This window comes from Babylonia areolata, chromosome 8, assembly GCF_041734735.1.
Source record: "Babylonia areolata isolate BAREFJ2019XMU chromosome 8, ASM4173473v1, whole genome shotgun sequence".
Lineage (NCBI taxonomy): Eukaryota > Metazoa > Mollusca > Gastropoda > Neogastropoda > Buccinidae > Babylonia > Babylonia areolata.
This window is the reverse complement of record NC_134883.1, coordinates 13,160,054-13,304,232: the sequence shown is the minus strand read 5'-3', so window position 1 is coordinate 13,304,232 and position 144,179 is coordinate 13,160,054. Positions and strand designations below refer to the sequence as shown.

General features: G+C 40.1%; 3 protein-coding genes across 15 annotated transcripts in view; all 3 read right to left on the bottom strand.

The window, feature by feature from the left end:
• Positions 1-4,431, bottom strand: part of LOC143285041 (uncharacterized) — a 16,759-nt gene extending 12,328 nt beyond the window's left edge. For all 3 annotated transcript variants that reach the window (XM_076592225.1, XM_076592227.1, XM_076592226.1), the window contains exon 1: positions 4,294-4,431. In XM_076592225.1, the coding sequence (XP_076448340.1) occupies positions 4,294-4,324 (31 nt within the window). In that variant the 5' untranslated portion in view covers positions 4,325-4,431. The remainder of the gene's footprint in view (positions 1-4,293) is intronic.
• Positions 4,432-12,643: 8,212 nt separating this feature from the next.
• LOC143284547 (carnitine O-palmitoyltransferase 2, mitochondrial-like) lies at positions 12,644-38,587 on the bottom strand. 2 transcript variants are annotated; one of them, XM_076591314.1, is made up of 15 exons: positions 38,373-38,587; positions 36,968-37,014; positions 36,277-36,488; positions 34,803-34,862; positions 33,996-34,099; positions 30,853-30,986; positions 30,102-30,206; positions 29,156-29,253; positions 28,271-28,417; positions 25,531-25,657; positions 24,570-24,766; positions 22,512-22,681; positions 21,599-21,827; positions 19,884-20,072; positions 12,644-18,176 (listed from the first exon to the last, which is right to left on the bottom strand). In XM_076591314.1, exons 1-15 carry the CDS (start codon positions 38,427-38,429, stop codon positions 18,028-18,030), a joined length of 2,025 nt encoding a protein of 674 aa, XP_076447429.1. In that variant the 5' UTR covers positions 38,430-38,587; the 3' UTR covers positions 12,644-18,027. The 2 variants fall into 2 exon arrangements, with proteins under 2 accessions (XP_076447429.1, XP_076447430.1); XM_076591315.1 differs by lacking the exons at positions 12,644-18,176; positions 19,884-20,072 and adding an exon at positions 20,318-20,364.
• Positions 38,588-41,598: 3,011 nt separating this feature from the next.
• LOC143284546 (6-phosphofructo-2-kinase/fructose-2,6-bisphosphatase-like) lies at positions 41,599-139,987 on the bottom strand. 10 transcript variants are annotated; one of them, XR_013055563.1, is made up of 17 exons: positions 122,740-123,334; positions 111,884-112,459; positions 109,459-109,584; positions 104,222-104,318; positions 103,747-103,810; positions 101,575-101,709; positions 98,403-98,586; positions 97,734-97,807; positions 96,648-96,719; positions 95,998-96,144; positions 94,772-94,876; positions 93,854-93,895; positions 91,949-92,036; positions 83,145-83,238; positions 70,473-70,521; positions 65,100-65,227; positions 41,599-46,981 (listed from the first exon to the last, which is right to left on the bottom strand). XR_013055563.1 is itself a non-coding variant. In XM_076591307.1 (15 exons), the coding sequence occupies exons 2-15, from the start codon at positions 111,936-111,938 to the stop codon at positions 46,922-46,924; spliced, it is 1,377 nt and encodes a 458-aa protein (XP_076447422.1). In that variant the 5' UTR covers positions 111,939-112,459; positions 122,740-123,334; the 3' UTR covers positions 41,599-46,921. The 10 variants fall into 10 exon arrangements, 6 of the variants coding, with proteins under 6 accessions (XP_076447422.1, XP_076447423.1, XP_076447426.1 ...); XR_013055564.1 differs by lacking the exon at positions 41,599-46,981 and adding an exon at positions 53,808-58,286; XR_013055561.1 differs by lacking the exon at positions 70,473-70,521.
• Between the last annotated feature and the right edge of the window lie 4,192 nt (positions 139,988-144,179).

Below are 144,179 nucleotides of genomic sequence, written 5' to 3'. Positions count from 1 at the left end.
TAGGTAAGTAAGTAAGAAAGTGAGTCAATGTCAAAGTGGATTTTTTTTTTTTTTTCACGATGGTAATTGAATGAACAACAACTGCTTTTTTGCTTTTTGTTTTAAACATCAAGCCATATGAAAGAAACAAAGAAAGGAGTGAAATATATACAGAAATCTACATAAATATATACTCAGTAAGTAAGTAAGTATGCATGCATGTATGTATGTATGTATCAGTGATAGTCGTGTCGGACCATGGCCATCAGGACAGCAGGGGGGACAACTGATGTCCCGACTACCTGAGCTAGCCCAAGTTATACTGATTCCAGCACTCTGGGCCAAGAGGACTTTAGAACAGTCGGCGTTAACTTTGATGATGGTAATTGGGGTGAAACGCTGTTAACGTCGTCTCTTTCGCCGTTCGTATGGAAAGAGTTAAAATCGTTCCCAAAGGTCAACTACCACCAAATGCTGGAGTAAGCAGTTAATGAAATGTCTGTGTAGCCCTGATTCCTGTGCAAATCAAAGCGCTTGCACACCAGTCATTTGTATCCATGCATGCAACGCTCTGATTCTGACGGATGAAAGGTAAATCTTTTGAAAAGTACATACAAGGATCAATAGGCCAGCAACAGGGTAGAGAGAGAGGCGGTGGCTGTACTGAATGGAAGATAAAACATATGAATACATGTAAATAGAAAGCTACAGAAACTGTACGCTGGAGAGAGAGGGGGGGGGGTTTGTGGGGGGCAGGGAGAGAGAGACAGAGACACAGAGAGAGACAGAGAGAGGCTATTTTGTCAGATGAAATTTACGAATTCATGTAGATAGAAAAGTAGAGAAACTTCAGACCGGGAATTGATTGAATACAGCATCTTTGACAAAAGGAAAGTTGAAACAGCGCTCCGTCTACCAGTCATTTCTTTACATACAGAAGACGGAACATCTCGTACCGTGGACAACAGATGTTGATATCGTTATGTGGGAACAATGGGTAGGCAAGGACATACAAATTGTCGACAAATCCATTCATTCAATCATGCATTCATTCATTCGTTCATCCAGAAGAAACACTGCATGTTGCCGAGACGTAAGAGCAGTTAATGACCAAATAAATAAATCAGGAAGCAAGCAGATTAATCAGCTAATTAATCAAAGCTGGACAAAACGGCTAACACAGTTCTGGAGAACAAAAACCTGAACCTCTTATTCTAACGTAAATGACTGAATAGGGGTGTAAGGGAATAATTGAACGAGGATGGAAGGGAATGATTGAACAGGGATTGAAGGGAATGATTGAAAGAGGATGGAAGGGAATGATTGAACAGGGATAGAAGGGAATGATTGAAAGAGGATGGAAGGGAATGATTGAACAGGGATTGAAGGGAATAATTGAACGAGGATGGAAGGGAATGATTGAACAGGGATTGAAGGGAATGATTGAAAGAGGATGGAAGGGAATGATTGAAAGAGGATGGAAGGGAATGATTGAAAGAGGATGGAAGGGAATGATTGAACAGGGATAGAAGAGAATGATTGAAAGAGGATGGAAGGGAATGATTGAACAGGGATTGAAGGGAATGATTGAAAGAGGATGGAAGGGAATGATTGAACAGGGATTGAAGGGAATGATTGAAAGAGGATTGAAGGGAATGATTGAACAGGGATAGAAGGGAATGATTGAACAGGGATAGAAGAGAATGATTGAAAGAGGATGGAAGGGAATGATTGAACAGGGATTGAAGGGAATGATTGAAAGAGGATGGAAGGGAATGATTGAAAGAGGATGGAAGGGAATGATTGAACAGGGATAGAAGGGAATGATTGAAAGAGGATGGAAGGGAATGATTGAAAGAGGATGGAAGGGAATGATTGAAAGAGGATGGAAGGGAATGATTGAACAGGGATTGAAAGGAATGATTGGGATAGAAGGGAATGATTGAACAGAGATTGAAGGGAATGATTGAACAGGGATTGAAGGGAATGACTGGGATGGAAGGGAAAGACTGAACGGAGATGGAAGGCAGTTATTGAACAGGTGAATGGGGGTGGAAGGGAATGATTGAACGAGTAGTGAAGTGAATGAGTGAACGAATAGTGACGGCAATGATTGAACGAGTAGTGAAGGGAATTATTGAATGAGTAGTGAAGGGAATTATTGAGTGGGGGATGGAAGTGAATAACTGAATGGGGATAGAAGGAAATGGTTAACGGGGGCTGGGTGGAATTGATTGAATGGGGATGGTGGAAGGGGATGACTGAATGGGAATGGAAGGGAATGATTGAGTGATGAGTGAAGGGAATGACTGCATTGTTCATCGGGGATGGAAGGGAATGCTCGAATGAGGATGGAAAGGAATAGCTGAGGGGGGGTGGAAGGCAATAATTGAACGGGGATGGAAGGGGGGTGAGAACGACGAGAAGAGGGAGGGGTGAGGGAACATGGTGGGGGAGTAGGGGAGTGAGGGGTGGATGGGGGGTGGACGCCAGGGGGTAAGTGGAGTGAGGGGGGAGGGAAGAAGGAAAACCCCAGTCCCACAAGGATAAGAACGTCAGCCCGGAACTTGACGTCCAAACACATCCGCGGCAAAAGTTTGTCCTCACTTTGTTTGGCCAACGTGCCCTCGCGCGCCTTGCAATCACGTGACATGTATGACGGCCCGCGGCAGCGGCGAGTTAAGACAAACACCCCCAAAGGGAGAAAACGCAAACAAAGGGAGGGAATGCTTGACCTGTGACTCGGCAACCCCCCCTTGATTGGGAAAGAAAAAAAAATTATCATAGACAGACTCTCTGTCCTCAAACCCTGGACTCACTGCCTCAAACAACGAAACCTTCACAAAACCAAAACCCAAGCCCTAAACAATTTAGCGCAGACCAAAAGATAGTGAACTTCGCCTCCAGCATGGGTTCAAACCTCAATCGTTCAAAATCATTTTAATGAGCTATTATTGATATCATGAACAATTAAAGCATTCGGCTTACGGTTCAGGTTACCTCTATCGAGTTTTGAATATACTCTGTCGTTCAAGAGACACAAACATGTTAGGTGTTTAGTCTGGTGCCTTTTTATTTTTTTATTTTTTTTAACTGGGCTGAAGGTCCTACAGCTTTAACTCACTCAGTACAGCCAGTCCTCTCTTCTCCTCTACACAGACCCCTCGGATGTCCAGAGGGTGTCTGAATGACCCAACCTTTAGCTTCCGTCGTCAGAATTATTGTGGTATTCTCTGTCAACATTCACCTCTTCAGTATAAGAGCCTTCCGCTTGCAATATTTTGATGATGGTAATTGGGGTGAAACGCTGTTAACGTCGTCCCTTTCGCCGTTCGTATGGAGAGAGTTAAAGGTCCATATCCACTGTGTCCAGGGGTCGACATAGGAAGGCAGGAGCCAGTTTTCTTCCATCGCTCCAACCTTCCCTGACCGAAGCTGTATGCCTACCCATTCACACCTGTGTGGAGTGAGGAAAATCGGAGTACAGTGCCTGTCCCAAGGACGTAGCATCATGCCGAAAGATAGATAGATAGATAGATAGACACATGACTCGTTGGTCAGATGCAAGCTGCGCGAAAAACAAACAAACAAATAAATAAATAAACAGGCAGTAAGGTATTTCATGGACTATTTTGGTGGGTCAATGTAGACGCACATTTTATGCTGGCTGTTTCTGCTTCAACAAGACAATACTTCACACACAATTAACTCAGTACGGATGTCCAGTGGGTGTCTCAATGACCCAACCTTTAGCTTCCGTCGTCAGAATTGTGGTATTCTTTGTCAACATTCACCTCTTCAGTACAAGAGCCTTCCGCTTGCAATATTTTGATGGTGGTAATTGGGGTGAAACGCTGTTAACGTCGTCTCTTTCGCCGTTCGTATGGAGAGAGTTAAACAACAGGGTATATTGCATCTGATATAGTTTGGTTCCGCAGCATACCATGCGTAAAAATGTGGGGGTTGTTTTTGAAACGCTATTCTTTGTTCAATTTTTTTAAGGATTCGAATGCATAGAGAATATGAAACAACTTCTCTTGGTGAGAAATCGAATGCATTCTCAAGGTTCCCCTCTTTATGTATGTGGTGTCTAAGGGAATAGATGAAATACAATATGATAGAATAGAATACAGTACAATACGATACGATACGATAGACTATAATAGTGTTCCATACAATAATAAAGTATGAAATTATGATAATGCACAAAACATAACAACAACACATCATAATGCACACACACACACACACACACACACACACACACACACACACACACACACACACACACACACACACGTACGTTTCACTCACCAGGTCCTGCCGCAACCGTGCTCAGACCCATTCTCTTCTAGGCCTGGGGAGCACCCTCATGAGCCGTGCCCAGTTGAACCCCAGCACTGAATTAAAACGCAGCCATCAGCTTCCCACTGAGGAATGCCCACTAAGATCTTGCCACCACCACCACCACCACCACTAACCGCCCGTCTCGCGTCCGTCCTGTCCGTCACACCACCATAATTTTGGTTCGACAGACGGATGGAATGAAATGGGGGGGGGGGGGGGGGGGTGGGGGGGGGAGAAAAAAAAAGAAAAAGAAAAAAAAAAAAAAAAAAAAAAAAAAAAAAAACCGCGAGAGACAGAGGGAAAAGAAAGAGAGAGTTTTCACCTGCCCTGTCACGAGAAGGAAGTGTGTTTGGGGAGGAGAGGAGGGGGGTTGGGTGGGGAAGGTAGGGGTAGTGTTTATGGGAAAGGTAGGTGGAGGGAATAGTGGAACAGGGATAGGAAGGGGTGGTGGGGGGGTCGGAACGTTAGGGGTGCTGGGGGGGTTTGTGGGTGGGCGGGGAGGGTCGAGAAATTTTATCGCGGGTCATGTTTCAATGATCGCCGGCTCGACAGTACTTAATTGATTAAGTGCCCTGGTGATCGCTGATGACAATATTATGTAAGTGGTAATGATAATGATTTCTTTTATTTCTATATAGTGCTATAATCCAAGCATAAGCAAAGCTCTAAGCGCTTTACAAATCCAGTAGCTAAAGTGAAACAAGAAAGCACATGAAAAGCAGTTTTAACATATAAAACAGAATCATTATTTGTTTTTAATTTAAAAACACAATTCACAAAACCCATAAAGTAACATACTCTCAATACTACAACTGTTACACTCCAACACACACACACACATGATTAAACGGCTGAGATAGTAGCAATTTTCACTTAAAATACACACCTGTAAAAAGGAGCATAGTTGTAATTTGCATGCCATAGATTTGTAAAAATTGTGAAAAAAATATATATAATAACTAATAAATCTATTAAAAAAAAAATAATAATAATAGAAAAGGGTTTTGGATAGAAAAGATAAACTGGGTAAAAATCGGCAGTCATTCTAGCTCCCTTTTGAACCACACCACCACCACCCATATACCCACTCCCATTCTCTCTAATCACCCATCACACACACCCACATTGCCATGATCCTGGGACAACAGCACTATTTGAGCAAGTGCATTGATGGTCGGCACATATATATTGTCACAGGCGACAAAATAGAAGTACTCTGATGGTTGGCACACATTGTCACCGGTGACAATACTTAAGTGACTGGTGGTCGGCACATGATTATTGTCACCAGCAATATTATGTGCCGAAACCGATGACACAATCTATCGCGGCCATCCATCCTTCAGAGCAATCAATTCAGGTAAGAGATGATGATTGTGATTATCGCATGTGTGTGTGTGTGTGTGTGTGTGTGTGTGTGCGTGTGTGTGTGTGCGCGCGCGCGTGTGTGTGTGTGTGTGTGTGTGTGTGTGAATCAGACACAGAATCAGAATCTCTTTTTATTTGTTGTGAGAATGAACAATAAAGGACTGGGGGGGTGGGGGGGGGCGTGTGTGTGTGTGTGGGCGCGCGCGCGCGTGTGTATGTGTGTGTGTGTGTGTGTGTGTGTGTGTGTGTGAATCAGACACAGAATCAGAATCTCTTTTTATTTGTTGTGAGAATGAACAATAAAGGACTGTAGACAACACCAAAAAAAGTGTAAATCAATGCAGAAATATGACATACTCGAACGTCTGACCTGTTTCTTTGTTCCTCAAAGTGAAGAAGAATATTTATCAGAGGTCAGAACAGTCACATGCGGTCAGGTCAATTGTACGAACGGAGAGAGACAGGTAGACAGACAGACAGACAGGCAGACAGACAGACAGACAGGCAGTCAGAAACAGATAGGACTCACAGCCATAGTGACTTGAGAAATTAAAGAAATTGGGAAGTGTATGTTGTTCTAATCCGCTCTTGTTATTCCTGTGTGTGTAGGACATACACACACGCGCGCGCGCGCGCGTGCATGTACACACAAACACACACACGCTCAAGCACACACACAAACACACACACACACACACACACACACACACACACACACACACACACACACACACACACGCGCGCGCGCGCGCGCACGCACGCACGCACGCACACACACACACACACACACACACACACACACACACACATCAGCCTGACACACCGGTAAAGCTGGGTTTTAGCGACCCATGACAAAGCGCTGTTCGATGCTGGGGTCTTGACGTTGTCCACTGGTGGAGGTTTCTGCTGACACACCGAAAACTAATTGTGTATAATTATGGACTGAAGATGTTGGTGTGGATTTTCAATTTGCACGGAATCTTCGTCCACTGAAGTCAGGTAAGGTGTTTTGCCCCCACGCCCAACCTCCCCGTTAATTTGTTTCGGTCAGTTTTACATGCAACCTTTCGTAAACTGCTTCTCTCTTATTTCTCGTGCCATAGTTTTACAAATGCAACTTTTCGTAGACTGCGTCTCTCTCGTTTCTCTTGTAGACTGCGTCTCTTATTTCTCGTAAACTGCGTCTCTTTTTCTCGTAGACTGTGTCTCTCTCGTAGACTGCGTCTCTCTATTCAGTTCTCGTAGACAGCGTCTCTTGTAGACTTTGTAGACTGCGTCTCTCTCGTAGACTGTCTCTCTCATATTTCTCAGACTGCGTCTCTCTTGTAGGCTGCGTCTCTCCTATTTCTCGTAGACTGCGTCTCTCCTGTAGACTGCTTCTCTCTCTTATTTCTCGTAGACTGCGTCTCTCCTGTAGACTGCTTCTCTCTCTTATTTCTCGTAGACTGCATCTCTCTTGTAGACTGCGTCTCTCCTGTAGACTGCTTCTCTCTCTTATTTCTCGTAGACTGCATCTCTCTTGTAGACTGCGTCTCTCTTATTTTTCGTTTAATGTGCATTATGTTCATTCTTGTTTATTTTCAGTGTTTTGTTATGCATCTATTTGAAATCATATTTCGGTGTTATCATCTATTTACTTTATAAAAATGTATTTTATTCTGTATATTCAATTGGTTTATTTAAATATCACTTAATAATAATAATAATAATGGATACTTATATAGCACACTATCCAGAAATCTGCTCTAGGTGCTTTACAAAAACGCTTTTGATAACATAAAACATTATATCTATGTTACATACACACACCAAAATGTGACCACACACACACACACACACACACACGCGCGCGCGCGCGCGCACGCACACACACACACACACACACACACACACACTGCATACATACATTTTAACATACATGTGTATCTAACAGCTACCCTAACACATACGCACACATAGGCAGGCACAAACTTACATAGACACACGCACACACAATACACATTCATATACATGCATGTAGTTGTGGACCTGCCACAATTGAACTTATTGCTGAGGGAAAAGGTGAGTTTTGAGACGAGATTTAAAAGATGCGAGGGAATCAGAATGACGGAGGTTATCAGGGAGCTTGTTCCACGTCTTTGGCGATTGAAAAGAAAACGATCTGTGTCCATAGGTCTTACTTCTGACGTGAGGTATCCTGAGAAGTCGAGTATCAGAAGAAGAACGGAGCTGGCGAGACGGGGTATAGATATGGATGAGTTCAGAAAGATATTTGGGGCCAGATCCGTTGACTGCACTTATGGTGAAAAAAAACCCACTAAAGAACACATATATACACGCGCGCGCACACACAATACATACACACACAGAGGTTTTGGGAATCTATTTCTAATCTCCATTATGTTCATTCCAGTTTATCTTCAGTTTTTTTGTTATGCATATATTTTAATCATATTTAGGTGTTATCATTTATTTACTTTATATTAAAAAAAATGCATTTTATTTCAAATATTCAGTTGGTTTAATACCTATTTGCTGTGCAGTTTTGAAGCAGGCAAAGGAGAGCCCCAAGCGGAGACGCACTAGAATGGAATGGACGCCCCCCCACCCCTCCCCCTCACACACACACACAAGTGGAGTGATGGCCAAGAGGTAACGCGTCCGCCTGGGAAGCGAGAGAATCTGAGCGCACTGGTTCGAATCACGGCTCGGCCGCCGATAATTTCTCCCCCTCCACTAGACCTTGAGTGGTGGTCTGGACGCTAGTCATTCGGATGAGACGATAAACCGAGGTCCTGTGTGCAGCATGCACTTAGCGCACATAAAAGAACCCACGCAACAAAAGGATTGTTCCTGGCAAAATTCTGTAGAAAAATCCACTTCGATAGGAAACACTACCGCCTACCGCCCTTCCCACAGCACTGAAACAGCTCTACTCAAAGTTATGAACGACCTTCTGCTGTCTGTAGATACTGGTAAACTCTCTGTCCTCACCCTCTTAGATCTCTCAGCGGCATTCGATACAATCGATCACAACATCCTCGTTAATCGTCTTTCTCATTCATTTGGAGTTTCTGACACAACACTGAAATGGTTTTCATCTTATCTGTCCAATAGAACCCAGACTGTCGTTACTAACAAACACCTTTCTCAACCTTCTCTTCTGGAATTCGGAGTCCCCCAGGGATCAGTTTTGGGACCCGTGCTCTTCATTTTGTACACAAATCCACTTGGTACCATCACAGCTCAGCACAACGTCCAAAGTCAATCTTTTGCCGATGACACACAATTATATGACTCATGTACACCTGACCAGATCAATAACACCATCAACAACATTCAAGAATGCATTACTGACATCAAGCATTGGATGACCGTAAATAAACTAAAACAAAATGATGACAAGACTGAAGTCCTCCTGATTCACTCACAGAACAAACCATTACCTGACTCCGCTCCCTCCTCTATGTCTGTTGGTAACACAAACATTCAGTTCTCATCTGCTACAAGAAATCTAGGGGTAACTTTTTCTGACACTCTGTCCATGGAAAAACACGTGTCCAACATCTGTCGCTCTGCTTACCATGAACTCAGGAAAATTAGTAGCATTCGCCATCTTCTCACTTCTGATGCAACCAAAACTCTCGTCTGTTCTCTCGTTCTGTCTAAATTTGATTACTGTAACTCCTTACTCTCTGCCATTCCCCAGTACCTCCTAGACAAACTTCAAAAGGTTCAAAATTCAGCAGCACGACTGATCTTCAGAGTCAGAAAACACGAACACGTACAGCCACTCCTCCAACAGCTTCACTGGCTCCCAATCTCTGCAAGAATACAACATAAAACATCCACTCTTTGCTTCAACTCTCTCACTGATCCCTACTTTCCTGTCTATCTTTCTGATCTCCTTCATGTCTATACCCCTGCCAGACAACTCCGCTCTTCTTCAGACAATAGAACCTTTACTGTCCCTCGAATCAAAACAAAGACTTATGGCAAGCGATCTTTTTCTCACTTTGCGACAACTGTTTGGAACCAGCTTCCACTCACAACTCGTTACTCTGAAACCCCCTCACAGTTTAAAACTGCCCTGAAGACACATCTGTTCAGACAGTCATACAATGTTGTATGAAATTGAAATGAAATAGAGGTGTGTGGTTGTGTTGTGTTGTGTGTGGGGGGGGAGGGTTGGGGGGGGGGGGGGGCGGAGGGGGAGCGGGGGGGGGGGGGCGAGGGGGGAGAGGTGGTGGCGGGTGTTTGCACGTCCACACGCGCGAGCTTGTGTCTGTGTGTTGCGGGTGTGCGGGTGGGTGAGTTGGTACATGTGTGTGTGTGTGTGTGTGTTTGTGTGTGTGTGTGTGTGTGTGTGCGCGCGCGCGCGCGTGCGCACGCGTGTGTGTGTTGTTGTGTTGTTGTTTTTTTAATGTATAAATATGTATGTGAGAGATTTTAACACGAACTGTTTTATGAAGTAATGTTGTAGTTTGTTTACTCAGTTGTCCATCTGTTGTGCTTTTGTTGTTGTTGATGAGTTGTGTGTGTGTGTGTGTGTGTGTGTGTGTGTGTGTGTATGTGTGTGTGTGTGTGTGTGTGTGTGTGTGTTTGTGCTAGTGTATGTGGACGTGGTGGAGGTGTGAGGTTTTTTTTTTTTTTTTTTTTTTAACAATACGTACATTTTTTACATTTTCAGGTTTAATTTCTTAAATGTAATGATGTACATACGTTTTTACTTGAAATGTTCGATGAATATTGCTTTATCATGTGATGATGTAGCCTGTGTGTTTCAATTGTTTGTCATTCGTGTGTGTGTGTGTGTGTGTGTGTGTGTGAACATTTGTTTCATCTTTCTAGTTTTGATATGTGTGTGTAATGCGGGGTGGGTTTTTTTTTTTTTTTTTTTTTTTTTTTTTTTTTTTTTTTTAAATACCTGTTGCATTTCTTGATTTAATCAACTGACATGACCTATTTTAATTTTTCTCTCTCGCCTATATTTCAAATTATATGCATATGTGTGGGGATGTTTGAGTGAATGTTTTTTTTTTTTTTTAGTGCTATTGTAAAGCGCATAGAGCTTCAAGAATATGCGCTATAGCAAGAAGTCTGAATAAATAAATAAAATAAAAACAAATAAAAAAAACTGCACGCAGGAAAAAATACAACAACAAAAATTGGTGGCGCTGTAGTGTAGCGACGCGCTCTCCCTGGAGAGAGCAGCCCGAAATTCACACAGAGAAATCTGTTGTGATAAAAAGAAATACAAATACAAATACCCAGGGTACCGGGGAAGCGGCCAGACCTCCGTCATGTGAACACAGCGGTATGGAGCATGTTCTGTATTCCGGTCACTGTTGCCAAGTGAACCACGAGTGGTTGCACACAGAGTGGCCAGTTTCAAACTCAACTGTCGACAGGCACATGTTTCGGCTCGCACGTGCTTCCTGAACACTGAGACACTCTTTTGTTAAAGGTAAAGACAATTTTTTTTACAGCAGAGAGGGAACTGCGCAACGACCACATTTTGGAAGGGAAGAAAAGACACACACACACACACACACACACACACAGAAACAAATACATCAAAGCACACGCGCGCGCGCTAACGCACACATACACACACACAAAAAAAAACACAGAAACACACACACACACACACACACAGCATAGAAGCAAATTCACACACACACACACACACACACACACACACACACCTCCTATTGCCCAACTGTCTGAATTTAAGATGATTTGCTTGCCTGTTGTGAATCGACAACTCTACAGACATAATCATAATAAAAAATTGATCTTTTACATATTTTTTCACATACACTTCTAATCATTCATTAATGTATGTGTCATGTATGTATCGATTTATGTTTCATTGATTGATTGATATGGATACTTATATAGCGCCTATCCTCGGTCGGAGACCAAGCTCTAAGATGTGTCCATAAAGCGATTTACAAACACGGGGTAATTTGCACAACAGGCTGCCAATCTGGGTAGAGCCGACGCTCATCATTCGTTTCCTGTGTCATTCAATCAGATTTCAGGCACGCACACATACACAGACAGACAAGTAACATTTTACATGTATGACCGTTCTGTTTATTTAGCCCGCCATGTAGGTAGTCATACTCCGTGTTCGGGGGTGTGCATGCTGGGTATGTTCTTGTTTCTATAACCCACCTAATGCTGATATGGATTACAGGATCTTTAACGTGCATTTTTTATCTTCTGCGTGCGTTTTTTCACGAAGGGGGTTCAGGCACTAGCAGGTCTGCACATAATATATATTGACCTGAAAGATCGGAAAAATGTTCACCTTTACCCACCATGCAGGCGCCGTCACCGAGATTCGAACCCCGGACCCTCAGATTGAAACTCCAACGCTTTAACCATTCGGCTATTGCGCCCGTATCTAAATATGTATCTAAATACTTTCTTTTTTTCTGTTCCAATTATATAGTTCTTTCTTTTGTGCTTTCTTTCTTTTTTTTTTTAAACTCACTTTCACACATTGTCCATTGGTATATTCATGGTTTTTTTTATGGATTTGATCGTGTGGGTTTATTTTTTCCGAGTCGTTCCTTTTTTTTTTCCTGAGCAATACCCATAATTTTTTCATCACCAGTCCCCCCCCCCCCCCTTTTTTTTTTTTTTTTTTTATTGTTGTTGAGCAGTCCCTGTATCATGATCCTGAGCAGTCCCCACATTTTTTTTCCGAGCAGACTCCATATTCCTATCCTGAGCTGTCCCCATGTTTTTTTTCCTGCGCAATCTCTTTTTCCCTGAGCAGTGAGTCGTCCCCACTATTTTTCCTGAGCAGTCCCTATATTTTTTCCTGAGCAGTGAGCATATTTTTTTTCCCTTGAGCAGTCCCCCCTCTCCCCCCCCCCCCCCCTTTTTTTTTCCCCCCGGAGCAGTCCCCATAATTCTTTTTTTTTCCTGAGCAATCCCCATATTGTTTTTCCTGAACAGTCCCCACATTTTTTCCTGAGCAGTCCCCATATTTTTTCCTGAGTCATCCCCATATTGTTTTTATGAGCAGTCCCCACATTGTTTTCATGGGCAATCCATATAGTTCTTTTCATGAGAAGTCCCTTTTTTTCTTTTTTTTTGCTGCGCAATCACTGTATCCCCAAATATTTTTTTTTATTTTTCCTTAACAGTCCTTTCTTTCTGAGCATTCCCCCATATTTTTCTTTCCTGAACAGTCACCATACTTTTTTTTTTTTTTTTCCCTGAGCAGTCCCTATATTCTTTTCAGAGCGGTCCACATCCTATCTTCCTATCTGTACCCATATTTTTTCCGAGGCATCCTTTTAATCTTTTTTTAATTTCATTGTTTTTTCCCCCACAAGCCGTGGCAATGACTTTTCCACATGATGTGGGAGGCTAGGCACTGCAGCAGTGCTAGTGTTGGTTCCAAGTTCAGTAACAGATACACATGTTCTGAATATCTGCTATGTCTTGGTGACCAACAACTGCAGTAATCGAGATACAACGGCAAACCGTGAAAGAGCTTGACATTCCAAAGGTAATTAAGTTTTTGTCAGTGTTCAAAATGTGCGTGTGTGTGTGTGCATGTGTGTAGTAGTAGTCTTCAGTTTAACATCTTCCACTTTAAGTGATATTAGACGTGTGTGTGTGTGTGCATTTGTGTGTGTCTTATTCTGTGTGTTTGTGTGTGTGTGTGTGTCTGTGTCTGTGTTATTGCATGTGTGTATGTGTGTGTGTGTTATTCTTTGTGTGTATGAATGTGTTATTGTGTGTGTGGGGAGGGGGGGTGGATGGTTGTGCGTGTGTGTTTGAAGGGATGGGCAGGGTAGTCATGACTATGGCTGCATCAGTGCATGTTCAGGAAAAGAATACAAAGTCCATAAAATCACCTCCAAAAACAGTACTCTGGAAAATATTCAATTTCATACATCTATGATTGGTAACACTAACACGAACATCAGAGCAAACATATTGACGTACTGGTCCATTTTAAATTTTGTCATTTCACATTATCTTCATCTTTTTTTTTTTTAAGGCAGATGAGAAATTATATTAAAAAAATCACACACAACTCTGCATACTTCTAAACCAGCCACCATAGGAAATACTTCAATACACACACACACATGCACTGCACACACATCCCTCTTCATGAACAATCAAATAACCCCAAGTTAAAAAAGAAAAGAAAAAAACAAGAAAAAAAACATATCACATCCATTGCATCGAAACATGCACAATCCACGTAAGTGGTTGAAACAGACCTATCCAATCTAATAATAAATATTTGTGTATGAAAGTAACATTTAAAGTTAGGACATAACAGATAAGACTGAAATTTTGTGTTTGTGTCTTTTTGCACACACACACACGGTACTATAAAAACACATGGTTCAATGAAGCTCACACAGACTTCTGTGTCTCCGAGGACATGGCTGCTGCCTGACTCACAACACGCACAGTCATCCACAGTGAGGGCAAGCCACACTCATTACACATCCACACACTGACGGGCGCAACAGCCAAGTGGTTAAAGCGTTGGACTTTCAATCTGAGGGTCCCGGGTTCGAATCATGGTGACGGCGCCTGGTGGGTTAAGGGTGGAGATTTTTACGATTTCCCAGGTCAACATATGTGCACACCTGCTAGTGCCTGAACCCCCTTCATGTGTGTATATGCAAGCAGAAGATCAAATACGCACGTTAAAGATCCTGTAATCCATGTCAGCGTTCGGTGGGTTATGGAAACAGGAACATACCCAGCATGCACACCCCCAAAAGCGGAGTGTGGCTGCCTACATGGCGGGGTAAAAACGGTCATACACGTAAAATCCCACTCGTTTGCATACGAGTGAACATGGGAGTTGCAGCCCATGGACGCAAAAGAAGAAGAAGACACATCCACACACATTCTCTTACTACAAGTACACTCGCGTGAAGGAGGGATATTTACCACATGCAAAGATTTTAACTCATTGAGCCCCACGCCCAAGCATTGTTCTGGTATCAAAGTTTGTCTCATCAAACTGTTTTCATGTTCCTACAGATGCATAAACCACAAATGCAGAAAGTAACTCCCACAGTATTTCCAGATGTGTCAACACGTATGGAGGGGAAAACAGTCTATTTTCTGCATTTTATTCTGCATCAATACGGTACAGAAGCCTGCAGAGACTGTAAATTCCCCAAGGGTTGAACGGGTTAACCCAAAGTGGGAGGTAGGCGTTAATTAGATACTGGGCGTTGACAAGGTAGTTTACAGTACTGATATCCTGACAATTAAAGAAATTAAACCATTGACTCAGTATGTGTATTTTTTGTATTATTTGTTATTTCTTTTTATCACAACAGATTTCTCTGTGTAAAATTCGGGCTGCTTTCCCCAGAGAGAGCATGTCGCTACACTACAGCGCCACCCCTTTTTTTTTTTTTCCTGCATACAGTTTTCTTTTTGTTTTTCCTATCGAAGTGGATTTTTCTACAGAATTTTGCCAGGAACAACCCTTTTGTTGCTGTGGGTTCTTTTACATGCACTAAGTGCATGTTGCACACGGGACCTTGGTTTATCGTCTCATCCGAATGACTAGCGTCCAGACCAACTCTCAAAGTGTAGTGGAGGGGAAGAAAATATCAGTGGCTGAGCCGTGATTCGAACCAGTGCGCTCAGATTCTCTCGCTTCCTAGGCGGACGCATTACCTCTAGGCCATCACTCCACTGAGTCCTCTAGCTCCCAAGTGTTCACTGCTGGTACCATTTAACGTACACTGCTGGTACAATCAAAACGCATCTAACAATTCAAACGTAAAAATGTTGCTGCGGCCTGCATGTAACAAAAAAAGAGAAAATATCCACCATGAACGAGGAAGCAAGAGGAGGAGATTATACTAAACTGAAAAGTTTCATGCGTATGAATCTTACATCAAATCAATGCTGCTTTTGTAACATTCAAATCCAGCATCAAAATACGAAGCATTACAAACATTATAATAGAGAGAAAAACCACATACCAACAGCTTGGAACAAAAAAACACCACCACCACCCAAAATAAAACGACAATCCAAGGGCAAACAAACAAAATATCCCCTTCCCCCAACCCCACAAGCATTTGTCTAGCTGAGAATGTTGTCTTTTCGTGAGCAGATGACACCTCTCCTTCACTTAAAGACTTACAATGTAAGCACTGACTGTCACAATAGTCGCACCCTGTGCCTGAGATGCCCAAGTTCACCATGAGGCAAACATACTTTGGATTATACAGGATTCACAAAAAGTTAAGAACCACTTGGGAACTTGCACAGTTTTCTTCTTGGGTGAATGGTGAAATGATGCTGACTGAATTTCCAGCAAACAGCCGTGTGTGTATCCAGTGTATGACTGAATTTCCAGCGAACAGCCGTGTGTGCATCCAGTGTATGACTGAATTTCCAGCAAACAGCCGTGTGTGCATCCAGTGTATGACTGAATTTCCAGCAAACAGCCGTGTGTGTATCCAGTGTATGACTGAATTTCCAGCAAACAGCCGTGTGTGCATCCAGTGTATGACTGAATTTCCAGCAAACAGCTGTGTGTGTATACAGTGTATGACTGAATTTCCAGCAAACAGCCGTGTGTGCATCCAGTGTATGACTGAATTTCCAGCAAACAACCGTGTGTGCATCCAGTGTATGACTGAATTTCCAGCAAACAGTGGTGTGTGCATCCAGTTTATGACTGAATTTCCAGCAAACAGCCGTGTGTGTATACAGTGTATGACTGAATTTCCAGCAAACAACCGTGTGTGCATCCAGTGTATGACTGAATTTCCAGCAAACAGCTGTGTGTGCATCCAGTGTATGACTGAATTTCCAGCAAACAGCCGTGTGTGCATCCAGTGTATGACTGAATTTCCAGCAAACAGCCGTGTGTGCATCCAGTGTATGACTGAATTTCCAGCAAACAGCCGTGTGTGTATCCAGTGTAGTGAGCACCACTGAGATGACTTCTTGCGCTTGCTCTGCCATTTTCTTTACAATGAAAATTCACAGCTATCACTCATGAACCACTGAATGAATATCAAATTCGGCTGAAACAGTGAATTTTCAAACACATTTTTCAAGCTGTTTCTGATACATGTGTGCCTGAAGCAGTAGACCATATCATGCATCTTGCATGATTTGTATCATCCCTCTTTTTTCTTTAACTTTTTATCAAAACATACCTGCTTTTAGCAACTGGTCAATAACATTGTGAGGTCTGCATTAAACATGCGTGGATACCAAACAGTGAAATTTACATAAGTCCGGACGTCTGTGCTCTCTTTTTCAGTGGAAAACATGTTGTGGAAAGATAAAAGACAATTTGAGCAACATTCTGGTGTGGAATCCTTTGTGCACACAGCTTGCTTCTATTTTCCTGACATCGTTTTGCTTCTAAACTCTGGCAAACTGAAATCATAGATTTCGACAGCCCCAGTTTTCAAAAAGTACCATAGCCTTTCACCACTATCAGGGCAATGACTTCAAATCCACTGTGTCTGGGGCTGGGCTTGGGAAAGCAGGGACAAATCCTCTCCTTCCACTGAAACTTCCCCTACTGAAGTCGGGTAAAACGTTCACAAAAATCGGAGCCCCAGTTACATTCCTTCCAACTATGAATCTGACTCCTGAAAATGTTTGCTGTCAGCACTGTCTAATGTAACAGTATGGAATAATAGACATGTTTCACAGACAGATACACAACTACTTCATTAACACAGTCAATCTAGGGAGTGTTGTTATCGCTGAGGAAATACCCATACACATCATAAAATTCTAATTGATTTTACAGGTCCATGATTCACAGGCATGTTGTTATCAGGCAGAAAACAAATTTTGATAATACAGTCAGTGGTTTTTATGCGCACTGTTATAATGTAAATAACACTCATACACATCAAGAAATTTAAATAACAGTCTCAGTGGGTCTAATGTGTACTGTTACAATGTACGCAACACTCATACACGTCATGAAATTTCAGTAACACAGTCTCAGTGGGTCTAATTAATGTGCACTGTTGTAACACAAATAACAACCACACACGTCATGACATTTCAACAACACGGTCACACTGGGTCTAATTAATGTGCACTGTTGTAACACAAATAACAACCATACACATGGCATTTCAACAACACGGTCACACTGGGTCTAATTAATGTGCACTGTTGTAACACAAATAACAACCACACACGTCATGACATTTCAACAACACGGTTGCACTGGGTCTAATTAATGTGCACTGTTATAACACAAATAACAACCATACACATCATGACATTTCAACAATACGGTCACACTGGGTCTAAGGCATGCTGCCATCACGAAGATTTGCTGGGCATTTTCCCGTCCAGAACGGAGTGGACGTCCTGCAGGCAGGCTTCCAGACTCTGCACAAAGGGTGTGGCCTCACGGTGGGGCTTGTATGTGGTCACCACAAAACCCACTCCACGCTCCTGGATGGCGTAACCTGGACACACACACAATGCAGTGAAATTCTTTGTTTTCTCCTTTTTTTTTTTTTTATTTAAGTATGGTTGGAAGAGATAGTCTTTTTTTCAGGTTACTCTGCTCCTGGATGGCGTAACCTGGACACACATAATGCAGTGAAATTCTTTGTTTTCTCCTTTTTTAAAAATTTTTTATTTAAGTATGGTTGGAAGAGATAGTCTTTTCAGGTTACTCTGCTCCTGGATGGCGTAACCTGGACACACACAATGCAGTGAAATTCTTTGTTTTCTCCTTTTTTTTCTTTTTTTTATTTATTTAAGTATGGTTGGAAGAGATAGCCTTTTCAGGTTACTCTGCTCCTGGATGGCATAACCTATAAACAAAGAATAGTAATGCAAAGAAATTGTTTGGGTTTTGTTTGTTTCCTTTTTTTTTTTTCTTCTTCAGGAAGTACAATATTCAAAATTCTATTACACTGTCACTTGTGTCTGTTTCTCATCTCTTCACTGGACATTTTTCTATGCAGGACTTAGTGTTCGGAGTATGTGATGATATATCAGGGTTTTTAACTGTCCTAGTGTGTTTTTGCAAATGTATGCACTACTGTCATTCGTAAAGGTGAATTTAGTTCAACAGAAAGTGTGTAGGTGATGAATACAACTTAAATTGCTGGATGTGATAATCTTTTGAAGTTACTCCACTCCTGGATGGCATAGCCTGTAAACAGACAATAGTAATGCAGTGTAAGGTTTTTCCTTTTTTTTTTTTTTTTAAGGAAGCATAATTTTCAATCTTCTATTTCATTGTCACTTGTGTCCGTTTACTGTCTATTCAATGGACATTTTCTTACTGGACTTAGTATTTGGAGAGTGTGATGATATGTCAGAGTTTTTAATTGGTGTGGTGTGTTTTTGCAAATGCATGTAGTTCTGTCATTCGTAAAGGTGCATTTAGTTCAACACACAGTGTGTAGGTGATGAATACTTAAACTGCTGGACTTGATAGTCTTTTGAGGTTACTCCCTCATTCCCACCAATACAATCATCAACAATAATGCAGCAAAACTGATGTTTTTCTGTGAGCTATTGCTCTCTGAGTAGAATGGATTTGCGAGTTATAGCGCTGTTCTAACTGAAAAGTTTTCAGTTTTTGTGTCACTGAAAAAAAAAATTCAATAAAAATACAATAGAATGGAATACAATAAAACAAAATAAAAGATAATGATGACAACAACAATTATAGTAATAGATTTTTTTTTTTTTTCATTTCATTTTTTAATGGTTGAAATTATTAAACTGAAAACGACGGAAATTTCTTTCTTTTTTTTTTCTTTTTTTTTTTTAAAGAAAATCTCCTATACTGTTCATTTTTCCCTGCTGAGAAGGAACATCATCGGTACATATAAAAAGAGAATAAAGAATAAATCAAAGCCCAGATGTCTTCGTTTTCCATAAAGAAGTAGAAGAAGCATCAATATATATATATAGATATAATAGTAATATCCGTAATAATAACAGTACACAACTATAATGTACAAACAACCATAAAGTAAAGACAAAAACAAAAAAATAAAAAATAAAAAAACAATCAAAAAAGCAATCAACAAATGCAGTCCAGCAACATCAACAATCAACAACAACAACAAAAAAAGAAACCAGTAAACTGTAAAAATGATAACAAGAAAACAAAAAAAAGCACAAAAAAAACCTCGCATTTTGACACTCACCCACACCATAGCCATCGGGCACCACGGGGCAAAAGCCACCAAACAGGACGGAGGGTTCGGGGAGGGTGGAGGTGGACAGGATGTCGTAGATCATGGTGCGGTAACCCTCGTCGCTGAAAAGCTCCGGCGACTGACCCTTGGCCTCCGCCAGTTTGCGCATGGTGAAGAGATGACGATCAAAGCCCTGACCTGCCCAGTGCCAACAAGCACACACAGAGAAGTAGTGAATATCAGGTGAAGAGGTGACGATCAAAGCCCTGACCTGCCCAGTGCCAACAAGCACACACAGAGAAGTAGTGAATATCAGGTGAAGAGGTGACGATCAAAGCCCTGACCTGCCCAGTGCCAACAAGCACACACAGAGAAGTAGTGAATATCAGGTGAAGAGGTGACGATCAAAGCCCTGACCTGCCCAGTGCCAACAAGCACACACAGAGAAGTAGTGAATATCAGGTGAAGAGGTGACGATCAAAGCCCTGACCTGCCCAGTGCCAACAAGCACACACAGAGAAGTAGTGAATATCAGGTGAGAGTGGTCGCTCAAGAAGTTGTAAGCGGCAGAAAGGAAAGAAGGAAGGTGGCAGAACGGTTAAGACGCTTGCCGTAAAAGAACGTAAAAGAACCCACGGCAACGAAAGGGTTGTTCCTGGCAAAAATTCTGTAGAAAAAATCCACTTCGATAGGGAAAACAAATTTTAAAAAAACTGCATGCAGGAAAAAATACAAAAAAATGGGTGGCGCTGTAGTGTAGCAACGCGCTCTCCCTGGGGAGAGCAGCCCGAATTTCACACAGAGAAATATGTTGTGATAAAAAGAAATACCAATACAAATACAGTGTCCCTGCGGGTCTGGGTTCGAAATACCTCTCTGGTCACCTTTTTCTTACAAGTTTGACTGGAAAATCAAACTGGGTGTCTGGTCTAGTCGGGATGAAACGATAAACAGAGATGAAATCCCATGTGCGGCATGCAACTTGGCACACGAGAAAAAGAACCCATGGGAACAAAAGCATTGTCCTCTGGCAAAATTCTGTGGAAGAAATCAACTCTGATTGGTACACAAATCTCTCTCTCTATAAATATATATATATATATATATATATATATATATATTTATGTAATATATATACACGCATGAACTCAAGGCCTGACTAAGCACTTTGGGCTATGCTGCTGGTCAGGCATCTGTCTAGCAGACGTGGTGAAGCGTATATGGATTTGTCCGAACGCAGTGGCGCCTCCTTGAGAAACTGAAACTGAAAACTGAAATGTGAAATTAAAATCAATATGCAGGCCTACTGACAACACAAAAATATGCATCCCTGACGCTCGGCTACATGAAAGGACACAATGCATGTATATCCAGCGGCTTCTATGACGTTTAAAAAAAAAAAACATTCTGGAATGAAAACACACACAAAGAGTGCAAAACTCCTGAACTGAAGCTTCAAACACAAGGATCGTCTGCTCCAAACAGGAGTTATTTCCTTTTGCCACTTCCTTGGCACAAGAACAATGACTAACCTTCTCCCCCCACCACCCCCAAGACCAGGTCTGAATTGAACAGATCCGCTGTGTTATTTTGACACAAACCGAAGCGTGTCCCTGAGAGGGCAGAGCTAAAATACTAGGCGCTGGGGAGTCTTGGTGGTGAAAGAGTTTGAAAAATAAATAAATAGTTGGGGTTTTTTTTAAAGCAGCAGCAACCCTTCTCACCCATGGCGGCGTTTTTGGTGAGTTCGTTGTGGACGCGGGAGCATTCCTGAATGGCGCCCTGAATGTCCTGCACAGTGGCGTTGGAACCTTTCTCAAACAGCTGCTTGCACACAGCGTGCGTGGCCGTCGTGCACGGGCGAACCGTCTCCGTGCGACCGTGCTTGAACGCCGCTGTGCTGCACGACTCATAGGTGCCGACGCACTTCCCTGTCAGCCTGTACTGGGCCAGCTGAAACAGAGGGAAGGAAAGGAAGGAAGGAAGGAAGGGATAAAATATTTGTATTTGTATCTGTATTTCTTTTTATCATAACAGATTTTTCTGTGTGAAAATCAGGCTGCTCTCCCCAGGAGTAGCGCATCGCTACACTACAGCACCACCCATTTTTTTGTATTTGTTCCTGCATGCAGTTTTATTTGTTTTTCCTATCGAAGTGGATTTTCTACAGAATTTTGCCAGAAACAACCCTTTTGTTGCCGTGGGCTCTTTTACGTGCCCTAAGTGCATGCTGCACACGGGACCTCGGTTTATTGTCTCATCCAAATGACTAGCGTCCAGACCACCACTCAAGGTCTAGCGGAGGGGGAGAAAATATCGGCAGCTGAGCCGTGATTCGAACAAACGCGCTCAAAATAATCATTACAGTTCTTCTCATGGACTTCTTCATTTTCTTATTATCAATTGATAGCATGTGAGCATGCATGTGTGGGAACATGTGTGCATTCAAGTGTGCGTGTCTGGGTGTGTTCCTGTGTGTGCATGCATGCATGTGCATGTTCTCGTGTGCTTTGTCTGACACGTTACTGCAAAGCGCTGTGAGAGGTTTGAAAGTGCTACAGCAATGTGCCATGTTGTTACGATCAACACACTGCACCACAAAACGGCACATCGTCACGTCAATCGTTCACCACTGACCTGAACGACCAGCTGCATGAGAGAGTCAGGACCGATCTTGTACTGCTTGGCGATGGACTTGTTCAGCTCCGTGCTCTCACAGTAGTTCATGTCCAGACTGGCCGTACGCTCATCGAACGCCTTGCTGGCCTTGCTGATGGTCTCCTCGAGGTAGGGGTCCAGCTTGAAGTCTGCACAGCACAAAGGGACCAACAAATATGTTTCACTGAACTTTGGACATGGACCACAATTCTTCTTCTCCCACGTTCACTCGCATACATGTACATGAGTGGGCTTTTACGTGTATGACCGTGTTTTACCCTGCCATGTATGCAGCCATTTCGGGGGTGACCACAATTCAAAACCTGGGGACTGGGAGGTGGGGGAAGGGGGCATCATTATACTTGTATAGCATCACACAATAACCTTACCTGTTACGTCTAAGCAGATGGATTCTCCTTTTGACTGCACGGGGAAACATTGTTTGATCAGATAAGTGTGCTCACAGTAAGTCTCCCCCCGAAAACGGGGTATGACTGCCTGCATGGCAGGGGTGAAAACACTCATACAAGTAAAAACCCACTCGTGTGTATGTGTGAATGTTGGAGTGGAAGCATACGAAGAAGAAAAAAAGTGTACGCCTGCACAGCACAGCAGTCATAGTGACCCTCTACCACCGAATCAGTCACAAGTCATGTTTCATCATTTTATCCACGAGCTTGAAAAAAAAGCTCAATGGGTGTGAAATACCAATTTTTGTAGATTCTGATTGTTTTGTTGTTTTCCTTTGTGATATAACTTGTGCCTGGCCACTGGCTGTCCACAAAGGGGCTCTGGCGTTTGAGGACAAGCGTCTTCAGGACCTCGACCAGAGGCATCTTCTTCTTCTTCTTCTTCTTTGTTCGTGGGCTGCAACTCCCACGTTCACTCGCATGTACACGAGTGGGCTTTTACGTGCATGATCGTTTTTACCCCGCCATGTAGGCAGCCATACTCCGCTTTCGGGGGTGTGCATGCTGGGTATGTTCTTGTTTCCATAACCCACCGAACGCTGATATGGATTACAGGATCTTTAATGTGCGTATTTGATGTTCTGCATGCATTTACACACGAAGGGGGTTCAGGCACTAGCAGGTCTGCACATATGTTGACCTGGGAGATCGTAAAAATCTCCACCCTTTACCTACCAGGCGCAGTCACCGTGATTCGAACCCGGGACCCTCAGATTGAAAGTCCAACGCTTTGACCACTCGGCTATTGCGCCCGTCGACCAGAGGCATCAATCCCGCAAGAAGAAGAGACGATACCTATCGTCTGCTAACACCCACCTACTGTGCGACGGCATATATGTGTCTGCCTTTGGGCTGAGTTGTCATATCTGGAGTCACTGACATCTTCACTGTTTGTGATGAACTTCCGTCATAATGATAATTATGGCAAATACAATTGTGTCACACTGAAAATCTAAAGACATCAGTTTACAAATGCCTACAAAATGCTTCAAGTTCAAAAGTCTCTCTGAAAATGTGTGAAATCTTTACGCATATTTTTTTTTCTTTCAAAACAGTTTGTGGAAGGCACACAGTGTTCAAAGGCAGCAGCTGAGTCATGTCTGATTTTCAAGTGGTTTTCACTCATGGAAAAAGTAACTAAAACCACACGAAGGAAATGTAGTCAATGGAAAATGATCTCTTGCAAAACATACATCTTCCCCCTCCTCCTCCCCACCCCTCAACCTCCTCCTCCTCACACACACACACACACACACACACACACACACATGTACACACACGCACACACACACAGACATGTACACACACGCACACACACAGTGACACACACACATGTACACGCACACACACACACACACATGTACACACACACACACACACACATGTACACACACACACATGTACACACACACACACATGTACACACACACACACACACACACACACACACACATGTACACACACACACACACAGACATGTACACACACACACACATGTACACACACACACACATGTACACACACACAACACACACACACACACACACACACACACACGCCTCCCTACCTAATTTCTGCACCACTTTGGCGGAGTCCACCTTGGCGGGCACCGACTGCGGGTGGAGGAAGGAGTTGGTGGTGGAGTCCTTGTACAGCTCTTTGAAGTACCTCATCACAGCCACCCCGTCTCCCCACGAGTGCTCAAAGTTCACCGCCGCTGTGCCACGCTTGCTGAGGATCAGCTGGAAACTCTTGTCAAACCATCTGGAAAAATAAATAAATAAATAAATAAATACATACATACATACATACATACATACATACATACATATATATCGTCAGTTGTGTCAAACCATCTGGAAAAATACACACACACACACATATATATCAAATTATATCTATATATATATATCTATATATCTATATATACATATACATACATAGATATATATATAGATATATATATATACATATGTATATATATATATGTATATGCATGCATGTATGTATGTATGTATGTATGTATGATTGTCAGGCATGTCCGACTATGACCATCAGAACAGCAGAGGAGGCAATTGCTGTCCCAAATCTCTGGGCAAGAATTTGATCATAGTGTAGAGTGTCTTGCCCAACTTTCACCCCCACTCTCTCAGCCAAGAGTTTTTGAGGACAGTTGGCGTTGAGGTAGTTCCCAAAGGCCAACGGGCCCCCAAGGCTGCAGCACTAACAGCCAGTGCAATGTTGCCTCTTATATATAATGTGTCTGTGCCTGTGTCTCTGTGTGTACATGCGTGTGTCTTTTGAATTTCAATTTCCCACAATCATATACGTATATATATAGAAGTGTGGAGTGTTGGCCTTGGGGTAATGCATCTACCCATGAAGCGGAAGAATCTGAGTGCACTGGTTCAAATCCCACACTCGCCAGTACCTTCTCCCCCCCCCCTCCACTAGACCCTCACAGGTGATATGGACGCTAGTCTTTCAAGACAATTAACTGAGGTCCCCACCCCACCCCCCCTCCCCACCTGTTGACCCCATCGCTGAAGAGGAAGGAGCGAGCCAAGGGGATGGGATCCGTGAGGTCTTCGTCGTCCAGCACCAGGCAGAAAGCAGCGCTGTCCAACAGCTTCAGCTGGGTCTCGTTGCTAGGCGCTGGAAACAAAACAACACCGTTTAGAGATTCATTTCTTCGCTGATTTGTTTATCTATTCCCTTACTTAGGCCCTTCGCTCCCTGTGGAGCATAGGCCACCAACGACGTTCCTCCACCAAACTCCACTCTGGGCTGTCCTTTCGGCATCCCTCCAGCTGGATCCCAGCCTCTTCAGCTCTGCTTCAGTGTCCTACCAGGCCTCCAGCTGTTCTTGGGCCATCCTCTCTTCCTTCTCCCCTGGGGGTTCCAGGTCAGGGCCTGGCGTGTAGTGCTGGGTGGTGATTTCCTCAAGATACTTTATTGTCATGCATTTATTCATTCATTTGCTTATTTATCTGTTTATTCATTTATTCATTCATTTCTTTTTCTATTTATGTATATATTCATTTATCTATTTATTTATTCATTTATTCATTTGTTTGTTTATCTATCTATTTGTTTATTTATTTATTTATTTATTCATCTATTTATTCATTCATTTGTTTATTCATTTATCTATTTACTTATCTATTTATTTGATTATTCATTCATTCATATTCATAAATCTATGTATTTACTTTTTTATCTATTTATTCATCTATTTGTTTATCATTGCTGCTTGCTGCAGACCACACAGGGTCAAATGAGGCCTACACCTGTCTCTCACTGGAGGGCGCTGCAAACAAGGATTTATTCGTTTACTCATTTATTCATCTGTTTATTCATTTATCTGTTTATTCATTCATTTGTTTATTCATTCATTTGTTTATTCATTTTCATTTGTCTATTCATTCATCTGTTTATTCATGCATTCGTTTATTCATTTATTCATCACTGTTGCTGATATAGCCCAGCCGGTCGTTGTTATTAATTTATATACACACACACACACACACACACACACACACACACACACACACACACACACACACACATTTCTGTCTGTCTGTTTATTAATTCATCAAATAGTAAAGAGTGGTAACTCTCTCCATTTACAAGGTACAAACTTCAAGTCAGTGCTGCTTACGCTACCGATTCATCTAGCACACAGGTAAATAAAAGGTACATTGGAACAAACCCAGACACTTCCTTCTTATTAATTCATCAATTAAGAATAAAGAAAAAAAAGAAAAAATGAATGAGTTGTGTTGCTCACAGCCCAACAAACCACAGAGGGCCAAATGAGGTTTTCACATGGATATCACTGGTGGGCACTGCAAGCAACATAATTCATTCATTTTTGTCTTTTTGGTTTGTTTTTTTTCTTAATTCATTAATTCATCTATTTATCACTGCTGCTTACTGGTCAGTTGACCACACTGGGCCACATCAGGCCTACAGCTGGATCTCACTGGAGGGTGCTGCAGCAAACAACACAATTCATTCATTTAATGCTTTATCCATGGATTCGTTTATTCATTTATATTTATTCATTTATCCGTTTATTTATTTATCGTTATAGCTTACAACACAGCTGACCACACAGAGCCAAAATGAGGCCTACACCTGGATCTCATTGGAGGGCACTGAAAACAACACAATTTACTCATTTATTTCTTTGTTTATTTGTTTATTTATTTATTTATCATTGTGGCTAACAGCCCAGTGGACCACACAGAGCCAAAATGAGGCCTACATATGGATTTCATTGGAGAGCAATGCAAATAACACAGTTTATTCATTTATCTATTCATTAACTCACTCTGGACGATGGAACGCTATAGCTGTTTCGACATTTAAAAAATTTTCCACGTTTTCCTCATGGGGTAGCATAACAATCGTAGCTACACTGGGCATTGCGAACGTGTCTAGGGTCGAATGGAAAGTTTCTTCATTAGATTCCGTAACAACACACTCCACAGCGAGCCAGCGAGTTCAGGACCCCACATGACAAGCTAATCTGCATACGTATCGAAAATGGCATCGCAGGCGATACAAGTGGAAATTTTTGGAGCAAACTAGATCACGACAGCAGCTTTTACCACTGCTGAAATGATTGAAATGTTCAAACTGAAGGTTTTGATATTGACGAGGATGATGAAGACGTTGAATAAAGCATCTGCAGTGAAGAAAGCTACCAGCAAGAAGGTACTGATAGTGACTCCGCTTCTGAGAACAACAGCATTATGTTGTCAAGAACAGCACCAAAGTTCTACAACACAATGTCACAGAGAACAAAAATTGTTTGCATGGAAAGTGTGTTGTCAAGGGCAACACCAAAGTTCTACATCACAACGCCACAGAGCACAAAAATGTATCGACAGTGCGTTGTCAAGGGCAACACAAAAAAGTTCTTCAACACAACTCCACAGAACACAAAAATGATTGCATGGAAAGTGTGTTGTAAAGGGCAACACCTAAGTTCTACAACACAACCCCACAGAACACAAAAAAGTTTGCATGGGCAGTGTGTTGTCAAGGGCAAGTTCAGTCCAGTTCAGTTACTCAAGGAGGCGTTACTGTGTTCGGACAAATCCATACACGCTACACCACATCTGCTAAGCAGATGCCTGACCAACTGCGTAACACAACGCACTCTGTCAGGTGTGGAGGGAGAAAAAAAAAGCATAAACAAGAATATGATACCTCATTAAATTCATGAATAACAGATATGCCACAGTGCACAAAACTGACCAGCGTTCAGCAGCTGCATGCGCGCCTTGGCCCAGGTGTCGCGGTCAGCTGTGGTCAGTACCCCCAGGGGGTGGGAGGGCCGGGGATCATCAACAGAAAGGATGTACTGCAAGTGAGCCAAGATCTCCCTTTCGTCGACCATGTTTCCTGCACACACAGCAACCAAGCCAGTAATGACTGTTTCTGCTCAGCACGACAAAGCGGCAAAAGTCATCAAGAACAAACAGAATCGGGCGCAACAGCCGAATGGTTAAAGTGTTGGGCTTTCAATCTGAGGGTCCTGGGTTTTCAAATCATGGTGACGGCGCCTGGTGGGTAAAGGGTGGAGATTTTTACGATCTCCCGGGTCAAGATATGTGCAGACCTGCTAGTGCCTGAACCCCCTTCATGCGTATACGCAAGCGGAAGATCAAATACGCACGTTAAAGATCCTGTAGTCCATGTCAGCGTTTGGTGGGTTATGGAAACAAGAACATACCCAACATGCACACCCCCGAAAGCGGAGTATGGCTGCCAAGATGGCGAGTTAAAAACGGTCATACACGTAAAAGCCCACTCGCATATATACGTGAACGTGGGAGTTGCAGCCCACGAACACAAAAGAAGAAGAACAGAATCAAAACAAAATCATGCTTCACACTGCAAAAAAAAAGCTCATACAAAATCGGTTTCAGTTTCAAGGTGGGGTCAAAGTGTGTGGAACGATCCATACACAAAACACCAAATTTGCTGTTTAAAAAAAAAAAAGATGGGGGGGAAGGGTTGGAGGGAGGGGTGGAGGATTGGACTGGGGGGTGGAGGGCTGGAGGGGGGCGGGGGGGGACAGTTCCCTGACATTCATGTACGTAAGCGCACACACACACCCAGGACCAGTCACACACTCACCATCCCTGTCGAAGATGTTGAAGATGTAGAAGTTTCCGTTTCGCATGACCAGAAGATGCTGAGCTGTCGGGTCACAGTACAGTTCATCCCTCTCTGGCCTGGAAGAAAAACACATGTAGGCTGGTAGTGTTGGGTTGAGGTGTTTTTTTTTCTGATATCAAAGTTGAAAGGTTAAAGGTCCCATAGCCTTTCTGGCCATCAGGGGGTTGAACTCATATCCACTGCGTCTAGGGTTCAGCACAGGAAGGCAAGGCCCAATCCTCTCCTTCCGTTGTTTTAACCTCCCACGACCTATGGGGACAGGGGAGGTTTTTTAGCTGTTGTTTTTTAATCGTGCAATTTCGTCATATGATCAACATGTACTGAAATAAAAGATTCATTCACTTGCTTGTCCAACTCCGTCTTGAGCACGCAGTATCACCCAGTATCGATCATCTGTACACACTGCAGTACCACACAGTATCGATCATCTGTACACCACACAGTATCACACAGTATCGATCACCTATACACACTGCAGTATCACACAGTATCGACCATCTGTACACACTGCAGTATCACACAGTATCAATCATCTGTACACCACACAGTATCACACAGTATTGATCACCTGTACACCACACAGTATCACACAGTATTGATCATCTGTACACACTGCAGTATCATACAGTATCGATCATCTGTACACCACACAGTATCACACAGTATCGATCACCTGTACACCACACAGTATCACACAGTATCGATCATCTGTACACCATGCAGTATCACACAATACTGATCACCTGTACACCACACAGTATCACACAGTATCGATCATGTGTACACCATACAGTATCACCCAGTATCAATCATCTGTACACACTGCAGTATCACCCAGTATCGATCATCTGTACACCACGCAGTATCACGCAGTATCGATAATCTGTACACACCCATAACACACCTGGGAATGCGTGTGGAGTTGAAGAGGTGACGGTACTGACTCATATCCAGAGGAAAGGCCTTGTACCAGTAAGCTCCGTACCATGACAAGGACTGAGGTAAACGTCTGCAAGGAAGACATTGGTAGACAAACGTGAGTCCATGTCTCATGAGCATGTAGATGCGCGAGAATCTACACCCTACAATCACCCACCTACCCTCCAGCTCTACCCGTAAAAACACACCCACAGACAAATCATACCATAATAACAATGAATAATTTTTTATACAACACAAAATCTTGCATAATGCTATCTCAGTTCATGCACTAACACTCATAAACTAACATACGCACACACTTGAGCACAGGATGAACACTTTTTTTTTTTTTTTGATGCCTTTTGATGACAACTATTAATTCATGATATTTTTTAAAAATTCATCTTTAACTCTCTCCATACGAACGGTGAAAGAGACAACTTTAACAGCGTTTCACCCCAATTACCATCATCCAAATATTGCAAGCGGAAGGCTCTTATACTGAAGAGGTGAATGTTGACAAAGAATACCACAATTCTGACGACGGAAGCTAAAGGTTGGGTCATTCAGACACCCACTGGACATCTGAGGAGTCTGTGTAGAGGAGAAGAGAGGTCTGGCCGTACTGAGTGAGTTAATATGTACAGTTGTAAGACAGACAGAGCAACAAAAAAAACAGAGACAATGAAACAGTGCAAAGGGTGAAAAACCTGACACACAAAAGCAACACACACCTGACAAAGCGTCGGAATGAGTCCGTGTCGCTGGCCTTTGGGTTGAGATGGAAAACCTCAGGATCCAGCAACTCTTCTCGCAGACTTTTCATAAATCGGGCCGAGGACACAACCAGGTTGGCTGCTCGCAGTAACTGCAAAAAAAAAAAATGTATATATATATATATATATATACACAGAAGATAGAAGTGTTTGAGAACAGACAGTTGCATGAATCATTAACTTCCATGCCATAAAAATAGAGTGAAAACAAGTATGCAGAAGGTTCCTTCTCCCCTTTCTGAACTGGACTGGACTGAACTGGACTGAATTGAGACTAGACTGTGTTGTGTTGTGCTGTGTTGTGTTGAATAACAATGTGCTGAATTGCATTGTATTGAATTACTCTTACTTTTTGTCATAAATCATTTTTCTGTGTAAAATTCGGGGTGGTCTCCCAAGGGAAAGCACAGCCCATTGCTACCCTTTTGTTGTTGGTGTTGTTGTTAATCTGTCTGCAAGTTTATTTGGTTGACTATTAACCCTTTCACCGCCAGTCAATTCAGAGTGCAAAATTCCCTTGTGCTATAAACAGTAAATATGGTGTCTAAGTACACCTGGGGATTCCCCCTGTGATGGGTAATTTATTTGGTTGACTATTAACCCTTTCACCGCCAGTCAATTCAGGGTGCAAAATTCCCTTGTGCTATAAACAGTAAATATGGTGTCTAAGTACACCTGGGGATTCCCCCTGTGATGGGTAATTTATTTGGCGGACTATTAACCCTTTCACCGCCAGTCAATTCAGGGTGCAAAATTCCCTTGTGCTATAAACAGTAAATATGGTGTCTAAGTACACCTGGGGATTCCCCCTGTGATGGGTAATTTATTTGGCGGACTATTAACCCTTTCACCGCCAGTCAATTCAGGGTGCAAAATTCCCTTGTGCTATAAACAGTAAATATGGTGTCTAAGTACACCTGGGGATTCCCCCTGTGATGGGTAATTTATTTGGCGGACTATTAACCCTTTCACCGCCAGTCAATTCAGGGTGCAAAATTCCCTTGTGCTATAAACAGTAAATATGGTGTCTAAGTACACCTGGGGATTCCCCCTGTGATGGGTAATTTATTTGGTTGACTATTAACCCTTTCACCGCCAGTCAATTCAGAGTGCAAAATTCCCTTGTGCTATAAACAGTAAATATGGTGTCTAAGTACACCTGGGGATTCCCCCTGTGATGGGCAGAAAATATGACATCCTACCACTGAACATTAAGAGCAATAGTTTCATGGATAACAGACCCATGATCTGGTCACCCTTCAGTGACATGGGTCCTATACCAAGCTGCTGCATAAATGCGAGTTTGGCAGTGAAAGGGTTAAAGAGGGTTTTTCTACAGAATTATGCCAGAGACAACCCTTTTGTCGCCACAGGTTCTTTCATGAGTGCTAGGTACATGCTGCACATACACCTTGATTTATCATCTGATCCAAAAACTATCACTCAGACCACCACTCAAGGTCTAGTGAAAGGGGAGAGTAAAAATCCCTGTCCATATACTGGACAGTAATCTGTGGACACTCGCTTCCTAGTCAGGCACATTACTACTGTGATGTGATGGAGTCTCCCACCGGACCGATGGATGAGTAGGCAGGCAGGCTCATCTGTCGGTGTGTGTCCTCACATGGGAGAAGAGGCGGATTCTGGATGTGCAGCACTTCCCACAGGTGAAGGTCTAGCTCACTGTTCCGACATTAGCCTGGTTGCCTGACCAGCACAGGTGACTTTTTTTTAGTGAAGAGAAGTTGTGCAGTCCCTTCCCCACTCTCTCGCCTACCGACACTCAAGAGTCCCACAGGTACAGATACTGCCATGTTTAGAACGGCCTCGGCAGGTGCAGGCTTTTTCTTCGGAGTTCCATCTCCTAGAGGACTTCCAGCCAAGGATAAGAGCTCCCCCTGCCCTTTGGTCATCCTCTTCCGCCTTCACAGCCGTTGGAAAAGGTTTCCTCCTCTGCCTGTTTCCTCCTCCACCTGTTCCGTCGTTGAGAGACTTCACATGCAGCAGGTAGTACTGGGATACATGGTACCAGTAGCAAGGGCTATGCCCCTGACCTGACATTACTACTAATCAAATAGAATCATGTTGCTTACACAGTCATAGCACAGCCACTGCAAAGGGTCCATTACAGGACTGAGCATCACCATTATGCCACTGCCCCACTTATACTATAGCATTAAAAAAAAAATTTTTAAACGAAAAAGCATTGAGGGGTCATGTTAAACAGACTATTTTTCACATTATAACAAAGCTTGACAGTTGCTGCCAACTTCCCCGTGCAACAACATATTGACTAACATCCCCTAAATGAACTGTTTTTCACATTATAACAAAGCTTAACAGTTGCTGCCAACTTCCCCGTGCAACATCATATTGACTAACATCCCTTAAATGGACTGTTTTTCACATTATAACAAAGCTTAACAGTTGCTGCCAACTTCCCCATGCAACAACATATTGACTAACATCCCCCCCCCCACCCACCCCCATTACCTCCCTCCCCTTAACCAAGTTTGAGGTGAACGAGTCCACTGTGCTGTTTTGACACGAACTGAATCATGCGACTGAGCGCCTTAAGTCTGAAATAGTAGGGGCAACGGAGAGCTTTTCACCACAGAAACTTGGTGGCGGAAGAGTTAAACAATTCGTTCAGACAGACCAAAGAATGACAAGTACACTGAAACATACACATTGGCTCTCACAGTGACCTCAGTTTCGATACCCCTCCACTTCCGCACTTGGGTTGAGTTTTGCCAAGGTCTTCAGTGCCGGCGGATTCATAGGGGACTGCCGTTGGAGGGACGTCGTGTCCCTGGTGTCCTAAGTACATTAAATCAAAACAGGCACTACTGAACACCACTGAAGTGACTCAGCAGCAGTGCAGGGTCTCCTCTGGTGTGTGGCCTCCTGGCGACTGCCAACACTGGGACTGTGACAGACTAGCCCGGGTGTGGCTGTGTATGGGGGACTCGGAATGAGCGGTGTAGGTGTAATGCCACTGAAATGGTGCAGATGATGAGGCAGCAAAAAAAAAAAAAGAAAGAAAAAAGAAACATACAAACTGACAAAAGGCCAAAGAAAGCGGTGACAATGACTCCCACCTGGTTGTTGTATTCAGGGCGCGGGTCATCCTGGAAGGCGATGAAGGGACTGTGGGTCATGACCACAGGGCGACGATCCTTCAGATACATGTCAAACCAAGGCCCTGCCGTCCATCCGCACACAAAATTGATGAGGTTAAGGTTAAAGTTCCCATAAGGTTTAAAGTTCCTATTAAGAGGTTAAGGTTTAAGTTCACATAAAGACTAAAGACGTTAAGGTTAAAGTTTCCATAACTTTTTACAATCATTGGGGCAGTGAATTTATATTCATTTTCTTTTCTTTTTTTTCATTTACAATATACAGCAACATTGTAATATACATCATTAAACATCATTAATGTGATAACTTATCTTTTCTCCCCCAAAAAAACATCACAAAGAAATACAAAATATTTTTTCTCAACCATTTTCTTTAACTGATGCAAGTTTTTCAAAATGGTACTGATCAGTAAAATAAAAAGTAAAAACCAACACCAAATGAATGTACTTTGTGACATGTTCCAGTGGGAACTTCTATGACAATTAGCTATATAACAAAAAAAACATATTCTGTGCCTTTAACCTTCCCAAACAGTGAAAAATAACTCTAGAACTTATGTCTACGTCCAATATGGTTATGTTCTAAGCATGTTATCAGGATGTATCTGTCACAAATATGCTGACTGACAGCACTGGTTTGATTTACTTGAGCAAGGGAAAGTAGGACAAGTGAAATCTGTAAATTAACTGGAAGGAATGGGCTTAAACAAGCAAGCAAATAAACAGGTACACTTTTACCACTTAGAAGACAAAAAAGCTTGTGCTGACCTGTGATGTAGCTGGTGTGTTTATCACGCTTGTTCTGAGCCACCAGTTCCTCATGAAGCTCTGAAAACAAAAGGGCACAGGCCAAATAAAGCATGCACCAATAGATAAAGGTTATTTCTTTTTAAAAAAAAAAGTCCAAAAGCATTTCATGGCCACTGAGGTAGTGAATTCATATCTACTGTGTCTTGGGCTCGGAAAGGGAAGGCGGGGGCCAATCATCTCCTTCCACCGTTTTAACCTTTCCCAACTGAAGTCAGGTACCCATGCACACCTGAGTGGAGTGAGGAAAATCGGACTCTTCTTCTTCTTCTTCTTCTTCTGCATTTGCGGGCTTCAACTCCCACATTCACTCGTATATGCGCAAGTGGGCTTTTTACGTTATGACCGTTTTTACCCCGCCATGTAGGCAGCCATACTCCGCTTTCGGGGGTGTGCATGCTGGGTATGTTCTTGTTTCCATAACCCACCGAACGCTGACATGGATTACAGGATCTTTAACGTGCGTATTTGATCTTATGCTTGCATATACACACGAAGGGGGTTCAGGCACTGGCAGGTCTGCACATATGTTGACCTGGGAGATCGTAAAAATCTCCACCCTTTACCCACCAGGTGCCGTCACCATGATTCGAACCCGGGACCCTCAGATCGAAAGTCCAACGCTTTAACCATTCGGCTATGTCGCCCGTCAGGAAAATCGGACAAAAGCGCCTATCCCAAGGACACAACACCATGCTGAAATGGGGCCTCAAACCCTGATCACCGGTGAACGGCGGATCAGAACTCCAAACCCTAACTGATTCAGCAATGGCGCCTCCTCGACTAAAATCAAACTTACAGATCTATACTCATTAACAAAAATGTTCTGCAAATATAAAAATGCAATGGCAACAATATGAGATCTGTTTGGTGAATCAGGGAAAGATCCCTGTAAATTTCTAGCATCATTTTTTTCCAATTTGTGGCGTAAACAAATGCGCACAGAGACACTGCAGGTATGCCCTGTGTTCAGAGTACAAGCAGATGATCACGCACCCACATCCCTCCGCATGTGCAGCACACACACACACATGCACGCACGCATGTGCACACACACACATGTGCGCACACACACACACACACACACACACACACACACACACACATGCATGACTGAAACCTAACTGAATGGCACAGGAATCAAATGATGAGCATCAAAAGGTAGCTCTCAGTCAGCTCTACCCAGGTAGGCGTCCTGTCATGCAAATGACTGTGTGTGTAAAGCCATAAGAGTTAGGTCTCTGATTAAAGCCCCCCCCCCCCCCACCTCCCACCTACCCCCACACCCACCCACCCCCCTTCCAATTAGAACTTCTAGTATTAACCATTAGTCTCATCCATCCCCACTTTTCCTTCATTCTTATTTCTATTTTCTCAAGGTTTAAGGGAAGCAACAGCTATTCATGTCCAGAAAGTCTATGAATCAGTTATCTACCTTTTCCTTCATTCTGCTGAAACCTGGCCACCACTTCGGCAGTTTTGGCATGCTGCTCAGCACTCACAAGTGGCGTCAGAGACTGGAGGAAGCGCTCACAAGTCTTTTCCAATTTTGGCACCGGCAGACGGGGCAGGCTTTTCTGGAAGTGGTAAGACGGTACGCTGCTTCTCTGCAGATAGTTGCGTTCTTCATCACTGAGTGCAGTGGCTCTGCAATCACAGCAACAAAGACGAAGTGCAGATCAGTGTCAGGAACTCAATTAAATGATTTAAATCAAAGTCACACAAATTATGCTGAGGGGAAAGAAAGCTTCTCTTTTATGCATATCAACAATTATGGTCTTTTTTCTTTTTCATCCTAACAGAATAAAGTCCATTTAAAACAAGTATAGATTACAAAACAAACTGCTTTTTATGGATAACAAAACAACCTGGTTTACACAAGAAATTGTGCTTTAATAACTATATGTACATCATGCTCAGAAATTCCATTTGTTAAATTTTCTAAACCCTAACATCACAGATTTCTATGAAAGTCATGTTTATTTCAGCACACTAAACAGGAAGAGTTGTGTTGTCTAAAACTCATCTCCCACCCTACCCCCCTCCCCACTTTCTTTCTACCTCTGGAAAAGGTACCACTGTGTTAAAGAAGTAGGGGAAAATTAGAAATAATCTTTAGCACATACCGTTTAGCTGCTGTCCAGTGAAACTCTCCCTTATTACCAGCATAAACCTGTGCAGAAAACACAATGCTTTCAATGAAAACGCAACATCAATATTTTTCTTCATTCCACTGAATGTACACCTTGTAATCTAAACTGATTTAGTATCAACCACATACAATGCCATCCCTCCATCAATCCAAACCTTTCTCTTTCTGTATATAGATGCGCTGGAAGAATCAGTGGAATCATTAACAATCTTGAAAGCATCAATGACATGCAGGGCTGCACAAGTGCAGATGTCAGAGCAAGGGCTGACAATGTCAGAGCAGCCTTAAAAACATCTTGAGCTTAATAATAACAATCATCATAATTATGATAGAAATGATGATAATCTCAATAACAATAATAATAATATTAATAGTATCATTTATTTTCAGTCTAATATCATCATCTTACATGAACAGACTATAAACTTGTAAATAAACAAACGAGCTCAAGGGTTGTGTCAAAACAAAACCAGAATATGGATTTTAATTCCAACATGAAGTCGGTGCTGCTGTGTAGAGCTGACATGGAGAATGACAAGAACAACCCTCAACATGGTACAGACATTCATCAACAGTTGTCTGAGAAGATTCCTCCAGATCCACTAGTCAGGTAAGATCTGTAATGTCAACCTGAGGAAGAAGACACAACACATGCCAGCTGAAAACTAAACTGGCAGAACTTCAAGAGGGTGGGGGGTGGATCAGGAACACACCTGAAAACCAGCATCTAGCATAACCAGACAGCCCCTGACATGGAACCGCCTGGGGAAGAGAAAATGAGTCTGACTGGCAAAGAGACCTCCAGGCAGACACCAAGAAAACGGGACTTAACTGGAGCCAGACTGAGGCATAAGCATAGGGCGGGGAAATATGAAGGTCTCTTGTTGCCAGCCTATACCTTAGGTGAAAGGCTCAAGTAAGAAATGAAGATGTAACAATACAACTTACTGCAAGACTTTTCAGTTTCTGACTTTCACCACACACATTGAATGCTCTCTTTAGGGGGGGGTGAGGGTGGTGCATGTGTGTGTAAGTGGGAGCAGGAATAAATGAGTGAATGTGTCGTCTAAAAAATCAGATTTTTTTTCAAAGAAACACAACGTGAGATAAAAATCAAATAATAATAATAATAATAATAATAATAATAATAATAAATCTTGCTGCAACACCGTGGACAAGCCCAAACATTCGTCACTATCATTATGTTTGGAAGTCATACACTGAGATATAGTTATAAAACTTCATTATTCATAGATCGGATCAAAGTAAAAAAAAAAAAACAACATTATCCTGAACAATAGCTGACTCAAGCAAAATTGTCTCATAGTTTTACTCGTGTATGTCATGTTTCACAAACACTTCAATCACACCAAACCAACCCGCAGAGACGCTTTCAGAGTAGGTGCAGCTCCTTCGAACTTCAGAACACGATGCATGTTTGTGCTGTATAGAACTAAAATTATTTCTTCTGTTGCGCTGATCTCGCTGGCCACAAACAAACAGAAAACACTATGTTTCTGTGGTGGACTTTGACCGGCTCCAAAACCTGTAAACTAGCAGACATCAATATCAGCGCACCGGAAGAGATTCTAGTTGCAAGATTCAGACTTATCCCCCTTTGAAAATGACCACGAAACATCAACTTTCTTCTTCGTGTTGACAAGTAGTCAGATAGTGCTTACAGGGTAGGGTAAATATAGCGAAATCCAATGTTAACGAATCAGCTGCATTGTGGAGAAAGTCAATGACCGGTATGGTGCCCTTTTTTTTTTTTTTTTCATTAAAATTGGATTGTGGGGTAATCAGGCGCAGTTATCTCCCCTACAGCACTCGTGCGTGTGTATCACAGTGTCTGTGTGTGTGTGTGTGTGTGTGCATGTATGCGTGCTAGCGTACGAAAGTGTACGTGCGTAAAAAGCATCCAACGCAGGATCAATTAGATATAACTGAAACTGGAGCATTTGTGGTTGAACTGAAACATGTACTGCTCGCAAAACAATACCATTGCCATGACAACAAGAAGGGAAGACACAAAGAAAGAAAGTACTTTCTTTGATCTGGAGTGATGGAACATTCACAGTTTAATGATAAAACTTTCGTTTCAAAAATAGAAGGAATAGAGTACCATCTTCTTAAAATCCAATGACTACCTTAAGAAATAAAGAGAAACGTTAATAGATCACACTTGATAGACACTGCTGCTGCTATTAGTTCTGCTGCCAGTTAAATGTCAAAAGCACATTTGTTCTGGGTAGGGGGGGGGGGGGGGCTATGGGGTTGTTGCAATTTTTGTTGTTGTTGTTTTAACAATAAATCTAAAGGTGATTGAACAGCCAGTGGATTAACTTCTACTTTCATGCAGCTTAACACTGACCAAAATTTACTCTATAGTATCCTTTATATTTCATGTGACTGTAATTCAAATTAAATTTATGCTTGGAACGAGAATGTGTTTATTTTTGGCCAACAGTTTTGTTTTGTTTTTCATTTATGGATGCATGGTTAGTTTTTAACATAATTTCAACCTGATATATAACCTCTGTGATAAGTCTCGCTATAACTATTGTAAAAAAAAAAAAGTATATAATTCAGTGATTCATCTGAGATTTTGGTTTCTGAGGTCAAGCTATACATCTTGAATCAGTTGAAATGAATGGAACAGTAAATATAATTTGTTCGTTTGGGAAGTAAATAAATTTAATGAGGTAAAAAAATAAAATTAAAAAAAGTCAGCATTCCAGAGTTGATTTATTTCCCCTTTTTTATAAGCTCTTTTAAGTAGTCAACCATCAGTGTAGCAGCTTATTCTGTTGGGCATCATGAGCATTATTTTCCATTTTCAAAATAGAATATTACATTATATGTTACCATCAGAACATATTTCAAGACTGTAGCCTGACTTTATAAGAAAAAAAGGTAATTTAAGATCAGTCTTGAAAGTGGGTTGAAAATTTCCTGTGAGAAGAATGACTCACTGATCTAAAAATAGAATGGATAGATACATATCAGTGAGAATGACTACACAGTGTTGTTAACCCATTCAGCCCTCAGGAGTTTACAGCCGCAGCAGACTTCAATGCTGTGCAAATGCAGAAAAAAAAGAAAATATTCTGTTGTTGTTTTTGTTTTTTTTTCTGCAAGTTACTTGTGGACACATTCAAAAATACTGTAGAGGTTAGTTGGCTTTGTTTGCAGTTTATGCATATGTAGGATTGTGAAAACCGTTTTGATGATATCAGTTGTGATACTAGAACATTTTTTGGGTGCATGGCTTAATGAGTTAATGGTGGGATGATGTGAATGTGATGGGATGAAGCTGTTGAAAGCATCAAGAAAACAAAGAGAAGTATAGGATAAAGCTGGCATAATTTCATTGTCATTTCTCTTACATTGTTGTGAATTTCTGCTTCAGTCGAGGGGTAGGTTAGGTAGAGAGAGGCATGCCACTAAACTAAATGTGCATTAGAAAGAGTGGGCTGGCCAGGTGTTCGGTATAATTCAGCGCATATATTGTGGAATTTATGAAGCAGATTGAGAGAAGGCGATGGGAAGTCAGATTGAGAGTTGCTGGGAAGTTCAGGACAAGTAAAAAGATGGGGCCTTTCTTTTTTTTTTTTTTTTTTTCTTCTTTTTTTTTTCAAGCAGAATCAAGAAGATATGATGTAATAGGATAAGAGATACAGTGAATGTATCACTGAGAACTTTGACTTATACAAGATGTTTGTAGATTGCATTATTTCTTAAATGTGCTTTTTTTTTCTTTCTTTTTTTCAGCGAGTGTGAAAACCTGTGTTTCAACTTTCAAGTATATAGCAAAATGCTTTTATGTTTTACCTGAGTGTGTGCAGCCATGTCAGCATGTGCTTTATGACTGCATGTCAGTGAGACATACTAAAATGTCTTGATACATATTTCCCATTTGTGGCGCAGCTCATAACAAAAGGGGCACTTCTTGTTTAATTTTTAGAAGTTTCTGTGAAAGTGTGGTATCATATTCGATTAAACTACTATGTCGAAAGAAAGTCGATCAAGTGTGCACACCTATCAAAGAACACCAATACAGTTTTCTTTATTTGCTTTGCACATTTTTATAGTAATTTACTTTGTTGTGTACATCAGCAGATAAACTTTTGGCAGCTTGGACAATGAGTTTACCGTCAAAGAAATATATTTTGAGGCTTTTGATTGGCTAAGAGCGGGCAAGACTGGTCGTCTTTTCACTGTTAGCCATGTGAAATTTGGCCAAGCAGAGCAAACCGATAGGCCTAGTTTGCATCAGTTTGACATGGTAAGTATATGTATCACCAAACATGGAGTATAATACAAACTCCTCCTTTTGCAGAGAATCATAATGTGGAGAGTCAAATGAATTCACCTGTATAATCAGCTGATTGACAGACTCAAGCCTGTCTTAATGTGGCATATCTTGAGATACATCAACACTGCTTTCAAATCAGAATTGCATTGGCAATGATTTGCTAACAAGGTCCGGTAACTATTCAAATATACTGTGTAATCTTTCTTTTGGGGGATGCAAGCACAAGTTTTGGCATGTACACACACACACACACACACACACACACACACACACAATCACAGAAAAGAAACCATTTCACTGCAGATTTTATTTTTACATTGTTCAAAACAGTGTCTGAGTGTAAAGCATGCTATAAAATAATTTTAAAATCAATTCAAATCAGATTACCAGGAAATCAGAATACAACCATCTAAAACATGTGTAATTTACTTCTTGAATCACACACACACAGACAAAAATCATTCACAAAAACAAGAGGTGACAGTATGAGCAGGTTCACTTTCCTTAATACATGAGCAATGATTATTCAGAGAATCACAGGAATTTCAACAACCGATGATAGCAGATCCACTCATCAATACAACATACTTCACAAGAAGTTAAGGACCACTTCATAAAACCAGGCATGTTTTCATAACATGTTTAGAGATGATATCAACCATGCAAGGTGTGTATAGTATACCACTGGCTGTTTCGGGCACACCTGAAAAATGAACACCTTGAAAAATGCCTTTGAAAAACTGAGGTTTCTGCCAAAAATTGACAGTTATTCAGTTATTTACAAATGACAGCTATGAAGTTTCATTATAAGAAAAAGTGGAAATGACTGAGCACTTTTGGTTAAGGGTGGTGCTCATTACATTGGCAGCATACACCACTGTCTGCAGAAAAGTTATCATTTCACCATGTTCCCAAGGAGTCCTTAACTTTTTGTGAACCCTGTATGTCATAGCATGAATCGCCTCAAGGAGGAGGCTTATTTAAAAGCCGTTCACATGTTTTCAGTTTAACATGTATCATTTATGATGATTCTCGCTACCTGCTACAAATTACCAAAACATTCAATTCTAGAAAGTGTCTTAAAATAAAGCACAGGTACAGGAGTCATGATGGCTGCCGGAAAAAGAGGGCGATAACCAGCGGGACAAAGGGGAGGTTACCTACTTCCGGGGGGTTATCGGCCGTAGTTTCGTCTGCTCCGCATAGGCGGATAGTAGTTTGCACAGGACAGGAATGTCAGACCCCTGCCGGAGTCTGCACTAGTTGGGTCACGGTTAAGTATGTGTAATTAAATATGTATTTGGAATTCAAAGACCAAAGGCTTCAACAACCAACTCCTTTGCATCAATGGAAGACACTACATTTCTGATTGGAAGAACAGACATTCGACAGCTTCTTTGTAAATATGGAGGTGTGCATGTTAAGCCAATGCTTATTTTAGCCATTGTAATAAATACAAATTAATCAGAGTACAGGTAATCCAGGTTAAACTAAGCTACACAGTTATTGTGGGTGATTATTCAAGCACTGAAAACAAGTTAAATGTGACCGGGATTAACAACTGCAGAACAACTTTGGAGAAGGAGGGAAAATTCAACAACTAATATTCCAAACTTTTTTTTTTTTTTTTTTTTTTTTTTTTTTTTTTGCAAATCAGGGAAGTAGCATCTGTGTGTGTATGTGACATAAAGATTAAAACAACTTTATGACACTGCTCATAAATTCTCTTCATAGACAAACCTGAGCTGTGTAAATAAAAGGATATTATTCCTCAAGAAAAAAAAGTTTCTGTACAAGATGCAGCCATTCTCAAGTAACCTTTGTTCATCAAGGAGAGACTGAAATAATATATGCCATACTTAAAATCTTCATCCTTGAATAAAAACATTTTGAGTTCTGAGTTTTGTAGCCTTGCCATCGAAGAGAAGGGAGTAAACATAGCTTTTATTAATTCATAATGCTTTCGTTGAAAATAATGTGGACATTTAACATATTTTGTTTTATCTTTTTCAAACAACTAACTGGGTCCAATACAAGCCAGAGCTCCACCTTTATGTCAAAATAACCTTTTAAGTCAGTAATTCATTGTTATTCAATGACAGGTCAATAAGAACAAAGATGACAATCCTTCCCCACCCCAATTCTCTCTAAATACATAAACTACATTCTCTGCATTTATCCTTCAAAAAAGTTTTGATCACAGTGTATTTCACTTATAAAAATGTGCATACCCCCATCCAGTACCATCACTCACGCATACAAATTAAAACTCTTATAAAAATATGCATGAAGGCATTCTTTGTTCACATGCTTCCAATACTTGTTTGTTTGCTTGTGGCCTAATACTGTATGTACTGTTTCCCCCCTCCTTTTAGGTACTGCAAGGAAGCCTATTTAAAAAGTCCCAACTTTTGCTGCATTTGTTAGACTCATACATGTTCACTTCAACATCTTGGCTCTGATAAACCTTTTTCTGGAGTCCAAGTGGCACAAAACTATCAGTTCTTAATGGTAATAATACTGGTATCCCTTTACGACAAATTAAAAAGTACCATTGTAATTTATCACAGCTAAATGTTCCACTTACAACCCTAACACATTTGCACATGTTTTCTCACACAAATTCCATAACCATGTTTCACTTTTACAGAGTTCACTGAGGTAAAAAATAACAATAAATATAAATGTCAAATCATATATATTAACAGAAAAGAGCTGATGAAAATACATGCATGCCATAAACACACGAATATACACACACATGCAGCAAGCGCTCATTCATACATTATTTTGCTCATTTGAAAAGATTGTATGAAAAATTGGACAACCAATATCATTTGACATTCACCACACAACCGTAGCAAATGAAAAAGATATGTAACTGACTGATCTGAAATCATCATTAAGCATTTCAATCATGATGTACATGGCAAGACAGCAGGAAACAAAAATCACTGCGAGTTCGTGCATACAGTCATAGGCACTCACAAATCTATGATTATAAATTCAGCATCATAAATAGAGTTCATGATTTCAAAAGCATGTTCAAAACTAAATAGCAGCAGTATCTACATTACAACAGACACACAAGTAACATAGTGTGTTGTTGTGGCAAATACAAATGAATTTCCTCAACATTTCTTGAGGTGTGCGTAGGCTGTGTGACTCACTGACCGTATCCATGTCTTTTTTCTTTCTGTGGACATATTTTCACATGTATGTTTTTACAGAGAGAAAGAGAGAGAGAGTGTGCGCATGTGTAGTGTATTCGCCTGCTTGCTTCTTGAGAACTTTCAGCTTCATCTTTTCTGTCCTGATGTACACAAACTACCAATCCCCAATGTTTGAGGCTATGTGCATGTGTGAACACTTCAGCAGTTGCTACTGGTGATGGAATTTGGAGGAGGCGGCAGGGGTGTGGGTGAAGGGGTAACTGTTACAGTTATCTACTTTCAGTATCTCTTCTAACCATCTATAAGGTAATGACCATCTTAATGCTAAGTATGATGCTGTGCAACAACAAAACAGAGGAAAGTGATCTTGTATACACATGTGATATTCAATGGAAACCTCTTTATTCTTATGCTGATCTAAAAAAGACCAAAACGTATCCACACGTCTCTGACAAAATTAAAAAAACGACTTGGAAGTAAATTATCAAGACATAAAATATAAATAAACTATATTCTGAAGTTTCATAACAAATCAAAACATAAATGAAGTTTCACAACGACTGGTACTTTACTATCGATCACTTCAATCAACTCTTAGGTTTCACAACAACTGGTACTTTACTATCAAACACTTAAATCAACTCTGAAGTTTCACAACTGGTACTTTACTATCAAACAAACAAAAAGGTAAAAATAGAACAAAACAAAAAACAATTTAAAAACAAAACCACAAAAATTTAACTTCAACTTGAGATCAGGTAATAACACATCTAACTGTCACAAATATGACAGCAGAAGCACATACTGAGAGCTGCTTTGTTTCGCTGTTTCTTATTTAATGCTTACTTTAGGACGATTTCAAGCCCTCACCGCTTACTGTCAAAACAGTACTTCTGGGTAGTCTTTGTCAACAAAATATGAGAAGAACAGATTAAATTATTGGCAAAACAAGATGAAATTAGATTAAAAATAAATAAATAAATAAATAAATAAAAATGACTAGCTAATCATAGGCAGAATGGATCAATTGCAAACAATGAGAATAAATGATTGAATCAGGAACAGCGAAATGTAGAAATGAAAGATTCAATCATAAGCAACAAAACGTAAAGAAAAATGAAGAATGGTCAAATTCACCAGCAAACTTTAAGAAAAATAAAAAACAGTAAAACACACCAAAGAACTAAAATCACTAACAGCAACATGATTTAAATCAGATACTGGTAACATTCCCCTATCACAAACAAAAGAGCATGGGCAGATATATTCTAATTAAGAATGAAGCTACGTGTAAAATTCAAAAACCTGGTTTCCCAGTTTGTTGACAAAAGTCAAAGTGTGGCCCTAGCAGTGTTTTCAAGTCAAAGGCATATTGTGACAGTTACAGTGTGTGCCTGCAGGTGTGTGAGCATGTGTGTGAGCAAGTGTGTGTGTGTGTGTGTGTGTGTGTGTGTGTGTGTGTGTGTGTGTGTGTGCAGGGTGGATTAGAAGGGTTTTCAAAACTGGATCGTGATAGCTTTGGTAACCACTGTGCTGGTGAAATTTGCTGCAATGTTTTGTGTTGTATGGTAGACAAGTTTTGTATGGATGATTCTTTCATTTAACTGGGTGGAGTGAGGAATTCAGTGTAAAGTGCCTTTCACAAAGGACACAACGCTGAAACAGGGCTTCAAACCGTGGTCACTGGATCTGTAGTCCAACAGATTTGGCCACGGCACCTACACTTACAACTATCCTGTTACTACTACTATTATTATTATTATATTGATCATCTTTATCGAAATACAGTTTCTTTTTTCTAGCCCATGAAAACAATTCTGACAGCCTGACAAACAAGTATTTTAAGGACAAAAAATTACAAAAACTACAGCGCTTTATCCTCCATCCATACACAGTGTAGATAAGTTTCAATTACATGTCTTGTTAGGAAATGGATCTCTGCTTTGGCCCTCTTGGCAAATGATTCCAAAAGTCTAACAATAAAACAAGGATAGCAAAATGCTAGACAATAACTACAAACTTCACAGTTCCACTCACCTAAGAATTATATTTAAAAAATCTTAAAATGATTTTTTTTTTTTCCTAAATCATCATCGCCATGCTAAAGACAGTTTATGAATACCACGCAAAAGACAGTTTATGCCATTCATTGATGTTTGGCAACAAGAGAGATCAGAGTTTCTCATCACCATCCCATCCTTGTGATACAAACATGAGGAGGCTGCATATGCACGACAATCAGGAGGGGGTCTGGAATGATTTGTCAACATGCCTGGACATACAGGGAAGCCAGCAGCAACAGCTCAGCAGCAAAGACCCCACCCCATCCTGAGGCCAGCAAGTGATGGAAAAAGGCAGCAGTGGCTGAATATAGCAGCCTCTCCCTCAAGCACGTGCACACATCACTCCCGGATTCTGTCTGCCGTTCCAGGAGACGTCAGTCGTGGTCTGGCACTGTGTCCAGAGCTTCGCTGCTTTGGCGAGTGGTGCACACGTTCTGCAAAACCAGAGACCAAACACAGGCATGTAGTTGAGCACAAGGCTTGCAGTCTTTGAACAGTACAGTTATGAAACTTTTTAAACAGATTAAAAAAAAAAAATTTAAACACAATTTTTCAGTTCAATAGATTTCAGGCAGATTTAAAATCATTTCAAAAGTTTATAAATATATTCATGAAGAAAAATAAAGAAAACAGAAAAAAATCAAAACTAAGGACTTTTTGACACAGGCATACAAAACTGCTTAAGGACAGTATGGTTAACTACTTGCTTAAAACTGTAAACTTAACAGTACTGATAAGCCTCAGGCATAATTCTCAACAGCCAGGTGACCGGAACATCAGACGTCTGGGGCAGATTGTTCAAGGCCACTGATTTCAAGCCCCGCTCTGTGGCTGGTAAGTGGAACTCTGTGGAGACCTGCAAGCCCTTTTGTGCAAATACGCATGCAAGAAAAAAAAAGAATTAAAGATCTTGTACAATTAAAGATTCCGAAATGTATGACACAGTGTTTGGTGCAGTATGGAAACATGAAATCAAGGAGTATGGCTGGGTAAAAATGGTCAAACATGTATTAAAAAAAAAAAATGTATATATATAAAAAAAATCACTGGCAGAAATATGAAAATGTGGGATGTGCAGTGCGTGATCACAAAAGCAGAACTAGTGAGCCATTACTTTCTTTCAACATGGAAGGTCAATCTGGAAACATCAATAAAGCATATCCCATTCTTTTGTTAAAAAGTGCACATGTACAAACGTGTGTGTCTGTGTGTCCATGTGTATCTGTGAGAGAGAAAGAAAGAGAGAGAGCATGTTTCCATTTTTTATATATGACCTTTCACACATTATGATATGCACCTTTTTTTTCATTTATGGATCAGTATGGGCAGCAATCACATATGTGTATAATCATTACTGTGTGCATGGTGTGTTTTATCTTCAGTTTAACGTCTATTCACTATAAGTGTTTTTAGACGGTGCATGGTGTGTGATTGTGTGTGTGTGTGTGTGTGTGTGTGTATGTGTGTGTCATCTGTGTGGTGAAACAGACAGAGGCAGACAGAGAACTTGTACAGCAAGTTTCTACAAATACATTGATGAAAAATGAATTTTACTCTTGTCTGCAGATACTTAAAAAAAATTTTAAAAAAAATAAAAGCAAGGTATAAGAGAGAAAGATAAGAACAGCAAGAACAAGAACACACCGAAGGAAAACAAGTGAGACAATAACATTTTTAATAGAACATTTTTGAAACACCAGATTTCAAACAAGTAAAAGAGTTCCTCATTTTGTTTATTTTAGCTGAGATTTTATATACCACATACTTTAAAATGGCAATATTCATTGTTATATAGACATAATTTTGGAGAAAAAATCTGGATGTTGAACATTTTCAACAAATATAATCTGATTGTTAATCATTATTCACCTATCAATCAGTTATTGTCATTGAAGATTTAAACAGTAGTATTCATCCAGCTACAGCAAATTAAAAATCCTATCAGACAGCTCAAAGAAAGTTTAATAAAAGAATTTTTTTTTAAAACATGTAATGCAGCAGCACCACCAAAACACAATATATATGCCTGTACGCAAACACACACACACACACACACACACCCCTCCCCCATCCTAAAACAAACAAAAATAATGTACAAAGGGGGGGAAAAAACCCATCAAATTTTATTTCTGCCACACCATATTTCTTTGTCTAGAATTCAAGGTGATCTCCCTGGCTGCATGTTTATCTGTTTTAACTCTCAAAGTGGATTTCTTCCACTCAAGTTTTCTCAGGGACCTCTCTCCTGTTGCCTGTTATTTCACATGCACATGCGCACACTGGACCTCTTTGTTTATCATCTCATCGTAGAAAAAAGTGAGTGGAGAATGGAGAATACCCTGTCCCGTATCAATGGGTTTGACAGCTGAGTGGATGGACTTCTGTCCAACAGGTCTGGGATTCAGGGTTCAAATCCTGGCGCCATCTGGTGGAGGTTGGTTTTCCAGTCGAGAAGGAATTTCACAACTCAGAATCAAAAGTTGAAATAATTTGAACATTTCAAGTTTCACACCATCTACCTCAGCACAAATGGTACATACAGGAAAGGCTGGGGCTGGTCAGACTGTAGGCAAAATGAATTCACAGCTGCATCAATGCTGCCTGGCCACAAGCGACCAACTGTGGTATTGCAACAGACTGTCATGAACTGGAGGGAGTTCCAGGCCAGTGTCACAGTTAAGGCTTGGCCATGTCCGACATCTTGATCTGATTGGCTCCTTTAACCTTCCAGAAAACAGCCTCTGTGCATACCACTAAAGTCCTGACCAGATCAATGCTGTGGTTCTGTGACACAAAATGCTCATGCAATGCACAGTTCCTTCTGATTTGATGTTCCTCATAATATTTGTCCATTGGTCTCTCTGATGGTGTGAAACCTATCTTATGAAGACACAACTTTTGATTCAGAGTTGTGATTTTTTTCCCTGTATGCATCCATAATTAGAGAACCAAGTCCAACAAAGTTTTCCCAGACTCTTAGGTCAATGTATGCACACATCTGCCAGATCTGCTAACCTAAAATGTACAAAAAGCCACTGGTTGAATATGAGTGACCATACTAGTTGTAGCTCATTAAGGCCCTTTGTCAACACAGAGTGGCCTTTACTACATAAATGTTCAAAAGAGGGATGGGGACCCTTGATGTATTGCAGATTTTTTTTTGTTTTTTTTCCAAAATATTTTTGAAAGTTCTCTGCAACATAAACACAACCAAATTTTAATCTTCACAACACTGTTATGATGACTGATAATCATAATAATCACAACAATAATCATAACAATAGCTATGAAAATCTGCAAAGTATCTTGTTAATTTCTTGCGATAGCAAAATCTGTCCAAATCAAACTTCTCAAAAACTAAGATATCTCTTATGCTTTGGTAACAGCAACAGCAACACATATCAATAACAATAATACTCAACATCATAATGAGAGAAAGAAGAGAAACTACTATGAATGTTTGTAAACTTCTTGTCAACAGAATGATGTTTAAAAAAATCAAACTGCTCAGTATTCTATAATATCATGGACATGTACACATCTTTAAAAAATTTTAATTGCGTCACAATATCCTTTCAACTTGACTGGGCAACATGAACAAAACAAAAAACAAGCAAACAAAAAAACACCTTAAACTACTGAGTGTGGATTTTCCTACAAACCAAAAAATTCATATACTTGATTTTTTTCCCTTCTTTTAACACACACACACACACACACACACACATACATATATATATATATATATATATATATATATATATATATAATTATCTTGTGAAGTGGACAAAGCAGCTCAAGCACTTAAATGTGCTGACGATATTTAGCACAGAACTTTTTTTTTGCTTGTGTTACTTGGTTTATGTTTGGCACATCAGAGCAATCCATCCTTGCTTACTATTCTTTGATCAACACATACTGACAGTGAGAACCAATGAAATCTGTCAACTTTATTAGAAAGTTAAAACTCCATATCATTTGCTACAAGGACCAGTCAAATTCGTTAACTCTGAAAGCATAAAGTTTAAACTCCATGATCATTCACTGCAAAGGCCAGTGAAATCTATTTAGTGTGTTATCTTAGTCTGGAAATATGTTTAACTACAAATACAAGTAAGATAATATATCAGGGAAAAGCTGAGATTCAAATGTATCAAGCAAGCCACACACCACCACATTTTTGTATCTTCAGGCAAAAATGTAATAAATACCCTTTGGCAAATAAGTCTGTTGGAAGCAGAATGCTTAGAGTGAAATTAATTCTGTACATCTATAGACAAAATACAACTATTATCAATGGCTATAACAGAGATTTGCACAACACACACAAACACACAAGGAACATTAATCTTATCTGAACTCACAATCACCAATAAACAAATAATATAAGTTATCGTTGAGATATAATATATGCATATAAATTTCATACACATATTTGGTGGCAGCAACCATATGAATACATTTTACTGAGCTATTTTCTTCTTTGTTTTAAATAGTGAGGAATACACAACTGTATCCAAACAAACAATGCCAAATAAACTACACTTTGTTATGTACACTTTGTTTACAGAGATCCACCCCCTCATGCATGATATACATACATATATATATTTACATACAGATAGAAAGATAGATAGATAGATATGTCATTACTTAAACTAAAAGAGGTGTTGTATGATACCATCGGAGGTGTGAGGAGTGGGGCGAAAAATATCACAGCTGGCTCTGGTTTACTTTGGTATTGGTCAGATCAAAACAATGCAAACATGGTGACACAATGCTATACACTGTTATGTTATCATCAGTTACTTCCATATCATCACAGGATATTACAACATTTTACACACAATGCCAGTCATAAATATCTCGTTTGTTTCAAATTATGGACACTCCATGCAATGAGTAACATGTCAGTAAATACCATCATCACTACCATATGCTTGACAATACAAAACAACATGATTTGGGGGTGGGGCGGTGGTGGTGCATGTGTGTGTGTGTGTGATCATGTGTGTGTTCATGTGTGCGTGTGCGTGTGCGTGTGTGAGCATGCAGGCATGTGTGCATGTGTTTAACCCATGCAACAATCTACATGTGTGTGTGTGTTGTGTGTGTGTGTGTGTGTGTGTGTGTGATTCTATTTTTTCCTTTTAGTAAAACATTTGCATCTCCATTCAGAGTGCAGATGCAATATAAATTCAAATCATTATCTTCTGATACATGGATAACAAAACCACACACAGATACACGCTGAGAAGCCAACAACAAACTTATATCAGTGACTGGACCCTCATCCAAATGAGATTCTATTTTTTCCCTTTCCGTAAAGAATTTGCATCTCTATTTTGAGTGCAGGTGCAATATAAATTCACATCATTATCATTTGATATATGGATAACAAAACCACACACAGATACATGCTGAGAAGCCAACAACAAACTTATATCAGTGACTGGACCCTGATCAATACCTTTAATTTTCAAGATACTATTCCATTAGTGAGCATTTGGATTACTGGGCAAGTGTTACGTAAGTAGTCAACGTTAATAATAAATTTCAAAGGTAACTTTACCTTCACTCACTGAGAACAATTTAAACGGACTGCTAACCACAGAAGCAGGAAAGAAAAAGGTATGCCTCCCACTGCACATGTGGAGCATCGGACAATGGTCTTCCTTCCATGACAAGCTATGACAATCCAGTCACAGCTTTTCAGTTGTTAAAGCATTAGATGTTATAGGTAAAACACTGGAAACTGACCCAGTATATAAAAGTTACCTCTATTCTTTTCACTGCCCGCCTTATTTTGATTCCCTTGCAGAGTACTCACTCTGACCATCTTTTACCAACAAAAATGTATGGCAACCGAGCAGTCACCAATGTCCTCCATAGCATTTAAATTGCATTGGGGGAAAAAAAAGTGGAGAAAAAAGTCTTCAATCCAATGCCCAACACCAATACATTCACATATTCACCTAACCAAAAAAAAAAAAAAAGAAAAGAAGAAAAACACAAAGTCATGACTTTTTTGTTCTCCGTCTCTCTAAACATAAACCACACATATTCAGGAAGAGGATGGTTTGTGGCTCACTTTGGTTTAATCCTTGTGAATTAAAAAAACAAACAAAAAAACAAAACAAACCAAAATCAAACAAAGCAGCAGACAGATCACAACAGTCAGCCTGGTGTGTGTGACCATATGCACTAAAACGGTAGCCATGAATGATACAATGCAAAACCAAATTCAATGCACTGCACATTGCAGTACAATCAAAGCTGCCAACACACGAATAAGCATGCACACAACCTGCCCTCACCTCACCCCACCCACCCACCCCTTAACCTCTATTCACAATCACACATACCTGTCAAGACTGTTGAAGCTGGTAAGACAACAGTTTAATCACATTAGTTTAAAAAAAAATAATAGATCAATATATGTATAATTTTTTTTTAAACCACCGAAGCTGAACATCTCTTAACAAAAATCACCCTGACAACCCAAACAACAAGTCTTTGCCAAAAAATAAAGAGAGAGTGTGTGTGTTTGTGTGAGAAAGAGAGTGGGAGACAGAGAAAGAGAGTGCAAGTAAGAGAGAGAGGGAAAGAAAGAGAAAGGGGAAAAAAGGCATGTAAAAATATAAGTTCTGTGATTATACAAACGCTCACTTCACTTAACACTATAAAAAAAAAAGTTCTTTAAAAAAACAAAAAAAACAAGCATTTATCCACACACACACACACACACACACACACACACACACACACACATACAGCAATCACCTATCAAGAGACATTTTATCAACAAACTGCTGCAACTGGGGCAAAAGTAAAGCTTGTGGTCACACTAATGCATACCAAAAGTGGAAACTGATAAAACGCACATCACTGGCGACACCTACATTCACCCAACAAACACACACCAGCAGCAATACATACATTCTACTGACAAACGTGTACCTCTAATAGTTCCATACATTCACATGACAAATACGCATCACTGATCTTCTTCATCACTGGGGCAGTGCACACAACAACCGTTCACCAGGAGCCAGTTGCACTGCTCGGACGGAAGAGCCCAGTATGATCGTAACCCGTTACTAACTGTGTGTAGTATGGAACTGACCACAGATTCCTCCAGTTCTCTCAACTGTGTGTCAAAATCTGGACTTCTTTCAACAGTTTTCCTGTCCATTCTGCAATGTTGTCAGGCTGTCGTTTTTTTCTGTCCCCCCCCCAACCCCCACCCCCACACACACCCTCACCCCCTTCCATCTCCCTCCCTCTACCTTGGAGGACAGTTTAGGCAAGGCAATTGGATCTTGTTACATGGTCATACCAGCTTAGCTTTCTTTTCTTAACTGATCATATCAGTGGATCTTTATAAGGTCCAATGTGCTGCTTGATGGATTGGCCTACTTGTTTGTTAGTGATGTGATCAGTGTACCTGATGTTTAATATCTTGCGATAACACCTCATTTCCATGGCTTGAATTCTTCTTTCCAAATCCACCGCGAGGGTGCATGTCTTGTACACAAACAGGAAGATGCATGCAGGAATGTGATCTTCATCTTGTGTTTCACTGAGATTTTGCTGTCCTTCCATGTGTGGACAGTGCTGATGTTGCTTTTGTTTGCCTTTGTAGGAAATCTTGTTTGGATCATTAAAAGCAGTAAGTAAATACTGACCTGACAAATACACATCATTCTTTACTTCTAAACTTTTAATCAAATATGCCTCACTTTCAGACATGTTCATCTGACAAATGTACATCACATACCACCTGATGAAAGTGCATCACTGATAGCTGAGAACATTTCTCTGACAAATGCATTCTGTCTTGAAAACATCTGCCGGTTAAATGATCATTTCTCTTGCCAACATTCGCATCACAAATGCACAACTTTTTCAGGGAAACCATTCACACATAAAACATTTTATAGACTTTCGCTGCCAGTTCTAACAAATGCAAAATTACTACCTTTTGTAAAATAGCTCCATACTTTAATTAGTTTAAATGTAAACCATGGAATGGTTAACATTGGATTCTGTTCACCAATCAAACCACATTCATAAAAATACCATTTTCCTATTTACACATAAACTGAGAAAATTCTATGCAAAAAAACTACCACCTAAACCATCCAAGTGAATCATAAAATGCACAAAGTCACACAAAGAATATTAAATCCAGATCTCTTTAATTACAAATTAATTACAAACTGTACATGTCTTAAGTATTATGGCCTCAATTACTGCATTCTGAGCATCTTAAACTGAAAATTGGAAAACCAGTTTTTGCTTAAATCTCTACTGTTGCGCCCTTATTTTGAATAAAACATCCCATATATATATATCTCTCTCTCCAATGTCAGGGTGGGGGTAGTGGGGGAACAGGTGGGAAAAGAAAGGGGATGGAGGGGATGTGGAAGTTGTTCCTGCTGATTGGAGATCATGGCTAACTGTAATTATTCCACAATGGGAAACTACAAGAAAAGTAAATTCCCCATTGCAGCCGTAAGTTACCTGGCATCAATCAGTAAAGCAATATTTTACTGACTGTGGCTCAGTACACATCCAGCAGAAAATGCATCAATATTGCCTGAACACTTAAAAAAAAGATCACAGATCCCATTCCATTTGTCTTCATAAGGCTTGTTATATGTCTTCCACTTATACTATAGTTGTTTCTACATGGCAGTACAAAAACTATTAATAACTTTGTACAGAAACCTGCCTTTAAATCTCTATAACCTAAGTGAGAGTGACTTGGTTTTTGATATGGAAAAGTTCACACCTGGGGTCCAGGGACCGCTTAACCTATGTACATCCTACAACCAAAACAAGATTAAAAAGAGGGAAAAATCTGCCAATAAAGGAATCATTAAAATCAAGAAGCACTCCCACCCATGCTAGAAGAATCCACGCTGAAAGGTCCATGATTAAGAGAAAAGCATACATGCATCCAATAACTTCTGAAGCAGCCATCCACCACCCTTAGGATCTACTCTCATTTTCCCAATGATGAGATCTAGTTACCACACTTAGACTACAAGGCATTTCAGATTACAAGGCCTCTATTTTTCTTCTTCTTCTTTAATTGGTTTTAATTATACAAAAGTGCAACATGCTATGTGGCTCAGCACATCAAAATTATAAACTAAAGTGAAAAAGATTTTTTTTTTTTTAAGAGCACTGACTGGTTGATCACTGTTGCTGCTATGGCCATGTTTACACCTTCAACTGCTGTCAGTGGTGAGGCACTGATATCATTGGAACTCAATTCACATGCTGCATCATCTGCTTGCTTGTGTGCTCCAGAAGTCTATTGATCTCTGCCTACTTGAATCCATCTGTAGTCACTGTTATAGAAACTTAAATGTTTTTATAAAACAAGATTCTCCTTCACCCATCAGCTGCTCCCACGATAATCGCAGAAGCAATTTGAAGTAGCAATTTAAGGGAATGTCCTTTGTTTTTTGTGGTGCCGTTGCAGAATCAGTTAGACACTGGACATCTGATCCAGTGTTCACTAGTAATCAGGGTTCAGGTCCCTGTTTCAGCATGGTGCTGTGTCCTTGAGAAAGGCACTTTACTCAATTTTTCCTCACTCCACCCAGGTGTGAATGGGTACTTCCCTTGGTAAGATTAAAACAGCTGAAGGAAAGGACTGGGCCCAACCTTCCTATGCCAAACCCTTGGCACAGTGGATATGCATTCACTGCCCTGATGGCCATGAAAGGCTAAGGGACCTTGAACCTTGTTTTTTAACCTTTGTTTTTAACACCACAAACATCACACTTCCTGGTTAAAAAGTCGATGTTGATATGATTCTGATACAAAACAGCATTTCGAGAGATTTCAATCATACATTAGGTGCGTTTATTGTAAGGCACCTGGGTTGATGTTGAGGGAAAAAGTATTGCCTTTCAGTCTATAAAGTACAGTATTCATTTAAATCCAAGAAATCTTTGGCAACTGGAAACCCTGAATGCATACACAAGCACACACTGGTCTGCAAATGTATCCATCCATCCATCTATCCACCCTGTTCCAAACGCATGCCATCTATATCCAGTTACAGACACCATCTCCCCACACTGCCTCCTTGCTTCATCTATTCTGCTATGTTTTATTCATTCATTTCCTAGCAATACCAGCTGAATAAATGGCTTCTGATAATAAGACTCAAAGCACCAAAGGGAAAAAAGCCACGCACTGGCAAAAAAAAACAACAACAACACACACACACAAAGCGTAGAATGTGCTCAAAAGATGCACCTCTGTTTGATCCATCCTATAAACCCACATTACTAATGACAATAAAAATGGAAAGAATTATCATAAAAAAAACAAGAGGCAAAGCCTTCAAGACTCACTAGTGCTTCACGCTTTATCCAGTAAAGGAATCATGAGGAGAAAATAAAAAGAGATTTAATAAATCATTGAAAAGTGCTCTGCATTAAATATGATATATGAGATAAGCTTCGGAGAAAAAAAAATTATTTAAAAAAAAAAAAAAAAAAAAAAAAGACATGCAAGCGGGATTTAACTACGCGTGTTCAGTTCTGATGCAAGCAGACAAATCCCCAAGGCTGCTGCACATCTGACGTCTAAAACTTAAAGCAATGTTGACTTTTTCTTCTTCGTGCAATAAACAGATGTGATTGTAGTGGATGTAATATCACCGTTTAAATCATGTTTTGTTTTGGTTTGTTGTTTTTTTTGTTTTATTGTATCTTGATTACTCTTTTATTTCGGCAGTAAAGGAGACATTGCCATCTTCTTCAAGTACATCGCAACACATGGTATGCTAGATCTCTAGATCTGCACAAACCAGTCTACAACGGGCTGAAAGAAATGATCAAATCAGTTTTTCTTTTATGTTCATTCCAGTTAATTCAGTGTCCACTTATTTCAGAACACATCTCAACAAATTAAACTGTTAATGATTTGGAAATACAGCTTACTATTGGAGACTTAGAACCTGTTATTGGCATGACTGTGAAGATTTTTTTTTTTTCATATTATGTTTAAGCCAGTTTTGGTATTGGCAGACAAATTAATTTCCAGAGAAAATGGCAACTGGCAGACAAAGTATTTCCAGAGAACATGGCAATGTTAAAGTTTACCATGGACACACACACACACACACACACACACACTAACAACCGAACACCAGGTTAAAACATAGACTCACTTTGTTTAAACAAGTGAGTCAAAAAATGCTTGTGTTTTCTTTAACAATCACACTGTTTTAAGTCCAGTCCTTATCTATGCCTTTTCTATTACTAGTATTAGAGGAGGAAAAAACAGTTCTAGCCACACACACACACACACACACCCCAGAGAACCCTTTTCCACACCACCTCCTTCCCTGTCCAATCAGCAGCTCTGCAGACCACTCAGCCACCAGCCACACCTAACTGCAGCATCACACAACAGCAGCAGACCACACAATAATGCTATCACACACCACTACACAGTTCACAGCCACAGTCCACGATGTCTGGTCACCCTCCCGGGGTGTGTGTGTGGGCTTCCAATTCCATGTGCGACTTTTCTCAAAGTGAAGTAACGTCATGTGAGGGGGACAAAATTCCCATTGAGGAGAAGGGGTGGGTGGGCAGGGGGGAGGGGTCATGGTTGCACAGCAATTCATTGCTTGCCGTCCCTGGCTCATCAAAAGTCAAAGCAGGTGCAGGGTTGTGAGGTTAGGGGGCGCTGCTTCATCACATGCTGCAAGACAAACAAGACAGACAGAGCAACCTGGTGTGAGGCACTGCACCTTTCTCTCCTCCACCTCCTCCTCCTCTTCACCGCACCTTTGTCTTTAATGCACACACACTCCAACCTGAACCAAAACAACTCACTCACACACACTAACCAATTAATATTACAAAATTACATCCTGGCATGAGGCATTGTACCCCACTTCTCTTCATCACCTAAATTCAGTTTTTAACACACACCCATTCCAACCTGAACCAAAACAACTCACTCTCATACAAACCAGTCCATGTTCAAAATCATTTCACATGTTTTATAGTCTGACCAAAAACAGTTATGTTCACAACAAATCTGATGTGAGCATTGTCAAAAATGTTAATGAAAATGGCTTATCATAATCAAGTGCATCTCTCAATCAGTCAGTGTCAGTTTAGAGCACCATTCTTCTTGCCAGAGGCATTTTATGCATTAATGAACCTGGACATCTGTATGTGGAATTATGGTGTCTTAATCTATTCTTAATCTATGACAATCAGGTGCTCGAAATAACATTGTAAACCAGCTGTTGCTAACATCATCAACAGCTACATATACGTTGTTTTTGGGGTTTTTTTTTTTAATTCTACCAGCATAAAGCCATTTATTTTTCAGCAAGTATGGGTCTGAAGACCTTACAGTTAATACCCAAATAGAAAATGTTTTCTCTCAAAGAACAGAAAATGTCTGAGCTGACATTTTAAAAGCTAAAACCAATGTTTCACAGATGTTTTGCAGCCGATGGACAGAATGCAGCTGAAGAAACCCCATCTTCTGATGGAGAACCAGTAGAACATATCTGGTAGTAAGTATGTTAAGCAGTGTTTCAACAGATTCACTGTTGTACTATTTACTTGCATAGAGATCACAGTGAACCGCAAGTGTTTGAAATATCTGCGGACATATTTTCTACCAGAAATGTTCAAACAGTCAAAAATAATGCCAAAGAACAACTTCACAGGTCCAAGTTACGACTCATGTTGAAGCTAAAAGCTATAGTGACCTACACTGTGCTGTGGTGAAATACACTGAAGCCCTAAGATCAAGGTGAACTGAAATGGGTCACAGTTGTCTGTGACAGATCATGTGACCCAAATAAAGGGTCAAGGGTCAATGCTGGCCATCTGGAGGAAGTTGGTGGATGTGTCTGTACATACGTGAATATATACGCATATACATTCTTGCACATGTGCATCCACAAGAGCTGATGTGCATATGCAAATGCAGGGGTGTACAAATATAATTTTGTTGTTGTGTTTTTGTGTGCAATCAATATTTGTGCTGGCGTATTGAGAGAAAAAAACAAAAACATGGCACACTTTTGGTCAAGTCAGTATAAACAATCACTACATCCGCTTTAAGTACTTCTGTTAATCTATGACCAGTTCATTTTGAGCCTAAACTGGAAAGACAAGACAATTAGCCTGCTTTAAGCAGAATATGTACATTTAAAAAAAATATATAAAAAAAATTTTTTTTTAAATCAACACAAAACCAATCTGAATGAAAAGTTTGCAACAGAGATACTTAAGTGCAAAGCCAATCTCAAGGCACAACATGCTGAGCAGACCAACATTCCAATGGTCTTCAAAACCACAAGCCAAAACATTTGTCGCAGGACAGGAAGAACAGGAGAAAAGGTACCAACAGGATGTCTAACACGATGATACAAATTGTTACACTGGTGTTAGTCTTGATATAACGCACACCAAGTACTGACAATATACAATGATCAAAGTTCTGGACAACATACAATATATGCTCACAAAGTTCTGAAACTCTGAAAGGTTGCATATTCATATAAAAAAAATAAATATAATTCTTCAAAAGTGGTGAGAGGTGGGAAGCAAATCACCTGTATCTATTTTACATATTAAACACTTTCAAGAACACTTTGAAGTATATATGCACATGCATTTCTGGTAATTGTGTGTATGTGTACACACAAACACACACATATACACATATATTTTATATATATATATATATAGCGGGAGAGAGAGAGAGACATATATATCTATCTATATATATATAGTGAGAAAGAGAGAAAGAGAGAGAGATAGAGAGAGAGAGAAAATCTAACACTCATATGAAACAAAAACAAAAAAAAAGTAAGGAAGACACACTTTGAATGTGTTTGTGTGTGCATGTATGAGCACACATGCAGGTCCATGCATGTGTATGTGCAAGCATGTCTGCGCAATAAAAGCAACAAATTTGGCTATTTTGAGTCATGAAGTCACACTAAAGCATAACATACCAAAACAATGCCTTTCTGAATACGCGAAAGCTGCAATATTTTTCACAAATATTTCAATATATGATGAAAAATCCTCTATACTGTCCAGAACCTCCTGTCAAAAAACAAACACACACAATGTACAAAGTGCTTAAAGCATGTTGTTTTTCTTCTTTTAAAATATCCACAGTATAAGTATCTTCCATCTAAGCTGTTGTTTCAGGCTTTGTAAATTCTACCCAGATGGCTATAGCTAGCCTAAGAAGAGGGGGGAATTATGGCTGTAGCTAAGCTAAGAAAAGGGGGAAATTACCTATAAAATAACCTATATTTTACATAAGATTTTCATCAGATCAGCTGAAAGAAAAGGTGGCAGAAAACAGCTCTTGCCTGTTTTCTTCAATGGAAATAAATACTGAATCATTGCAAAAATCACACAGGGATGTCCTAAACTTTTTTTTTTATTTACAAAGTCCATAAAGCCCTCTTCTCACTCGCTGCCAGAACTGCTCAAGCTCAAAACATTATAGTAGAACCTGCTCTTTGTTTTTGTGAGAAAATCTGCCAGGGAATGAAGCTGTTTCACTGAAAATTTCAAGGTCTCCTATTATGTTCTTAGAATAACAGCTACACCTGAATTTCCTTATGGTCAGTTTTTTGTTGTTTTTTTTTTTTTTTTTTTTTGGTTTCAGCTCCCCCCCTCCCCCATGCTTTGTCTTGTTCAACTGAGATCTGACATACATATCCAAGATCAGGAATCATAATTTGGACAAGCAAATAAACTTTATCAGCAAGTCGTAAGAGCCTGCTCCAAACACATGCTGGCAACATTAACTTACAATGACCAGGCTTTCAAAGGTACGAAAGGAACACAACAGCAGCAAATGTAGCTTGAAAAAGAACAGTATACACATACAATACAATAGTGACAGGAACTTCCAAAGAACTGCTGTGCACACTCGTATCAAAACATTTTCACAACTATCAAGAGAAAGCACCCGAGCAAACAAAAGCAAAAACATCCAACAATCAACATGACCAAAGTTCTGCTGGCATACACCTGGCAAAAGTCTACTACAGGACAAAGATGTCCAAGCAAAAAGGTCAAACAACAAGTATACAACATTACAAAGCATGGTAGCCAAATAATAACAATAATAATAGTAATAATAATAACAACAGATTAATGATAATAACAACAACAACAGGACACAGGAATAGAATCCAATGTACCGGTACCTCTGTACCAGTGCACAGGATCAAACACCTTTGAAAAATTACTGGCAATTAGCAAAAGCTATTCCCGAAAATAAGTGAAAATGTCATTTAATGACTCAACCAATCATCTTCAATAACCACTCTCTCTCACACACACACACACACACACACACACACACACACACACTAAAAGGAAACAGAACACAAAACACAGCGAATAAGACATACTGACAGTCCTCTTTGCATGTTACTATAAAGCGTAAAAACTAAAAGAAGGTTGCTTTCAAATTTAATACTCAACTTGTTATTCCCATTGAACCAGAAATATGCCTTTAAATGTAGTTAGGGGTTGCTGTTATTTTTCTGCTTGGCTGCCATTTCATATTGCATGGATATTATTATTACTAAATATGACATAGCACAAATCACTTAAAAATAGAAAATGGTCACAACTCCTCTGGCTGAGAGGGGATGGGGAAGGGCAGGCCATGGCAAGAGAAGGCAATGCTCCAAAGAAATATAAGATATATACAGAACAATCTGTTCTTATTCACTGTACATCATTGACAAAAAAAAAATAAATGGAACGGTAAAACTTTAATGCATGCTCTTAAAACACTCCCCCACGCCCATTCTCTTCCCACAACCTGTGTGTGCATGCATGTGTGTGTGCTTGCGTGCTCGCACATGCATGTGTGTGTGCATGCATGCATGTGTATGTGTGTGTGTGTGTGTGTGTGTGTGTGTGTGTGAGAGAGAGAGAGAGGTGGGGAGAGAGAGGGGGGAGGGGAGAGAGTGTGTGTGTAAGTGTACATGCATGCATGTGTATTTTCAGAAGTGGGCATAGTGTCTTACATACAGAATGTGCAAACATAATTGTGCTTGCATACACACACATGCATACTCTCTCTCTCTCTCTCTCTCTCTGAAGTTCAATTACTGCATGCAATGTGAGCAATAATGGCTTTTGGGGAGTAGCTCTTCAGGTTCAGGTGCAGGTTAGGGGCGATGCCAACCATCGTAGCCTTGTGGCTTTATACACCTTATCGGTTTTCATTTTTTTGTCGTTTTGGGTTTGTCTGGTGTTTTTTTTGGTCAGGTACTCCCAAGCCCAGGCTCACCTTTGACCATCAAAGTCAAACATTGTTTTCTTTATGATATCGTGGTCATCAATAAGTTTTTTTAAAGGCATTCATGTTAGGTGTACGTTTGATTTCTGGGGTTTGTCTATTCCAATTGTTAGTTACTCTGTAACTAAAATCATATCAAATTTTTCTAATATTGCTACTATAATGCTGCTTCTGACTTTTTTTTTCTTTTTTCTTTTTTTTGTACATTATTATATATTTTATACGCTTGTATCAAGTCACCTTGTACCCTTCTTGCTTAGGCAAGGAAGCTTAAGATATTTCAGCCTTTCTTCAAAAGAAAAATCCTTTATTTCATGGACTTATTTTGTTGCTCGTCTTTGTACACCTTCGACTGCTGCAGACTGACGCTTTAATTTTGGAAACCAAACCATGTTTGCATATTCAAATACAGGTCTTACTAATGCTTTATATAGTCTTCAAAATGTACTGCTGTCCAGAAATGTGAAGGTACACTTGATTATACCAATTCTCTGATTTGCCTTATTTATTATGCATGCAATATGCTTCTTCACATTTTTCAACATTAAACTCTTTATCACCAATTTTCATTAAGTAGTCATGTTCAGGGTTTTTGCTACCAATATGGAGCCCTTTGCAGCATTAAAAGAGATGTTCCATGTGTCTGTCCATTCCACTAGTGAATCTTTGTCTCTTTGCGATATTGGTACAATAGAGTGTCATCAGCAAATAGTTTACAAGTGCTATTTACTGACTGTGAAAGATCATTTCCAAATACAGTAAAAAGAATAGGTCCCAGTATACTGCCTTGGGGAATTCCACTCAGGACATCCACACCACTTTTTTATGTGGCAATATTAATTCAGAATCAATAACAAAGTATTCATAATTTTAACAACCCTGTGTCATGAATATTATACATAAAACATTACTTATGTTATTGAAGCAAGCAAACAAGCAAAAGAGATATTCAGCTTTGAGAAAGCCCCTGAAAAAAATGTGCTGGAAATGACCCACTCAGATCACACAAGAAAAAATTTTAAAATATTCAAATAATATAATAATAACAATAACTGCATACTTAAATGTTTTAAGAGATTCAACTATAAGTTTTCACAAAATACTACAAAATACTGAGTCCCAACCAGCTGCCATACTTTTCCCTTTGCTTATCAAACTGTCTTGATCACCTTAATTTATCATGTTAATGACCAGTTCCTCTTCCCCAATCCCTCTGGTGCCTTCCATGACATTAAAACAGTCCAACTGTTGCCATCTTTGCTGCTTTTCAGACCTGAGTCATGTTTATAATTGTTTTCTTATTCCCACAAATCATGGTTTTTGTTTCAAATGATTTTTTTTTTTTTTTTTTTACCATATAGTTTCATATTAAACACATTAACAGCACTTTACATATTCTTAACAAACCTGGCACACCACAACAGTCCTTTGTCAAAAAAGGCTGTTCACAGGAGGAGTGATACAGCATTCACTGGTCCAAGAGTGTAATTACATACAGTGGAGCAGTTGTCTGGTGGCAACGTGCCAGTCTATGATGCAAGAGAATCTGAGTGTGCGGAATCGAATCCAACACTCACCAGAATTTTCTCACCATCAACTAGTACCTTGCACGGTGGTCTGGACAGTAGTCATTCAGATGAGACAATAAAGTGAGGTCCCAGGTGTAGCATGCACTTCAAGCACACTAAAGAATCCACAGCAACAAGAAAGTTGTCCCTGACAGTATTCTGTAGAAAAATCCACCTTGACAGGAAAACAAATACACTTGCACACAGAAAAGGGGATAAAAGGGTGGTGCTGCACTGTGTCAGCTGCTGTCCCCACTATGGATTACAATTTGATAAAAGTGGAGAGTGTCTTGCCCAAGTTAATCCCCACTCTCCACGCCAAGAGAGTTTCTGGACAGTCAGGATGGCTCCCAGAGGCTAACTAGTCCCGAATGCTGCAGCACCAGAGAGCCAGTGCAATCTTACCTCCTAGTTTGAAAGTCATGGTCCTTCACAAAAGACCAAGCTGTGAACAAATTCATGGTACAGTGGAGAAACCACTGATCAAACAGCTCTCACTTTGCCGCTGGCCCAGTTGTAAGCTTATGTCAATCTCCGATGTAAACCAGCCATTAAGTCTTGAGTGGAGAAACTAAAACAGGCAGAAACAGATAGTGATGAACTAACAAGGAGACAAAGAATGTGCACTCACCACTGGTTTTTCACGGTGCGTGTTGACAGCCGGTACATCCAAGGCCAAGAACTCCACCCTACAACCATAGGCTACCGGTGTCAACTTTATCACTGTATGCAGAGGTACCTTCAGATACGGTAGGTCGTCTGAAACAAGAAAAGTTCATATTTTGATAGGCAACACCATGCAAACAAAGTAATGTAAACAGTAATCACATCAATTAATGCCAACATCATTATATACAGTAACATCATTAAATGCAGTTGCACCAAGATCATTACATACAGCTGCACATATCTGAGTCGATCTCGAATTTAATAACAAATAACAAGGACTTGACTTGTTCTAGTAATGTTCTAGGAAATGGCACTGTCCATTTAAAAAGCTTTCTCAAAGACAGAAATCAATTACCCTACAGGTATAATCAAAAAGATCTGTAACTCTCAAAAACTAACAATTCTAGGCATACGCTACAAAACACCTAATGTCTTGAACAACATTCATTTACAGATTCTGTGACCAACACACAACAATCTGATACTCTTTTTTTTCCTAGGTAAAAAAAAAAACTGGCTAATTATTATATATACTATCTTTTCAACAGAAACAAACACAATGATATCTATAGGGAAATCATTACAAAAGAATGTGCTAAAATGAATACATACAAACCTAGCAAAATTAAACATATCACTCTTTAGACTTTATTTCTGATCACCTCCACTCCCACCCCCAAATCCCATATTCCGACACTTCTGAAGCTGTATGTACAAAAAGATAAACCATTATTTACCACATTCACAAGTGCAGTTTGATTGAATTACCTCAATTACCAATCAGAAAATGTGCACATTATAACAACTAAACACAAAGGAAGAAATCAATCTTCATTATCGTAACTGGCAAGAGTATATTCTAGATTGAGAAGGGGTGGTGTGGATACTTCTAGCAAACACGCTGCATAGAATACATACTTGTATATATTCAACACGCAACTGACGGCAGATACATAGATATTGGAGTTATCAACACCTTGATCAACCCTCAATAATACATCCATTATGCAGAACAATAAGGTTGGGAAGAACTAGAAAAAATAAAATAAAATATAAACAAACCACAACAAAAACATGCTACATACGCCTAACTAGATGGAAGGCTATACAACAGAAAGCTTGGTCTCTGAGGCAGTGAGACAGAAACAACCAGGCCTTTGTGAAGAAATCTTTCAAGCACTGAGGAGGTTAGTTTGAAAAGTAGAAACAGAAGCCTTTAATGTTTAACTAGGCTGAATTTAACATGTAACAGTTATTCTGTCGTAACAAATGAAATTTATTTCAACTATGTAAGCAGGTTATTCTTTGCATACACATTATTAGGGGTGCAAGTGTACAAGGTAAAAAAAAAATTTTTTTTAAATGTGACAAAGTAAAACTCCACAAAAACTCTGGAGGATTAGTTTGTAACATCACCAAAATTAGCATCAAATATTACTCACTGTCAGTAGTGCCATGTATAAGGACTACCGCCCAGGAAAAACAATGTCTTTTATAAAATTTAAAAAAAAAAAAAAAAAACAAGTGAAGAAACGTCAAAACCAACAGTGATCTTATTAAGCTGAATACCAATGCCTGCAAAGTATTCTTGCTCCAACTCTTTCTCATCCTCCTGTCCTCTTTGTGACTGAACTTGATAATTTACCATCGCTGCAAATGATTGGTTAGACATCTTTCACAAAAAGTTGTTGTTTTTTTAATCCTGAACCTGATGGAATCAACCTTTAAGTCCAAAAGAAACAAATCACAATGGAAAACAACTGGATGCTCACTACAAAAAGCAAACCACAGTAAAAATGAGGTCTGCTGAAGATACCAACCCACAGCAGAATAACTAGATTTCTGTTTGGTGAGCCGCCACACATCCAGGTTTTACTACTTGTGCTTTCAGGTGCTCCACAGGATGTGTACGCTTCTTAATATTCTACCTCCAGTAAATCTAGTGAATGCCACAAAACCAGCTCAGGTGTAGCTGTGTAGGGGGAATCTGAGATGAATCTACCCTCTGACTACTGTTGGTGACTTCGCTCACCAGTGGTAGGGCGGTCACCTCACTAAGACATGACAGAGCTTACAGGTCATGATGTCAGTCACGCTTCTGTTTTGAACTTCTTCCTCTTGAGACTTAAGCATTGCTTTTGTTCAGCAAAATCAATTGACACCATTGATAAGAACAGAAAAAAGCAGCAGCAGCTGCACTTCAACTTCATGTCACACTATCTCATTTCACCAAGGTTGGGCAGTCAAGAGGTTGTGGATGAACGGCAACTGGGCAATGCCACAGACTGGGCCAGCACAGAAAATGACCAAGCAAGAGGAGGGGCCAAAAAAAGCCAGCCTGTGCGGATGCCAAGTAACAACCCAGATCTAAAGGATACAGAACACGGAATTTTATATCAAGAATGACACAGAAGACAATGAAGCGAGAGACAGACACAAAAAAAACAAAAGCCAGACCATGCGAAACTGAGTCAAAGCCCATATCTACAGAAGGAAGCAGAATATGGAGTTTTGCATCAAGACTGACTGTGAGTCAGCCTGTATGATGCTCAGCCACACGTCAGCTCTAGAAAAGAGGAAAGGAAACCATAGAATTCTGATACAGAGATCACACCCTCAAACAATTAACTATCATGGAACCAAGACCAGTACAACTTGACTTCAGCGTCTTTGGCCAATAGATTGTTAAACTTCATTCATCGGTGGAATTCTGACAAAATGAACAACACAGTGCTCTGCCCAAAGGTCATGTCTGGTGAAGGGAACAGGGAATGTTGTCTCTTGGGAATTAACTATCCAGATGGATCATCAATCTTTTGCTTCAGGAAGGCTCATTCTCAAAGAGCGGTGAAAACATTTCTGCCAACCCCTGTCAATTGTTTGCAGAACAATCAGGAAATTCGGTAGGAACACTCGTACTCTGAGCCACATCAGCTTGTTCCTTCCTTGTACTCCATAGCTTAATCCACCAGGCACAGACACTGTCTGACCGAGACACAACAAACAATTAGGCTGATTGGTCCACTCAATGCAATTTCAATGTAAACACGCACATGATTAGCTAAGCATCATGTGAGACCAAGGTTAGTAGTGACTGCCCTGGCCTCATGATCGATAGGTCCAGAGCATCTGGGTAATGTTACAAGAGGAAAGCATGTGGCCATGCTCTATTGTCCAAAATGAACTCTTCTGAACAATTATGACATTGGCGTTGTTGGAAACAAACTGTGATCGAGCATAACAAAATATGGCAAAATCGTAACAACTGGCATCTCTCTGCTCTTATGTGTGGAAAAGCACCAACCACTCTGTCAACTGTGCAAGTCTGGGATGATCTCATACTATTATGACACTATGCGAATGTGTTACCAAGTTAAGGTATTATTCAGAGACTGGCATAGAAGGTAATATGTGATATGGCTTAAGGACCACATCAGTTGTCAGAAAATAGGAAACATTTTGAGAGAGAGTGTGCGTAGTTTGCACATGTACACAGTTATTTTACAGAAAGTATGAAAGATTTTGAGAGAGTGTGTACTTAGTGCCTGTAAAGTTATTTTACAGAACAGGTGATAATGAAAACACATAAACACACACCTTGAGTTATTTAGAAAGCACAAAAGACACACACACACACACACACACACACACACACACACCATTTAACCCAGCACCTGAGACTAGCTGAATCGCCTAACCACAGATCAATGACAGCAAAAATATATATATATATAAATAATCAAAGTCAAGTGGACAAACGGACTCAAAAAGCTTGTCATTTCTTCCATGACTGACCGGCATCCCACCTTAAAACACAACCCACAATCAGTGCCTTGAGAAGACAAACCATCAGTGATATCCACTGCACAGAACCCTCTTTTTCTTTTTTAAAGAATATTTGTTTTGGGCTTGGGGGGCGGGGGGTAGTCATTCCTCACAGCTGCACCGTACATATTTTCTTGCAGTAGATAATCTGCATCAAGACAATAATTATGTCCTATACCTGTACCATGAAGTTTGCCATGTGAAAGGATCACATCTAAGACAGAAATAAGAAAAGAAATGGGGGAGAGGGGAAAGAAAATGAAAGAAATGAAGAAACATGTTAAAAAAAATTAATTAAAAAAAAAACAAAAAAAAACCAGCAAGTCCTCATTTCTGACAACCTCCACTTTCAAGTTTCACATTGTCACAGGAAATGAAGGAGAAAGAAAGGTGAGTTACACATACATGTAATGATCAGAAAAGTCCCAGCTCATTTTGACTGAGCTCCTGTGTGGACTTGGTTTACCACCAAAAAAAATAATAAATTAAAAAAAAAGTGGGGGTAGTTTGAAAACAAAGAAAACCCCAGCAACCCAAGAACTTCCCAGAGGTACCAGCACATAAAAAGCTGTGAATTCAGGTGAGAGGCACACAACACTGCGTTTCCACAAAGTTCCCTTAAGTGTTGGGTCTTTCAAAGAACAGTTTATGAGCACAATGTAATAAGAATTTGTTCCCCTTTGTTTCAGTTTTGCAACAAACACGGAGCAGACTTTTGCTCAACAAAAACTCCAAACTGATGATTTCACTGCTATATTTTTGAGACCAACAATTACTGCTGGATGGAAATGAAAATAACTGACGGAACCTTCTGCCACTTAATTTGGAGGCCACTGCCACTGCCACTTCGCTTACATCCCTCCACACTATTTTCAACAGAATCATATTTTTTAACAAATTTGGTGTGATATCTATACGAAAGCCATTTCTGAAGCAAGCATGCCTGATGAAAAGGCACTCATGATAATAACAATAAATACAATAATAAAATCTTTAAAACACACAAACACACACCACACACACACACACACACACACACACACACACACACAATCAAACCTCAGAAAAGTGTGACACTCACTTTTTTTTTTTTTTTTTTTTTAACTACTAATCATTTTAGTCCCTATTTCTACAGGCTGCACATCTTCCCCACACACCTCACAGATTGAAAGGGGTCTTTCAAAAGTAATGTTTCCTCTGTGTTCACACTCTGAAGCAAGCCTGTTTTCATGTCAGCCAAGTTGTTTGTTTCAGTGTAAAGCAGGACAACGGGAACTCATATGACAGCACTGTTCATGGACTCTCATGCCAGTTATTTCTCAAAACACGCTACAAAGAACAGAACATTCAACATGTCCTACAGCTGAAAACACAAATCAAAAAACAGCTTCAGACTGCAGCATGTCAGGCAGAAAGTCAGCACTGAAAAATCACCACTATGTTGTGAGTCTGTTTCATCCCCCAAAAATTCTCTTTGTTAAAATGCTATCTCAACTCATCTGTACCAGACCTGCAGAAAGCCTTGTGATACTGTATCTGTCAGGCTCAGCTCCTGCATTCTGCAAAGCATAGCCTTGGTTAGCTTACTGTTATGACTCAACTATGAACTCTGCAAAGCATATTCCAGATTAGCTTAATGTAATTCAGCTATGAATACTATAAAGCATATTACACATCAGTTTTATCTCAGCTACGAACACTACGGTCTATAAATGTTCTTCTGGCATGGCTCTTGCTGCTTCAGAAATCATTCTAATCATTAATATAACATATTCAACAAGCTATTTCACATAACTCTACACAACTCCACTACACCAAGACAATCATAATTATGAAAACACATTTGGCAACTTCTCAAAACAATGAAATTCCTAATCCTATTCATTTATCGATCTCTCAACTGTCTCATCCTGACAAGAATATCACTGGTAAAAATATGTAGAGAATAAAAAGTCCAGCAAAACTTGATCATTATTTTCCCAAATAAAAAGTCCAGCAAAACCTGATCATTATTTTTGTGAGGTAATCAAAACAGCAAGGCAACTTCAGGGCTCTTCTTCGCGCACACAGTTTCTGTTTTCAGAGCCAGTCAAGAGTAAGCACTTGATATTTTTCTGTCCAAGCTGCTAAACTGCACTGCCATTTCTTGTTAAAATATATCATAAATTGAAAAAACAAAATAAATCATATACCAAATCTATCTTGTTCAATACTGTATTATTGTGACTTCTTCTGCTGGTAAGATGCTGTCATTTTAACACTTGTTTTGTTTTGATGCAAACATTCAAAAATTCATAAAACGATGAATAAATGCACTTCTCCCTGTAATACCTGGAGGAAAGGTAGTTCATACCTGGCCACTGTTCAAGTTCAGGACAAAGGGAGAGAAGAGGGCAGAAAGGGGTGAGGAATGGGAAGCAGAGTGGGTGGTGGAGGAATCAGGCAAGCCCTAAAAATACCCTTGATCAATGTAGAACCTGCAGAGTGGTTGACAGGAACAAAATGTTGTGAGACTGAAGTCTCTCGCAGTCCAGACCACCTTTTCAGCTCCCCCCCGCCCCCCCCCAAATCCCCCCCCCCCCCCCCCCCCCCTCCACACACACACACCCCTCCTCCCATCACCACCACCATCATTTAAAAAAAATAGTTTCATCCACCTTGCCTCTCCCCTCCCTCCTTCCCTCTCTGCCCCCGCCCACCTCTCTCTCTTTCAGCCCATCTCTCTCTCTTTCAAAGTAAAAAAAAATATAAATAAATAACCACACACTACACAGCTGGGTGGTCACATGTCCTTTTTTTTTTCTTTTTCTTTTTTTTTTTTCAAATGTCAGTTAATTGACTGATATACATGAACAGTCTGGAATAGATATTAAAGTAGTGTTTTAAATGTATGAGTGTTTTAAGTGCTTGTGTCCATGTATTTTGGCTGTTTATTATTTCCCTTTATTCTTTTTTTGTTGTTGTTTGTTTTTTTCTTTCTTTCTTTACATCACTCAAATAAGCTGTAAAACTCTATTAGCTGATAAAAGAATTTGTCACTGTCATTGTCTGCCTGTCTGTCAGACTGTTCGTCTGCCCCTCCCTCCCTCCCTCTCTCTCTCTCTCTCTCTCTCTCTCTCTCTCAAAATTCAGTGTGTGACAGGATGTCTTGGCACCGGAATCTGGACACAAATGTGAACCACAGACAAAGAATTAAGCGCACGCTGGTGCAGGAAGAACAAAGAAGCAGAGGCTCTCTGAATCCACTGTTTTGATGGGAGTGCGAAAAGAACCAGGACACAGCATGGGCATGCACATATCAAGCGTTTGCCATAAACATCTCTGAAGGTCAGCATCTTCCTACTACTACTACTACTACTGTAGTGGACTTTGTTCACGAAGGAGCGCTAATGATTGAAGTGAAACAAATTTTGAAAGCTTAGCAAAAAAGACTCTTTAGAAAAAAAAAAAAAAAAACTTAATTGATATTTCAAAGGGTATCTGCATTTTTTTTTAATATGTGTATACAAAAGTTCAAGTAAAATTAAGGGGTCTGGTTCTAGCATTAAAAATAAACATTTTCAGTTGGTACATATACATGCATACACATGCTCACACACACATATCAAAGTAGATAAACTTTTTATGTGCAGTATTTAAACATAAAGTAATGCAAATAAAACAGACAAAAAGGAGCAAGATATGGACTAAATCATAAATTAACAATTAACCACATCGCCAAGAAAAAAAAAAACCATCTTCCCTGCTGTAGTTAACTCAGTTTCATATTCTAACACAAATCAATCAGACCACAGCTGTCAGTGTGTCTAAGTCCCAGCTTCATTTGAGCAACCACAAAATCTTGAGTTCAAAATATAAAACCCTATTTCTGCTTTGATATTCAAGAACATCCCTGATTCCCATCTCCATTTGACAGAGTTTGCAGGTCAGAATGTCAGCCATCATTCTTTATTAGGACTTCATCCTCATGGGACTGCGTTACTTTTGTTCAGCAAAATTATGGGCGCAATAGCCGAGAGGTTAAAGTGTTCCTGTAATCCATGTCAATGTTCAGTGGGTTATGGAACAAGAACATACCCAGAATGCACACCCCCAAAAACAGAGTATGGCTGCCTACATGGCGGGGTAAAAACAGTCATACACGTAAAAGCCCACTCGTGTATATGTATACGAGTGAACATGGGAGTTGCAGCCCACGAACGAAGAAGTTCAGCAAAATCAATTACACCACTGATAAGTTTGTTGTTTTTTTAAAAAGAGAGGGAGTGGGGGGAAGGAAGGTGACAGTGAGTGGAAAGAATGAGGCAGACTGTAACCTGTTCTCTGAATGTGTGTCGCTATATGTGTGTGTCGCTATCTGTGTGTCGCTATCTGTATGTCTCTCTGTTATTTCTGTCTCTATCTCTCTCTGTGAAAAAGAGCTAATAAACTGATGGGAGTATGTTAAGACTGTGTGTGTGAGAGAGAGTGAGAGAGAGAGACAGAGACAGAGACAGAGAGAGAGACAGAGAGAGAGTATAAGTTGCATCATAAAAAGATTTATCATTTCTGCGAAGGTTGATAGCAGGAATACAGCATAGTGATACATAAACATATTTTATATTGTTACCTTTAGAAATTTGGGAAATATGACTAATTAAGGTTTCCATTGTTTCTTTCTGAAAATTTTCTCAGCTACGTGTATCACAAAATGTGTCCTCAGTGATGAGCCCTTTAGCGACTCTTTACTCACACACGCTCTAAATCTGGTTGAAGTCAGAAAACCCAATGGTCAAATCACAAAGTTTCCTCATCTCTGTTTCATGCTGTAACCTTTTTCCGTCCATAAGGTGAGCTCAGTGCTATCCATTTTTTAAGCACTCACACTAAAAGAAAGCAAGAGAAAACAGCGCTTCCAAAATTACTCCCAGTGTCAGTACCTGGCAGTATACAATGGGTGGGAGTGGCTCATTTTTGTAAAACTGAAAAAGTTCTCAGCTCAGGTGTTGGAGCCACTCAACCAAAAGTATATGTCTTAATACTGAAACAAAGTAAAAAGAGAGGGGGGGGGGGGAAGAGAGAGAGAGAGAGAGAGATAAAAATGTGTGTGTGTGTGTGTGTGTGTGTGTGTGTGTGCAAGAAATTACCAAAATTTGAAACAGAAATCTGTATAATAAGGAAATATCCCAATCCATGCCACACTGAAATACCCTAATCCATGCCATGCTAAGTTATAGTACTGGTAGCAAGGCCTAAAAATGATGGGCCTTTCTGCCCTAAAACGCCTCTCCTGATATGAACACATGTTTCATAATTCAAAACTTCATTTCCAGGTGGCTTGACCATAATCTCACAAAATTTGACACTTCCAATATCATTCTCAATTCAAATCCTTAGCTTGCACATCCAGAACCCTATATTAAGTTTTGAAACAACCACTATTTCATTCCTTTCTTCATAGACGTTTAGCAGCACCCACTGGTGAAAAAGAATACACACAATTCACTACTGAATGACCACAATGCAGGTAACAATTCACTGTTCAGTGAATACAATACAGTTGACAATTCACTGTTCAATGACTTATACAGTTAACACTTTCATGTCTTATGACTACATTAAAGTTAGCAATTCTACCTCCCATGACAACAATAAAGTTAAGAAAGCACTGTCCTATGGCAGCAATAAAGTTAACAGTTCACTGTTCTGTGACTGCTGTGACTGCAATAAAGGTAACAGTTCACTGTCCTATGACAGCAATAAAGTTAACAGTTCACTGCCATGTGACTGCAAAAAAGTTAACAGTTCACTGTTCTGTGACTGCTGTGACTGCAAAAAAAGTTAAAAGTTCACTGTCCTGTGACTGCAAAAAAGTTAAAAGTTCACTGTCATGTGACTGCAAAAAAGTTAACAGTTCACTGTCCCATGAGTGCTGTGGCTGCAATAAAGTTAACAGTTCACTGTTCTGTGACTGCAATAGTTAACAGTTCACTGTCCTGTGACTGCTATGACTGCAATAAAGTTAACAGTTCACTGTTCTGTAACTGCAATAGTTAACAGTTCACTGTCCTGTGACTGCTGTGACTGCAATAAAGTTAACAGTTCACTGTCCTGTGACTGCTGTGGCTGCAATAAAGTTAACAGTTCACTGTTCTGTGACTGCCATGACTGCAATAAAGTTAACAGTTCAGTTCTGTGACTGCAATAGTTAAGAGTTCACTGTCCTGTGACTGCTGTGACTGCAATAAAGTTAACAGTTCACTGTCCTGTGACTGCCGTGACTGCAATAAAGTTAACAGTTCACTGTCCTGTGACTGCCGTGACTGCAATAAAGTTAAGAGTTCACTGTTCTGTCACTGCAATAGTTAACAGTTCACTGTCCTGTGACTGCTGTGACTGCAATAAAGTTAACAGTTCACTGTCCTGTGACTGCTGTGGCTGCAATAAAGTTAACAGTTCACTGTCCTGTGACTGCTGTGGCTGCAATAAAGTTAACAGTTCACTGTCCTGTGACTGCTGTGACTGCAATAAAGTTAACAGTTCACTGTGCTGTGACTGCAAAAAAAATTAAGTTCACTGTCCCGAGACTGCAATAAAGTTAACTATTCACTGTTCTGTGACTGCTGTGGCTCACTAAAGTTAACAGTTCATTGTTCCGTGACTGCAATAAAGTTAACAGTTCACTGTCCCGAGACTGCGATAATGTTAACAGTTCACTGTTCTGTGACTGCAATAAAGTTAACACTTCACTGTCCCATGACTGCTGTGGCTGCAATAAAGTTAACAGTTCACTGTTCTGTGACTGCAATAAAGTTAACAGTTCACTGTTCTGTGACTGCAATAAAGTTAACAGTTCACTGTCCCGTGACTGCAATAATGTTAACAATTCACTGTTCTGTGACTGCTGTGACTGCAATAAAGTTAACAGTTCACTGTTCTGTGACTGCTGTGACCGCAATAAAGTTAACAGTTCACTGTTCTGTGACTGCTGTGACCGCAATAAAGTTAACAGTTCACTGTTCTGTCACTGCAATAGTTAACAGTTCACTGTCATGTGACTGCTGTGACTGCAATAAAGTTAACAGTTCACTGTGCTGTGACTGCAAAAAAAATTAAGTTCACTGTCCCGAGACTGCAATAAAGTTAACTATTCACTGTTCTGTGACTGCTGTGGCTCACTAAAGTTAACAGTTCATTGTTCCGTGACTGCAATAAAGTTAACAGTTCACTGTCCCGAGACTGCGATAATGTTAACAGTTCACTGTTCTGTGACTGCAATAAAGTTAACACTTCACTGTCCCATGACTGCTGTGGCTGCAATAAAGTTAACAGTTCACTGTTCTGTGACTGCAATAAAGTTAACAGTTCACTGTTCTGTGACTGCCGTGACTGCAATAAAGTTAACAGTTCACTGTTCCGTGACTGCAATAAAGTTAACAATTCACTGTTCTGTGACTGCTGTGACCGCAATAAAGTTAACAGTTCACTGTCCCATGACCGCAATAACGTTAACAGTTCACTGACCCATGACCGCAACAAAGTTAACAGTTCACTGTCCCGTGACTGCAATAAAGTTAGCAGGTCACTGTTCTGTGACTGCAATAAGTTAACAATTCACTGTCCTGTGAACGCTCTGACTGCCATAAAGTTAACAGTTCAATGTCCTGTAACAAAAGCAACTAAGCAGCACCCAATGGTGAAAAAGAATAAAGCCAAATCAATAATTAATGACCAGGGAAACAGACATCATGGTCATACACAGCCACGAGCGCATACACTCGTAATATCTGGTGTTGAAAGAAAACAGGGAAGCCAAGAAAAATATCATGAAGACTATACCAAAAAAAGGGATGATTTAAGTATGACATTAATGTGTTGCTATAAAATATGTGTATGACAATTTTTTTTTTTAAACTAAAGCTGTTGCATGAAAATGTGACAATTAGGAAATCAACAGTTAATATCAACATAATCATGGAGCAGACTTTAGTTCATCAGTGCCAATGATCAGATCTAGACATTATATAATTAATTAAATGGTTCATCATGGACAGGTGAAAAATACTTAGATACTCTTTTTTTTTTGGTCCGCTTTGTCACTTGAGTCGATGCAATGATCAGATCCTATACATTATACTAGCTATGTTACTCTATGAAATCACCATGATTCCTGATCTAAAATGCTTGTTTTCACACACACACACACACACACACACACACCACACACCACACACACACACACACACGTGTAGACACGTGTGTGTGTGGGGGTGGGTGTATGCCTGCATGTGTCAATTCACAGACTGAAGCAAAATGTTTTAAGAATTCAGACGGCCCTTTGGTCCACCAAAATTCAGGGTATCTAGATCCTGTAGATGGGTTGGCCTGTACACTGAACACACCAGTGGCACCAGTGACAAATAGACACACCACCAACACAGACACTACAAGAACACCACAGCCAGACTATAGAAGCGGACTTGGATCAGCTTCCAGCCAGAAACAACCACAATAATCATGCTCAAAGACAGTTAAGGTTGAAGAGAAAAACAACTCTACTACCAAGGCCACAACACCACAACCCAAGACACAGGTGCAGGCAAGAACAGAAGAACTGTTTTTAAAACTGTACCTGTCACAAAGAAACAGAAAGGGAAGAAAACAGAAAATGGAGCTCCAGCATCATAAAGGTTTGATGATAATAATAATAATGTTGTTTCAACAAAAGAACAATGAAAACGGGAGTACAATATTTCATACTTACAAAAAAATATATTCTGGAGCAACCAGCTATCATCAAAATCTAACAAGATTCCAGCCTGAATATCTTCTTGTGGGAGGGGGACAGTGTGGGTGTATGGGTGGGGGAATGTGCATCACTATAATGGTATTTAACCTTTGTGATCTCTGACTATACTTTTTTTTTCAGTTTCCGTAACAAACATCTTTTCAACACAATATCTATAAAAAAAAAAAATGATAACAACTCAATTCAACTTCCAATTCTCATTCAGTAAAAGTGCTATAAAGGGAGGGGGGGGGGTATATAAAAAAAAAAATAATGAAAAACAAACAAAACAAACTGGACAGGAATGTACCAATTTTCTTCAAATAATTGTGCTTTCCATGACAGCTGATGCAGATCAAAACGAAAGCTGCAATGTAACCAACAAAGCATATAGGTTCTACCAAAGCATCAAAGCAACTTCTAATTCTCAAACCAAGCAAAAACCAAAGGCAACAGCAGCTCTCATATCTTTCTAATGATCGCATGATTGCTTGAGTATGTATGAATGTATGCCAAATACAAAACTAAAACATACACACACACACACAAAAAAAATGATAGAAACACATATTCATATGCACACACACATTCATATACAGACATATAGCTATTGTGAGTGTGTGTGTGTGATAGATTTATGTCAATCCATTATTTTTAATGTCTTTTTTTTTGTCTTTTTCTTTTTTACAATACCTCAAAAACATACATCACACACACACACACACACACACACACACACACACACACACACACAACCAGTGTGAAAATGGCTGGCTGAAATATTAGGGAACGGTGTAGGGTGCTGAGGAACCAAAATTATTTTCATGTCATTGTGTGGGTGTTCATTCCAAATTCCTTTTCAGACTGAACAACCTGTGAAGAAGCAGGCTATTCAAGAAAAACTCATAGCTTATGGACACATCTGTGGATGTTTACAGGGAAAATTCTGTTTCTTAATGACAAAGATATACACCCCCTTCCCCCATCACAAAGACACACACACACACACACACACACACACACACACAGAATCAATTTTATGACTTCCTGTTCCATGAAAATGTTCTCTTTGATACAGATGCACCCTTTCCTCCCCTGCACCCTTTCAATGAGCCCATCAGACTGGCTCAAAAGGCTATCTACCTTTCCTGAATGACTGCTTCCTCTTATAAAAAAAAAAAAAAAATTAATTAAAAAAAAATATTTAAAAAAAAGCTTGTAAACAGACACAAACCCAAGCCATTGCATGTCTTACACTTACTGCCTGTGTGTGAGCATGTGAATGTGCATGCATGTGTGTGAGTGTGTTGTGTGCATCTGCGTCAAAGAAAGGAGTGGCAAGGTAAATACATGTTCATGCTCTGAATCTGCATCACACAATCACAACTTGTTTCCAGATATGTGCTTTGATTCATACCCGTCTCTTATCAATCCAAGCAATGCCTCTGTGTAATATGCTCGATTATTTGAGAGTGTGTTGGCGCACATAACTATGCACACCCATGCTCACATGCTTGAACAGCATATACGCATACAAGTTTCTGGTTTTAGTATCAATGTCAGAAAGACATACCTCCAATAACAAGGACAAAACATTACAAACTCTGTGTGACATCAACACATTAATCAGGATTACAATTTGCACACCTCCAATGAGGACAAAACATTACAAATTCTATGATATCAACACCAGATAAACCCGCTCAATGTCTACCTAAAGAAAAAAAACACAGTCATTCAAGTTATAGCTCGCATCTCAACATTAATGGAGTGCCTTTCTGAAGACAAACCCACACAATAAGATTATCTTATTTTTGATTTAAAAAAAAAAAAAAAAAACCTCCAGCACACACAAAAAAGTTATCAAAAAAAGGTAACCAGCAAATAAAGGTAGGGCAACAAGGAACCCACAAAACAGTCACTCCTCATTTGAATAAGACCACTGCTTTGCATGGACTGGCTTATTCATTCAGCCACTTCCAGTGACTCTCATCAACAGACAGCTGAAGAAAAATAACCCTAACACACAGGTGTTTGTGTGCATGTGACGCAAAACTGAATGACACAGGAAACGAATGATAAACACCATTAGGCAGCTGTCAGTCGGCTCCTACCAGGTAGGCAGCCTGCTGTGGAAATGACTGTAAAGCACTTTCTGATTGAAGACAGGCGCTATATAAGCATCAATATTAATGTGCTGCCTGCCCAAGGCGTTACCCGTCATGATCGGCCACAACAAGACACATGTTAAGATGAAGGAAAAGAACAGGCCGTCATCGACACTCACTGCTACTCTTCCACCACATGTGAATGTTCTGGATTGAATGATACAGAACAGTACCGATCCCATGCATGAGCTCTGGGCCTTTCATTTACCCTTTCTACCTGTATGGGTGCCCAGACACTGACAAGGGATCTATCATGACTTCTCACCTTCCCCAGTTCCCACCTGATTCCAGTTCTACTTATAACCGGCTTCTCCTCCCTGTTTCATACAAGCAGTTGCTACTGTCGTTGATGGGATCAGGCTTTTAAAATGTATATACATAAAATAAATAAATAAACAAATAAATAAACAGATATCTTTCACCGGCTTCTCTCTTTCATGAAACAGTGTATTGCTGCTGACGGTAAAACCAAGCTTTCAAAAATAAGTAAATAAAATAAAAAGAAATGAAATAAAAAAAATTGTAAAAAATAAAACAAAATAAAACAACACAAACAAAAATCATTTCACTTACTTCTGTTGGCTTCATTAAATATTTTCAATAATTGCTGGTGATGGATTGAGCCTTTGGGGAAAAAAAAGTAACAATAATATATATATATGAAATAAAAATGAAATAAAACAAAACAAATTAACAGAAACCAATATAAACAAAATAATTCTGACAGAATCCAACAGGATGCAAGTGTACAAGCCAAGAATTTAATCAGTTGCGCATGCTGCTGTCATGCGGCTGTATCCACAAACATGAGATCAATGTGTGCTGACCAACGCAGACATCTGCCCTGAAATGCAAGCACTGCTGCTGTCATACAGTGTATGTAGAAACTGTCCATGCTCTTGACAGGAGAGTAAAAAGTATGAAAACATGTACAAGCACAAACCCTTGTGTAATCCTCTCTCTCTCTCTCTCTCTCTCTCTCTCTCTCTCTCGCACGCACACACGCACACACACACACGCACACGAATTGTTGAGTCTATTGTTCCAGTTTATCATTTCTCTCTATATCCCCCTTTAAGTACCATCCCCACCACACTCTTATCTTCTACACACAAACACATGACACGTCTAATATCACTCAAAGTGAAAAGACGTTGAATTAAAGAAAGAACACACACACACACACACACACGCACACACACAAACCCACATGCTCTCATTCTGAATGTATCACTCTAACAAAAACGGCTAAAAAATCCTTTCTGAATAAGTAAAGCCATTATTTCTACCACTCAATCATTACCAGTGTAACTAAAATCTACATTTATGCTTGCTCACAACAGCACATTCCTAAAAAAAAAATTAAAAAAAATCTTCTAAACATGCAGAGCCACTTTTCCCTTGAAGTGACAAGAGGTACAAAACACTGTGAGGGAGAGACAAGACTCAGAAATACACAGGAGACTCTGAACATGCCTCTCAACCCCATGTACACACACAATCACAGCCAAGCCCACTCTGTCACAGTATATCAGCTCAAAGAGTCACCAACGAGCCATGATGGTTACCTTAAAACTTCCCATCAGAGGAATCCCTGAAATTCTGCAATGTCACTCTAGCTGTGTTCAGTAGTGTCTGGTCGGATTCCATTATCAGTCTTTCTTTTTTCTTTCTTTCTTTTTTTTATCAACTGGGTTCCCTGGCGGATTGCGAGTAATGAAGAATACATAAGAAAAGCTTTCCTGGTAGACTGCCAATAACAACAATCCTGGTTATCATTTTTTTTTAGTTCACTAAGAAAACAATCTCAAACCCCAGCATATAGATTTTTAAGCAATGAGCACACAAATGTCAAGCGATATCTCAGATAGCCATCAAGCCCAAAGTCCAGCACCTGCAAATCAAATTATCAACATGATGGCTCTAAGGACCAGCATGAAATCCCATTTAACCCAGTCTGTTTAGGATAATGAATTCATACCCAGCTGAAAATACATTAGACAGCATCCCTTGTGCTATCCCTCTCACAAATGCAAACCTAACACATTTCCCCCACTATCTATTCCTTCCTAAACATTTTTTTTTATAATTTCTTTGTGCATCAACAGCAGGACTAGATAAAACTAACTTGACTTGCTGCAGTGCCATGCATCTTTAGACTGTTAACACAAGTAATGCAACATTTTCCAGTTATTTCTGGACTTCTTGGTCTGGAGACCAGAAGCAGTAGTTCACTGGGCAAGACAGAACATGAGAGTGAGACCTGTGCAAGTGCCACAATAAAGAGTCTCTTCCCCTCACTGCATCGTTACACCACAAGCAGTGCCAATCTCTGCAGGCAGAGATCATACTGACTTATCTGCTGATTAAAAGCTATTCAGGAAAGGTGGGTTGCGTTTTTTTCTGGTGTGTGTGTGTGTGCGTGTGTGCGTGTGTGTGTGTGTGTGTGTGTTTTGTTTTGTTTTGTTTGTTGGTTGTTGTTGTTTTTTGTTGTTGTTTGTTTTTTTGGATTTTTTTTTTTTTAGACTGAAGTGAGATGGCAGAAGAAAAATCAGCCTCAAAACATATTTTTCAGTTGACAGCACAGCCATTCACCTCCAATATAGTACATCAAGGTCTTTATTTGTTTTGATTTGTTTTTCTTTTAGTATGCTACCAATTACAATATTATCATCCTTTACTTTCTAATACCTTGCTCTTGATCAAGACTCAATCAAAATACAATTTTTTTGGAAAAATCAAATTACAACAGTTCAGATAAAAACTGTTAAAAAAAAAAAAATGAACATGAGCTCTCTTTTTTCCAATTTTCAAACCCCACAGATGAACTGAATATAATAAAAACAAAAGCCGCCCTTCTGCACATACATCTGTTCCAATGAGAGAAGACACAGAATGTGTGACAAATCTAACTAAGTAGGTCAAAATCATAACAGAGAAACAACACAGGAAAGCTGTGATGTGAGGTATCTATGTCAGAAAAAAAAGGTAGAATAAATACAAAAAGAAGAAAAAAAAAAGAAAGGTACCTACATCTGGAAAAGAAAAAAAAATTACAACAGTAGAATAAAATAAATAAATACGTAAAAGGAAGAGAACAAGGTGAAAGAACTGTCTCGTGTGAAAAAAAAAAAAAAAAAAAAACTAAATAAATAACATGAGCAAGACAACAACAGTGAGTGGGGGGGGTTAAAGGCATCAAGATTCTCGCAGTCAAAGAGAAACACTGGAGGCAAGTATACCGCACCTCAGCAGAGGCACCGTCTCGGCGTGGCAACGAGGACCCGCCATTCTCATTCGCACCACCGACTCAAATGGCACAGGGACGTGAGGGATTTCAGCTGAACATCATGTAAATAAAAATGTGGAATAAGAATTCAAACACAACAACCAAGGCTGACGACCAGCTTCTTCTTCTCCTCTTCTTCACCCACAACCCTTGCACCACAACCTGCCTCATTCCCAAAAGAGTAACAATGAAAAGAGAAGACAACAAAAACAAACAAAAATGAGGAAGAAAGAAAGCAGAAAAAAGTCATTCACAAACAACAGGGGAAAAAAATCATGCATTACATACATAAGGTTTTTTTTTTTTTCTTTTAGGGCTTTGAAAACCTTTTCAATTGTTGAAACAAGTCCACACACTGATCAGAACTCAGCAGAATGAGATATGAACCCAAAAGTGAAGTTTCTAACACACAGTCAGCTAAGAATGTTATCTGAACCAATTTACTTGACAACGGGTAACGGAGGCTTGCGAGGTGGAACTTCTATTTTAAATACAATGGAACATGAGAGAATACTGGGACCTTACAGAAGTGGGTTGAATGGATAAAAAAAAATAATAATAAATGGTGTAAGATCACTGAATGGATACACGTGGTGATGACTCCAGAGAAGGGGTGGAGGTATGCTAGGTGGATGGGGGTGAATAAACAGTTCACAAATTCAGGTCTCTTGCAAGTAAAAAAAATTAACAATTAACAAAACTTAGAGAAAAAAATACGCAACAAAAGTTTATTCAAACACTAATGAAAACAAGAGTTGATAAGTGAGACACATGAATGATCTTCAAAGAGATGTTGCATTTGATGTTTATTCGGTTTGTTTGTTTTGTTGCTTTGTTTGGTTGTGGGTTGTTGTTGTTTTTTGTGTGTGTGTGTGTGTGTGTTTGGGGAGGGGGTGGGGGGGTTTGCTTTTTGTTTGTTTGTTTGTTTTTGTTATTGATTTTCTTTTTCTTTTCTTTTTTTCTTTTTTTTTTTTAACAATGTTGTTATTGTTATGATTTCTTTTTCAGATGAAATGTTATATCTTCATTCTTTTTTTCTTTTTTTCCTTCAATTCTGGAACACATGTCATCCGGAATTATGACTGAATCAGTATTTATGTTGTGGATTTCAAACTATTCTGATCCATGTTTTGTAATGTGGACTAAAAAATATTCTGATCCATGTTTTGCCATCAACAAAATACTGACACTGTTTACTTCAAAGCTTTCAAGCACTGTTTTCAATCACTTTCAAAACTGCATTTATTGTGTACGTGAGACACTCAAGTTTCTCTTACAGATAGGTGAGAATTTACTGGAAATATGATGAAGCAAAATCAACAATTCAAATTTTTTTTTTAAGTTATTGAAAAAAGAAGGACTGAAAGATGAAACTGCTATGAATGCCAACAGATCTAAATGCATATATGCCCTCTTGAACTGAAGAGAAATAAAACAATGCTTTGGCCAGTTGACATCAGAACAAGCAAGTTATCACAATAACTAACAACAAAAGCAGTTTTCCTCAACAAATGGGCAGCTTATTAACTCCTGGTCTCACAAGGCACTGAATGCAGCACAAATAATACATTAAAAAAAAAAAAAAAAAAAAGGAAAAGAAGAAAGAGGAAAGTCTTTCTAACTACAGAGTCAAAACTACAGCAGACAATCACCCATACAGTCGCTAACAGAAAGATTTCCAAGCTGAAGGTTCAAAACTAAAGGAGACGTCACACAACCACTACAGGTACAGGCCAACCCATTCATACTAGGGATTTATGTACTGAACAACCAATGTCAGTAAATACATATATCTTTATGATGAGATTCCCAAGACTTTGTAGTCCATACACAGGTGCCAAAATTGACTGTGCAACACACACACACACACACACACACACACACACACACACACACACACACACACACACACACACACAAACACACACACACAAATAATAATAATAATAAAAAGATATATAAATTTCTTTACACCCAAGTCAACCAGTTCAAAACAATCAACAATGGTAAGGAGATCAAAGCTCTCAGCGAAGACCATCTCCACAACAATTTTCTTTTCTTTTTTTTAATGGCAGATGAGATACAAGTCAACTGTAAAACAGGTACACGAAAGTGAACAACTTTTCTAATAACTGTTTTAAATAAAGCAAAAAAATAAAGGCCATATCTTCATGGCTCTGAGGGGCACAACAGCCGAGTAGTGAGAGTGTTGGACTTTTAATCTGAGGGTCCAGCATTTGAATCACGGTCATGTCGCCCAGTGGGTATAGGGTGGAGATTTTCCCAATCTCCCAGATCAACAGATGTGGAGACCTGCTAGTGCCTGAACACCCTTCATGTGTATACATGCAGAAGATCAAATACGCACGTTCAAGATCTCGTTATCCAATTAGGGTTCAGTGGGTTATGGAAACAAGAACGAACTCAGCATGCACACCCATGGCCCCCCTCCAATCAAAAAAATGGAGTATGACTGCCTACATGGTAGGGTTGTCATACTTATGTAAAATCAAAATTATGTAGACAGGTGAACATGGGAGTCGCAACCCACAAATAAAGGAGATGACTTCATGGCTCACGTGAACAGAGACACACAGGAAAAGAAAGAGAGAAATATAAGAAAAGAAAGGTAAGATTATAAAGTCTCCATATCTGTAGTCCCTTTTTTTTTTCTTTTCCAACTGAAACCTTTTTTTTTTCTTTTTTGATAAACTCTCCAACCATGCATAAAATTTTTAATCTAATTTCACAAACCATTCCTCCAGAACTCTGAGACATATATTTCTTTTTTAAATTTAACAGCAATAGCTAGAGGCTATTTTTGTTTTGTTTTTGTTTTCTTTTAATCTTATTGTACTTTTTTTAATTCTTCCTTTTTCACACTGTGCTGTCGTCAATCAGAATCCTTTTTTTTTTTTTTTTTTTTTTAGCTTTTACAGAAATTAATTCCATTATAATGAAGAGTCTGTTGAAGGTCTGTCTCATTTGAGAATATTTTTCAACATATGTAAAGCACTGTCGACCCTCATTTTGACAATCACAATTGAATCAATTTTCATGCTGCCAACAGATTTCTGCTGATGTGGACAACATGGCTATTTGTAACTTTTTCTTTCATGTGAAGCACCATGAGCTCTTAGAAAGGGCACATCTTAAACATACATTATTTTTGTTATCACTATAATACTCATAGTTTCTGGGCAGATTTCTACTTAAGTAATGGTTAACATGACTATAAAACTTGTCATTTCTGAAGGAATTTCTAATGTAGTGGATAAGTTTATATATGATAGTCAGTCGTGTCCAACTATGACCATCAGAACAGCAGAGGAGACAACTGCTGTTCTGACTATTTGGGCTAGAATTTGATTATAGTGGAGAGTGTCTTGCCCAAGTACATCCCCACTCTCTCGGCCAAGAGGGTTTTAGGACAGTCGGCGGTGGGATGGTCCCCAAAGGCCAACCTGCCCACAAGGCTGCAGCTCTAAGAGCCAGTGCAATTTGTGGATAAAACGGCGATAAAACACACCATTTCTGAGCAAATTTCTGCTGATGTAGTGAATAACAAAACTCACTGTTTTTGAGCAATTTCTATTGATGTAGTGGGTAACAAATCTAAGATATCATTAAGTCCAGCAATATCTGTGTACACAGTGGAAAGTAAGTCATTTTGCGCAGAGAACTGGAAACCCAGTCAGGAAAAAATGTTGTATCTAACTGATGCATCATTCTAGAATTTTATATTCAACAGAAATCCAGTGAGTGTCAGCTGGTCTACTGCCCATATACATACTCAACAAGTTTGGTCTGGTGAATTCAAACCCCTTGTTCTATTGCTGATATGCTGCGAACAATATCAGAAGTGCAGTTGCACATGGTAATGGAGATGGTACATCTCAAACCTCCTTTCATTTTAATCACGCACAAAGATTGTTGACCCACTGTCTTAAATTCATACAGCAACTAAATTTGCAAACACACACAAAAAATTCAAACAAGTTTTCACTAATCTGGCACTGACCCAATCTCCAACACTGCCTGAACTGCTGCACCTTCAGTTTGATCAGCCATGCTAGCAAAGTAATGCTAAAAATAATTTCTGAACAGATTACAGCCGCCAGCAGGTGCCATCATTGCTGAAGAACAGGCTGGATTCCCCCAAAAACAGAAGTACCATCAAACAAATCTTTGACCTGTGTAGCCTTTGTGAAAAATTCTGCCATGTCTTCATAGACTTCAAGAAGGTATTGACAGTCTTGCAAGAAGCACTAAGGGCCACAATGAAAAAAATTAACATCAGGAAAAAGCTTATCAACACCATCAAGCAACTATACTCAAAACGATCCCTGCAGTACTCACACAGGGTGCTACTAGAGAGTGGTTCCATACTTCAGTTGGAGTCTGTCAGGGCTGCCTTCTGTCTGCCAACATATATCTGGAATGCATCATGACTGATGCACTTGAAGATCATGTCAGCACAGTCAGCAATGGAGGAAGAACTATCACAAATCTTCACTTTCCAGACGACATTGACGGCTTGACAGGTAATGAGCAAGAACTCACCCAGCCTGTTAAAAAAACTGAATGAACCAAAATATGGTATGGAAATCTGCGCCAAAAAGACAAAGTTGATGGCAAGCCAAAACACCACTCTCACTGCTGATATAAATGCCCAAGAATCCATCATCAGCTATGTCCAGTAATCCATCATCAACTATGAGGGATCCAAACCAGAAATCCTATCAAGGGTAGCAAAGACAACATATGCACTGTCCAGACTGAAACCCATTCTATGAAACACAAGATCAAACGCCTAATTGCACTGGTATATTCCATCTCCTGTATGCATGCAAGATATGGACCCTCACAACAGATTTGGAAAGGACTCGAGCCATAGAAATGAGGTGTTATCACTACATACTAAACATGAGATACACTGATCACATCACCTATGAACAAGTGCACCAAATCACCAAACAGCACACAGGCCCGGATGAAGATCTGCAATAATCAGTTAAGAAAAGAAAGCTACACTGGTATGATCAAATAAGATCTAAATGCCTTGCTAAAACAATCCTCCAGGAACTGCTGTGGGAGGGAGATGGAGGGCCAGACAACATTACAGAAAGGTCAGGAAAACCACTTGCAGAGACCCAGGCTTCGACACATAACAAACAGACCTGGAGGAATCTGGTGAACAATTCTTCTGTGCGACACCCAAACTCTTAAGAGCTGAGGGAGGAGAAGAAGCAGACATTCAATGACACATCAATACTGATCAGAATTATTCAATATTTTAAAATGTTTTTAATGATAACCTTTCACACTGTAGATATTAATCAGTGTTTTAAGTAGTTCCTTACCAAGCAGTAAGAGTTTGTGATGAGCAAGAAAACATTAATAATCTAATAGTGACAAGGTGGCTGAAATGTACTCATTTCTGGATGCTGACATCTTAAAACACCATGATAATTGACACCAACAATCACGCCAAGTTTTATGCTGGAAAACAAAAGTAGTTCCAGAAGAAAAATGCTTACGTTAGTTTTACACACACACACACACACACACACAATCAAAACAGGGTGTTTACATAGACTGTTCACACACGTGAGCCCACAAAAACAAAACATGAAACAAACTTTGTAATAACAGATATTTCACCTGTTAAGCCATTTAAAAAGTGCACCCCAGTGACTACTGCAACAGCTTTGAAGAATATATAGTGTCAGTATGAAAGCCATGAAGCACTGAGAGATGGTTTGGGGGAAACAACAAAGCCTAAGCTGCTTCTAAGGTTGCCACTTTGAGTATGGTTATGGGTTTCTATCTTGTACATGCTTGTGAAGGGATGAGCACAACTGGAGTTTATGCTTTCTAAAACAGCTCAAGGATACATTCTGCTTTCCCTTAATTATACAAATAAATATAAATAAAAAAACAACAACAACACTACAACCCAAGAATAAGTAAGACGTCTCTAACAATGGAACACACAGAGAATCATAAATGGGGCCAAACAAAACCCTGAGAAATGATTTTTTTTTTCAAGGAAAACATGGACAATTGTCATCATTTCTTGTTCTAAGGTATGGTTCAAGACTGGTTTCCAGTGCCATCTAAAAGGAATGAAAATATCAATGACACATCTGTTTCTACATACTTTGCTAATTGTTACAGCAGTAAATAACTAATTCTGAATGTAGTAAATAGGGAATGAATGAAAGTATACACAATATATTGTCCACCAGTGCTAAAGTAAAAATAACGAATGGACATACTCATAGTAAACAGTAATAGAAAATTGTCTATCTTGTGAATAAGGAAAAAAATATTCACAGTAGTTAATCAGTAGCTATTTTGCTACACACTGCTATTTGTTAAATTGATCAATAATACAGCCACCTACTCCCACTTAAAAAAAATTAAACATGTTGTTCAAAAGGGTTTAAAAAAATTCCCTTTTATTCATTTCAATGATTTATTCAAATGGAAAATAGATCATTGCTTCTTTTTTCCCCCTTGCTCCCACTGGTTTCTGTCAACCATCTATTCATTTCCAAGCCATCCTCATCTTCACAATAATATCTGGAATATGTTACATCCCATCTTTAACTTCTCATGTTTGTTTTTTATAAGACTGGTTCACAGACACTGCCCTCACACAAACGGGCCGAATTCATCACAACCTCTCACAGGTCTCCTTGCATTTATTCTTTCCTCCTCTCTGTTGGAGTGCCTTTTCTGCCCTGTTCACTCTATCCATCTTTCTTTGACTTTTCTCCTTGAATAAGCTTGCTTCAGTTCACTCTATCCATTTTTTTTTTTCTTCTCTCCTTGAATAAGCTTGCCCAGTACTTCCCTGTGTCACTTCCAACCTTCCTACCGCCAAGCCCACTTTAATCAACTCTTTTGCCACCACAGGCAACTTTAGTCAACTGGAAAGCTCACCACCATAGGCAACTTTAGTCAACTGGAAAGCTCACCACCACAGGCAACTTTAGTCAACTGGAAAGCTCACCGCCACAGGCAACTTTAGTCAAGTGGACAGCTCACCACCACAGGCAACTTGAGTCAACTGGAAAGCTCACCACCGCGGGCAACTTTAGTCAACGGGAAAGCTCACCACCATAGGCAACTTAGTCAACTGGAAAGCTCACCACCATAGGCAACTTTAGTCAAGTGGAAAGCTCACCGCCACAGGCAACTTTAGTCAACTGGAAAGCTCACCACCATAGGCAACTTTAGTCAACTGGAAAGCTCACCACCACAGGCAACTTTAGTCAAGTGGAAAGCTCACCACCACAGGCAACTTGAGTCAACTGGAAAGCTCACCACCACAGGCAACTTTAGTCAACGGGAAAGCTCACCACCATAGGCAACTTTAGTCAACTGGAAAGCTCACCGCCACAGGCAACTTTAGTCAAGTGGACAGCTCACCACCACAGGCAACTTGAGTCAACTGGAAAGCTCACCACCACAGGCAAGTTTAGTCAACGGGAAAGCTCACCACCACAGGCAACTTTAGTCAAGTGGACAGCTTAACACCATAGGCAACTTTAGTCAAGTGAACAGCTCACTGCTATAGCAACTTTAGTCAAGTGGACAGCTCACCACCACAGGCAACTTTAGTCAAGTGGACAGCTCACTGCCATAGGCAACTGGACAGCTCACCACCATAGGCAACTTCAGTCAACATAGTGGGGTCATGTAAAAAGGACCGTTTTTCACATGTAACAAAACTTAACAGCTGCAACCAACTCTCCCACACAAGAGGAAACTGACTGACCCCCCCCACCCCCTCTTGACTGTATCTGAAGTGGAAAAGTCCGCATGTGACTGAAAGCATCAAGTTAAAATATTTGGCAAACTGAAATGGTCAACACCCAGAAACCTGGTGGCGTAAGAGTCCGTGCCCAAAGATTTGCTTATATTCATTCATTTCTAATCTTTTGCTGGGTGAAAAAAAAGCATGCACATTTTTTTCTCATTACCCCGCTTAAGTAAGATTTTGTTTCATTTCTCTCTCTCTTTCTCTCTCTCTTCCACAGCCTTACTCATACTCATTCCATTGATCCTCAGCTTATCTTATGCTCATTCTGTCATTCTTTTACCTCAAACATTTTTTTTGTTTTTTTGTTTTTTACCCTGTCAATTTACACATTCATTTGTCCTTTCCAGACTTGCTCGTGTCACATCGGCACTCATCAACAATGGCTTTCAGTCCCTACCTTCGTACCCCTGTATTTCCTTGTCACAGCACAACACATCAAGGTCTGTTTTTTTTAATTGCCTGTTCTCTGACACAGGAGCTTCTTGTTTTTTCAACACCTTGACGACACATATGCACATACTTGCTCTGCTATAATACACATATCAAGTTCAAACATTTCTGCTTAACTTGTGCAAAAAAAAAAAAAAAAAAAAAAAAATCGTCTGATTAAATATTGCTGAAAGCAATGGTGTCACAAGAAAAGCAAAATAGCAAAGGGAAAAAAAAATCTCTGGACTGGAAAGAGGAAAGCACATAAAACCCAATGGTAAAAAAACAAAACAAAAAAACACAGGCTTCTGGTTGGGAGAAAGACAAGACTGCAGACAACCATGGTAAGTGGAGAGAAAAAAGCAAAACATTAGGACTGTTTTTTAGAACTGGACTTTGAATGATAAAATTATCTAAATTAAAAAAAAAAAAATTCTTGGTGGTGGTCTTAAGAGTAACAAGGTATGTCTGCAGTGGTCTTTCCAACCGCCTGACTTACCTGCCGTTTTGTCCTGGAAGTAGGCCAGAAGACACCTGCACACTGCCTGATGGCAGATCACCATCACGTTCTCCTGACGTTCCAGCTCCTGCCATGTTGTCAACAACAATTAACTTCTTTTCTTTTCCTTTTGTTTGTGCCCCAGAATTTGGGACATTTCATTTTCTGTATTTCCATGATGATAAATGATAAAGGAGGTGAAGACGATGCTGTTAAGGTGGGCCATTCAGTTTGGGACTGCTTGACAAGGCTCTACTCTCGTAATATATCCTGGTCTGAACCAGGCTGAGAGATACAGACACCTGCAGTGTTGGTCAGGAAATTTCAGCAACACTCCCGGATCTGAGAAGTGCACTGATGATGCTCGACTGTGTGGTCCCAATCCTGCCATGTGAAAGAGAGCCTACATGTGTGTGCCTGCGCCTGCACGCACATTCAATCTGTGTATATGCATGAGTGTACCTTTGGTAAATCGGCAACAGATCCGAGATCTAAATAAAGTAAACTGTCGCCATAAAGTGTATAGCCGCATTAACGGCTGACATATTTCAGAAAAAAGCGTTGATGTCATTTGCCACCAAGTTGTTGTTACAACTGCTACAATGATACTTCGGGGTAAAATGGCAAAAGTTTGCAGCTTTTGCCAAGTGACCAATAGGGTCAACCAGATGTACCCATGGCCCTTGGATATAGACAGGGATGGAGATGCGTGTGACGGTGCATGAGTGTATCTATATGTGCACGTATGTTTGTCTGTCTGTGCGCATGTACACGTGCATGTGTGTGTGTGTGTGTGTGTGTGTTTGTGTGTGTGTGCGTGCGTGCTTGTGTGTGCTTGTGTGTGTGTGAAATTTGTTTTTCACAGTGGCATCAACACATGCCACGTACGGATCGCCTTCTGTCATGACTGGTATTTTGACAAATGCAAGCTCGACTTCAATCGACCATCAGGAAACCTATGACTTCAATTAAGGTGCTCTGACAAGTCACTCTCCTCTCAAAGTCTCTTCACTAAGCGGTCTACAAACACAGAACATGTACTCATGCTTTCAAAAGCGCACTTCCATTTACTTTTTTTTTTAAATTGTCTTCCGCAAACAACAGACCAATGCTTTCAAAAGAGCACTTCTGTTCAAGTTTTGTGACAGGTCTTTGGCAAATGACACAGAACGGCCTGTTGGCTTTTTGTTTTTCTACAAGAAAATGGATGTTACATTTTTTATGAATATCTTAAAAAAAAAACGATTTCCATCCCCAGAGGAGCTGCACCCATGCTTACTGAATGACACAGAAAAAGAATGGTGAATGTCTAAAGGCATCCTATTGTGCAAATTACGTGTTTGTAAAGCACTTAGAGCTTGGTCTCTGACCAAAGATAAGAATTATAAAAGTATCAATAAAAAGTAATTATGGGCCAGAAGACACCAGTAAACACTACCACCCCTGCCAGACTGTCAACAACAGTGAACATGCATAAAAATAATCAAAACTTAAATACATGACAAATCAATATAAAACATAATAATAATAACTGGGCATCTCCAATGCAATATTTCATATGGTTCAAAGTGCATGACATTTAAAACAAAATAAAGTGGACAAAAAGATGAACAATTATACTCACACATAATATTATGTACACATCACTGCGAAGTATATGTCTAACAGAAATGGACAGTGTGTTAATTGTGAAATTGTAATAAAACCTGAAATATTGTTTTTATCATTTCGCAAATATTCTGAATGTGAAAACGTAAAACAGGATTTTTTTTCCCTGTACTGTCCTTGGATAAAGTTATTTCCCTTGAGTTATTGTAATGGTAGTCTTTAATTGGGCAGTCTAAAACACAAAACAAACAACAACAACAACAACAACAAAAAAACAACAGGAGAAAAAATCCTCACCAATATCACAGGTTCCAGACGAGCCACCAGATCTTGATAAGACTGAAAACATACATATGAAATAATTAAAATAATAAATAAAATAATAATAATGGCAGTGTTCGAATTTAGCAGGCGCAAATGCTACGAAAAGTTGACTCAGGCACGCAAATTTTCTGCTGAGAGTGCCCAGTTGGCATTCAAAAATTGACAGAGGCGAAAGAAAATTAATCAAAAGACACATCAAGAAACAAGCTCGAACACTGAGCAGCATCTTTGTGCGTACACTATAGGATGTTGATGTTCAAGGAACGTAGCAACAAACAATGTTTCCCATCTTCAATGTTAAAAGAAAGGCTCCCGAAGCAGAGACGAAAGCTCAGGATGACAATAAGAATAAACAGCAGGAGTACAAATCAAAGCGCCAGCGCATGTACAATGAAGCCTGGCAGAAAGACTTTCCTCGGCACATTTTATTTCATTTTATTACACTGCCACCCAAAACCATACTTGGGCACTCAAATGTTTTGTCCAGAGTGCCCGACTGGCACTCAAAAAAAGAGTCAAATTCGAAGCCTGAATGGCAATAATAACATTCAAATAGTGCTAAATCTTGTGCAGAAAAAAAAAATCAAAGCTCTTACATACCAGTCATTCATACACATGAACAGCTCTGATTCAGAGGGATAAAGATAAAATGAGAATACAAGCAAACATGCGTGCACATATCATACGTCATCAAACACACATAAACACACATGTAGATGTGTGAACATTCAGAAAATTAACACAAAGTTGCTGCTGCAGTTCCACTCGCATCACTTTTAAGTAATCCCAAAAAATGTTCTCAAAACTACAAATGAACAATGGCATTTATTAGATGAAACTGCACTTGTGTTCTCTACTTTACATCAATGTGTTAACAGACATGGTTCCTACCTCCCCGCTGGGATAGCGATAATGAAACTTGTCTTGATCCCGTAGAGCAAACTCCTCAGGATACTTCTCCTGGATCTCTTCGTATGTCATGCCTTCACACACACCCTGGAACACACACAAATACACCATTCATCATAAGAAGAACAATATAGGTATTGTCTCCATGGCCATATATACATCTACAACAAAGCCACCCATCCCCAATAAGTGAGTCCAGTTCCTATCATGAAGAAGATTTCAAAGGTGTGAATTACATTCCCACAAAACCACCAATGACAGTTTCAGTTTCAGTAGCTCAAGGAGGCGTCACTGCGTTTGGACAAATCCATACACGCTACACCACATCAGCCAAGCAGATGCCTGACCAGCAGCATAACACAACGTGCTTAGTCAGGCCTTGAGAAAAAAAAAGAAAAAAAAAGAATAAATAAATAATAGATAAATACATAAAAAAAAGAACTACTACTGATAATATGTATAAGGCGCAAAAACTTGATGAAGTCAACTATAAGCGTACATAAATAAATAAATAAATAGATAAATAATAATTATATATAAAAAAAAAGAAGAAAAAAAAAGTAATAATAATAATAATAATAATGATAATGATAATAAAATAAATAAATAAAAAAGACAACAATGACCATAAATATTAAAATAAGCAAATAAATGTAAAACATGCAGACACACATTCACACATACACACACATATGCATAACAGATATGCACCAAACATGCAGTTTCACAGATATCAAAGCACAGTCAAATACACATAAACGTACATGAGCCCCAACACATGCACACCAATGACAATGATGTGGGACGAGTTCCGGTTTTATAACACACAACAGGTACTGTGTATGTTTCACAGACTCAATGGACTATTTTTCACTCTTCACTGTTCACTTGCAACAACTGAGAAATATGTCTTAAGATTGCGCTAAAAACAAAGTTTCTAAAACAATACTCTTTTTTTTTCAATTCAAGTGTTTGAACTACAAAACAGTATATATTCTGCTTGCCATTTTCATCAATGCATGGGCTGAAATGTAAATTCTATTTTTGTCTGTATCAGTGTATGAGGAACTGAATTTATGTTTAAGTGTACTCGTTTCATACCCTTGGCTAGTAAGGTTTTTAATGAGGAACATGAACACAAACATGCACATGCATCAAACACACACACACACACACACACACACACACACACACAGTGACTGACTCACGGCATCAATCTCATTCAGGGCTTTCCAGTGTTCCTTGGGAGCATCAATGTAGCGAGAGGTCTGGATGGTACGTTTCAGTTCACTGGTCCACACTTTGAGCTGTGGTATATTCTCCTCTTCCACAAATCGACCCAGTGCTTCAGCATACTGCAAGAGACATAAAAGGATTTCAATACACAGTCCAATATGTTTGAAAAAAAAAAAAGAGAACGACAAAACAAAACCAAAACTATCTAGAAGGAAACATGCACGTGTGCCTGTGTGCATGCATGCTTGCGTGTGTGCATGAATGCATGCAGGTGTATGTGGGCATGTATGTGTCTGCCTGCATGCATGCATGTGTGTTTATATGACTGTTTGTGCATGCATTTGTATGAATGTATGCCTGAACTTTATCACAAATACAATCACCTATAAACATGGAAGTCTTAGCAACTGATATCACTTGGCACATAATAAATTCATCACACACACACACACACACACACACACAACATATACACAAACTCAACATACACACACAAACAAAACAAATACACACACAATCACACACACTAACACATACAACCCCCTCATCCCCACATACACAAACACTCACACCCACACACCCACACCCACACACACAGAGCTGAAAAGTGAAAAGCACTTACACTCCACCCTCTGTCAGACAGGTCGCTGTCTCCCCCAATCTTCCCCTGCAGGTTCATCATGCTTTCTCCATGCTGCAACACCAATATTCACTGATAGTGGTCCATTTCCATTTGAAATGAACTGGTAATGCATGTTTGACAGTCAGTCATGTCCAGCTAAGACCATCAGAACAACAGAGGAGGCAACAGCTGTCCCAACTATCTCGGCTAGAATATATCATAATGGAGACAGTCTTGCCCAAGTTACATCCCCACTTTCTCGCCCAACAGGGATTTAGGGCAGTCAGCATTGGGATGGTTCCCAAAGGCCAACTATCCCCAAAGACTGCAGCACTTAGAGCCAGTGCAATCTTGCCTTCTAGTGTGAGAGTCACAGTTCTTCACAAATGACTTATCTATAAATGAACTCCCACTGCAGTGAAGAAACCATTGATCATACATCTCTCACTCAGCTGTTTGCCTAACTGTAAGCTAATGTCAATCTCTGGTATAAGCCAAGTGTTGAGCCCTATCTGAACTTACAATCACATAAACACAATATTAAACAGGGTTACCTCAGATGTGACCAAACAAAATTCCATACTTTTTCCTGATCTTGTCCAGACCAGAGTGATTTTTTTTCCCATACCAAGAACAAAGATAAATTAAATCTAAAATGTGTCTACAATACTGCTGATGAAACAGACAAGTAGATATCCTGATGTGGTTCAATTTTCACCATTTTAGTTTTTTCAATTGTTTCTAAATGCATTAACTTAAGGTCTTTGTTGAATGATACAGGTAAGCTCTTTGTTGAATGAGAGTGGTCAAGGGTTTTGTCAAAACTCAAAGACGTTTCCAGATGCCAAAGGGCAAAACATTTTTTAAAGACTTTTCCAACATTGCAAATGGTTCTCTCCTTTTTCTGAGACTTCCAGACTTAAACGAGGGGGGGGGGGGGGTTAACAGTGGCAGCAGAGGAATGTGCATGAAGGAATTTGTGATGGGGAAATGGTGATGGGAATGAAAAAGCTGAATGAAGCTAGTGGGTTAAACCTGCATCATTTTAAATACACTGGAAACTATGTTCACAAAAACTGTACTTACCCGTGTCAAATAGATAGTCCTGGGTAGCACATGAATATTCATCAGGTAGTACACCACACGACTTTGTAAATGACCTGTGACACAATTTTCATTGTCACTTTCTCCCCCAAAGAGATGCAAACTCAATACTGACAACTTCTTGTATACTGTCTGAAATACATCAAGAGAATTAATCTTCATCTCTTATCTTATTCATGCCCTATCATCAAGACTGGTATCAAATGAAACATTTCCACAATAATTTACATGAATCATTAATGAAGACAGTTGATAATGCTTTAGAAAATGAAAAACACTTAACTGTGTTCCCAGCTTAAACCAAATTGTCATGTCTAAATTCTATCAACAAAAAATTAAATTAAATAAGTCTTCCATACACATTCATATGGAGAAGAAAATCCATTGGGATTTTGGTTTCAATCTGAAATTAAGTTTTCTGGTGCACACAGGTTCTAGTCATAGACTCATACCAAAAGAAAAAAAAAAAAAACATAATAAAAGTGAGTTACACTACAGTTGATATTTCTCACCATATTTTCTTCTGTTTCTGTTTTCAAAATTGGAAATTATACATTGCTTCTCTGCTATGATAAACCAGTTCTCTACTAACTTTCTCATAACTGCATACACCCCACGCTAAAAATTTTTTTTTAAACTAAAAAAACCCACCAGCCAGTTTGTTGACAATGAACCTCTCGCCCTGGTTGAAAATCTGGATGTAGGACAAATCCCTCTCCGTCTTGGAGTCCATGGTCTCATAGGTCTGTCGGTAGTGTTCGATTCTCTGCAGGAAGTCGGTCACCGCCTCGTTCTTGTCTTGCCCCACGTAGTCTGGGCTGCACACCTTCACCTCCTGGTGACAAAATGTTGAGCAACAATGACATACTTTCAGCTCATGCTTTCAGCTACCAGTTGTTGTGTCTGGGCTACATTATGAAAGTTGGAAACTTTCTGGTTTAGTTTGGCATCAAAAAAGAAAAAAGAAAAAGAAGAAGGAATCCTAACGTAAAAATCTAATCAACAACCACGCTGTTTTTTTTCTTCCTCTGACATCTTTTTCTTTTTTTTTTTTTTTTTTGCTGTATTTCTTTTTTAAATAAGACCTACTGAAGCAGACTCCTTTCCGTTAACCCTACATAGGAAATACACACCCACGCTACTTTCACGTCCTTGTCTCTATCTCTTCCTATGCATACACAGACATACAAACACACACATGTGTACACACACACACACACACACACACACACACACACACAGCACACGCACACACACACACACAACCTGTTTGCCAAAATTTTCCCAAGAAAAACTATCTGTCCCCCTGTCATTCAAAAAGCATAAACAAGTAACTATCAACCTTAACAACTACCAACCCCTTTCTTTTTTCTTATTTTTTTAATTACCCTTAATGGCCAGTTTTCTCCCACCCCCCAACAAAAAGCACAGAAAAAGGAATGAGAACAAATCGCACAAAATACAAAAGACCAAGTCAGAAAAAGAAACTTTCTGAAAGAATTACCATCAAGGTGTTTTAGTACATGTTTAAAAAAAAATACACTGATCATCTTAGCTCAAAATTAAACTGTACCAGGAGAGGAAAAACCATCTTAACTTCACATTAAGTTTTATCGTACACCAACATACACTGTGTCCTTGGCAATACAACTCACTAAATAAAACTAGATTTCCATGCGCACATCTATTTCCCTCCTTGAAAATGAAATCCAGAAAGTCAGCAGGTAGTCAATATCTCAATGAAAAAGTTGATGAGGTCATGGCACTCATCTGACACGTCTAAGCTAGAGAAGCTATAAAAATATAAAAAAAATTATAATAAAAAGTCGGCACAGCTGGAAAGAAACTAAAAGTTTTCATGTCAGTCTTGCAGTATGAATCATAAACATTCACCCTCACTGAATATCATGCACTCCTATGCTGTCCTATTTCCTGACCCACTTGATGACATGCAAGATACCACACACACACACACCTCCCCCACCACCACCACTCCCTTCAACCCCTCTCTCTCTCTCTTGCCTATTATGTCGAGTCAGTGTATGAATCTCCATGCCTGTCAAGTCAGTGTCTGGAATCTCCTGGTCTATCAAACATTCATCATCAGTAATGCTGTACTCTTTATCTTCATCCACCTCTTTCCAGTGTTAGAACCTTCTGTGTTTAACATTCCTACGACTTCAGCAGTGGTAAACACACTGCTGTCACTGTCTATGTTGTCAGCAAGTGATGCACTCGCTTGAGATGCCACAGTTGCAGACAAGTGTGAAGCAAAGCCAGTCATGGGACCAATCAGTTATTCATCATCACACTGCACAGGGTATCATCTGGCCATTGTTTTCCATCCACTACAGAAAGGCTGACAGTACTGTATTCAACTCAGTGCCGAGTGGTCACACTGGCAGATCTTTACACATTTTCAACACCTAAGACTGCAAGAGCAGTTGTTCATCTGTAAGTGAGACTAACTGGCAGAATGCTAGTGCAGTTTTCTTCACCAAACATGACTATTACATAAATAGGGAAGCAAATATATTCCATCCATCCAAAGACCTGCTGAATCAGTGTGAAGCTGTGACTGTCGTATTGAAGGTGAAATGAAAATATATGTGGTGCTGTGTGAACTACCATGAACAACACATGTCCTCTCCCCACCACTACTGAAAGCACCACTAATAAACCCATAAAGTGCATTACCAAAAAAAACGTACAACAAAATGAATACTGATCTAACATTTCCACACATATTCCAACAGATGTGGACATATGAAGGTATGGGAGGGAAAAAAACTCAATAAAACTGGAATACACAACCTTATAAACACAAATGTACTCATTAACCATTTGACTGCTGCAGACTAGTATCCTCATCATGAAGGGCTGACAACTCACTATGACAGAGCTTACAGGTCCAGTCAACTCTCTGAATCTTGACTTCCTCCTCTTCGGACTACAAAGCATCTGTCCACTTATAAGTGTACAAAATGTAGAAAATGCAGTTCTGATTGATGCAACACTGATCTCATTTTACCCAGCTTCAGCAGTTAATGGGTTAAGTGCAGCAAACAAAAACAACTGAGACAACAACACACAAAAAAAGAAGTAATAAATAAAGAAAAAAAACACACAAAAATCCAAGCAACACAGCAAAACACACAAGCACCTTAAAAAAATATGTGTGAAACATATCAACACAGTGAACACACAAACTAAAAACACATGAACCAGACAGACACAATAATAATGATGATGATAATAATAATAATAATAATAATAATAATAATAATAATATGCAATCTCTCCATATGATGGAGATACCACACAACAGCACATGAGGACATAGAAGAGAAAAAAAATCTATAAACACCAAAACAATACTACAAATCAGATATATAAATAATCACTATAAAAAGAAAAACAAAAACAAAGGCACAAATATGCTCTACACACACACACACACACACACACACACATGCGTTCACACAGTAAACAGACATCCACAAGTACACACACTGCAATATAAATGCAAATGAATGTGCACACAAAATAAACCAACACAGTAAAATAAAAACTTTCTGTAAATACAATACATAAATTTACATCCACATAAGCAATCTAAAGAACACCCATCGAAACGAAGTACAACACAGCAACAAACAATATCCCAACCTAAACAGCAAAAATCAATATCCCAACACCCCACTTAGAAACCCAAACAGCAACAATCAATATCCCAACACACAACTTACGAACCCTAACGGCATAACCTAATGGCTATTCACACCACTCAACAAACAACTCTCATGAGTGACCGGCAACGCACCAGGATATTGGCTTCAATGATGTTGGGATCATCACATACAGACTCAACAAAGAACAGCTTGAACTGGTGCAGTTCTGTACAGTGGTGGACAAGCAGCCTCCGTCTTTCCTGGGTCGTGTTTGTGGCATCAATCACCTGAACGTACACAAATTTTTTCGCGTCAGTTATTTCTCACACTCTCTTGTATTTCTCACTCTTCCCTCTTGTCATCAAATACCTGAACACATACAAATACACCGAGAGCTGTGCCTTTCCAATTACCGGGCAGCAAACACAAGTTTGTTTATTTCAGAATCTCCCTTTCCTTGGATCAATTACTTGTAATACATTAAGAAATTCTCTCTCTCACTCTCTCTCTGGCATACATTCATCTGCATCTGTACCTCTTTTTGATGGGATCAATAACCAACACATAAAATTGTTTCAAAGGCTAAACATATCTGAATTTTCCATCAAACTGGAATATACAATTTTATTCACACATTTCACTTGTTCTCAGTCTTTCTCTGCTTTCACTGTCCTCGACCACAAAGTTTTCTCCTTTACTCCAAAAAAAACAAGACAGGCAAGGCCTTCAAGACTCACTTGTGATACACTTTTTAAAAAATCCAAGCTTTTTATGTATTGAGTATAATTTCAAAATGTAATGTTAAAGATGAGAAAGATCAGTTTAAAGCGAATTAAGTCCCCTAGCATTAATTACAGAGTAATTTCCCTTTTATACTAACTGCACCAAAACGTTTGCAAAATAAATAAAACTTCCATGCTTAGCAAAAGAAGTTCCTGTTTGAACAAAAAATGATAATAATGACTGCTCTTGTTGTTGGGTCAGAATATCAGATCAAAGTGCCAAGTTCTGAGAATACAAAAAATATAACAGTAAATGCAGTTTGCATATAATTAGGCTTCATTTTTTATTTTTTTGTGCTCATCCCAGAGGTGCAATATTGTTTTAAACAAGATGACTGGAAAGATCTGAATTTTTCCTATTTTTATGCATAATTTGGTGTCAACTGACAAAGTATTTGCAGAGAAAATGTCAATGTTAAAGTTTACCATGGACACACACACACACACAGACAACCGAACACCGGGTTAAAACATAGACTCACTTTGTTTACACAAGTGAGTCAAAAATGAGAGAGAGAGAGAGAGAGAGATATTCCACTCCTTTCTTCCTGTCTTGAGTGAACATGTGTGTGTGTGTGTGTGTGTGTGTGTGTGTGTGTATGCACATGCACATGGGTGCAAAGAGTGTGTGTGTGTGTGTGTGTGTGTGTGTGTGCAAGAATGTGTAAGGGTGTGTGTTTGTGTTTGTATGTGTGTGTGTGTGTGTGTGTGTGTGTGCCAGTGAATACAGCTGGTCCTCATGTAAGCATGCAAACATCTGTCTGTTTTCCCGTTCCCTTTAACCATTCCAGACCTGCCTCAACCCAAAACATCCCCCTGTAGCTGAACAACAATTTTCTGTAGTATAATGGAAGTTTTCAAAAGCATGAACATGGTAGCATTTCCATAAATGAACATGAGACCCTCTCTTATTTTTTTGTTTTTACTGCCACTGATGGCAAGCTTTTGATTAAGCTTTCCTTTCTGTTAACTTCTAGTTCAGAATAAGTTTTGTGCCGTTTTCTCCATGCCATTTATCTGCACAAGTGAAGATACTTTTGGTACTGGCATCAAGTGATTCCTACATGTGTTCAAGAACACCTTTGATGACAAGGCACAGCAGACAAAACTGTAGGTTTTGTGGTTGACAAGATCGTAGTAGTTGTTTGTTGTTGTTTTTTTGCTGACCTGACCCGTAATACTGTAGTCTGGGAGCTTGAATCACAGGAACCTCTAAGGAACTGTAGTACTAGGCATGTCTGTAATTTTTTTTTTGCACAGTTCAATGTGGTAAGATGTGATGTGGCATAGTACAGTTTGGCCTTTTTTTTCTATATCTTGCCTATGCAAACACTTGAGCATTAAAATCATCTGACGAAGACAAGAAGAAGAAAAAGAAGAAATCATTCAAAGACAAAAATAACATTCTGAATCTCAGTTTTTTTCTCTCACACCTATCTGATGTCACTTCTTTTGGGGGATTTAGAAAAAGTGCTAGAACAATGGTGTGATCATAATAATAACGGAAATGGTGGTGATGATGGTAAGGATGTAGGTACTTACAGCCACTTCTCCTCCATTCTCTAGGAACTTGCAGGCATCATTTACAGCCATCAAGGCACATTTCCTGCAAAACAACAATCAGGTTAAGTTTATACTATGAACACACATAGGCACGCATATAATCACATACATCTACAATGCTTGCACAGACACACACAGAGACACACTAACACACACACACACACATACATACACAAACACACATTCTTGCAAATTGTCCCTTTATATGCCATAATTATCTTTAAAGGTTGATTCTTTTTTTTTAAATCTAACACAATCTGATTTGTAATCAGTCTGGCTCGTCGTGACAGTATGACATGGTTCGGCATTTTCTTGCTTGTGCAAATATTTGAGCATTAGAAATAATACATCTCCAAAAACAAAATAATAATAATAATAGGTACTGTCTATAAATTCTGCAGCAAACTGAATGATAAAAACCAACAATAAAAAAAAAAATTAAAAAAAAGCTTACGTTCTGAGTTCTTGAGCTTCTTTGTTGTCTGCCCGGAAGAAGTTGTGGTCCCTGTAAGAGTTTGTGGCTGCGCGCCTGTATTCTCCCACATTGAATGCTGCACACCCACACCCATCATTAATTATCAAATTTCAATATAACATCATGCACGCACACACGCATGCACATACACACACACACACACACACACACACAGCACACACACACACACACACACACACACACACACACACACACACACAACCAATACAGTATGATCTGAGACTCACAAGACAACAGTTTTGTTCCCTCACTATGTCACCTGTCTCTCCGACTTCAACCATCACCCTTTTCTTTTCTTTTTCTTTTTTTAACTCTTTACTGTGTTTACACTTATTCACACAAAATATCCATAAATGGCAACTGCGCATCATAAAATGTCAGGGACAAACATTGATACTGTTCCTCAAGGTTGTCTGTGTCTGGTATGAAAATGGTTGTTTATGTAAGGACAGTCACTACTAGCTGCCATGACATGTTATGACTGTGTGCATATGTGTGTGTGTGTGTGTGTGTGTGTGTGTGTGTGTGTTGTTGTGTGTTGTTTTTGTTGTTGTTGTGTGTGTGTGAGAGAGTGTGTGTGTATGTGTGTGTGTGTGTGTGTGTGTGTGTGACAGAGAGTGAGTGTGTGTGTGTGTATATATATAATTACATATGTGTGTGTGTGTGTGTGTGTGTGTGTGTGCATGCGCGTGTTTTATTTTGGGGTTTCGTTGTTGCTGTGTTTGTTGTTTTGTTTTTGTTGCTGTGTGTGCACAAGAGAGAGAGAGAGAGGGGGTGTTAGTGAGTGAGTGAGTGTGTGCATGTGTGCGTGCGTGCGTGCGTGCGTGCGTGTGTGTGCGTGCATCACATCCCCTTTGAGCGGGTAAAAAGGAAGAGGGTGGGGGTACTGGTGAAAAATATTTATTTTGACTATTTGTCAGTGGCTACACAAAAGTTAATGATTTTACATAAAAGTTCAATGAATAAGCCAGGTGATGAGATATTCAACACTACGTTTAAATCATCAGGAAGAGATTTGCAGCAGACATGTATCTTGTCTTTGATGTTTCACTATGTTTTATCCAAGAAGAATTTCACGGCTAAGGTCTGTCCCCTCTGATGATTTACTGCATTATTTTTTCACCAATCTGACTCTGACTACAATGCATAAACATACGATACGGGGAGCCCTTAACACAGAAAATAGTGTCTTACATCTCACCACACACCATACACATGAAGAGGGGTCAACCTCAACACTGGCAACAACAACAAAATAAATAAAATAAAATAAAAAATAAAATAAAATATCATTACTGGCGTGTAGATAAAATTATGTAAGACAGCAGACAATTCTGTATGGATACAATAAGAATTAATTAAAAAAAAGGAGCAGTTCTGTATGCACACATGGGCTGCAGTTGTCCTCACAATGACACATATGTGTGAATGTAGTACATTCACTGATTCAGTTAGAAGAAAGAGCAGGGAAGGCGAAGAGGGTCATAAGAGAAAAAAAATTATAAGAGGGAGGGAGGGAGGGGGGGAGAGAGAGAGAGAGAGGAGGGAGGGAGGGAGGGGGGAGGGAGGGAAGGAGGGGGAGAGAGAGAGAGAGACACACACACACACACACACACACACACACACACACACACACACACACACACACAGATTGATAAGCCCATGAATAAAGTATCCCAATGACAATGGGGAAAAAATGTATGTCAGACAAGATTTACACATCATTAAGTGAGGAGATGGGGGGAGGGAAAAGGTTGTCAGACAACAGCTTATAGATATTGCTTCACTATCCATATGCATGAAGAAGGTATTTTCCAAACATAGGAGCCTACAGCGTATGATTTCAGAGGCGATCTTCGTCTCTTGATCAGTTTTTTCCTTGTTGCTTACAAAAAGCACTCCCACACCAGTGAGAAAGAAAATAAACTGATACACTTTCTATGGTGGACCAACAAACTTGGATCATGACTGCTGTTCTGATTCAAAACTTCTTCAGCTGACACACAAAAATATACTGTATATTTTCTGCTGTGCTTTCTCAACATCAATGCTGTAGTTTTTTTTTTTTTCTTGAAAGTTCTGAGCATGAATGTCAGATATATGCAGAACATCAATGATTTAACCCCTGACCTTAGACAAACAATACAAAGTGTGGTGGTGGTGGTGTGTGTTTGTTTTTTAACTAAAATCAGTTACAACTTTTAAGCCTTTTGATATGAAATTCTCCCAATACCATATGCAATTAAATATCTCATTGTAGACTCCTGAACTCCTTTTTTCCCCACTCATCTCCTTCATTCCTGCTGTATTTGTTAAGCCGACCAGTGTGTTTGGTCCAAGCACTGGTCAGGCATCTGCACCCTCTCCTAGAAATGAAAAAAAAAGGGGGAGTTGGGGGGCCGGGGGGGGGAGCGCTAAGTCCATATGCTTAAATGCCTTCTTGACATCTGATTTCTGACACATATAGTGCCAGACTGCTTACAACACACCAGTCAAAGCTACCAGCTAACATCTGTATGCTTTTGTCTGGTTCTGCCTCCTAACTTGTGTACAAACCCAGGCAATGCATGCACTTGTAATGAAATCAGAGACCACAGGCTCAACAAAAACCAAAAACTTCCATGTATGACGGTGCTGATTTCATCAGTTCAGTTCAGTTGCTCAAGGAGGCATCACTGCATTCGGACAAATACATATCTGTTCAACAGTTGCCTGACCAACAGCATAAATCAACATGCTTAGACCTTGAGGAAAAATAAAATCAAATAAAAATAAACAAATAAGTAAATGAATGATTAGACAAACAGATAAATAAATGAATAAATAAATAAATCATCAGTACCCTTGAAAAGCACACACACACACACACACACACACACACACACACACACACCTGCTTGTTATTTGCTGGTTACCACAGAAGCTTTAAATAAAAAGCGGTGTGCATTTGTGTGGAATGTGATGATGTAGTGTGCCAATACACTTGCCTCACCACTTTTTTTTTTACCCTGAAAGCACTGAACAAAGCTAATAATTTGCATAGGTGAAGATGAAAGATCAGTGATGAGAAAGAGTGAATGTCAATGTGTGTCTGGTGTACAAAAATGTGTGAGGTGCACAATGCAAAAATGCTGAGCAAGAATGCTAATAGTTTACAGCAAGCCTTTCTTTGTGTGACAGTATGAGAACATTCCATCTGGTGTTGCTGATTTTGGATGCCAAAACATGAACTCCCAATAAACCAACCGAGTCTGCTAACGGAGTCTGTGCCAGGATAAGTGAGCTTCCAAGTACTTAAGCCAGGCAAACAGTGCTGTTTGAGATAATGAACTGTTCTTCTCCTTGTGGGTGTGCACGTGCATGTGTTTGTGTGTGCAAGTGCGTGTCTGTGTCTGTGTGCATGTGAGTATGTGCTTAGGTGTCTCGAGTGTGCATGTCTGTAAGCGCATGTGTGTGTGTGTGTGTGTGTGTGTGCGGCTGTGTGTGTGTGTGTGTGTGGCTGTGCATATGTGTAGGAGAGGGGGGTCTTGTGCATGTGGGTGTACGAAAATGTGTATGGGTGCCTGTGTTTGTGCATGTGGGGAGGGGGGGAGAAACGGTTCATGAGTATGCGCCTAAACACAAGTCTTTCCTTTACAATCAAACCTCACCCAACCCCCACCACACACACACACACACACACACACACACACATGCACATGCAAACAACAGATGGAAAGACAGACAAGTAGGTGGACAGACAGACAGAGAAAAAGAGGGAGAGGAACCTACAAATCATCTAAAACCTAGACTGGATTTTTGGCGTCTTCCAGGTTTTCCAATTGGTACCTTCTTAGACTCTGTTTACAGTTGATGTGGTTAAGTATGCTATTTAAATATCATGGTAAATTATTCCAGTAAGTACCCCCCCCCCCTCGCCCCCACCCCCCTCCCCCACACACACACACTGTATATGAGACTTAAAAAGTTAAAGCTTGGGAAGAGACATTATTAGCTTATGCAAATGTCTTTTCTCATTGACTGGAGAATTGTTAACAACTGAAGGAAATGCACTGCCATTTACAATTCCGTGCATAAAAACAGCTTTAATCAAGCTGTGTATTCAAGTTTTAGAGGAGAAGAGGAAACAGATGTCTGGAGGTGAAAAGGACAAGGGTATGTCAGAAAAGACAGATGTGAATGAGTGAGTGAGTGCGTGAGTGAGAGAGAGGGAGAGAGAGAGTGTGTGTGTGTGTGTGTGTGTGTGTGTGTGTGTGTGTGTGTGTGTGTACAAATGTGTGTGTTTGCATGTGTGTGTGTACATGTGTGTGCATCTATATGTGCATGTTTACAAGTACACATACACATGCAAATAATCATAAACATACTCATACCTGCATGCATTAAATAAATTTTACCTTAAAGTATATCTGTCGATGCTTACAAAGTACTGCTGGTTAATATAACACTGACTTACTGGAGCTGCCATTGATAAAGGGAGACGTATGTGATTTGACATGTATACATATTCTACTGTTACTGAATGTCAAGCACAGCCACAATCACATCTCAACCATTGAAACAAGCTCTCTCTTGTCACAACGATAGCCTCAATGTGCAACAGGTTCTATGCAGATTCAGAAAGGATAGTTACTGAATTAATGAACAACAGCCAACAGCAGTTATAAACTGCTGATGTACTGAGTGGCGCTCTCCAGAACTCTCTAGACTTACTCTGTACATGTAATCAATACACAAATCAAATATAAATGTTGCTGTTTTCTTTCATGGACAAGAAGTGCTCAAGGGCTTTGGTGTGAAACTTTTGATATTTGTGACTCTTGACTGGAGGCTTAGATCACACAAGCATGACATATTTTGACTAACAGTGCTGACAGCCACTTTTTTTTTTTCTTTTTTTTCACCTACTTTGAACTTTGAACTCTGACCTCACCTACTCCAGTTGCCCCATCTGAAATGTAAGCATCCAACATGCACTCTGAATCCATTCTACTTTGAACTGGTCTGCACCAACACTACCAGGTCTGAAGAGAGACGGATTAGAAAGACAGGGAGACAGAGAGAGAGAGATGGAGACAGAGAGAAACAGACAGACACAGACAAACAGAGAGAAAAAGAGTAATCAACATACACAGTGATGCACACAAAAAAGAAAATTAACAAAACTTCAGTATCAGCAAACTACACGGCCATACCTCTTGTGCTGATGCCAATCCAGTTGAGATAGCGAGTTAATTTCTTGGAGATGTAGGTCTTGCCCCGCGCCGGCAAACCAACCATGGCAATGACAGTAGGGGCCCGCACCACGTGGGGACATGATGCTGAAACACAGGCACAGTGACAGCTGACATATTGCTGACTTACTGCTGAAACACAGGCACAGTGACAGCTGACATGATGCTGAAACACAGGCACAGTGACAGCTGACATATTGCTGACTTACTGCTGAAACACAGGCACAGTGACAGCTGACATGATGCTGAAACACAGGCATAGTGACAGCTGACATGCTGCTGAAACACAGGCATAGTGACAACTGACATGATGCTGAAATATGGGTTCAGTGACAGCACTGAAACAGGCACAGTAACAGCTGACATGATGCTGAAACACAGGTACAGCGACAGCTGACATGATGCTGAAACACAGGCACATTGACAGCTGACATGATGCTGAAACACAGGCACAGTGACAGCTGACATGATGCTGAAACACAGGCACAGTGACAGCTGACATGATATTGAAACGCAGGCACAGTAACAGCTGACATGATGCTGAAACACAGGCACAGTGACATGATACTGAAACAAGGCACAGTGACAGCTGACACTGCTAGGTTGATTCACTGGCATGATAAAATGCGGTGAGGATACGAGTGTGCTTCATACAGGCAAATCATTAAACAGATTTTTTTGGTAACATCAACCACCTGACTGCTGCGAAAATGTGTGCTCAAAAGTGATGAGCTGTCACCTCACTGAGATAAGACAGAGCCTACAGGACAGGATGTCAGTCATGGGCCACCTCAATGAGATAAGACAGGGCCTACAGGTCAGGGTGTCAGTGAAGGACTGTCACCTCACTGAGATAAGACAGAGCCTACAGGATAGGATGTCAATCATGGGCTGTCACCTCACTGAGATAAGACAGGGCCTACAGGTCAGGGCATCAGTGAAGGACTGTCACCTCACTGAGATATGACAGAGCCTACAGGTCAGGATGTCAGTGAAGGACTGTCACCTCACTGAGATAAGACAGAGCCTACAGGTCAGGGCGTCAGTGAAGGACTGTAACCTCACTGAGATAAGACAGAGCCTACAGGTCAGGATGTCAGTGAAGGACTGTCACCTCACTAAGATAAGACATAGCCTACAGGTCAGGACGTCAGTCACCATTCTTTCTTTGGATTTCTTTCTAATGGGATTGCATTACTTCAGCTCAGCAAAATCAAATACACAACTTTAAAAAATGGGTGTTAATAATAAGAACCTCCAGGTTCAGCAGATGAGGGGTTAATCAAAGTATGTTAATCATTATACATCAACTCACACACATATATCTGCATGTGCACACACATATATTGTGGGTCAGTGTGTGTGCAGTTAAAACACTGTGTGTGTGTGTGTTCGCGCGCGCATGTGTGAGCATGCACGTGTTCATGTTTGTATTCATTACAGGAAAGGAAAAGGTGTACTCCTTTCATCACTCAAGTAACAGTTGTGTTTTATTCATCAACATAACCGTCTTTTTTGGAATCAAGCAAAATATTTAAAGCTTTTTTTGTGTGTTTTTCGTATGTCTTTTTGTTTGTTGTTTTTTTTGGGGGTGTGGGTGTGAGAGAGAGAGAAAGAGAGAGAGTGTGTTCACTGTTTTTGCTGGTTTTTGTTGTGGTGGTGGTGGTGGTGGCTTTTGTTGTTTTTTTGTAATGTTTTTTTTTTGGAGGGTCGAGGGGGCAATGCATAGAAAAACTACTGGTACTTAAAAATTCTCTTGATGAGTGTGTGTGTGTGTGTGTGTGTGTGTGTGTGTGTGCCTGTCTGTGTTGTGCATGTGCACGCACATGCAACTGCTGGTGTTCACCCATTCGTGTCTGAGCAGAAATAAACAAGTGAGATCATTTCTAAGAAATAATTTCTTTGAAGAAAAAAATGAAAAAAAAAAAATACAGACAAAAATCAAGACAAACTAAAGATTTTGTTGCAACAATTTTCTCCACCAGCTATCACCTTTATCTGGGAATCTTTCAGCCACTTGAGAAAGAGGAGTGAACATGAAAAGGTAAAGGTCAATGGCGGAATTTAATTTGGCACAAGACAAGAGCAGCAGTAGTGGCAAGGAGGAAAAAACATTCAAGCAATTCCTTTTCACTGTTCTTTTTTGTCTCTCTGCTAACATTTCTCTTGGGGTTTTAAGGGGGCGGGGGGGGGGGGGTTGTTTGTTTGTTTGTTGTTGTTGTTGTTTTTGTTTGGTTTTGTTTTTGTTTTGTTTTTTTCCACTGAAAAATGAAGATACTGGCACAATCTCGCCAAATACGAAGTTGTTCTAGGAAACAAACAACATCAACACTACCCATCCTTTTGCTCTTTTCTTTTTCTTCTTTCTTTTCACCTTAAAACGCACCTGTACCCCAGCGACAAGTGTCTGAGCTGACGCTGTACGTGACGTCATTCATCATGCGCGCGCAAACGCACGTCCTCTTTGGACGCCTCACTGCAGACGACAAGAGTTTTGTAAAAACCAGCAGCAGTACGGGGAGATAGCTGGTTTTTAGCTGACAGCTGAAAAAGTCGCCGGCCCACCACCACCACCACCACGTCGATAAAAACAACAACAAAAAAGAAAAAAAAAGTTCGACACCGATCACAGTGTCTGCTCCGACACACGTCGTCGTGGCCTGTCAAAGGCTAATGCGCAATAACCACTTTCCATTCCAGCAACCCCTCGCCGATCTATTCCGAAACTGGCACCCGGCGGCGTATTTTGGGTCGTGTCCCAGAGAACTGACAAGGAAGCGAGCTCCTCGGGTTAGGTAGGTAGACTGGGGGTTCTTTTTTTTTTCGGTCTTGTTTTTTTTATGGATCGCCGACGTTTCAATGGATAGATCTCCGTGGAAACCGTCACGCGCCGTTTGCTCTCTTCTGCTTGAATTCGTTCAGAGACAGTCCTGTACTCTTTCCAACCCTACATATCTCACTGCTGAAGGTAGCATGCAAACACACACACACACACACACACACACACACACACACATATGTGTGTGTGTGTGTTGTGTGCAAAGTTCGAAAGATAGAAACCAATTCGGGTCTAACTGACAGCTTAAGTCCAATCGTGCCTGCAGACCGCATATAATCAAAGCATTGTCAAATAGCAGCTCTGGCGCACGTTCAGCTTTTTCTAAACTGTTCAAATAGTCATAAATATTCAAAGATAAAATAGGAGGCGGTAGAGAATTATGAAGCGGGAGGAAAAAGGACGCGGGTTTTTGATGGTGACGGGTGATTGGACAGGGAGATTGTATGGCACAGCTGTCCCCAAACTCCCAACCCTTCCACCGCCCTCCCACACTGTATGAAGTGCAGCCAAACGTTATCGCATCCTTGATGACCGACTGACTTCCTTGAAAGAATCTACATAGGAACGGCCAGAGCCAACTCATCAGTACAAAACCACTAACACATGAACACAGAAAAACGATTCCGGATTCGCATACACAGGTCTTTAATTGTACTTTCTCCAACCACTCTCCACAGTTCCGGGTTCACATTCATAACCACCCCTGCGCCCCCTCCAGCCACTCTCCACTATCCCCTTCCTCTCCCATCCCATCGCCACAGATGGAAATTCGATGCTATAATAAGAGGGCAATCCGAAACAGTATCTAACAAAAGACCACATACACTTTCAGACTCGCAATATCCCCAAACACCAAAGGACAAAAAATGTTTTTTTAATGAATAAAAACTATCACAAACTATCACTTCACTGACCCAGGTCAAAATATATTAGGAAAACATGTGTGATGCTCTCCACGTTCGGATTTTCGTTGCTCACTCTGACAATGCGTTAGTTATTTTGAGAACCCTCCATTCATCAAAATGAATAACAGATCACATCAGCCATACAATCAAAAACTTAAGATCAAGCAGGAGCTACTTTTATGTATTTACTGATCGATCAATTGGTCAAATAACAAAAACTGCTTACCTCTTTAAACACACACACAAACACACACGCGCGCGCGAAAAATAGACAACACAAAAGTTTAACAAAATCAGATTGCAGCTGCGTTTCAACATTTCTAGAGTTTAAAAGTCAACAGCCTTTGCGATTTCTTTCTTCTTCTTCCTACCCCTTTTCAATGTGTTTATAAACCCTTCTTGCCATTTTGCCTTCCATAACACCCAACACGACCTCGGACTCAACACAAACACCTTGGGCTACAGTCTGAGAGACCGTGCTTTATCAGCTTGGACGAAGATATCCGCCACGGATTACAAGTCAACAATTTACAGCACGTAACAATCGAGTTTCGTGTGCACGGCATACGTGTGCACGGCGTTTATTCACCTAAAACACAAGGGGTTATTAACGGTCTAAATTCTTTCACGCATTAAGCTAGCTCCACCTGAGCTGACGGTAAACACATTAATCCATACATGCACTGCCGGCCACCTTAATTTCAACAAACACCTGGTTATGAACGGTGCCCATCTGAACAAATACTGATGTTGGACAGGATCAGCTGAATCACACACATACTCCACTGTGGAGGAGCATGCGCATTACGCATTCACCGACGGCATGTGCTTGCGCGCGCGTGCCTGCCTCTGTGTGTGTGTGTGTGTGTGTGTGTGTGTGTGTGTGTGAGCGTACGGAACACGTCGAATGGGTACTTTTTCAATAACAGTCAAACCCCAAACGCTTGGTAGTTCGATGCGGCCAAACCGGTTCAGTGAAAACAGGAGACACGGCGTTTTAAACAATAGTAAAACAGTATTACATCCATCTTCCCTGATGTTCACTGGTCCGTAACGTACACTGCAGACAAGCAGGACCAACCAACCAGAGAACTTAGACCACCTACTGTTGTTCCAAAAGCGAAGCACTTCGTGCACAAAGCACGGCACAACAACATAAGAACAGCAAGTAAACTACCAACAGAAAACTAGTCCCTTGTTCCCTTCTAACCAGCCAATCAGATGACAGTCCGTTTGATGATGACATTTCCATATGTCACACACAGTCATTGACTTCTCGACAGGCCTCACCACACCTCAGAGATGAAACGCATGCGCGTCTCTATTACTATGCATGAGCCACAGCTGTTCAGGTTGCTGAAGTCTCTTGCAGCGACATAGCATACAAATGACTGTTTTCTAACCCAAATGCAGCTGGCCTTCAATAAACGGTTCTCATACGGAGCTGTATCTTCCCTATACTCTGCCATCGTTTCAAAATCATCTGCGGTACTGTACAGATGAAGTATTCACAACGCAGCCACTTATACACGGGCAACTACAAAAGACAGTTGTTCTTGTCCTAAGTAGCAGGGAAAAAAGTGTGTGTGTATGTGTGTGTGTGTGTGTGTGTTTATGTTGTTGTTAGTGGCGTTTTTTGTGTGTGTTTTAGGGTGTGGAGGTAGTAGTATCCAGTTACACGTTGTTTTATAATGACATGTGCTCTCCCACCCAGCCCTCCTTCGGGAAGAGCAGCTTTCATTTTCACACTTTCTTTCTTTATGCATCAACGTATACGGTTTGTTTCAAACGATTTCTGTATTTATGGAGCTGGTTTGAACCATCACACGTATCTAACAACTCTAAGTGTCATTCATTCAGTTTCCTTCTTGACGTCACCAGCAACCAAAACATTACCAATGATAAAGGATTAGGAATTAACACCAAAACTACCGTTTTCGTTTCTGTCTAAAGGGTTGGCCAAACTTCTGAGAAATAAGTTAACATTATTTGAAATATCGTTACTTCTGTCTTTGCGTTACTTCTTACAATACTTTTTCAGTACATTTTCTTGCTGTCTTTGCTTCACTTCTTACAATGATGTTCTTTCTGTTCCAAGCATCATTATCATCATGCATAGCTTCTCCATGCCTTTTGCCAAGGGCATGAGCAGAGGATCGAACTTTGACCAGAGCAAGCTAGATCGGAAATGAGCAGAAGGCATCACGAACAAGTGCAAATTACCTGTCCTTCTGTAACGCCGGACATATTAATATCCCCAAGCACCGCGCACAGACCGCGATAATCAATACTTGCTGTCCCCCATAAGTCTTTTATCACACTGCCCACATTACTCTCCTCCTGCGTTCTTGCCGCTGTATCATCATACAACATGGCTGCGACTGCTGCACTGTGTGTAAGTAATTTCCTGACATAGGTTTTATTCCAGTCTGCAGTCAAAGAAACACATCGTTATCCTTGCAGACGAAACGTATTTTTGATGCAAAATCATGTACCCTGAACCATCCGTAACAACAATGAATAAACGGGGTAAATGAAACGCATTATTTCCGAACTTGCAGTTTGTGAGTATGTACATATATTTTTTTCTGCGTCTTCCTGAATGGTTTGAAAATGGAGGGCCTCAAAGTCAAAGGAGCATGTAAAGGAGTCGGGGTCTGCAATAGAGTGGGTGTGTTATGATGGGGTGGGAGAAGGGAGAGCAGCGGTGGGCCGGAAGAGGGGCTGCCGCTCCAGGACTGAAATGTTTAGCCATCGCAGACAACGTTCAAACTCCACGTAAGCGAAATTCATTCATTGTTTAGCGAGACAGCTGCTGTAGGGGCACTGCTACCACCACTGTTACTGCCACAAATACCAGTCACATGTCAACAGTGGGAGATGGGACAGAAGCTAACGGGTCAACACGCGAAAAGCAAATCCGCCAACATCCACCCGCCCCAGCCCCACACGCTTCCTCCTTCTCTCAACCCCCAGCAGATAATGCATCCACGCAAAACATTTCGAACCGCAAAACGTGTTTGCCACGCTGTTTGCAGAAATTAATGCTGCAAATATGACGTTTTACTGATAACGCTTGTTCATTATCATAGTGTGTGTGTGTGTGTGCGTGCGTGCGTGTGTGTGTGTGTTGTTTGTCTGTCCGTCCGTCCGTCTGTGCTATTTTGTCAAGCTAAGATACAGCTTGAAGTTAAAATTACAGTTATCAGTTTAACTTATTCAGAGAAAAATCGCGCTCTTGCGCGACCGTGGGTGCGCACGCCCGTGTGTGTGTGTGTGTGTGTGTGTGTTCCATATGTAACATACGTTCGTACTGATGCGTGACGATGTCTGAAACCTTTCAGTACCAATGTGGAAAGAGGGAAGTCCTTTGAGGCTTGGATCTACGGGACCGGAAGGGAAGTGAGAGAAAGAGAGAGGGGTGATGGAGGAATGAGGGGGGTGAGGATGGGGAAGGTCCGAGAGAGGAGTGGAAGGGGTGGGACGGGGGAGGGGGAGGGGGGGGGAGAGAGTGTCTAAATCTACAGGGTTTAGAGTAGTCGAGCCCTGCTGTCTCTATCGATCTACGACGCCCACTCACACCGCTGCCTCATTCGTTCCGCATCACTCAACTGCCTGGATCGTCGTAATTTCTCTCTTCTCTGGACGCGCGTGCGCGTGCGCACACACACACAACCACACACACACTCACACACACACACACAGTGGCAGACACACAAGCAACAGGCAGGATGACAAACTGACTCCCTCCCCCGTCCTCACACACACACACAATAATCAAGAATCAACAATATTAATTTTAATCCTTTGACCCCTTCTGGGGCATGGAGGATATTATATAACGGCAATAGTATTTTACACCAAAATGAAACATAAACAATTGAAATAACATAACTATCACACACACACACACACACACACACACACACACACACACACCTCTTTCCCTTGACGTCCCGCTTCCAACCTCTCCCTCCCATCCTTGGACCTCCTCCGCAACCCCTCCCTCCCAGAGACCCCCCACCCCCCACCCAAACCCCCTAACGTGATGGCAATAAACAAGCAGACATCCTGCAACTAGCCTCCACAGCGGAGGTAGCCATGCAACCAACTCGTTATCTCGGCGCGAGTCAGGTGCACGAGCTTCATGTGCCGTTATCTTTAAACTGCATTAAAATTACTTCCGTTACGCCCACGTCGGCGGTTTGGCACAGCCGCACGCACCAAAACATACGCACACCCATACGCACGCAAGCACGCACACACACACACGGAATAAAGTTCCCCGTTTGTCCAATGGCTGTAAAACTGATAAATAGATAATAAGAAAAAGAGAAAACCCACCTTATTCCCTATGAGTATGTTCATGTAAGTGCGTGTAAAATCAGCAGCGCTGCAGTTTAGGTTAAATCACTCAGTACGGCCAGTCCTCTCTTCTCCTCTACACAGACCCCTCGGATGTCCAGTGGGTGTCTCAATGACCCAACCTTTAGCTTCCGTCGTCAGAATTGTGGTATTCTTTGTCAACATTCACGTCTTCAGTATAAGAGCCTTCCGCTTGCAATATTTTGATGATGGTAATTGGGGTGAAACGCTGTTAACGTCGTCTCTTTCGCCGTTCGTATGGAAAGAGTTAATCGTTACCTCGGAATATTGGCTTCAGGTCTCCTCTCAAAACAGATGAAATGAGCAAGTTGTTGAAGTTTATTTTCTGTTCTGTTGTTGTAATTGTTTGGTTTGGTTTGTTTTTGCTTTTTGTGGTTTGGTTTATGTTTTTCTGGTTTTTTGTTGGTGTTTTTTTTGTTTTTGTTTTTGTTTGGTTGGGTTTTTTTTATACCAAGAAGCAACAGCTGCTGTATGGGTGCTACTTTAAAGCAAAATTCCATATTAATTAACTTCATTAAGCCATCTGATTTGTGCTGAGATCCAAACTTGTCCAACTCAATGGCTAAACCCTGTATCCAAAATCCCTCTTCTTCCTTGCCCCCCCACCCCCCTGTCCCTCCAACCCTCTCTTCACAAAAGAGAGAGAGATCATTCATTCATACATGCCAGTATTTTAGTTATGGACAAGGCAGAAACTACATTTATTAAACTGTAATAACACAAAGCAACAGCAATTTTAGGACAAACTGCAACCCCCCCCCCCCCCTTTTTTTTTTTTTTTCTTTTTTTTTTAAAGAAACAACATTGTCCTCCATAGAAGTGGGTAGACTGAGTACATTACCTGGTTGGTCAGGGCAAAATTTGGGCAACAGATCAAAATAAAAGCTCAAAATAAAAGCACTACAATGGATGGGTAGATGAAGCATCTGTTTAGTCAAGGTAAAAGCAGGGCAACAGATGTTTAGATTGAGTACCTGGTAAGTCAAGTTAAAGGGCAAACTAAAGTGTGGATTGAGTACCTGTTTAGTCAAGGTAAAAGCAGGGCAACAGAAGTACAGATTGAGTACCTGGTTAGTCAAGGTCAAAGGGCAAACGGATGGGAGGACTGAGCACTTGGTTAGTCGAGGTAAAAGCAGAGCAACAGATGGCCCTCGGCCCTCACAGCTTCAAAGAAAAAGACAAAAGCTGTGCAAAGTAGGTTACTGGGATTATGTGCCAGGCCAGAATCTCAAGAACTCAGCACCTCTGCCAATTCCACCACCAAGGTCACCCTGATAAGATCCTGCTCACCAGGTGCAAATAGTATACCAGCCACGGTGGCTCACCACGGCTACACCCTTCCTGGATTTTTTTTTTTCTTTTTTCTAATTGAAAGCTTGTTTTTGTTTTTTTCAGGATGTTCCAGTCTGGTGTGTACAGCACAGCACCTTCCACCAGCAGCTTAGATTCCAGTGTGACAAGCTTTGGAAGACATGTTCTGTGTGCTGCTCTGTGTTCTGCATTCTTCAACACTGACAGCGCTACAGATGTCACAGCCAACTCGATTACAAATCTGACCATTTACCTTGCTGAAGGAATACTGGCTGATGGACTACTGTTGACCATTCAATCTCAACAAACCCAGCCAGGGCCCTGTTTCCTTTGTTGTCATTTGACTGGATCTTTTCAGTCCATGTCAGATCTTCCATGACCAAAACAACCAACGATAACATCCGATAGGCAGCCTTGGTGCTTTTGTCTGGCATGACCTTTAGTCAGTATCATGAATATGTACAACTGGAGCTGTGACAGCTTCCTCCTTACAAACCTGGGAACATCATGAATGATGGTCAACCAGTTTCACTTGAAATTCCATTTGCAATACTGTCACAGTCCTCCCACAGCTCCAAGGAAGAGAGGTCTTGCTGGTAATGCACCACTGTCTGTGTTATTGGGCATGCTTCTTCCACTTGAAAAAAAAAAAAGGCATGGGAACACACTCTCTTGGGGAAAACACCGTACCTCGGCCATGTAACCCAACACTTCCAGTAGATAAAATCTGGAGATTATCATTATGCAAGGTTGCCATTATTATTTCCAAACATTTAAGACACAACCTGCCAGTTATATGCAGAACAAGGAGTGACACTAGCAAGACCCAAGTCATGCTTCCACATGCGTGTCAAGAAAACCATATGGTGGCACCCAGTGAACAGCAAATGAAAGCTGGGCATTTTCCTTCATTGTTATATTTCTAACATTTATTTTCTATGACAGATTTTTCTTCTTTTTTTTTTTTTGTTTTACTTTGTGAGAAACAACACACGTGAATTACAGTGCTGCATTTTTTGTATTAAGATATGACCTAAGACACACACAATTTGCCACTTCTGTATTTGCTTCATATCTCTCTGTCTCTTTCTTTCCCTGTGTATCTCTCATTCTCTCTCCCGTTCTCCCTCTTTCTCAATGTTTAATGAATGTGTAAAATAAGGCGCGGAGTATATGAAAAGATGTGAGCGTGTCACTAACAACAAGGTTTCTGATGACTGGTCTGATCAAGAGTGTGCTCTTAGTAAAAGAAAGGTAAGGAGTCTATTATGAATCACAGTCGAAATTAGAAGTGGAAGACCGAGACATATATCTAATTGCTAGATGGGTGTATAAACATTCAAAAAAGAGAAAAAAGAAAGAATTCAATAGATCTTTAATGGATAAAGAAATCACATCCATTCATTGTCAAAAGGAATTTTGGAAAGATGCCAAGAATGTTTCGTTTAAAAGGAAATAGCCTAGACAAAACATTAATACAAACATCTGGTTTCAACACTTTCAGGTGCTGTTACATCCAAGGCCATTATTAATATGTACCTATGAGAAGTGCAGGATGTTAATGTGTATCTGTGAGAAGAGCTGGGTGCTAATGAATATCTGTGAGAAGTGCAGGCTAATGCACATCTCTCTCTCTTTCTCTCTCACTATCTCTCTCTCTCTCTCTCACACACACACACACACACACACACACACACACACACACACACACATGCATACACACATACACACACACACACATTTCAAAAGGCTACTCATTCATGTGATCGTTTTTAGAAAGACCTCTCCAAAAAACCACAAACACCGGTGAACTCACAAGAGATCCTTTTCAATAAACACCACACATGCAAACGAATACCCAAAATATGTGCCAAGTCAAACCTGCTGATGATCCAAGTCACCGCCATTACCATCGACCACAGTCCCCGCAAGCAAGCCAAAAATAAAATGGGCCACTCTGAATCAATACCTGACCCAGTACTGCCAGTCCCACAACAAAAAGTTAAATCTGAACACTCCTGACACCACACAGTAAGCCCCCACCCCACTCTCTCTCTCTCTCTCTCTCTGCAGCAGTCACCAAACTAGAAGCAAATATTAATCTCTTTTTTTTAACGATGGCACTGACATCACAACAAATCTGTCCAATGTTTGCAAACACACACACACATATATATATATATATATATATATATATATATATATATATATATATGGCAACACTCTCTCCAAGGAAAGCAGCCAAAATTTCACACAGATTACATTTTCAATGGGGACATTTGTAAGCATTATATTTAAAGTAACCAGCAGTTAAAATAACAACAACAACAGAACACAAACAAATAAAACCAAGACTAACAAATCTATCAATACATCAAAAGTTTGTCTGCTGTAAGTCTAGCAAAAATAGACAGACAGATACTGAGATATCAAAGAGTTATTGACAGACAGATTGCTTGAGCAATAACAAACCATCAAAATAGTAAAACTAAGACTTATAAATCTATCAATAAATCAAATGTTTGTCTTTTGCCCATCTACATTAGATAGATACTGAGATGGACTGATAATCAAATAGTTATTGGCAGATTGCTTCAGACAGATTGTCAGCGACAGGTAGATGGATGGATGGATCGATTGAAAGACAGATCAAAAGATATAATAGACAGAGACAGATACAGATAGATCATAGATGTTTAAGCTGCCATTTTAAACGTAAAACAAAAGATAAAGAACTTAGCTCTTCCATCATATATAAAACTCTCTTCCCTCCTTACTTGTACCTTTGGTAACACATCTGAGTTCGATATCTCTCTGTCCCTCTCTCTTACTTTTACCTTTGGTAACACATTAGTTTGATCTCTCTCTCTCTCTCTCTCTCTCTCTCTCTCTCTCTCTTATCATCATTGTAAGGATAGGCATTTGAGGATTTTTTTTTAAAATGGTGCTGGGCTCACACATGATGTATTCTTCTTCTTCCTTCAGGTGAATACTCTCTCTCTCTCTCTCTCTCTCTGCCTCTCTTTTATCATCATATTAATGATAGGCATTTAAGGATAAAGAAAATGGTACTGGGCTCACACATGATGTTTGTATTCTTCTTCTTCCTTCAGGTGAATACCTTCATCTTGTTGAAGATTACTTCACACTTAGTTTATGCTGCCTGTGCTTTCTGTTCATTTGACAAAGGGCAATATGTACAAAAACAAAACAAAAACATAAACCTGTGCTCATTTTCCGGTTGTTGTTTTTTATCACATGTCAATTATCTCTCCCCCACGCCCCCACCCCTCTCTCTCTCTCTCTCCTTTTCTTATGGGCCGGCACCATAGAGAAGTAAATCTTGCTTATGTTGCTGATCTCTCTTCTCTTACTGGGCAGCAGGATTTGGGACAACACAACAACACGGACTTACAAAAACACTGATTTAAACACCGAATCGTGCCCCGGGGTGAAAACCTTACGCAGAAGCTCTCTTTTCTGCTCTTTGACCGAATTCAGAATAAAACCGATTTACACACCAACAAGGAACAATCGCTGGCACACACACACACACACACACACAAACTGCCCCATCCACACAGCACCGGTTTCCATGAGAACACGAGCATTTCAAGGGCAACGGAAACGGTGAGGGGGTGCGCATAGCGGTGGGACTGGCGATAGGAAAGGGGAGGCGCTATATTCTGCCCCACTTCTTTTTTCGGGCGGATCGATAAAAAACAGTTTACCAACAACCCTGACACTTTTTCAGCACTAAAAAAAATAATAAAAGCGATTCCAGTACTATGAATTTCTTACACATCAAAGTCCCGGAACTTCTCCTCACACTGAGTCCGAGTCAGAGCACTTAGAGGGGCTGTAGTATATTATCAGACATACAATAATGGAACTGTCCCACGACACATTCACGAGCGTGACGACAACCGATAACGAGCTGAAACCAATCGGATCCCCTTCAACAACAACGTGAACACTAATCGCCTCACAATCATTTTCAGATACAGTTCCGGAGAAGAAGAAAAGAAAAAAAAACCAACAAACAAACAAACACAAAAATACTACTTTCTGCCAGCAAAACAAAAAAGAAATCCGGGGCTCACACAGTCCAAGAATACAACACAACTTGTTGGGCCTTTCAGCCCCGCACCACGCGCTCGATGCTCTGATTCAGAAAACCACGAACTCGCGAAGCCAGCTCTGTGCATCACTCGGTTTCGACTGGCGCTTAACTTGCTGACGTGAGCTATGTACAGCCGCTTCGAAACACTGCTACGGATGAGCAGCAGCAGCAGCAGCAGCAGCGAGATCCCAAACGCTTCTTCCCTTTGATGCTTTCACTTGCCACAGACTGGTGTCCTAAAACTTATCAGCTGCAAAGTCGATGGATGTGTTTCCCCCCTTTCAAGTTCCGCAGCCAACTCAAACAGCACCCGCGACACACGCCGCTGAACGCTAGCTGTGTCCTAAACAAAGTGGTGTAAAAAAAAAAAAAAAAAAAAAAAAAAAAAAAAAAATCTCCTACAAACAGCAGTCGGAGAATGGGGTGGAGAAAAAGAGAGAGAGGGGTGGGGAATCAGCAGCAAAACCGCATTTTGTTGTTGTTGTTGTTGTTGTTTTCCCCCTCTTTATGTCTCTGGCACTCAGTCAGCTGGTTGCGTGAGTGGGAGGGGGGAGGAGGGGAGGGGGGGGGGCGTAACCAGCACACTCCCACACAATCCACCCCCAGCCCTTCCAGATGGCCTTGCCCTTGCACAGCCTTTTCGGAACGGCTGAAGGGCCTATCAAAGTCAGCGGATTTGTATGTGTGTGTGTGTGTGTGTATGTTGTGTTGTGTTTGTGTGTGTGTGTGCATAGTAATGGCTTTCTCGAAAGAGGGGCATGGAGAGAGAGAGAAAAAGAGAGAGAAAGAGAGAGTGTGTGTCTGTCTGTGTGTGTGTGTGCGTGCGTCCGTGTGTGTGTTTTGGTTTGGGGGAGGGGGGGTTAGGGATTCGCATGTTTTCTGTGTGTGTGTGTGTGTGTGTGTGTGTGATCATCCACAGTGAATGTATCATCGTGTGTGTGTGTGTGTGTGTGTGTGTGTGTGTTCATGTGTGTTTGTGCCCATATATGCATGCTAACGTGAGTTCTCATTGCAAGTGTTCAACTGAGATGCAAACTGCCTTAAAACAGCAAAAAATGAATGAACTGATTACTTGAACGCCATTAAACTGTTTGATACAATACTTATGAATAAATATATTTAATAATAAATACTGGAAAAGGGTTTTGACATAAACTGATGAATAAAAAATAACACAGAAAAGGGACTGCAACCCTGATACCCTCACATTAACCCCCTACCCCCACCCCATCATACACGTGACTGTGCACAAAACATCTGTTTCAGTACATTTGTGGCAGTCTGTGTGCGCCAACAATCATGACAACGTTGAAGCGATATCCCAAGTTTTCATTCATCCCAATGTGTCATGAACTCTATAAAGACACAGCATTATACGTGTGTGTGTGTGTGTGTGTGTGTGTGAACATATCATAACCTGGTACAATGTGGGACAAGGAATCCGAACAAATAGCAGCAAGTGCGACAGACAAGGGACGCAACCATTACACCTGACAAAATTCTGTTCCATATGTGGTTATGCCCCGTGGCATGTTGTCCGGCGGTTCCTGAGTTTGGATTTTAGTTACACCAGCCAAAATATATAATAATAATAATAATATATACAAAAATATATGTTTAAATATTTTTTCTGAACTATTTTCATTAAAGGTCTGTAAGAATCACTCCAGCTACACTGCCATAAACATGTCCACACAACCAAAAACAGAGTGTTTACTGACAGTGACAAAACAGAAAAAAAAAGTTTGAAATAACAACATGAAAAAGGATGGGGAGGTTAGGATCAGACACTAAAAACGTGGCTCTATTTCATTCTCTTTTTTTTTCTTCTTTTTTTCTTCTTTTTTTTTGGGGGGGGGGGATTAATAAATATAAAAATTTATAAAACCATTAAAAAATATGAACAAGCTTAATCTCTCTTTAAAACTGCAGCTATGCATTAGTATGTATTCACCAATTGCACGAGAACTCATCTTGTGAAGGGGTTAGCCTTGTGGAGCATCCAATTCTGTTTTCATTTTTGTATTTTTAACATGAAACAAGCAGAACAAGCAGACCACCACAGAGACAGCAGTATTTTTTTCAGCTTCAACAATTTCACCCACTAAACTTCAAAATTTCTGATCAAATGGTAAATCAAGATCCTACGTGTAATATTAGAATAGGACAACAAGCTGCTTGATTTTTTTTGATTTTTTTTTTTATCTGCTGTCATGGAAATGAGCAATACAATTTTTACAACGCTATACAATGAAATACACGGGTTCATGTCATGTGAAAAAAATCTTTAAGCAGTTATTCTTTTCTACTGCCTATCAGAGCTGAATAACCATTTTCAGTTATGGAGCAAACATTTTCTTTCAAGCAAACATTTTCTTCCTCCAATTTTCAGTGTTGTCCACAAGTGAGCGGAGTGATGGCCTAGAGGTAACGCATCTGCCTAGGAAGCGAGAGAATCTGAGCGCACTGGTTCGAATCACGCCTCAGCCGCTGATATTTTCTCCCCTCCACTAGACCTTGAGTGGTGGTCTGGACGCTAGTCATTTGGATGAGACGATAAACCAAGGTCCAGTGTGCATCATGCACTTAGAGCATGTAAAAGAACCCACAGCAACAAAAGGGTTGTTCCTGGCAAAATTCTGTAGAAAAAATCCACTTCAACAGAAAAAACAAATAAAACTGCACGCAGGGAAAAAAAAAGGGTGGCGCTGTATTATAGTGACGCGCTCTCCCTGGGGAGAGCAGCCCGAATTTCACACAGAGACATCTGTTGTGATTTAAAAAAAAAAAAAAAAGCCAGAGTTAAGGGGGGAAAAATAAAATAAAAAGCTAGAATCTATAACTGGAAAGAGAAAACAAAAGCCCATCAAACTGTCGTTTCCGTACGGACCCCCAACAGCACTACTGACAGTACCCCTGATGTGTTACCTGTGTGTGTCAACAGATCCACTTCATGCGGCGCTGTTTGTGCTGCTTCCAACCTCAATACACGTGTTCCTGCTAACATTTTTACTTCCCGTGACATTGTCCCCTCTGATGACAATATTCCAAACTGTAATGTATCCCCCGTGCCAGTGATAGCCTCTGCTCCGCTTCCTACTCCTGCCACACCTGTCTCAACTCCCAGACCTTTTTCTTCTTTCCCATTGTCCTCCACTGCTCAGTCACCATCTTCTCCTTCCACTGTCTGGCTGCCTAGCTCACCTGCTTCACCATTAGATTCCTCTCTCCTTACCTCTGATCTCTTTCATGCCTGTCTATTCAATGCTCAATCTGTCTGCCCTGATCAAAAGACTGACTATATTTCTGATTTTATTTTTGAAAAAAACTTTGATAGCGTATTTCTTACCAAAACCTGGTTAAAGTCACAAGGTCACGAACCCAAACTTAAACAACTGACCCCCCATGGATACAAAACTATGTCACTTCCTCGATTGTCTCGTGGAGGTGACATCGCCACCGTCTACAGAGATATCTTGGAGTCTTCCCTCTCCTTCTCCCATAACCACGCCTTTCCACATGATACCTTTGAAATGCTAGAAGTCACTCTAAGTGTTCCTGGTCACTCAATCATCTTCTGTTGTCTGTCGTCCTCCTCCTAGTCGTAAAAATAACCTTACGTCTTCTCAGTTTCACGATGAGTTCCAAACACTACCTGATTACCACAACCTTCATTCTGGCTAACTTATGATCCTTGGAGATTTCAATTTTCATTTTGACAACCAGACTTCCACTGATGTCAAATGCCTATGTCTATCTCTGTCCACTCATTCTCTCTCTCAGTTCGTTACAGAACCAACACACAGATCTGGCCATAAGTTGGACTTGCTCATCGCACGTGACTCTGATGCCATGGTTGCATCAGTGACTGTAAATGACAAACTTTCTTCCGACCATTCTGCTGTTATATTCTTGCTTCATATTTCAAAACCTACCAGAACCAAAAAATCTGTTACTCGTCGCAACCTGAAATCCATCAACATTAACACTTTTTCTTCTCAAGCTGCTGAACGCCTTTCCAAAATTTCTTCCCGTACCGACGTATCCACACATTACAACACTGCCCTCTCTCAACTGCTGGATGAACATGCATCCTCTACTACCCGCATGCTCCCTGACAGACCCTCTGCCCCATGGTACACACAAGACATTCGATTTGCAAAACGCAAACGTCGCCAACTGGAAAGACGATGGCGATCAACAAAACTGCAAGTCCACAATCAAATATTCCAAAAACAAATAAATAAAGTCAAACATATGATCTCATCAGCAAAGACAAACTTCTTTTCTTCTCAAGTTCTTGATGCCACATACACCAAATCTCTTTACTCTGTCATGTCAAATCATCTTGGAACTGCAAAAAAGACTTCTTTTCCTTCTGCCTACACTTTATCTGAACTCCCCAATGTCTTCTCCTCTTTCTTTTTCGACAAAGTCCAAAATATTCGTACTATCTTAGACCAAATGTCTTTCCAACCTGTTCATCCTGATCCTCAATTCAGCAGCACTCCTCTCCATTCCTTTAATCCATTGACTGAAACAGAAGTTCATGAAATCCTGAAAGAAATGACAATAAAATCCTATGAGCTCGATCCAATACCAGCCTCAGTCTTTTCCCAGTGTGTCTCACATCTTCTCCCCACAATCACCAATATTGTCAACTCATCCCTTCTCACTGGAACGTTTCTATCCACTTTCAAAACTGCAATCAATCGGCCTATTCTGAAGAAACCCAACCTTGACGCAAACATTTTGAAAACCTATCAACGAGTTTCTAATCTTCCATTCATGTCCAAACGCCTTGAAAAAGCTGTCCTCAAGCAGCTCAACAACCACTTTTGTTTCAACAATCTCATCCACCATTTCAGTCTGCCTATCGTGCTGACCACAGCACCGAAACCACTCTCCTCCACATTCTGAACAATCTACTGATAGCATCCGACTCAGGAAAAATTTCCCTTCTCACTCTTCTCCACTTGTCAGCCGCCTTTGACATGACAGACCATTCAATCCTTCTTTCCCGACTTCATTTTACATTTGGTATCAACGGCACTGTTCTAAACTGGTTCAAATCTTATCTCACTGATCGATTCCAGTCTGTCATTGTTGATCATTTCCAATCTGAACCCGTTAAAATCGAACATGGAGTCCCACAGGGATCTGTTTTAGGCCCAGTGCTCTTCACACTGTACACTGCTCCTCTCACTGAAATTATCAACCGCCATAATATCAGTCATCATTCTTATGCTGATGACACTCAACTCCAGAAGAGTGATAATCCTGAAAAATTGTTGTCGCTTTTGCAAGAAACATCAACTGCTTCCTGGACATTCAAAACTGGATGACTCGAAATAAGTTACAATTGAACGCGGACAAAACTGAAGCAATGATCATAGGAACTAAACAAAAACTGTCTTCCATCACAACTGACACAATCAAACTTGGCAGTACATCCATCCCTCTTTCCATGTCAGTCAGGAACCTTGGTGTTGTCCTTGACAATACACTGTCCATGCAAAAATTTATCAGTCAGACATGTCAGTCCTACTACTGTCAACTGTGGCGCATCAGTGCCATCCGGAAATATCTGTCCACTGACGCAACATCTAGACTTGTCATTTCTCTCATTCTCTCGCCTTCACTACTGTAACTTTCTATTGTCTGGTTTGCCTGCTTCATCCATTCAGTCCCTTCAGCACATACAAAACTGCTGCCCGACTCGTCCTCAGAAAGAAAAGATCTGAGCACATCACTCCTCTTTTGCAACATCTCCACTGGCTCCCTGTCTCACACCGAATTAAGTACAAGATCAGCACTCTATGTTATAAATATATTCACAAAACTGCCCCTTCTTATCTGTGTGGCTGCCTTCACCTCTACACTCCATCTCGCTCACTACGATCGGCTTTGGATCCACTCTGTTTACGCATACCCAGATTCAAAAACTCGACTGTTGGCCGCCGTTCTTTCTCTGTCTCTGGTCCTTGTGATTGGAATGAACTTCCTCTTTCGCTTCGTCAAGTCTCCACTCTCAGCTCTTTCAAGTCTGGCCTTAAAACCCACCTCTTCCCAAAATAGCCTCCCTTGCCTGCCCTTCCTTGTCTTTTGTTTCTACAGTTTTAGAGCTACGCATGCGTGTGAATGACTGGTGCGAAAGCGCTTTGGTTTGTCTCTGCACAAGATTCAGCACTATATAAATACCATTATTATTATTATTATTAACTGCCTGCCATCTCTCATACTTACCGGTACATACATCACATATGCACAAGATACACCCAAATATGCACATACATACACATGAATGCTTCTTCAAAAAGCAAGCCAACACGCTGTTCAATATCTGACACCATTAAACAAATCATTTGTCATCTTTGTGTTCAAAATCTTATCTGGTTGTGCCCTACCTTCAACTGTAAGTAAATTTCAAACAAACGACACTCACCACATCCACAACACTATGTTATCCTGTCCAAGAATTGTTCTGTCTGTATCTGCTCTTGTCATACTCAGGTGGTTTATTGTGGAATAATTATCAGCCACTCTCAATGTCAAACTCGTCTTAGTTAACATATTCTAAAAAAATGTACCATTCAGAACTCATGAAAGAATTTGCAAACACAATGTCTTATACTTTCTCACACATACGCTGTCTGTCTGTCTGTCTGTCTGTCTGTTTCTATCTTTTAACTTTCTTTCCCTTTCTGTTCTAATATTTATGCATGTGCTAATGTTGTTCTTTTTTTTCATTTGATTTTTTTTTTTTAACATAATTTTTAATTTCCCATTGTAAAGTTATAATTTTGAATTGTGTTCCCTTTTCATGACAGCAGCATCAAAACAAGCCAGTTGTGCTCATTCATTTTTCCCCCTTCAACAACAGTTGTTCATTTGTTCATCCATTCCCCCTCTCTCTCTCTCCATTGTGTGATTAATTAAACAACAATACAAACTGAAACCTAATCTTTCTTCTTTTATTCAGTCCACGTTCAAGGCCGAGAGATGACCAGGCTTGGCCATGTCAGTACAGATTGGCAAGTTCTCAAACTGGAGTGATGAATTTCCTTTGAAACAGGTTGTCTTTGTCATTTATCTGTGTGTGTGTGTGTGTGTGTGTGTGTGTGTGTGTGTGTGTCCACACGCATGAGCGCATGTGCATGTGTATGTATGTATGTACAAGCATCTGTGTGTACCAATACATCTGATTATGTGTTTGTCATAATGAGTGTGTGTGTGCATGCATGTGTGTGAATGCACTTATACAGTTTTCTATGTGCGTGTGTTTACATCTGGGTCAACATAAACATATGCATTTTATGCATGCTCTGTGTACTGAAAGCTCATTTAGCTTCAAGCACAGAGTAGCTTTATGCATATGATTTCATACATGTTGTGACAACAGAATAAAAGAAAGAAGTAATATCAAACAGTCGCTCAAAAGTATGAACTGGAATAGACTCGCTGCGTCTTTTTTTTCTGTCCACTTTGACAAAGGAAATATCTTCCTATATTTTTCTGGCACATAATCCCTTTTTTTTTCCTTAACAATTGAATTGTGACACAGGCGGGCAGGGATGCAACTAAGCACAGGTGAGCAGACCTTCCAGTCATGCATTTACCATCATGGGCGCAACAGCTGAACAGTTAAAATCAAAAAGCCTGGAGACTTTCAATATGATGGTCCTGGGTTTTATCCTGATGTCAGTGCCTGACGGATAAAGGGGGAGATTATTGACCCATCTCCAAGGTCAACATGTCCAGAGGCCTGCTGGTTCCTTAACCCTCAGTACAGGCAAAAGATAAAAATATAACAAAATACACATATTACAGATCCTTTACTGTATGTCAGTGTTCAACAGACCATGGAAACATGGACACACCCAGCATGCACACCCCTGAGTATGGCTGCCAACAGAGCAGGATCAAAAACAGTTGTATACATAAAAGCCTCCTCATACTTGCATATATATACATGACTGAGCATGGGAGTTGCAGCCCACAATGCAAAAGGGAACTGTGCACTGACCACTAGAAAAATTAATGGACTGTTCAACTTCAATTTCCTCAACAAGCTGCACCCTAAATGTGTGAAATAATCAACTGTGTCTGTCTTGTGTGACATTAAGGTGTGCTTATGACTCATACAGGAAATGGACTGTTCAGTTTCAATTATCTGAACAAGCTGCTCCCTAAATGAGTTCAATAATCAACTAAGCATGTCCTGTTTGAAGTGAAGGTGTGCTCGTGAATAATAATGAACCAAAAGGGACAACAATTACTTCATGATTACCAAAAGCTTATAATAATGTCAATATGTCTGGTTTGTTTGAGCAGACACTAAAAATGTCCTTTGTGAGGAATTGATTGATTAACAAACTGACGTAATAAACCCTCTCTCTCTCTTGCACGAGAGCTTTGCTGACAACACTCAACTCGCATCAGTCAGCTTCTATTGCTGAAACTGATCAACTGATGACACACATGGTGTCAGTCCTGACCAGTCTGTATCATCAGCAACACATTTCTAATATTTGCGAACATTTAGTTTCATTAGTCATTTGAAGCAAACAAAACATTGGTCTGTGCTTTTGTTTTGTCCAGGGTTGATTGCTGAAAGTCTGTTCTTGCTGGCATTCCAAAAAATTCACCTGACAAACTCCAAAGAGTTCAGATCAGTGTTGCTCAAAATATGTTCAAATCCTCTAAATTTGAACACGTTACTCCTCTCTCCCACTCTCTTCACTGGCCACCTGTTTCAAAAAGAATACATGCTGTCTGCTCTGACATTTTCTGCTCTCTCAAGCTATGGCCCTCACTACCTGTGCACATTTAAGCGTATATTCCAATGGTCGCCTTGGTTCTGCTTCTGATACCAGGCTATTAAATATCTCTGAGGTAAACATGAAGCAACAGTGTCAGAAATATTTCTCTTTTCAGGCTCCCTTCCTGTGGAACAAAGTGCGGGAAAAATTGCAGCTTTCTGTCTCTCGAAAGTCTTTTAATTTAAGCCTGCTTTCCTGCTTTGAAAGCATATCTTTCCCAACAACAGTAATTTTCCAGTGCTGGTGTTTGTATGGTCTGGTTCCAAAAAAATGCATGTTTCGTTGTTGGGAACCTTTTGCCATTTGTGTGTGGCAAGGCGCTTGCAAGTGACCATGCATTCATGTGTGTGTGTGCATGCATGCAGCAGGGATGTGTCTTCTAGAAGGCATCATGGGTGGGTAAATACTTCTTCTTCTTCTTCTTCGTTTGTGGGCTGCAACTCCCACATTCACTCATATGTACACGAGTGGACTTTTATGTATATGACCGTTTTTACCCTGCCAAGTAGGCAGCCATATTCCGTTATCAGGGGTAGATGGTTGTTCAATGGAGGTACTACAGGTGTTTCTGTGTGGGGAGGGAGGGAAACAAAATATAAAGTCTTTGAGCAGTACTTCTTATTATCTGGAAAATAGGCTAAAAAAAATCTCCATTATCATCATTATCATTATATTACTTTGTATTGTAATATCACTTTAATATTACACTTTGATCAAATCGATGACAGAGGAAAAAAAAATAAAAACATGTTTTAAAATGAAGGCTACTACTTGAATGTCAATATTATCATCACCAGCACCACTAACATGGCATGGTATCACTTAACAATGCTCTTCCATTCCACTTCCAGTGTCTGATATATGTCAGAACATTATCCATCTGTATACAACAATGTCCCTGGTTCTTCACCTTAATTAAGATATAAACTGCCTACAACACACACAAGTAATGAAGTTCAGGTATGTATGGCAAGTGGTGACCCAGGTTTACTTTGTGATCAGGTGCACAGTTGAGCCGCAGTGTTTGCTCTGTTTGTCTTCTTTTTTTCTTCTATTTCTTTTCCTGTGGTTCTGGTTTGTCTGTTTTCTTTTCTTTCTTTTTTTCTTGGAGGGGGTGAGGGGGCAGGGAGACGGGGGCAGTTTGGGGAGAGGGGAAGGGCTGTGGATGGAAAGCTGCGGGGTGTTCTTTGTTTGGATCACAGATATTTACATCCTGTTAAAATTTACAGATTTCATTTGTTGGTGTTGTGGTTCTTGTACTTGTAAATATCTTATGTCACCGTTGAAAATAAAAAAGCGGCATTCCAGAATGATATCTTGCTGAGAAAGGAATCTAAAACAAATTAACAGTCACTGACATGTAGAGAACAGGGATACACTTGAAATCACCCGAAGACAATCGCGCAAAAATTCACTTATTGATAGTGTTTGGAGAGAGCAACAGTTACAAAACTATCAATAAATGAATTTTGTAACCGTTGCTCTCTCCAAACACAAACACATGTGCATGAGCACAAGCACACACACACACACCAAACATACATACATTCCAAACATGCATACATATGTGCACCCACATGAACTTACACACGCACACACACGCACGCACACACACACATGCATGCACACACACAAGCATGCGCGCGCGCACACACACACACACACACACACACACACACGTGCGCGCACGAATGCGTGCTCACTCAAAACAAGAAAGAAGGAATGAAAGAAATATCTCTGTGTGCGTGTGTGTGCATGTGTGAGAGAGAGAGAGAGAGAGAGAGAGAGAGAGAGAGAGGGAAAAGTGAAAACAGTGTGGTCAAAGAAGAGAGATAAACAGAGTAAGACTGAGACTAAGAAGTAAGAGAGATATGTGAAGAAAATTGTATACCAGTTCCATGGAAAGAGGGAGACAATAAATTTGGATGTGATTAGCCTTTTTAAGTTACTGAGCCGTAAGTGTGATAGAGACACAGAGACAGAGACTGAGAGAGGCAGTGAGAGACAGAATTTCTATGTATTCATATTTTTAAGGACGATAATCTCATTAATCTCTTTCATATAGGAACTATTGTAATTGTAAAACGCCAAGGGCAGAATCAATTGATCGGGCACTGTAAACACACACACGCACACACACACACACACACACACACACGCACACACACACACTTCCTTACCTTCAAGCTCAAGGGTACCAGTCAGATAACTGGGCATGGTGGCTGCTAACTTGCTGTGGGTCAGACCTTTGTCAGCCTTCAAACCCGAATGCTGGCTTTCTTTTCATACAGTTTCATGCACAGTATGCACTGGTCTCTTCCACCAGTTAAAATGCTCCAACAACTTCTCCCATCCACTGATAAGTCTTTCCCCTCTGGTCTAAATCTTAGCAAACTACAAAAACTTTTCAACAAAAAAAAAACACAAAAAAAAACCGCTGAGTTTAATTTTCACAAAGTAACAATCATACCACACAGTAATACATGCCAGATATATATACATATATATATACACAAATATATATAAACTGGAAATTCTCCCAATCACAGCAGATTAACCCTGGGTCAATAACCAAACACTGTTATCACTGACCGAGAAAACCCCATGACACAAAACAGCGGTGTCTGTGAGTGGGACACGACCACCAACAACCAGAGAGGGAGCTCATTCTCTCTCACTCAGTCACAGGTTATCATGCTGACCTTGCTTTCCACACTCCTACTAGCTGTGAATGTCAGTAGAAAATTAATCCACACATTTCCCCACCTCACCACCCTCTTCCCCCTCCTATGCACTGAAATTCAAGTCACTGTCAGTCACCACTCATTCACTCCCCCCAAACTTCAACTTACTGCTCTGTATGTTCTGAACAATAATATATATATAATTTTAAAAAGTCTTGAAAAAAAATGAATATTGCCTACAGTAACAATGACAAACCACACTAGCGCTGTCAGCGTCAGTCCCAGGCTGACAGTGGCAATGTCACTGACAATGACAAGGGTTTATAACGCTGTGCCATGGCAAATGGCAGCAGCAGAAAAATACACGTCAGCAGATCAAACTGTGGTGAACTAAACACCAGCAGCAGCCCAGACAACAGGAACGTCAAGTCACAAAGCATTTAACCTACACTCTGAGGCCACTGAAACAATGTTGATCAATAATCAGATTTCCCGCCTGCCACTCTCTCCTCTCTTTTCTGCTGGAAATCCACCAGTGCTGAATCTTCTGCATCAACATCCCCAAACAATTCACAATAATAATAATCGACTGTCATTTCTTTCAAACCTTAATTTCACTTCTTTTTTAACTAAAAAAAAATAATAATAATTACAGTCTATCTTGCGTGAGACAAAAACCATTTCTACACCTTTTGTCCAAGACAAAAAAAAAACAACCAAAAAACCTGTACCTAACTCTGATGGCACACAAAAATACCTAGCAAGTTATATCTTATAGATATACCCAAGTCTTTGTCCAGAGCCAAAATGAAAAATGCCAAACAAATCTCTGTTGCACACGGTAAAAATGCTGTCAAACTCAGCTCCAAGTATTCACACACAAGAATCTACACTGTACTGCCAATGTGGATATCAAGGGCTTTAAAATACATTCCATCATGAAAAAACACAAACCCACCCTGATCCATGATGAAACTCAACCACTCAATTACCAAGGCTCCAAGTGTCATCTCAGTGTCTGCATATTTATCTCACACTACATCAGAGTTGAATAGTACTTTAGAAAAAGGACAGAGTGAATGAGAGCAAGCAAGTGAGCAAGCAAGGGAAAGAGAGAGAGAGAGAAAGAGAGAGGGTGGATATTTACAACCAGATGTGATGTATTACATCATGTATTGCTGGCAAAATGAAGCAGTGGACAGCAGTATCTATGAGAGCTCTATTCCATCCTTGTAGCATGGCCATGGGATATGTTACAAAAAAAACAAATGATGTGTGTGTGTGTGTGTGTGTGTGTGAATAGTCTATATGAGTCACAGCTATAAACACAGACAGTAAATATACTTATTTGTATGTGACAGTTGTGTACAACACACAACAAACTTATGTATCTGTACACCAGCGTGCGCGCGCGCGCACACACACACACACACAACACGCACAAAATAGTTCAAAACAAAAAACAAAAAAAATCTTTTCATCACTGCTTAGTCATTGACCAGGTGTGGCCTCACACAAAATAACAGAACACTATACATCCAACATCAGTCACTTGCACTTGCAATTGTATCAGATATCGGTATCCAGGAAAATGTGATATTCATCATCACAATAAAATAAGCATCAATGTAATTTTCTACATAAAAACATCTGTGGCACTAACACTGCAAGAACCTTCACAAGAATACTGCAACAAAGACTCGGTTCTCACACATCAAAACACACACACATGTTACAGAACAAAGTTGATCAAAACAAATTACATAGGTGAGTGAGCTATGTGGCTGCCTGTGTTCCCTCCCCCATGCTCTCTCCCCCCACCCCCTTGCAAGCCACACACAATAGGACATCACTACTGAGTTCACTTGTTGATACACTCCTTGAGGGAGTGGAGGAAGCTTGGGGGGGTGGGGGGGGGGCTGAGGGTAGGCTAACATTATCCCTAAATGTTCACTACCAACTTCCTGATTTTCTACCCAATCACAGTGTGGTTAGACGAGATCTGTTTACTTTAATAAACTTGAGATATGAAATGTGCTTCACAGGTTTCTCACAAGCAGTGTGTGAGTGTTTGTGCATGTGCATGTGCCTGTGTGTGTGTGCGAGAGAGAGAGAGAGAGAGAGAGAGAGAGAGAGAGAGAGAGTGTGTGTGTGTGTGTGTGTCCCTGTCTGTGTGTCTGTGTGTGTCTGTGTGTGTGAGTGAGTGTGTCTACCAGTGTGTGTGTTTGTGTGTGTCTGTGTGTGTGTGTCCTTCAAAATCACCAAGCCAGGCCTGACTGACTGCAGGGGTGAACAGTTCACTGACATCCTGTACTGTAGTGTCACAGCCAATGACAGGACACAGGAGCTAGCTTGGAGTGTGTGTGTGTGTGTGTGTGTGTGTGTGTGTGTCTGTGTATGTACACTGGTGTGTGTGTGTGTGTGCATATGTGTGTGCATATGTGTGTGTGTGTGTGTGTGTGTGCTGTTGTGAAGAGAACAACTGATTTACAACAGGGCGTTTTCTGACTTTCTGCACAAACTCAACTGATTTGATCAGCTACTAATAAAAGTAAAAATCAATACATTGATTTGAAATTATTTCTAGTCATGTACCAATCTTGATATATGAACAAAAAGCACAAGACTTTGAAGCTTCATAAATGTACTGCAAAGAGTAACTGATCCAAATAAAATTGTATATTATATAACAAACAAAAAAATCAATATAAAAAAAAACAGTGCCATCTGAGAAACCACAAAACATGCCCAACAAAAGGGAAAAATAATAAAGCAGCAAGAAATATATATGTATCCTATTATCTATTATAAACAGCAGCATGCCCAAGAGTGTTCACAGCAAATTCCTCTGAGATGTGTGATGGGCAGATCTCTCTCTCTCTCTCTCTCTCTCTCACACACACACACACACACACACACATTCATAGAACACAGTCTATATGTGTGAGAGTGTGTGCATTTGTGTGGGAGGGTTTGGGGGGGTATGGTGGTGGGGCTGGTGTTAATGTGTGAATGAATGAGTGTGTTGACAGGGGTGCATGTGTGTGTGTGCGCTGTATATATCATCTGTCATATATAGAGAACAATACGATGATGGGGAAAACAAATACAGCTCTTCTGTCATTCTTACAACAACAAAAAACCTTAACAAACCCAGGAAAAACAAATTACAGGGAGAACAAGGTAGGGGAGTTAGAGGTCAGTATAAACGCTCCAAAAACAGTAACCCAAGTGTCATTTGAATACTCTCTGAGGAAGACCCACTGTATATAATATATATATATGTATGTGTGTGTGTGTGTGTGTGTGGGTGTGTGACTGCAGTTTCGTCCCCTGTGGACTTGTCAGCTACCTCAGCAAGAGCAATGAACTATTCCCCCATGGCAAATGATCAGACACCAAACACAGTTGTGGCAGTTTAGTGGTGTTCTCAATTATTACAGAGAGAGAAAAATCACAACCCAGCAGCTTCCCAAAGCTGCCCACAAAGGGTGAAGAGGAGAATCAAAAGAAAACAACACAAGAGAGTATGTAATACTAATAGTGAATAAAGGAATAACACCAATAAGAAAAAAAAACTAACAAAAAAACCCAGAATTTTTCATGAACTATTTCATCTCTCCACCTACCTCCGAGCTTATTTTGAATTTCATGAAGAATTATGAACTCCACTGAGCAAACAAGTATCTTTTTTATGCTTGATAACGGAAATGTAATGAGGAAAAAAATTTTCCTGTAAAAAACACTGATGCCACACATGTTTCCAGTTATAATATATAAACTAGCAAAACATAAGTAACTAAGTATGAGAACAATACTGACAGTATCAAATTCAATGCATTTTGATTCTTATTAAAAAAAAGTACAATATAGAATAGATTTCTAAATATCAGTTCTGACAATCCACAACAAATCATCCTGACCAGTCTTCGTTTAGATTTTTTTTTTTTTTTCCTAATTACTTTAGTTTAAAAATGAAGTCATAAAATCATCATCGGGTAAAATGCTTTTTACTCTGTGTCAAATAACCTGTATCAGGGTTCCGAACAGACAGACAAATGTACATTTGATATGTTAGAACACAAAGCACCCCACTTCACATTCACCTTGTGTAACAGATTTACACTTTTTCAGTCTCTGAAATATCATCTTGCAGGTTCTGAATTTGATACCCTTCAACATGCCTGTTCTCAGTGCTCTGAGCACAAAGCTTGCTACTTTTTTCTCACTCTTCACTCTTCTTCTACCCAAGGTTATGTCAGTAATCCAATCTGTTGTAGTCTTCTACTGACTGAACAAGACAACAGCAAATCAGGAACTGTGATATCACCATGGTATGTACAACTGCCTGCCTGCTAAATTTCTACAGTGCTAAAATAACACTTCCTGACTTAGTGATTGTCACAAGATAATTTATGTAAATTTATAATATCTTCTCTTTGCTGTGACACTGCTTGATTTCGCGCCTAGAAAGTAGCAAGAGTTCAAGAAATTAACTTGGAGAGTTGCTTGAAATACCCAAGAAAAAAGATGCCCATTGAAATATAAATTGTAAAGTGAATTGGATTCAATCAAATTCAAAAATTTAATTCCTGTTCAATTATTGTTGTCATGACTGCTGTGTGTTGTGCAATGTTCTCTAAATCAAAAATTTGCAGCGACTACCAATGTAGACGACTGGATTATACGTCACACATCAGGAAATCCGAAATCCCGTTTCTGCTTAACCAGCTGTATGGCCAAATACAAAGGTTGTGATGACTAAAATGTAGCTTATATTGCCTGGGCAACAATAACTGTTGAACCATTCCTTCTTCTTTTTCTTCTACTTCTTCTTCCTTTGCTGTCCTTTTAATTCTCAATGACACCTTCGGAACATGATTAATCAAAATAATGAAAGTGAAAAAAAAAAAACATCCGGAAGAAATTGATTTTCTGGGTCACCCTTTATCGGAAACATCTATAGAATCGATCTGACTGTCAACTGTGTGAGTCGGCTTATATCTTTCATGTTAATATCCGCTGACTGCAGACTTCTTCAAGAAAGAAGCTGTCGCCTCATTTTGCTGTCTGCGTGTACGATGTTGTTCTTATGTAACTTGTAAAGATTTCATTTTGTAAAGATTTCATGAACAGAGATATTTCTATACCATTCAAAACCCTCTGTAACATGAACAACATGATTCGTCCACAGAATCAGTCTCTTACCTTTGTTGGGCAGCGGCACACTTTCATGAGACATGCTTCTGTTGTGACGAAAATCATAAATGAACCCCAATCACCGGAAGTAGTTTATGGCAGTTCAAATCGGAAGTGGATGAGGCTACTTTTTCAATCTTTTGTTTGGAGACACTTCAATAACTGTGTGCGTGTGTGTGTGTGTGTGTGTGTGTGTGGAACAATTTAAACTGAACAACCGTTGTCATGAATAATCGGCAAAGTCCCGAAACTACCAGGTATTTTCCAACTGTGAAGTGTTCCGAAGTTTGTGAAATCGCCGGTTATCAATTCGTCTGTCCCAATGACCTAATTCTCAACCGTTGTCGTCAAGGCATGCGGACAGGCTTACACCTGTCTGTGCAAAAAGTGGCACCCACATTATCTGTTGTGTGCCCATTCACATATTAGGCCTCCCCACAGATCAGCTGTGTGTCAGTTTGTGTGCAAAGGGGGTTGGGGGGTTAAGGGGGAAACGAAGGGTGATGTGTGGGTGGGTGCTTAGAGTTTAGACTGATAAACACGGTATTCTTTTTAAGTTGGGATAGCACTTTAGTTTTTACTTCATTACCATTAAGCACATAGTAAGATGGGGAAGTGTGCATTTATTTCTGCTGTATCCATTTTGAACTACAAAATACTAACCCGATGCTAAATTTGTTTGTATAATTCTGCTCCGTCGATATCGTCATTATGGCAGACAGAGAATGTTGTATGAGGGCGTGCGCGCGCGCGCACGCCGGTGTGTGTGTGTGTGTGTGTGTGTGTGCATCTCTCTCTCTCTCTCTCTCTCTCTCTCTCTCTCTCTCCGCTCTCTCAGTGTGTATGCATGACTGACGGTGTCAGCGACCTGAGCCAGTGTGTGCGTGTGTCAGTGTGTACCGGTGTGTGTGTCAGCACGGTGTGTACCGGTGTGTCAGTGTGTTTGTGTGTGTCAGTGTGTGTGTGTGTGTGTGTGCGATATAAAGGCAAACTGGCTATCGTCAGTGGACTTGAAGGCAGCATATGCCTACGTCAATGACAATTCACATTCTGTACAAATGACTCAGTGTGGTAACTGAAGTCACTAATTCAAAGCATATCTGTATAGCTATGTATACTTAATACTTGACAGACACAAATGATTTGCATGTGTCAAAGAACAACAACATCAACAACAACAACAACAAAAAGGCAGCAAATCCAAGACCACAAAAGACACACAGAGAGAGAGAGATGCACATTAATTGATATGGTTCCCGTCAGTGTTTTTCCACTGCCAATGTCTGTGGAAGCCAAATACCGTTTGATGACCAACTGGAAAAGAGAAGAAGCAAAACTACATTTAAGAAAATACATTTTTTTTTTAAATGGCAAGTCTTTACACCACACTGAGGATCACGAGCCAGATACTTTTTCTTTTCTTTTCTTTTTTTCTTTTTTTTTTCTTTTTTTACGGCTGCTCTCTTTGTGTTACCAAATGAGAAGTGGATCTAGAGAGACTGGGGTGGTTTGGTACTGTATGTGGCGGCCGGGAATGAAAGCTTGGACAGAGAAACCGTGACTGGCGTAAAAAATAAAAATATAAAAAAAAGGCCACCAACATCTAAAGGATGTGGAAAGGGCGGTGAAACGGCGGCAATTTAATGCAAACCAGCCTAACATTTATTTTCATTTATCTATTTCTTAATCAAGGAAGAAGTAAAAATGTCCCGTGTTGCTATCGTTTAGATCTGGAAGGGTCCATCGCAAATCATCTGCAAGGGAGGCAACTGCGCGCTGAGGTCACCCTGCTCGAAATGCAATGAAATGGTTTTACTGGATAATAATTCACACACAACAACAAACCTGGTAATACCTTCCTATATATATATATATATATATATAATTCTTTTTTATATAGATTCTTTTTAAGTTTAAAAAAAAAGAAAAAAAAGAATGATGTTCAGATTCACTGATGTAATGTCTTTCTGTCATGAAGTAACAGACGTTTTCTTGTTCGACTTGGTGTTTGGAATGGTGTCAGTGATGGTATATGACCTGCATGCTGAATTGCAAGGAGGAGAAATTATCATTGTTGAATGCCTCGCCACACATTCTGCTGATTGTAGACTTCTGTGTTGTGAAGTGTCATCAGCACAAGTGTGTGTGTGTGTGTATGTGTGTGTGTGTGTGTGTGTGTGTGTGTTAATTTACTTGTTCAACTTATCTCTTTTTAAGTTATATACCATATCATTATGTTGAGTTTCTTTGATGTTACGTTTTGCAGTTACTGAAAAGCGCCTTGAGCGTTGGAAGGAGCAATATAAATTTCCATTAATATTATCATTATTTATTGATTTTCTTAGGATTTTACTCACTATATAAAGCTTCTAAAAAAACGCTTGGGGAATTTTGAGGAATAGTCCTGTCGATTTTTTTGATGCAATGATAGATAGCTGGTGCATGTTTAAAGTCAGTGGTTTCAAAGTTCATTCCATATGTATAAGCTACTCTGTCACTGAAACAATATTTTCTTGTCAGTGTCATTAGCTGAACGTGGGACAACCCTTTTTTCTGTGTTTCCTGTGGAACTGTGCAAAGGTGAAGAAAAGAACTGACTCAGTATACATCAACATGACCGTTAAAAAAATTTTCTATGTCTGTGAGAACACTACGTAGCCAGCTCTTCTTCCCCTAATATCGGAAAACAAGTTAAAATATGATAATTGATAAAGGTCATGCAGTGTCTGTATTTTCTTCACTATCGCTTTGTAGTTGTGTCTTCTCAGTTGAAACAGACTGGAGCCTTTTCAATACTTCTCGTGTGATCGTACCACGGCTTCGATTTTAATTTTAATTTTACTAATGTACGTGTCATGATTAAGAAAAGTACATGTACATGTTCTTCTAATCAAAGCAACCATTTTTGTTTGCTTTATTGTCACGGTGCAGTTCTTGGTATTTGGGTCAAAGGGGAAAAAAACCCAAAAAAACCCCTTGTGTCACAAAAATAATTCGATATCTTTTTTTCATTTTTCACACGCTTTCATTATGGTTGTGGCATTATGTGCTTGCACGGTAGATTTGATTTTTTTTTCTACTAACATGTATCACTTTGCATTAAAATACAGTTTTTGTTTCTCTGTCCATAATTAGATTGTGTAGACCCTGTCGTATATCTACACCACTGAGTTACTATATAGCGCATGTCATTTTGGCATCGGTATCATGGAACCATGTTCATTCTCATTGGTAATTATGAACTAACAGAGGGAATTAAGGGCGCAGAAGAGCAACAGAGGACCCGGGTCAGTATAAGGTGGTAGGTGTGTGTGAGTTACGGTAATTTCAAAGGAGTTGTTGTCACGAATAATGAGCAACTATACGCTTACCTTCCATTATTACAACGTGTTATCCTTTTTCCATTATGACAACGTGCTATCCTGTTGACCCACGCCATGCCCTAAGCTTCCGAATGACGTCATAAGGTGAAATTACGTCATCACACTTTTTAACATCCTAATTTCCTTCCCCACGGAGAGAGGCCATCGGGACAGCTCACTCAGCAAGTAAGCAAATCGAAGAAATTTAAACTGATAAATGAATAAAACCGCCAGTCCAACACAAGCAAAGCAGTAGTAATCGTGTTAACAATCACGTGATTCTATAGCTCTCAAACTCTGAGATGAGTGACCCACGTTCTAGAAAGCTTCTGGAATTGACGAAGCGGCAGCAGGAGGTGGTTATGCAGCTAAGAACAGAGCAGAAAGTGAATCGCAAGCCTGTCAGCAGCACCGTGGCAGACATGCTCGCCTTCATGGACTCCCAGGCCAGCTACGACTACCTCCTCAAAGGCTTCAACAAGCCGAGCGACAATCCGTTCCACGAGAAGGGAAAGTGTAGGATCCTTTAGAACGCTTTGTGTGATTTTTGTAAAGGCATGAGCGACGGATGATGAGCTGCATTCACCGGTGGTGAGCGACCCGGAGATCTAGTTGTGCATGTTGTCCATGATTTAATCAAGAAGGGGGAAAAATTAATTGTACGAACTGGACTCCAGCAGAAGTGACTTCAGTGAGACAATGAATATTCAGAACTGCGACAGTTGTTTTCGAATTGTTCTTGTTTTTTTGTTGTTCTTGTTTTGCGTGTGTGATTTTCCTCCCTGTTCATTACGTTCGCATGATCTGTTTTGTTTGAAGAAAAGATATATTCCTTTGGTTTGGTTTGTTTTGTTTTGTTTGTTTTTTATTTACAGTTTTATGCGAAGGACAAGTGATGATGATATACATTGCACAAAATCAACCATGGTTTCATTTATTACCTGTTGCCAGTTATTAGTTATTATGGTTGTATGAATTGGTTACAAAGGTATCCGAGACACTGCTTCCGTCTTTGTCATTCTTATATAAAACGTTATCAGCTAACCAGCTT

Coding starts and splice junctions, on each gene's coding strand:
- LOC143284546 (XM_076591307.1), bottom strand. CDS start 111,938: ATGATGAATGACGTCACGTACAGCGTCAGCTCAGACACTTGTCGCTGG. Junction 96,720..97,733: donor GGACTATCTATTTGACACGG/GTAAGTACAGTT, acceptor TTGGTGTTGCAG/CATGGAGAAAGCATGATGAA. Junction 94,877..95,997: donor CCCTGAATGAGATTGATGCC/GTGAGTCAGTCA, acceptor TGTGTGTTCCAG/GGTGTGTGTGAAGGCATGAC.
- LOC143284547 (XM_076591314.1), bottom strand. CDS start 38,429: ATGCATCGTGTTCTGAAGTTCGAAGGAGCTGCACCTACTCTGAAAGCG. Junction 24,767..25,530: donor TTCAGCGATGGGGTCAACAG/GTGGGGAGGGGG, acceptor TTATTTTTCCAG/ATGGTTTGACAAGAGTTTCC. Junction 20,073..21,598: donor CACCAAAAACGCCGCCATGG/GTGAGAAGGGTT, acceptor GGCACTGGGCAG/GTCAGGGCTTTGATCGTCAT.